Raw genomic sequence first — 144,179 nt, 5'->3', positions numbered from 1 at the left:
GTAAATAGTTACTAAATGTGCAAAAAAAGTGTTCAAGGGTCTTTCAATCTTTTATTCATTACATCATTGAAAAAGTACCGTCAATGGAACATTTGTCATGCAGGTGCTATCAAAAGACTTCCAATTGTACACGTAAGTGACTCACTGCATGGCAGAATGTTTACCTTGTCTCCGCTTGTATATCTACAGTATGTCGTGCCATAGATATTCAGCAGAGACACTCGTCTGGCTAACCCTAACTAACACTGATTGATTTGTTGTTGTCCCCTTTTTCAGTGGAAAGTTTTTTGGCACAAAAAGTTGCCTAATTACATACTTGTAAGTGCTACACAGATACAGTTTGATAGATTGATTACCTTATCCGTAAACATGCCTACTAACTGCCCTGATACCTCACCAGTTTATGAACAAGATAAGGCTCCTCCTTGTTAGCTGATTAAATGTCTGTCAAAGTTGTCTGATGAGAGAGAGGCGAAATGCTGTGAGGTATTCTGTCTGTCAAGCATTGAGCCATGAAATTGGTTTGAAAATACAGGCTGTAATATAAAGACTTGATAAACAACACGACAGCAGATGTTACAGTTTGTTCATTTGATAACAAAGCAGTGTAGTTGTGTGACTTTGAGTTTAGGGTGTGTGTGTGTGTGTGTGTGTGTGTATTTTATGAGTTAAATTAAATGAAAACATTGCAGTACATTAGTCTATTTGACTAATGTAAATACCCTCATGTCAATTAGGGCAGTAGAACATGGAAATTATTAATTGTCTGTTGTTTGTCTTCATAAAAAGATTGAGGCTGTCCTGTGGGCATCCAACGTCCTAAGTAAAAAATATTCTACCACAATACATTAAGCGAATATATATATATATATATATATATATATATATATATATATATATATATATATATATATTTTTTTTTAAATGTATGGCGCAATGGGTTAGACAGTTTTCGATGTTGTGATTCTCTGGCATGGCATGATGAGTAATCCCTGGGGATAGGGACGGGCGTCCTGAGGCTTGGCCAAATGCTAATGACGTCGCCCCTCTGTGAGTGGGTGAAACAGTAGGTAGGTAGGTATATTTCATAGTCAAAGACCTGACTAACTCAGTCCCTCTCAACTTCAGCGCCAACTTCTCAAGGTGAGCACAACTTTTTTTTGACTGTTGAAGGGGCATAGTAATTTGTAATGTGCAATGTATTGCTTTCTCATAAAATGCACCTCTTATCTGTTAAAATCTTTTACTTGACTTGTGGTGAATATCTGTGATGCGTGGATGTCTTTCAGTCATGGCGAATGTTCATGCAGCATTGATGGGCACTGGTAGGATCAGGTGGAATTATTCTAGGGTGAGAATGCAACCAGAAGCTGTATATCAAATCAATCAATCATCTTTTTGGTTTAAAATTAATTCACTGTAAAAGTGCAATCTTTCTATAGTTTGTCTTTTTAAACAGTATCCACATAATTATATAAGGACGGGTATGGCAGTGATACAAAGTAGCCTAAGATATTATTTCAAGATTCAAGTATTATTGCACAAGTACTTTGAAATTACTTTCTTTTGTGCAATGTATTATTTTTCAGTAGGCTACAGTGCACACATGTAGGGAAGTATGGTCTTTATGTACACTGAACAAAAATATAAACACAACATGTAACGTGTTGGTCCCGTGTTTCATGAGCTGAAATGTTTTTTTCACAGAAATGTGTTACATCCCTGTTAGTGAGCATTTCTCCTTTGCCAATATAAACCATCCACCTGACAGGTGTGGCGTATGAAGAAGCTGATTAAACAGCATGTTCAGAAACACCTTGTTCTGGGGACAATAAAAGCCCACTTTAAAATCTCAATTTTTTTCACACAACACAGTGCCACAGATGTCTCAGGTTTTGAGGGAGCGTGCAATTGGCATGCTGACTGCAGGAATCTCCACCAGACCTTCACATCCAGCTTTTTCACCTGAGGGGTCATCAGAGGGGGTGTGGGGGGGCTTTCTGAGGAGTATTTCTGTCTGTAATAAGCCCTTTGGTTGGGGAAACCCATTCTGATTTTCTGGGCCTGGCTCCCCAGTGGGTGGGCCTGGCTGCCAAGTTGGTGGACCTTTGCCCTCCCAGGCCCACACATGGCGGCACACCTGCCCACTCATCTGAAATCCGTAGATTAGAGCCTAATGAATTTATGTAAATTGACTGATTTCCTTATATGAACTGTAACTCAGAAAAATATTTGAAATTATTACTTATTTATTCATTTATTTTAGGGGTAGATCAGCTTTAATATTGTGGCTTCTATCAATGAAATTGTCTGCATCATTTCCAAACTCCCGTATATATACATATTTGGTAAATATATACAGTACCAGTCAAAAGTTTGGACACACCTACTCATTGAATGGTTTTTCTTAAATTGTAGAATAATAGTGAAGACATCAAAAACATAAAATAACCCATAGGGAATCAGGTAGTAACCAAAAAAGGGTTAAACAAATCAAAATATGTTTTATATTTGAGATTGTTTTTTAAGTAGCCACCGTTTGCCTTGATGACAGCTTTGCACACTCTTGGCATTCTCTCAACCAGCTTCATGAAGTATTCACCTGGACTGCATTTCAATTTACAGGTGTGCCTTGTTAAAAGTTAATTTGTGGAATTTCTTTCCTTCTTAATGTGTTTGAGCCAATCAGTTGTGTTGTGACAAGGTAGGTTTGGTATACAGAAGAGAGCCCTATTAAGTAAAATACCATGTCCATATCAAATAAGCAAAGAGAAACGACAGTCCATTACTTCAAGACATGAAGGTCAGTCAATACGGAACATTTCAAGAACTTTGAAAGTTTCTTCAAGTGCAGGCTGTGTAAGGGCTATTTGACCAAGGAGAGTGAGAGAGTGATGCATCAGGCGTCCACAATCACTCGACCTCTACCCAATTTGGGACAAGTTGGACTGGAGAGTGAAAGAAAAGTAGCCAACAAGTGCTCAGCATATGTGGGAACACTGTTCCTGTCCTGTTCCATGTCTGTTCAATGTGACATGTTCATTCTCCGTACCTGCTTCTCTACTCCAGCGTCAGTTTTTATATCCTGTACAGGTCCTAAACAAAAAATTAATGTCAAACACTACACAGTGCATCTCCTTGGAACCACATTAATCTCTTAGTAGTTAGTATTTGTTGTGTATCAGTATGATTATGGTGGCATCAGTAGTATCCACTCATCTGACACCAAACTGGTCACTTTCACAAGCTTATGTAGCAGGCCATCCATGCAAGTGCATGACTTTCAATATTTTTTCCTGTCTTCTCTAAGATGCGGTTATGTCGAAAAGTGTTGTTTTGTAAATGTAGCAAAAACCAACATTAGGTGTAGAACTTTCCTGCAGTCAATTGACTTGTGGTCTCATGGGTGGAATATTATTAATATTTTCATAACTAATAAACTGCAAAAAAATCTGGTGTTTCTATGTCAAACGGTTTTGTTATATTTCAGTCTGTTGTGACGTGTATAGAGAGTAATTTTGGGATACGAACTTAAACTTTAATACATTACATCTTTATCTGACATGGTAAAGGGGACTTCTTTTAATTAAATCCCATAACCATGTGTGTGAGGTGTATACTTTTGTAGATTTGTTTAAGACTACTAAGACACATTCTGCGTGACCCTGATTTAGCCCACTGCAGTAAAATTAAAGAGTTGCCAAACTATTGTACATATTGATAGACAAGTCCAAATTCTGCAAATATGGATAACCAAATACTTCAAGAGTAACTTTCATGTCCCCTTTCCTTAAGTGATAATGCCAGAGAAGCCGGTGTTTGGAGGATAAATTGGATATATACATATGTATATATCCGCTAAACACAGGCTTTGAGGGCATTATCACTTTTATACAACGGGCCTCCAAATGAATACTGATTGACATATTTTCAATAAAAACTAACTTAATTTGTATTAATTTATTCATACTAGTTCATCCTTCCACAAGATATAGTCCTGACACAAATCTAGGGTATCTACCCAAGCCGGCTGGTTGTTGGTTCTATCCTTTCGGTTGCCAGAGACGCGACCCAGTCATTCAGTCTTTTTGTTCTGTATCTATGGACACGACCCAGTCGTTCATTCTAAATGTTTCATTGGCTGGCAACGTTCTTATCCCTTTGCTTGCTAGCTAGCCAACTACAGCTAACTTCTTCAGGCAGAAGTTTGCATCCTGTAGCTCCAACTCCAAAAAGTTCTGGGACACTGTGAAGTCCATGGAGAACAAGAGCACCTCCTCCCAGCTGCCCACTGCACTGAGGCTAGGTAACACGGTCACCACCGATAAATCCATGATTATCGAAAACTTCAACAAGCATTTCTCAACGGCTGGCCATGCCTTCCGCCTGGTTACTCCAACCTCGGCCAACAGCTCCCCCCCCCCCCCCCCCCCCCCCCCCCCCCCCCCCCGCAGCTACTCGCCCAAGCCTCTCCAGGTTCTCCTTTACCCAAATCCAGATAGCAGATGTTCTGAAAGAGCTGCAAAACCTGGACCCATACAAATCAGCTGGGCTTGACAATCTGGACCCTCTATTCCTGAAACTATCCGCCGCCATTGTCGCAACCCCTATTACCAGCCTGTTCAACCTCTCTTTCATATCGTCTGAGATCCCCAAGGATTGGAAAGCTGCCGCAGTCATCCCCCTCTTCAAAGGGGGCGACACCCTGGACCCAAACTGTTACAGACCTATATCCATCCTGCCCTGCCTATCTAAGGTCTTCGAAAGCCAAGTCAACAAACAGGTCACTGACCATCTCGAATCCCACCGTACCTTCTCCGCTGTGCAATCTGGTTTCCGAGCCGGTCACGGGTGTACCTCAGCCACGCTCAAGGTACTAAACGATATCATAACCGCCATCGATAAAAGACAGTACTGCGCAGCCGTCTTCATAGACCTTGCCAAGGCTTTCGACTCTGTCAATCACCGTATTCTTATCGGCAGACTCAGTAGCCTCGGTTTTTCGGATGACTGCCTTGCCTGGTTCACCAATTACTTTGCAGACAGAGTTCAGTGTGTCAAATCGGAGGGCATGCTGTCCGGTCCTCTGGCAGTCTCTATGGGGGTGCCACAGGGTTCAATTCTCGGGCCGACTCTTTTCTCTGTATATATCAATGATGTTTCTCATGCTGCGGGCGATTCCCTGATCCACCTCTACGCAGACGACACCATTCTATATACTTCCGGCCCGTCCTTGGACACTGTGCTATCTAACCTCCAAACGAGCTTCAATGCCATACAGCACTCCTTCCTTGGCCTCCAACTGCTCTTAAACGCTAGTAAAACCAAATGCATGCTTTTCAACCGTTCGCTGCCTGCACCCGCACGCCTGACCAGCATCACCACCCTGGATGGTTCCGACCTTGAATATGTGGACATCTATAAGTACCTAGGTGTCTGGCTAGACTCTAAACTCTCCTTCCAGACCCATATCAAACATCTCCAATCGAAAATCAAATCAAGAGTCGGCTTTCTATTTCGCAACAAAGCCTCCTTCACTCACTCCGCCAAACTTACCCTAGTAAAACTGACTATCCTACCGATCCTCGACTTCGGCGATGTCATCTACAAAATTGCTTCCAACACTCTACTCAGCAAACTGGATGCAGTTTATCACAGTGCCATCCGTTTTGTCACTAAAGCACCTTATACCACCCACCACTGCGACTTGTATGCTCTAGTCGGCTGGCCCTCGCTACATATTCGTCGCTAGACCCACTGGCTCCAGGTCATCTACAAGTCCATGCTAGGTAAAGCTCCGCCTTATCTCAGTTCACTGGTTACGATGGCAACACCCATCCGTAGCACGCGCTCCAGCAGGTGTATCTCACTGATCATCCCTAAAGCCAACACCTCATTTGGCCGCCTTTCGTTCCAGTTCTCTGCTGCCTGTGACTGGAACGAATTGCAAAAATCGCTGAAGTTGGAGACTTTTATCTCCCTCACCAACTTCAAACATCTGCTATCTGAGCAGCTAACCGATCGCTGCAGCTGTACATTTGGTAAATAGCCCACCCATTTTCACCTACCTCATCCCCATACTGTTTTTATGTATTTATTTTTCTGCTCTTTTGCACACCAATATCTCTACCTGTACATAACCATCTGATCATTTATCACTCCAGTGTTAATCTGCATAATTGTAATTATTCGCCTACCTTCTCATGCCTTTTGCACACAATGTATATATAGACTCCCCTTTTTTCTACTGTGTTATTGACTTGTTAATTGTTTACTCCATGTGTAACTCTGTGTTGTCTGTTCACACTGCTATGCCTTATCTTGGCCAGGTCGCAGTTGCAAATGAGAACTTGTTCTCAACTAGCCTACCTGGTTAAATAAAGGTGAAATAAAAAAATAAAAAAATAAATAAAAACTTACAGTCATGTTAAACAGAGCAACCAGAATAACAACAGTGGCTGCATTTGCATTTGTTTAAGTTGTTTTCTAGTGACATTCATTTGGATACATCCATAACAATGAGCTAATGAGGACCTATTTTGCCTGACATAGAATATGTGCTCTCTCGTCAGAACACTGTTGTTCAGAGGAGCTAGCCAACAACACAGCTAACACAATAACTTCAAACTGAAGCTGGAAAGACTGCAAAGTAGCTGCACTTCGTTGTGTTTGACCTTTTTTTCAATTGATATTTCTTTGTATGTATCCATAAAAATTATGACAGCTGATTCATGATTTCGACTGGCTGAGAAACGCTGCCTGCTTGTCTGCCTCGTCCCGACGCATGCATTACTATGGGAGAGCTGGAGATTGAATTTGAATATTGAAACAATGTTGCAAATGTCGGGAAGACCAACAGCAAGGTTTATACAAATCTCCCCTGTTGAAAACTTAATGCTAGTCTGAAAGAAATGTGAGATAATGTCTAGATGCTTTTTGTAGTAGAGATCAAGTAAATTGCCTGGCTGGGCTGATGAGAGTGGATTGCGCAGTCAGATCGAACAGAGTAAATAGGCATGTGTGTGTCTGTTACCATTACACCCAAGTGGACTGCTCCATCTCTTTTCATTATATCTTGACCTATAAGGAACAGTGATGATGCATCAGTCACATCAGTCAATGAAAATCATTTTACTAACAATGTACAGCAGGCATATCACTCCCTGTATGTCAACCATAAGTCAAAGAGGTGTTGTGCCCTCATGTGGTGATACAGTTCCATTACACTTTATACTGAATGCCCATATATGTAAACAAACAACTGGCAGATCACTTAATTATCCTGTAGCATGCATGTCTTTTAATTGGAATGATTCAGTAAACATGTCTTTTTCATTTAGGCTTCATACAAGACCTTGTGGAACATAGGTTACCAAGGGAGATTAACATAATACGTTGAAGGGAAACATTAAATTATGCAGTACCTACATTGGAAATTGAGGTCAATGTTGGGGCTTGGAAGTAACAGTACTTCAAAGCTTCTAGAAGTTAAGTTAAGAATATGTCCATAGACTGATGATGTCCAATGATGGCCATGGACTGAAAATGCTAATGGTGTGATGTTTACATTAGTTCAGTATCTGTGTCATATTTGAACAATAATATGGAATAGGATTTATTTTTAAATGATTGATCTGCTTTCTCTCTTTCTTTCTCTCTCTTTCTCTCTCTCTCTCTCTCTCTCTCTCTCTCTCTCTCTCGTGCGCGCTCTCTCTCCTCGCTCTCTTCCCCTCCCTCTCTTTCCCTCAGCCTCTCCCCCCTCTCTATTCTCTGGTTGATTTAAAAAAAACACAGTTCATGTATTCCTTAATTGACATCTTGTTTGAGCTGTTGAATGCTCTAGTAACTGCTTGCAGCACATACAGGTCTTTGTGACTTTTCCAAAATGTCTATTTATGTCATTGTAATTCAGATATCACATAATATTTCATGTATATAGTAACATTTAGCAGCCACATGTTGAGATTGTTTCAAATTTCATGTACTGTAGACACTGCACAACATTATATTTTTTATACTATTATGCAGTAATAAGATATTTTACAGTCTTTCGGACAATTCAATTGCTTGATGCTATAGTTGTTTGGTTATTTACATTTCACAGTAATATTTTTTAAATAGTTTATCCACGGACTAGCCACATTCTCTGCAAGTATAATCTAACAATTGAACTTTCATGGGAGGATATTCAATAGCGACAAATATCTGGACTCTTTACATACACTCTTGCGTCCATGAACGAGCTCATATGTGATCCCTCAGAATTAAGTGGTACCAAATGTTTTTTCTCAGGCAACAATAGGCCACTGTTGAACTTGCTCGTTTATAGACCTGGGGTCGTATAATAGTAAAATGGAGATTTGAGCACTTAAGGTTCTTGACGTTAGTGGAAGGCATTAAGGGTTCACAAACAAAAAAATCCCCACATTGGCAACCAACCTAATTTCATCACACTCTGGCAGTTTTCATAGGTTAAATTTCCCTCTGTACATTGTAACAGGAGGTGGAGAGTCTGGAGACGATAGTGCTGGAAACAAAGTCTTCTGACAAAGTCTATGGATCAGGATAGCATTTTGTGATAGATTGATCTCTCATAGTTGCATCCTCTACCGACTATTGTATGGCGATAGGTTTAAAGTCAGCAACCTCTTTACAGAGAGCGGGGAGCACGATTACATCCAGATGTGTCTTGTTTAATTGTCCCCCTATGCATTGGTTGTGTTAAAGCAGGGGCTGTACATTACAGCGTTGACATTGTATTGTAGGGCAGATAACTCGGCTACTGCATTACATAAGCACACAGAAGCTTGGGGGACTCTTCTCATGCATGCTTCTACCTACAGTACCCTGAGCTGGGCTGACCCTCACATTACCCCATGCTATGAATGACCCATAGAGCACTACCATCCCGAGCACATCCCCTCGGCTCATAGCACAGGCCAAAAATCCATCTTAGACCTGTGTGTCACCCCTGTACGTAACAGAGACTCCTTTTCCCCTCGGGAAGCCATGACCCTTTAGGAGACCGTGTTGCGATTTGGGGTGTTGTGAGAGGGAGATACTCAAGCATCAAGCGTGGCATGGAGGAAGGAAGATCTTCAGAAGGATGGCATTTCTGAGCTGGGAGTTTACGCTGCAGTTTATTTTTCTTTGTGTGTTTGGGAGGTTAGGGAGAGTTGAGGGTGAGAGGCAGAGAACCGCAGGCCTGCTCCTATGAAGTTGGGGCCACTGAGGTCTGGTTGTTTTATCCTAGGAGGTCGTGGAGCGGGGAGAGGAGGCTGGAGACCCACGAGGTTGGCCCAAAGTGCACCCAGACAGCCTCCAGACTCCCTGGTCACCAAACACACAACTACTAATAACTACCATCGCTTGGTCTTTAGAGGTTTACACACTCCAAAATTCACTAGAAATATATTGAACAGTATCATTTAGTTACCATATTTGTCTGCATATTTGATCCGTGCTCTAAACACGAATGAAGAGGTGTTGAAAAGTCATCATTTTGAGTAAAACAATTGCAGCGAGAGCTCCAACAGCCCAATTCATAATTCATAAGTGAACAAGGAGTCTACATAAGACCTCATATGCTGTCCAGCCTCCCACTCAGAGGAGTGGATACAGTGCATTAGACAGTAGGGTGCATTTTGGCTCATTTTGCACTTTGTACTCAAAATACTGGTTCAAGAAGACTGCCGGCCATTTAAAGTTTCCACTTGGCCTTAAATGCCTGTGGAAAATATATGTGCATCCAGCAGATCCATGTAGCTGGGGGATGACTCTCTACTTATAACCAGGGGGGGAGGGATAGAGAATGTACATACTCTCTCTCTTAATTGTCCTGGAGCTCGTTCATCAATAAGGTTTTTAACAATGCGTCCGTACAATTCTCCCTACGTTTTTATGCCTTTAATCCCTTTACTGCCTGCTGGTGGGAAAGACAGAGCGATGGATGAGAAACAGATTGATGTGCGTAGCCAATGAGCTTTACTGCCCAGAAGGGAATTGTATTCTATAGGCTGTAAACTGAAACATAATTATATCAATATGCAGCCTTTGGTAATTTGTTTTCCTTTCATTCCTTTCACGTACAGAGCTTTCGGAAAGTATTCACACCCCTTGACGTTTTACACATTTTGTTGAATTTAAAATGGATAAAATTGAATTTTCTTGTCACTGGCAAACACACACACTATAATGTCAAAGTAACACATACAAATAATTATTTGTAAGGTCACTCAATCAAGCAGCAAATTTCAAACACAGATTTAACCACAAAGACCAGGAAGGCTTTCCAATGCCTCGCAAAGAAGGGCACTTTGGTAGATGGGTAAAAATGTTTAACCTTTGTTTAACTAGACAAGTCAGTAAAGCACAAATTCTTATTTACAATAACGGCCTACCCCAGCCAAACCCTCCCTTAACCCGGACGACGCTGGGCCAATTGTGCGCCGCCCTATGGGACTCCAAATCACGGCCTGTTGTGATACAGCCTGGGATCGAACTCGCCTCTGTAGTGACGCCTCTAGCACTGCAATACAGTGCCTTAGGGAAATGCTTGTAATCGTTAAAGGGGAACCTGTTTAGGGCCCTGTTGGTTGCAGGTCCGACCCCAGATGTTTAGATTTCTGCATTTTTATATCAAAATGCTGAATTTCCCATATTACCAAATAATGCATTAAAAAGTGTGTATTTATTGTTACATAAACAACGATTGGTGTCTCAGCATTGAATTACCAAATACATTTGTTTAATGTAAAAAGTATAAAAAAACAAAGATCTACTTCGTGCTAGCTCAAAGGTCTTCCATGTTGTCTGTAATCCAGTAGATACTCTTCTTCAAGTTTCTAAAATTGATAATTACAGAAGGCAGGACAAAGGAGTGTCTTATTATTGGTCTTCAAGAAAATAAATCAGAACGAAAGAGATGGTAGCTAGCTAGACTAGCGGTTAGTAATCTCTGAGGTAAAGTAAGGCTCGGCGAATAACGTTAGTAATCGAGTAAACGTGACATTTGTCAAAATAAAGTGCAGTGCTATTACAGTCAGATACAAATACACTACACATTTCCACTCTTGTCCTGACCGCGATGGAGATTTCTGTCAGGCATGGCTGCAGGCCATCCGACATTGTGCTTATGGTGTTGATACGACGCCTAAAGTCATTCACCAGCTTAGGTTGACCGTGTCCAAATCAAATCAATCAAATGTTATTTGTCACATACACATGGTTAGCAGATGTTAATGCGAGTGTAGCGAAATGCTTGTGCTTCTAGTTCCGACAATGCAGTAATAACCAACAAGTAATCTAACTAACAATTCCAAAACTACTGTCTTGTACACAGTGTGAGGGGATAAAGAATATGTACATAAGGATATATGAATGAGTGATGGTACAGAGCAGCATAGGCAGATACAGTAGATTGTATCGAGTACAGTATATACTTATGAGATGAGTATGTAAACAAAGTGGCATAGTTAAAGTGGCTAGTGATACATGTATTACATAAGGATACAGTCGATGATATAGAGTACAGTATATACGTATGCCTATGAGATGAATAATGTAGGGTAAGTAACATTATATAAGGTAGCATTGTTTAAAGTGGCTAGTGATATATTTACATCATTTCCCATCAATTCCCATTATTAAAGTGGCTGGAGTTGAGTCAGTGTCAGTGTGTTGGCAGCAGCCACTCAATGTTAGTGGTGGCTGTTTAACAGTCTGATAGCCTTGAGATAGAAGCTGTTTTTCAGTCTCTCGGTCCCAGCTTTGATGCACCTGTACTGACCTCGCCTTCTGGATGATAGCGGGGTGAACAGGCAGTGGCTCGGGTGGTTGATGTCCTTGATGATCTTTATGGCCTTCCTGTGACATCGGGTGGTGTAGGTGTCCTGGAGGGCAGGTAGTTTGCCCCCGGTGATGCGTTGTGCAGACCTCACTACCCTCTGGAGAGCCTTACGGTTGAGGGCGGAGCAGTTGCCGTACCAGGCGGTGATACAGCCCGCCAGGATGCTCTCGATTGTGCATCTGTAGAAGTTTGTGAGTGCTTTTGGTGACAAGCCGAATTTCTTCAGCCTCCTGAGGTTGAAGAGGCGCTGCTGCGCCTTCTTCACAATGCTGTCTGTGTGAGTGGACCAATTCAGTTTGTCTGTGATGTGTATGCCGAGGAACTTAAAACTTGCTACCCTCTCCACTACTGTTCCATCGATGTGGATAGGGGGGTGTTCCCTCTGCTGTTTCCTGAAGTCCACAATCATCTCCTTAGTTTTGTTGACGTTGAGTGTGAGGTTATTTTCCTGACACCACACTCCGAGGGCCCTCACCTCCTCCCTGTAGGCCGTCTCGTCGTTGTTGGTAATCAAGCCTACCACTGTTGTGTCGTCCGCAAACTTGATGATTGAGTTGGAGGCGTGCGTGGCCACGCAGTCGTGGGTGAACAGGGAGTACAGGAGAGGGCTCAGAACGCACCCTTGTGGGGCCCCAGTGTTGAGGATCAGCGGGGAGGAGATGTTGTTGCCTACCCTCACCACCTGGGGGCGGCCCGTCAGGAAGTCCAGTACCCAGTTGCACAGGGCGGGGTCGAGACCCAGGGTCTCGAGCTTGATGACGAGCTTGGAGGGTACTATGGTGTTGAATGCCGAGCTGTAGTCAATGAACAGCATTCTCACATAGGTATTCCTCTTGTCCAGATGGGTTAGGGCAGTGTGCAGTGTGGTTGAGATTGCATCGTCTGTGGACCTATTTGGGCGGTAAGCAAATTGGAGTGGGTCTAGGGTGTCAGGTAGGGTGGAGGTGATATGGTCCTTGACTAGTCTCTCAAAGCACTTCATGATGACGGAAGTGAGTGCTACGGGGCGGTAGTCGTTTAGCTCAGTTACCTTAGCTTTCTTGGGAACAGGAACAATGGTGGCCCTCTTGAAGCATGTGGGAACAGCAGACTGGTATAGGGATTGATTGAATATGTCCGTAAACACACCGGCCAGCTGGTCTGCGCATGCTCTGAGGGCGCGGCTGGGGATGCCGTCTGGGCCTGCAGCCTTGCGAGGGTTAACACGTTTAAATGTCTTACTCACCTCGGCTGCAGTGAAGGAGAGACCGCAAGTTTTCGTTGCAGGCCGTGTCAGTGGCACTGTATTGTCCTCAAAGCGGGCAAAAAAGTTATTTAGTCTGCCTGGGAGCAGGACATCCTGGTCCGTGACTGGGCTGGATTTCTTCCTGTAGTCCGTGATTGACTGTAGACCCTGCCACATGCCTCTTGTGTCTGAGCCGTTGAATTGAGATTCTACTTTGTCTCTGTACTGACGCTTAGCTTGTTTGATAGCCTTGCGGAGGGAATAGCTGCACTGTTTGTATTCGGTCATGTTACCAGACACCTTGCCCTGATTAAAAGCAGTGGTTCGCGCTTTCAGTTTCACACGAATGCTGCCATCAATCCACGGTTTCTGGTTAGGGAATGTTTTAATCGTTGCTATGGGAACGACATCTTCAACGCACGTTCTAATGAACTCGCACACCGAATCAGCGTATTCGTCAATGTTGTTGTCTGACGCAATACGAAACATGTCCCAGTCCACGTGATGGAAGCAGTCTTGGAGTGTGGAGTCAGCTTGGTCGGACCAGCGTTGGACAGATCTCAGCGTGGGAGCCTCTTGTTTTAGTTTCTGTCTGTAGGCAGGGATCAACAAAATGGAGTCGTGGTCAGCTTTTCCGAAAGGGGGGCGGGGCAGGGCCTTATATGCGTCGCGGAAGTTAGAGTAACAATGATCCAAGGTCTTTCCACCCCTGGTTGCGCAATCGATATGCTGATAAAATTTGAGGAGTCTTGTTTTCAGATTAGCCTTGTTAAAATCCCCAGCTACAATGAATGCAGCCTCCGGATAAATGGTTTCCAGTTTGCAAAGAGTCAAATAAAGTTCATTCAGAGCCAACGATGTGTCTGCTTGGGGGGGGATATATACGGCTGTGATTATAATCGAAGAGAATTCTCTTGGTAGATAATGCGGTCTACATTTGATTGTGAGGAATTCTAAATCAGGTGAACAGAAGGATTTGAGTTCCTGTATGTTTCTTTCATCACACCATGTCACGTTAGTCATAAGGCATACGCCCCCGCCCCTCTTTTTACCAGAAAGATGTTTTTTCCTGTCTGCGCGATGCGTGGAGAAACCTGTTGGCTGCTCCGCTTCGGATAGCGTCTCTCCAGTAAGCCACGTTTCCGTGAAGCAAAGAACGTTACAGTCTCTGATGTCCCTCTGGAATGCTACCCTTGCTCGGATTTCATCAACCTTGTTGTCAAGAGACTGGACATTGGCAAGAAGAATGCTAGGGAATGGTGCACGATGTGCCCGTCTCCGGAGTCTGACCAGAAGACCGCCTCGTTTCCCTCTTTTTCGGAGTCGTTTTTTTGGGTCGCTGCATGGGATCCACTCCGTTGTCCTGTTTGTAAGGCAGAGCACAGGATCCGCGTCGCGAAAAGCGTATTCTTGGTCGTACTGATGGTGAGTTGACGCTGATCTTATATTCAGTAGTTCTTCTCGACTGTATGTGATGAAACCTAAGATGACCTGGGGTACTAATGTAAGAAATAACACGTAAAAAAACAAAAAACTGCATAGTTTCCTAGGAACGCGAAGCGAGGCGGCCATCTCTGTCGGCGCCGGAAGCCAGTGATCACTTTGTGGCCGGGTTCTGTTCCCACCGTCTTTCCACCACGGACGGGAAAGCGCCAACCATTGAAGGTATGTTGCTAGCTAGCTAAGTTGCTAACACCTGTAGCTAGTCACCACAAAGTCATTTATAACATTCTTTGTTTGTGGTTTGTGGTGTTTTTAGCTTAGCGGCTACTGTAACGGTAATGTTATCCTGTCCTGCTGACTGTTTTGTTTGTTTATCTTTGTGATGCAATTTCCTTTTTCATTATAACGTTACTGATGATAAATAGTATATTATTTTCCACCTGACATCACAGTTTTCTGTAGTGCTATTGATTGCATTAATGTACCTGCCATAGTTAAGGTTAATGAGTAGGACACAACTCTAGCCAGAGCTATATACTGTAGATCAACGTAATGCCCTGTCGGACTGGGTAGAGAAGAGTGTATGAACAGAAGACATTCAACTTTAGAACCCGAATGGTCCAGCAGGCTGTCTTGAAACCAATTGGTCCAGCCGGCTGGACCAATTGACCAGACCTACCTCCCAACATCGCCAACCAACCAAGGAGATTGCCTGTAGCAAAACGTTTCAGCCATACTTTGCAACTAACTTTATCTAGCCTAATGATGGCAGTGTGATGTTATGGAATGCCATCAATGACATGTCATGCAATCAGTGGAGTCTGTGTGCAGTGTGACTGCTATGTAGACCACCTGGAACAGCACCATTCTGTATTCATTCCGGTAAACTCATGGGCATAATCAGAATGAATAGAACAGGCTTGGAATCTCTAACCCTGGTAATTTGACTGGTCAACTCATGGGTACATTTGCATGGACTGCCTGGTGTCGTCATCAAATCACATTATATTTGTCAGATGCTTTGTAAACAACAGGTGGAGACTAACAGTGAAATGCTTATTTCCCGGCCCTTCCCAACAATGCATAGAGAGAGAAAACTGAGAAATAATAGAAAAGTAATAACAGTTAATAATAAAAGTAATTAGTAATGATAACTTGGCTATATACAAGGGGTACCAGTACCGAGTCGATGTGCAGGGGTACATAGTAGTTGAGGTAGATATGTACAGATAACTAGGAAAAAAGTGACAGATAATAAACAGTAACAACAGCGTACGTGATGAGTCAAAAAAGTATGGCTTGGGGTAGAAGCTGTTTAGGGTCCTCTTGTTTGCAGACTTGGTGCATCGGTACCTCTTGCCTTGCGTGATGCAATCATTTCCGTGGTAATGTAGAATGTTCATTCAAATGATGCTAACTGATGTGGCTCATGCAATGGATTGTATTTTTTGTAATGTCAGTTGAGTTGATTCAACAAATCACAGCACAGATTGATGGGTACACTTCCTGCTTTTACTTTATGCTTTTACTTCCTGCTTTGCTCCTATGGAACACTCACAATGGCCAGCAGTCCATCCATTATGCCATCATCCCCTTGAATGTGTCACACCCTGACCTTAGTATTCTTTGTTTTCTTTATATATTTTGGTTAGGTCAGGGTGTGACATGGGTGATGTATGTGTTTTTGTACTGTCTAGGGGTTTTGTAATATAGAACACATATTCATATCATGCTGCGCCTTGGTCTCTTCCGTACAACGAACGTGACAGAATAACCCACCATAAAAGGACCAAGCAGCGTGGTAAAAGGCAGCAGCAGCGATCGCAGGACTCATGGACTTGGGAGGAAATTGTGGACGGAGGAGGACCCTGGGCACAACCAAGGAAAATCGCCTCCCCAAGGCAGAGCTGGAGGCAGCGAAAGCAGAGAGGCGCCGGTATGAGGAGGCAGCACGGCAGCGTGGCTGGAAGCCCCAGAGGCAGCCCCAAAAATGTATTGGGGGAGGGGCACTTGGAGCAGTCGGCGAAGTTGAGTGTTGAGTCTGAGATTGTCGAGGAGTTATTAGACAGATTGGAGGAGAGTGAACGGAGGGGAGATTATGATACATTCAAGGAGTTTTTAACAAAATTGGAGGAGAGTGAAAAGAGAGAGTTGGTTTGTCGTAGTATGCACGGCATTCGCCCTGAGGAGCGTGTTAGCTGTCCGATGCCACCTGTGTCAGTTCCTCGTACTCAGCCTGAAACTTGTGTTAAAGTTCCAGAAGATTTGATGCCGGCTATACACACCAGGTCTCCAGTACACCTTCACAACCCGGTGTGTCCTGTTCCTGTTTCTCGTACTCATCCTGAGGTGCGTGTCCTCGGCCCAGTACCACCAGTGCCGGCACCACGTACCAGGTCTATAGTGCGCCTCGGCAGTCCAGTACACCCTGTTCCTTCTCCCCTCACTCGCCCTGAGGTGCGTGTCCTCGGTCCAGTACCACCAGTGCCAACACCATGCACCAGGCTTCCTTTGCATCTCCAGAGCCCTGTATGCCCAGTTCCTCTTCTCCGCACTCACCCTGAGGTGCGTGTCTCCAGCCCGGTACCACCAGTGCCGGCACCACGCACCAGGCCACCAGTGCACCTCCAGGGTCCAGTACTCCCTGTTCCTGCTCCTCGCACACGCCCGGAGGTGCGTGTCCCCAGCCCGGTACCACCAGTGTTGGCACCACGCACCAGGCCTATAGTGCGCCTCGGCAGTCCAGTACGCCCTGTTCCTCCTCCCCGCACTCGCCCTGAGGTGCGTGTCCTCGGCCCAGTACCACCAGTGCTGGCCAGGAGCCGCCAGAGACATAAACCAGCCAGGAGCTGCCAGAGCCGTCAGCCAGCCAGGAGCCGCCAGTGCTGTCAGCCAACCAGGAGCTGCCAGAGCCGCCTGTCACGCCGGCGATGCTGGAATCTCCCTCCTGTCCGGAGCTGCCAGAGCCGCTCCTCACTCCAGAGGCGCCTTTCCGTCCAGTGGCGCCCTCTACGATGATCTTCAGTCCGGGGCCCGTTGCGAGGGTCCCCGCTCCAGAAACTTGTGTTAAAGTTCCAGAAGATTTGATGCCGGCTATACACACCAGGTCTCCAGTACACCTTCACAACCCGGTGTGTCCTGTTCCTGTTTCTCGTACTCATCCTGAGGTGCGTGTCCTCGGCCCAGTACCACCAGTGCCGGCACCACGTACCAGGTCTATAGTGCGCCTCGACAGTCCAGTACACCCTGTTCCTTCTCCCCTCACTCGCCCTGAGGTGCGTGTCCTCGGCCCAGTACCACAAGTGTACGCCTTGGTCTCCTCCGTACAACGAACGTGACAGAATAAGAATGGAGAGAATTTGTTAGGCAAATTATATACAAGCTCTGTGTGTGTGATCACATTATGGCGCCGACAGATAGGGCAGCTCTGCTTCAAGCTCCCAAGCAACTTTGCAGTATTTTCTATTTTTGTGTGTTATTTCTTACATTTTTAGCCCAGGAAACGTTTTGTTTTATTACATACAGCCGGAAATAACTTTTGGATATCAGAGCAACGGTAACTCACCAGCATTACGACCGGGAATACGACTTTCCCGAATTGGATCCAGAGTTCGTACCCCCCGGGGCAATTTAACTAATTCCAGAGGCTGATCCAAAACACCGCCGGTGGAGAAGAGGTATTTGGAGTGGACTTCTAGTCCGATTCAGAAGGCTTGCACACCATCCACTGCTTCCGAGTATATTACTCGCTAATGTTCAGTCTCTGGATAATAAGATATACGAGCACAGGGTGAGAATCTCCTTCCAGAGAGACATCAGGGATTGTAAAATACTTTGTTTCACGGAAACATGGCTCTCGGGATATATTGTTATTGACCATACAGCCAGCTGGGTTCTCAGTATATCGTGCAGACAGGAAGAACTCTCCGGGAAGAAGAAAGGCATGTTTCATGATTAACCACTCATGGTGTGATTGTGATAACATAGATAAACTCAAGTCCTTTCGTTCACCCGACCTAGAATACCTCACAATCAAATGCCGACCGTATTACCTCCCAAGAGAATTTGCTTCGGGTTATATTCACAGCCGTGTATATTCCCCCTCAAGCCGATTCCAAGGTGGCCCTCAAGGAACTACACTGGACTTTATGCAAACTGGAAACCACATATCCTGAGACCACATTTATTGTAGCTGGTGATTTTACCAAAGCAAATTTGAGGAAAGCGCTACCAAACGCTACCAAAGTTCTACCAAAATATTAAACCACTGCAACTCAGCTTTTCGAAATGACTACAAGGCCCTCCCCGCCCTACAATCAACAAATCTGATCATGACTCCATTTTGCTCCTCCCTTCCTATAGGCAGAAACTCAAACAGGAAGTACCCATAATAAGGGCTATTCAACGCTGGTCTGACCAATTGGAATCCACGCTTCAAGATTGTTTTGATCACGCGGACTGGGATATGTTCCGGGTAGCCTCTAAGAATAACATTGACAATACACGGATACGGTGACTGAGTTTATCAGGAAGTGTATAGGAGATGTTGTATCTACTGTAACTGTTAAAACCTACCCTAACCAGCATCCATGGATTCGTGCAAACGGAAAGCATGAAACACCGTATTTAACCATGGAAAGGTGACTGGGAATATGGCCGAATACAAACAGTGTTGTTATTCCCACTGTAAGGCATACGTCAGTATAGAGACAAAGTGGAGTCGCAATTCAATGGCTCAGACAAGAGACATGTGGCAGTGTCTACAGACAATCACAGACTACAAAGGGAAAAGCAGCTACGTCTCGGACACCGACGTCTTGCTTCAGAACAAGCTAAACACCTTGGCCAGCATTGAGGACAACACAGTGTCACCAATGCAGCCTGCTACCAAGGACTGGGGGCTCTCCTTCTCCATGGCCGACATGAGTAAGACATTTAAGAGTGTTAACCCTCGCAAGGCTTGAGCCCAGACGGCATCCCTAACCGGTCCTCAGAGCATATGCAGACCATCTGGCTGGAGTGTTTACGGACATATTAAATCTCTCCCTATCCCAGTCTGCTGTCCCCACTTGCTTCAAGATGTTCTCCATGGTTCCTGTACCCAAGAAAGCAAAAGTAGCTGAACTAAATGACTATTGCCCCATAGTTCTCACTTCTCTCATCATGAAGTGCTTTGAGAGGCTAGTTAAGGATCATATCACATCTACCTTACCTGACACCCTAGACCCACTTCAGTTTGCTTACTAACCCAATAGATCCACAGGCGATGCACTCGCCATCGCACTGCACACTGCACTATCCTATCTGGACAAGAGGAATACCTATGTAAGAATGCTGTTCATTGACGATAGCTCAGCATTCAACACCATAGTACCCTCCAAGCCCATCATTAGGTTTGGGGCCCTGGGTCTGAACCCCGCCCTGTGCAACTGGGTTCTGGAATTCCTGAGGGGCCGTCCACAGGTGGTGAAGGTAGGAAACAACACTTCCACTTTGCTGATCCTCAACATAGGTGCCCCACAAGGGTGCATGCTCAGCCCCCTCCTGTACAGTACTCCCTGTTCACCCATGACTGTGTGGCCACGCACGCCTCCAACTCAATCATACATTTTGCAGACGACACAACACCAATTGTGCTAATGCGTGTGTTTTTCATCTTATTTGTAATTTATTTTGTACATCCTTTTTCTGCCACCGTCTCTTATGACCAAAATAGCTTCTAGAGGACAGCAATTACTCACCTCGTTCTGGAGGAAGATTCATTATTTTACGAGATGGAGATTCACTTCAGTCACCCGACAAGGCCCAAATCCCCATGATTTGCATGAGAAAGAGACAGAGATATCAGGGACGTAGGTCGGTGGCCCTTGTAAGGATCCGACGGCGAGTTTGTAATCTGCCTCTACCATCAGTCCTATCAGCCAACGTGCAATCATTGGATAAGAAAATAGACGAACTACGATCACAAATATCCTACCAACGGGCCATTAAACACTGTAATATCTTAGAGTCGTGGCTAAACGAAGATATAAATAACATACAGCTGGCGAGTTATACACTCTAATGGCATGACAGAACAGCAGCCTCTGGTAAGACAAGGGGTGGCGGTCTGTGTATATTTGTAAACAAAGATTGGTGCACGAAATCTAATAGTAAGGAAGTCTTGAGGTTTTGCTTACCTGAGGTAGAGTATATCATGATAAGCTGTACACCACACTATTTACCATTATTTACCACCACACTATATTCGTCAAAGCTGTCTATTTACCACCACAAACTGACGCTGACACTTAGACCGCACTCAATGAGCTGTATACGGCCATAAGCAAACTGGGAAAAAATCATCCAGAGACGGCGCTCCTAGTGCATGTTAAATGTGCAACCAGAGGAAAAACAACTCTAGACCACCTTTATTCCACACACAGACACACACAACGCTCTCTCTCACCCTACATTTGGTCAATCTGACCATAATTCTACCCTCCTGGTTCCTGCTTGCAAGCAAAAACTAAAACAGGAAGCACCAGTGACTCGGTCAATAAAGAAGTGGTCAGATGACACAGATGCTAAGCTACAGGACTGTTTTGCTAGCACAGACTGGAATATGTAACGGGATTCTTCCGACCATCTTTATTCCACACACAGAGACACATACAAAGCTCTCCCTCACCCTCCATTTGGTAAATCTGACCATAATTCTACCCTCCTGGTTCCTGCTTACAAACAAAATCTAAAGCAGGAAGCACCAGTGACTCGGTCAATAAAGAAGTGGTCAGATGACGCAAACGCTAAGCTACAGGACTGTTTTGCTAGCACAGACTGGAATATGTTCCGGGATTCTTCCGATGGCATTGAGGAGTACACCCCATCAGTCACTGGCTTCATCAATAAGTGGATCGATGACATCATCCCCACAGTGGCTGTTTGAGAGCATCAGCTCGGACGACTGTGTGATCACGCTCTCCGTAGACGATGTGAGTAAGACCTTCAAACAGGTCAACATTCACAAGGATCCAGGACCAGGCAAATTACCAGGACGTGTAATCAGAGCATGCACTGTCCAACTGGCAAGTGTCTTCACTCACATTTTCAACCCGTCCATGACTGAGTCTGTAATACCACTATGTTTCAAGCAGACCACCATAGTCCCTGTGCCCAAGAACACCAAGGTAACCTGCCTAAATGACTACAGACCCCTAGCACTAACGTCTGTAGCCATGAAGTGCTTTGAAAGGCTAGTCATGGCTCACATCAACACCATTATCCCAGAATCCCTAGACCCACTCCAATTTGCGTAACGCCCCAACGGATGATGCAATCTCTATTGCACTCCACACTGCCCTTTCCCACCTGGACAAAAGGAACACTTGTGTAAGAATCCTATTAATTGACTACAGCTCAGGTTTCAACACCATAATGCCCTCAAAGCTCATCACTAAGCTAAGGACCCTCGGGCTAAACACCTCCCTCTTCAACTGGATCCTGGACTTCCTGACGGACCGCACCCAGGTGGTAAGGGTAGGTAACAACACATCTGCACGCTGATCCTTAACACAGGGGCCCCTTAGGGGCGCGTGCTCAGTCCCCTCCTGTACTCACTGTTCAGCCATGACTGCATGGCCAGACATGACTCCAACACCATCATTAAGTTTGCTGACGACACAACAGTGGTAGGCCTGATCACCAACAACGATGAGAGAGCCTAGGTCAGAGACCTGCCATCTGGTGCCAGGATAACATCCTCTCCCTCAACGTGATCAAGATAAAGAAGATGATTGTGGACTACAGGAAAAGGAGGACTGAGCACGCCCTCATTCTCATCGATGGGACTATAGCGGAGCAGGTTGAGAGTTTCAAGTTCCTTGGTGTCCACATCACCAACAAACTATCATTGTCCAAACACACCAAGACAGTCGTGAAGGGGGCACGACAAAGCCTATTCCCCATCAGAAGACTGCAAAGATTTGGCATGGGTCATCAGATCCTCAAAAGGTTTTACAGCTGCACCATCGAGAGTACTCCGGCTCAAATCAATATGGCACAACAGTAACATTCTGAAAACAAGGCATGCCTGCAATTTCCTCTTCTTTCTACAGGTGACATTCTTTACTGTAATTATGATGACGTTGCATGTGGAAGGTGGGGGTAGAATCAGATTATTACCTAAATCTAAATACTCAAGCAAAGGATCTAAAAACTGTCTGGGGAAGTGACAAAAGCCCAGGCAAGTATTTTGATTTAACTTCTCTTTTAAGGACTGCAGAGATTTTCAGGCTAAAAAATAAACGGGATGGAGCTGAGCACAGGCAAAATCCTTCAGGAAAACCTGGTTCAGTCTGCTTTCCATTAGACACTGGGAGATTAATTCCCCTTTCAGCAGGACAATAACCAAAAACACAAGGCCAAATCTACACTGGAGTTGCTTGCCAAATAGACAATGAATGTTCCTGAGTGGCCGAGTTCCAGTTTTCACTTAAATATGTTTGAAAATCTATGGCAAGACCTGAAAATGATTGTCTAATAATTATCAACAATCAATTTGACAGAGCTTGAAGAATTTTGAAAAGAATAATGGCCAAATATTGCACAATCCAGGTGTGGAACACTCTCAGAGACATACCTAGAAAGACTCACAGCTGTAATCGCTGCCAAAGGTGCTTCTACAAAGCATTGACTCAGGTGTGAATACGTATGTAAATGAGATATTTCTGCATTTCACATTCAATAAATTTGTTACATTTTCTTAAAACATGTTTTCACTTTGTCATTATGGGGAATTGTGTGTAGATGGGCGAGATAATCTATTTACTCCATTTTGAATTCAGGCTGTAACAGAACAAAATGTGGAATAAGTCAAGGGGTATGAATACTTTCTGAAGGCACTGTAAGTAATGGATTCCATGAAGTAACCTCCTCCCTATAGCTGCCCCCATCGACAGTGCAATAGTGCTCGTCTGTTGCAGCATCTGGTTCATTATACAAGACTGATGAAAGCTCTTTAATATGAACTCGCCGAGCACAGTGCAGATCCCCACCTTCCTCCCCTCACCCCCACCACCCCTAACCCTCTTGTGTGAGAACATGTGGAAGCCATTCACATGCTGCAGCGGTAGAGGGACTCCTGGTTAGATGGGAACAGAATGGGACACAGGCAGGGAGAGAGAGAGACAGCTGTAGGTAGCTCTGTTGTATTGGCAGCACAATCAACCAGTTAAACAGGCTGATTTAAAACAGCCAGAGACCCATGGAACATGCTGTACAGCCAGCCACTACGACAATCTTCTGATCAGTTTTCCACTTTAACTACTGCTTGTGTTCTCTTTCTTGCAATATTTTCAAATTGTGATTGATGTATGTTCATGTGAATGGAAGATAGGGGTTGTTTGAAAGAGTTTAATAGAAGGGGGAGAGGGAATTTTAACAGGGAAAAGGAGGTAGATGGAAGGAAAGTATTTGAAGAGATTTGAGAGAGGGAGGAACACATACAATACTTTCAGTGGGAGAAAGATGAACATCAGGGCAACGTTGTATTCATGTACTGTAAGTGATCACAGCCCAGTAGCATCCCAATATTTCTGAGCCTGCATCTGAAGTAAGAATGACCGTCTCCTTGTCTGGTTGGCATGATAGACACAGATGTGATTTCATACAAAGGAAATAATGTATTTACATTTTATTAAGAGACACTTTGGGAGTAGAAAAGAAGTAGCATGTTCCATTCTCTTTGTGTTACAGAAAATTGTTCCAATGCATGTAGAACTTTATAGGTTTGTCTGATTCCGTTTGTCTGAAGTTGGCAGGTCAAGTACTCACGAGGGAAGTAATTTCATCAGTCAGGCTTCTCTCTTGTATGTGTTACATTGTCTCTGAGAGGCAGGAGTTAGGCTATGACTGATGGCAGGGGAACAGATGAAGAGCCACAAGCAAAAGTCCCCATTAAACCCACATGGTTCTTCAGGTGTTGAGATGAATCTACAGGACCTCTAAAGAAATGCCTAGCACAGAATGGCAACAGCTGGAGACTGTACCACAACACTGTCACTGAACCCATTTGAGGTTTTTGCAGATGGTCTCTAGCCCTTATGGTGTTTGGGAGTTTTAGGGTGGTCTGTTTCCCCTTTCTCAACATTTCTGAACCTCACTTCCTTATGGGGCTGTGATAATGGACCCGAGATGGTGAGAGAGACGCACTGTCTAATTGATTGTTTTGTAAACATATGGACATTGAGTTTACAGACGTAGTCAAGCAGAATGGAAATTGAAGGGTTAAAATTCCAGAAAAACAATCACTTCCTGATTGGCTCTAAATTGGAAGGTGGTATATGGGAAGTTTAAAAAGCTCCAACCTCGCATGAGGAGCTTGCAGTAAAACATAATTATCATTATTTTTGCTGAATCACGTTAGCACTAATCCTTCAAAACATTTATATTGCCACCAGTTAGTTTGTGTAGTCGGTGCCAAGCGGTGGAGCTCTCATGTAGGGCTAATACACGTCAGTGGGTTGCTGAGGCACTGACCATAAACCGCCAGGACTAACCTCTGAGTGTGATGATAGCCACCCTGCCTAGGTGAAACATCCCGCTAAAGGCCTGGAACATGTGCCACTCTGGCCTTTAAAAGTGTGCTCTTCAGATGTTGGGAAATGCCCCTGCTTCACTATAAAACCTATAATGAACTAAAGTAAGTTTGGACCAGTGATTTGGAGCGAGAGTGTTTATAATATAAGAATATATATATATCCCCCCCCCCCCCTCATCCTCCCCCTTCCCTGTTATTTTTATAGACTGATTCTCGTGAATGCTTTGCCATTTCCTTTTGTGTGTTTCGTCCTGGTGTTTGAAAAGGGAGGATGGAGGTAGATTGTGTTGGGTGGAGGAGAGCAGGGGGCCTCCATTTTGCCCTGGAGCTCTGCATGTGGATGTGAAGCCACATCTAATGGGCAGGAGGAACGGGAGTGGGAGGGTTCTGGTATCATGGCTGTAATTACTGGGGCACTGACGTTGAGAGATTGATTGGGTTTAGACAAGAACCGAGTAAAGCCATTCAAACAGGGGTCCGTTCAGGGGGACCAGTAAAGGAGGAAGAGTTAAATAAGGAAAGGATACTCACTCCCTTGTTTGCATGGATTGTTCCAGGTACACAAAGGGTCCTCTGTCAAAAGAGGAGGTTTGTTTAGGATGTGGTTAGGACAGGACTGGTGTCACAGCAGAGTAATTAACCATGCATTTGTTACACTCAGTCATGTTGCATAACAATTTTGGGGATTGACGCTTGAATATTTGCATTACCAATGGGCCTATGTTGAAGGCCCAGTGCGGTCAAAATTCTGTTTTTCCTGTGTTTATACCATATTATACAACAGCTGATGAAACTAACACTGTAGAAGTGTGAAAACATTTGATCAGTGTTATTTCCTGATATTTGCTGGTTGAAAATACAATACAAAGGACTTTCTAATCAGCAGGCTTGCATGGGCAGGAGTTTGGGCTTTCCATGGTGACATTACATTTTTACATTTGACATTTTAGTCATTTAGCAGACGCTCTTATCCAGAGAGATTCACTGTATTCTTTTGCATTCTTTTGCATTGGTTGATAGAGAAATAAAAAAGAGAGTTCCAAACCTCTCGGCCAACAACAGCTAGTTTTTCGTTTTCCCTTCCCCACTCAAGACCACTCCCAGATAGTCCTAGCAAAAAATGGGCAAACAGCTTTTTTGGCCATTTGAATTGGAAATCTATTACTGTAAAGTACTTAAAAGTTATTGTTTGTTACAGTCCTATTCATCAGCCAGTATGATGTGGATGAGTGAGTGAAATAACTGCCTTTTAATGCTCATGAGACCGATGTTGTTACCAGTGCTTATTTTCTCAGGCAAATGAACCATCTATTAGCAGAAATTAGTATATATCTTGGACTAAAATAGTTTAGACTACGCCCTCTGAACAATCACGCTAATCACCATTTCCCAACAATATTATTATGAAACAATTCCATTGCCAGAATTGTATACTTAACTGATGGGGTTTGAACACAGATCTTATATGTACACATATCTTCTATGTACCTGATCTTCTATTAGCCCACTGAGATAAAGCCTAGGTATAGACACAATACCAATGAATAACATAAGCCAATGAATCTCCTTGTTCCAGTTCGCTCCTCGTTCTAGTATTTCTTGATCTCTTCTTTAAGTATAGACCCAGAACTTCATTGAGCAGCTGACCAATTACGTGAGAGATTACACACACAACAAGTAGCAACTTTTCTTGCAATGCCTTGTTTTTTATTTCACTTAGTTCCCACGAGAGACATGGCTTTTAAGAGCCCCTTGAGCATAGATAGATAACTAAAATACACAACCTTCAGAGCTGTTTGTACCCTAATGACTCGATTGCTACCCGCACTCTTTCCCAAACCCTAGCGTGCTCTCACTTTGGCTAATCCAAATCTTAGTGCTGTTTCTGTCCCAGTGTAAATGTTGAGTGATTGTTGAGGATAGTCTTTTGTCCCAGAATAGGACATAAGGGTCTGTGACATGATTTGGGCACAAGCATATCTTTAAGGTTACAAAACAGCGACATAAAATAGGGCTGTTTTGCTGGAGCCAGATTATGCCCGCTCTTGGACTAAAAAGAATACTAAATGAAGAGTCTCCATTAAAAAGTATTAATCTGGGTCTGTGAGGGGCAACATTTTTAATGTAGGATGAGCTGATGAATGATGGAGAAGATCGTATGTGAGATGTTTAATGAGAGAAAATGTGGATGTTTGTTTGAACCTCCCAGCTGACAAATTGTAAGCAACTGTTGATCTCCCTTCCTCACTCATCTTCAAAGCTGTGCACAGAGGCTATTTTGCTTGTGGGGCTGCATTGGTATTGGTTTGGTCATGGTCGAACGGCACTGAGTGAGAGATGTTGAGTGGTGTTGCTATGAGCAGAGACAACCTAGACCAGGGGTGACTCTACCGATCAGTTCTGCTTCGTGTGTGGCTCCCCGTGCTGTACGGAGACCTAATTAAATGTAATGTGAAAGAAGATTAACAGCTGTGGGGGAAATGACTGACAAATCTTTACTAAACCAAGGTTTTGTTACGACTGCATTTCATCTCCTTATTTTCCTTTCCTATCTCATAATAACGAACGTGGTAAGAACTTACTTTCCACCGTGTTATCCTCTCATCTGAAAGCTCTTTTTCTTTCTATGACGTACTCACATAGGAGAGAGCTTGGCTCTCTGCTAGGGTACATTGTAGACTATTAGATCAGTAAAGTGATTCATCTGAGCCACACACTGTTCTACATCTGTTCCCTGGCCCTCTCCAGCTGTTCTCTGACGGGGTTCTTCTCAAATGAATCTAAAGGAGATCGCTAGGGTCACTGACAAAGTGTTCTGGCTCCCAGTATATAATCTAGTGTGATCCCTCCAGTCCCTTTACGTCTAACGTTTATCAATGCATCCAGTTCTGATTCAGCTCCAGCACTGTTCACTGGCCATGTGTTTTCAATATGCAAGTGTATACCGAAAAGCCGTCTTTAACAATTGGAACTAGAGAATTACAGGAGATGATGTAAAAGCTATTCACTGACAATAAAAGATTGTTGATTAAACTCAAATGAAAACCAACATTAAACAACTGACATGACGCACAGAAGACATTTGAAGTTTGTATTTTGTTTGCAATGCCAGGTGGCTCTGCCTAGCCCCACCCATGTCCCTGGCAAGGGACACTGGACTCCAAAAGATGGTGTGAATTTTTCGACCTCTTAAATCAATTATGAATAAAAAACATGTGGCTGTGAACTTGGCCCTGTCCGAACTCTTTGGTCATTAATTGAATCATCTAGCAGCACAGTGACAGTCATGAATCCACCTCTCTACCCACTACCCCAAGACACACCCCTTTCAAATTCCAATTGTCTTCAGTTTCATATTTCCCATCCATTGAAGATGACTTCAGCTACATCTGGCATCCAGCCTCAGCAACGCTCTGTGAAAGCACTCACAGACTAATCAATTAGTTTCAATAGGACCACAGAATGCTTAGTAAAAATACGAGGTAAAACTCTCATCCAACCCATCATCCAAAGACTTGCAGGATGAGGACAGAAGCTCATCTGTATCGTAATGGCACTGTAATGACACTGTGTCTCCAGCACTCCAAGCCCCCTGCCTTCCATCTTGTCCTGTCCTTTCACAGTCCAAACAATGCCCCAGACTGCAGACCTAATGATTCACCACCATTGTCATAATACTGTCCTTTGGGTTAGGTTGGGTCTGTGACTTAGTTCCCGGGGTTCAATTTGGGGAAGGGAGGTGTATTTCTCCACGGTCATTGGGGATCTAAATATGTTATCGGTCTCCCTAAAGCCATGTTTCTTCATGGCACCATCATAAAAATAGAATGAATAGAACAGGCTTGGAACCTCTAACTGACTGGTAAACTCATCCTGGCACATTTTTGCAAAAGGCTAAATGTCACAGGGTTTTTTATCAATACATTGCGGTCAATCGGAAAATATGAGTGTCACGGGGTTGACGTTTATGTTAATACATTACAGTCAATGGGAAATGACTAGCCTCACAGGGTTGACATTTATGTCAATACATTGCAGTTCATGTGAAAAGATAAGCTTCACAAGTGTTGATGCTTATCTCAATAGGAAAAGATGAGTGTCACATGCCTAAGTGAATAAATTGCATTCAATATGGGAAAATTAACAACACCATATGGACGCAGAGAAAGGCATCACAGACATGACACCCTCCTCTCTACATATCACTCTCACTCTCTCTCTTTCCACGTCCACCTCCATCACCCTCTCCCTCTCAGTCTCCTCTCACATCTCCCGCCCTCCATTCTATCTCCCTCCTTTCCCCCTCTATAATATTTCTAAACAGACATACAGACAGACACATAAACTCACAGACAGACAGAGAGACAGACAAACAGGGAGAATATATATATATATATATATATATATATATATATATATACACTGCCATTCAAAAGTTTGGGGTCACTTAGAAATGTCCTTGTTTTTGAAAGCATATATGCCTTTCAGAGGCCCGTTATCAGCATCCATCACTCCTGTATTCCAATGGCACGTTGTGCTAACTAATCCGAGATCATCATTTTAAAAGGCTAATTAAACATTAGAAACCCTTTTGCAATTATGATAGCATAACTGAAAACTGTTTTTCTGATTAAAGAAGCAATAAAACTGGCCTTCTTTGACTAGCATCAGCATTTGTGGGTTAGATTACAGGCTCAAAATGGCCAGAAACAAAGATCTTTATTCTGAAACTTGTCAGTCTATTCTTGTTCTGAGAAATGAAGGCTATTCCATGCGAGAAATTGCCAAGAAACTGAAGATCTCATACAACGCTGTGTAGTACTCCCTTCACAGAACATCGCAAACTGGCCCTAACCAGAATAGAAAGAGGAGTGGAAAGCCCCGGTGCACAACTGAGCAAGAGGACAAGTACATTAGAGTGTCTAGTTTGAGAAACAGACGCCTCACAAGTCCTTAACTGGCTGATCCATGAAATAGTACCTGCAAAACACCAGTCTCAACGTCAACAGTGAAGAGGCGACTCCGGGATGCTGGCTTTCTAGGCAGAGTTCCTCTGTCCAGTGTCTGTGTTCTTTCGCCCATCTTAATTTTTTGAGATATGGCTTTTTCTTTGCAACTCTGCCTAGAAGATTGTTTAGTATAGTCCGATTGTAACTCTACTTACCACTAGCTGTATAGTCCGTTTGTTTGTGTTGTTGGTCTGGCTAGTTTAATGTTCCGATCAGTAGCTAGCATTCACTCTTGTGGCTGCTAGGACCTTCATGAAAATGGGCATGAGGGATTCCCTAGAATATTACATTTTTCTAAGTAGTGAGAACAATGGGGAGCAGGCAATGTTGAAAAGTAATCATCAGACATGTTGTACTTTTCTTAAATGTATTTTTGTAATTGACTAAAACAATCAGATAAAAATAAAATTAAGTTTGAGAAAGGCTACGTTTTTGCTGTGAGACAATGGGGTACACCTGGGTAACCGTAGGTTGTCTTTCCCACAGGCAGGCAGGGCCACGACTTCTATCTATTACCGACTGGGACTATAATCCAACTCGATATTAGCATCATAAAAAGGGATTGGCTTCGACCACACCCACAAATTGGGGAAAACAAACATTATTTCCCATTGACCCCCATTGTACATTTTTGCTGTGAGCCAATAGGGTAACAGGGTGTTTCCCCACAGGTGGGCAGGGGCTGTGGTGTTCTATCAAATAGGGGGTTGCCATGTGACGTACAACGCCTCCTGGCAGCCATTTTGGAAGACCACCCACCGCATCAATTCTTCAGACAACAACAGCTGACTGGCTACTCCAAACTGCATGAAAACAGTGCCTAAAACTAGTTGACCATCATCATGGTCAATTTCTGTAGCAGTATTTGGCTGCTCTAACAAGGCAGGAAAGACAACATGAAAACAATATTTTTAAAGATGACCTGCAATCATGAAACACCAAGGAGATAAGACTAAATAACTATCAGAAAAGCAAAGAAATCTTTTAGCCCTTTAAGACCTGAACCCAGACAGTTGTCAGTACAGGGTCTGCTCTGATCGATTTCGAGTTTAGTTATTATGCTAACCAAGTGTTGACAACAAGACTAAGTTAGCCAACATTAGCTAGCTACGTAAATAGCTTGTAGTCTAGCTAATAGCATGGCGTCTCTCTCATAGTTGGTGTGTGAGTTTCAAGTTTTGGAGAAGCACATTTTTCACCATAAAAATGCACCTTTATAATAAAACATTGCATCTATCATCTATTTTGCTGACTAATGTAAGCCTACTATTCCTAATGTGATGAGTGGATTGTATAGTCATAATTTAATAGGCTATTAATATAACTCAATCTAATTACTATACATGGTTTAGCGTGTAATGGAATATATCAGATATGTTTCTTTTTTTCCTTTGCACAGGAAAAATGTGGCCTTTGATCAACATTAGCAAAATCTTTTATCATTTGACAAATCACAGGGTAGCCTAGGACTACTCTGCTGACACTGGCAAACAATGACAATGACCTTGTCTTGAATGCAACTATCTAATCTAGGTCTACAAAAAGGAGAGACACAAATCAAGAGTTCTGGTGTTATAGGTGAAGTGATATTCTAACATCAGGTGTGCATTTTCATCAGCTGCAAAATGGGTTCACATGGCTGATATCCTAAGACAGAGTGCCAATCAAATAAATTGAATTGGAGAGCTAACAACTGAAGAAAAAAAAAATGTTTCATTTGCGAAAACAACACAGAAATACAGACAAATTAGAAACAGATTTCCTTACCCTCTTTAATGCAGGATTGGGATATGTGATTAATCAGCATTGGCCAACCTCGCTCCACTGATCCCTGATCTACTTGGTGAGCGGACTTCTATTCCATCTCAGAAATAGCACACTTGATTATTAACTAATTAGGTTGAATAAATTGCATCAGTTGTGTTAAAGATGAGCTGTACCAGAAGCCTGCACACCCAGTAGGATTGGCCTGCTCCAGTTGAAATACGTTTATACATTGTGTGTGACTGTTAAAGGGTAGGTTGCATACATGTAACCACCTGACATATGGATTCACATTAGAATACGCATCAGAAGTCCCAATGCAAAGTTACAACTCTCCTTTCAATTTGTTGAATTATTACAAAAAACTGATCAGAATTCTAAAGAATGGGGAAACAACATTTGCGGGGTGTGACGCAATATGGAAGACCCAGAAATCCATCCTATTCCCTGTAATTTAAATCAAACCAAGTCGTTTGTACTCATGACTTCTGGTTTCAATTTTTTTTTTTTTCTTTTTTTTATCTGCCAACTCACAAGCAAATAATTTGTGAATATATTACAAATCAGCTTGCAAGGCCTTATTCTAAGGAACCCTGTAAAATAGCCTCATTCTAATGAACGCTGTAAAATAGCCTCATTCTGATGAACCCGATAAAATAGCCTCATTCAATGAACCCTGTAAAATAGCCTCATTCTGATGAACCCGATAAAATAGCCTCATTCAATGAACCCTGTAAAATAGCCTCATTCTAATGAACCCTGTAAAATAGCCTCATTCTAATGAACCCTGTAAAATAGCCTCATTCTGATGAACCCTGTAAAATAGCCTCATTCTAATGAACCCTGTAAAATAGCCTTATTCTAATGAACCCTGTAAAACAGCCTCATTCTAATGAACCCTATAAAATAACCTCATTCTGATGAACCCTGTAAAATAGCCTCAATCTAATTAACCCTGTAAAATAGCCTCATTCTAATTAACCCTGTAAAATAGCCTCATTCTAATTAACCCTGTAAAATAGCCTCATTCTAATGAACCCTGTAAAATAGCCTCATTCTAATGAACCCTTTAAAATAGCCTCATTCTAATGAACCCTTTAAAATAGCCTCATTCTGATGAGCCCTATAAAATAGCCTCATTCTAATGAACCCTTTAAAATAGCCTCATTCTGATGAGCACTATAAAATAGCCTCATTCTAATGAACCCTATAAAATAGCCTTATTCTAATGAACCCTGTAAAATAGCCTCATTCTAATGAACCCTATAAAATAGCCTCATTCTGATGAACCCTATAAAATAGCCTCATTCTAATTAACCCTGTAAAATAGCCTCATTCTAATGAACCCTGTAAAATAGCCTCATTCTAATGAACCCTATAAAATAGCCTCATTCTAATGAACCCTGTAAAATAGCCTCATTCTAATGAACCCTGTAAAATAGCCTCATTCTAATGAACCCTTTAAAATAGCCTCATTCTAATGAACCCTTTAAAATAGCCTCATTCTGATGAGCCCTATAAAATAGCCTCATTCTAATGAACCCTATAAAATAGCCTCATTCTAATGAACCCTATAAAATAGCCTTATTCTAATGAACCCTGTAAAATAGCCTCATTCTAATGAACCCTATAAAATAGCCTCATTCTGATGAACCCTATAAAATAGCCTCATTCTAATTAACCCTGTAAAATAGCCTCATTCTGATGAACCCTGTAAAATAGCCTCATTCTAATTAACCCTGTAAAATAGCCTCATTCTAATTAACCCTGTAAAATAGCCTCATTCTAATGAACCCTGTAAAATAGCCTCATTCTAATGAACCCTGTAAAATAGCCTCATTCTAATGAGTCCTTTAAAATAGCCTCATTCTGATGAACCCTATAAAATAACCTCATTCTAATGAACCCTGTAAAATAGCCTCATTCTAATGAACCCTATAAAATAGCCTCATTCTAATGAACCCTATAAAATAGCCTCATTCTAATGAACCCTATAAAATAGCCTCATTCTAATGAACCCTATGAAACAGCCTCATTCTAATGAACCCTATGAAACAGCCTCATTCTAATGAACCCTATAAAATAGCCTCATTCTAATGAACCCTATAAAATAGCCTCATTCTATTGAACCCTATAAAATAGCCTCATTCTAATGAACCCTGTAAAATAGCCTCATTCTAATGAACCCTATAAAAGAGCCTCATTCTATTGAACCCTGTAAAATAGCCTCATTCTAATGAACCCTATAAAATAGCCTCATTCTAATGAACCCTATAAACTAGCCTCATTCTAATGAACCCTATAAAATAGCCTCATTCTAATGAACCCTATGAAACAGCCTCATTCTAATGAACCCTATGAAACAGCCTCATTCTAATGAACCCTATAAAATAGCCTCATTCTAATGAACCCTATAAAATAGCCTCATTCTAATGAACCCTATAAAATAGCCTCATTCTAATGAACCCTATAAAATAGCCTCATTCTAATGAACCCTGTAAAATAGCCTCATTCTAATGAACCCTATAAAAGAGCCTCATTCTATTGAACCCTGTAAAATAGCCTCATTCTAATGAACCCTATAAAATAGCCTCATTCTAATGAACCCTATAAAATAACCTCATTCTAATGAATCCTATAAAATAGCCTCATTCTAATGAACCCTATAAAATAGCCTCATTCTAATGAACCCTATAAAATAGCCTCATTCTATTGAACCCTGTAAAATAGCCTCATTCTATTGAACCCTGTAAAATAGCCTCATTCTAATGAACCCTGTAAAATAGCCTAATTCTATTGAACCCTGTAAAATAGCCTCATTCTAATGAACCCTATAAAATAGCCTCATTCTATTGAACCCTGTAAAATAGCCTCATTCTAATGAACCCTATAAAATAGCCTCATTCTAATGAACCCTATAAAAGAGCCTCATTCTATTGAACCCTGTAAAATAGCCTCATTCTAATGAACCCTATAAAATAGCCTCATTCTAATGAACCCTATAAAATAGCCTCATTCTAATGAACCCTATAAAAGAGCCTCATTCTATTGAACCCTGTAAAATAGCCTCATTCTAATGAACCCTGTAAAATAGCCTCATTCTAATGAACCCTATAAAAGAGTCTCATTCTAATGAACCCTATAAAATAGCCTAATTCTATTGAACCCTGTAAAATAGCCTCATTCCAATGAACCCTATAAAATAGCCTAATTCTATTGAACCCTGTAAAATAGCCTAATTCTATTGAACCCTGTAAAATAGCCTCATTCCAATGAACCCTATAAAATAGCCTAATTCTATTGAACCCTGTAAAATAGCCTAAATCTATTGAACCCTGTAAAATAGCCTCATTCCAATGAACCCTATAAAATAGCCTAATTCTAATGAACCCTGTAAAATAGCCTCATTCTAATGAACCCTATAAAATAGCCCCATTCTGATGAACCCTGTAAAATAGCCTCATTCTAATGAACCCTATAAAATAGCCTAATTCTAATGAACCCTGTAAAATAGCCTAATTCAAATGAACCCTCTTTTTCCAGCAGTAACCCACAGAACATAACTAAAACAAAACCCTCCAACTGATAAAAAAAAGTAAAGAGAGTGCAGACACTTAAATATTGCCGGCTAGCGCTCAAGGTAAAAACTGTAGGCTGAGTTAGCTACCAAACAAAGGGCGAGCCAGAGAATGAGGCACTAACTAGCCTTGCCAGCTAGCATATCACTGCAGAGGAAACTTCTGCCAGATATGAAATGTCAAAATGTGAGACAAAAGCAGCAACTCCAAGCATAGCAGGAACTCTGTTTCTACTGGGCCTGACCTTTTTGGAGAATATGATGAAGACCAGGTGTTGTTAATGTTAGAGCATGCAGCTGAGGCAGGGATCCTTCTCAATTTGGAGCCCGAAGCAAGGCACCGAGAGCGCACTGGGGGTAGGGAAGCTTCAAGTAGGGAATGTTGATTGGTAATATAGCTAGTTAGTTTACTACTGAAAATACACCCTATAATGTCACTCCCTTCATAACTAGGTCTGAACCATGTACAAATAACTTGTTGTACGTGCTCGTGTAGCAGGTATATTCACATGTCGACAGCCATGAAGTCTGTGTGCTGTCAGGAATACAAGCAGACAATGTCCAAGTTGATAGAGGAAGGAATGGGTTGTATAACGCAATATTCTAGCTTCCCCGTGGTGTGCCTGGATGGCAATGTGATGTGCACTGCCTACAATATCTACCAGCAAGCAGTGTTGCCAATTCCTCAGTAAGGAACATAGCTATTGCCTGTCCTAAAAGTCGCTAGAAGTTACTAAATGACATCTTCACCTATTTGCATAATTGGCCATGTGCATGTAATTGTGATGGACACTGTAGGAGAGGGGAATAATGTCGTGGGAGAGACAAAAAGTGAGCAAAAAACACCCTAAATATATTTTGAACTACAAATGAACTTTCTTCTGTCGATTCTTGTTTTTTTTAATGTCACAATTCCAACCCTCCTCCTTTATCCGGGCTTGGGACCGGCAAAAGTGACCCAATAGAGACACTCTGGCGGAGTTACTATGTTTGTTTGTTTTTTAGTTTAGTTTTCTTAATTTGGTTTGGTTTTTAACCTTATGGTCGGTCCACTTAGGAGCCTACAACAAGTCACAGTAAAACATGAACATTTTGAACCATAATATTTATTAAATTTTTTTGTATACAATCTACATTAACAATCTAAATGGACCAAAAAGAGACAATAGACACAAACTGTCAATGGCAATGTGAGAACATTTTCTTAACTAGTCTGGTCCTAATTCCGGCAACAACAAAAAAATATATATAGCAACTAAGTCGCTAAATTGGCAACACTGCCAGCAAGACCCCGAAGGCTGACAGAGTCCATAGTCAACAAAGTTAGTTCATCTACAAATAGAATCCTCACTAATTGTGTGCAATAATGAAGTCAAATAATGTTACACCACTCCCCCTACCAATAAAGTTTCTCCCTAGATATTTCAGACATGTTTCCTATAGGCAGTTCATCAGCTGGAATTGGGTCTATCTCTGGCAGTACAATGGTGTGCCAATTCCAGCATGTGCGGTCAACGGGATATGAAATAGGTTCCCATATGAGGAGAACATGCCCCACACAGGCATCAAGTTACCATTCAAATAATTCAAACATGTTTTTAACAACACTTCTACAAATATATTAATTTTTAATTTAACCAGGCAAGTCAATTAAGAATAAATTATTATTTACAATGACTGCCTACCCAGGACGACGCTGGGCCAATCACAGCCGAATATGATACAGCCTGGATTTGAACCAGGAACTGTAGTGATGCCTCTAGCACTGAAATGCAGTGCCTTAGACCGCTGCATCACTCGGTAGCCCTGCTGTACCAATACTGATGCACTACTTTTGTCATGGGTCTTTTTGTTGTTGTCACATTCCACTTCGTGGTCACAGTCCCCATAATAATGATAGTTAATATACAATAACAATAACAATAACATTTTGAAATACAATGAAATAATTGTATACATTTTTATAGATTTCCTTATGGATGATTGAGACGTGCAGCACTTGGTGTGAGGAGTTTCAAGGAGCCCAATGTCCGATGAACATAGTTTGCGGGTGGGTGTGTAGGTGTGGAGTTAGGCTTGCTACCGACTCAAAGTGCTGCTTACACTTATCCAATTATCTCAGCTAAGTAATGGGAAGTAAACAAGGACAGAGGGTACAAGAGAACAACTCTGTGTAACAAAACCCTAATGAGAGGAACAACTCTACTCTAGCAGACAGAAATCAGCATAGGTTTGGATGCAGGTGTGTAGATGGCATAGATGACAGTGCGACGTAAGAAGGCAGATGTTGAACTGAGGTGGTATTCAGAGGTGATGGTATTCAGGTTTGTAGAGGAAGAGGGAGCAAGAAAAATTCATTTGAATGTTAATCAAGTTCTCACGTACTGTAAAACATTTAGGCTTTGAATCCTTATCATGACACCGCATGTTACCAATATGATAACAATGCTTCCTGCATGGAAAGACTGGTGTGAATTCAGGTGTTGATGGCAATGTGACATTAGAAGACTGATGTTGGACTGAGGTGGTATCAGATTCCTAGAGAAACAGGGAGGGAGAAAGACAAAAAATAAATAATAATGTTTTATATAATTATTATATAATTATAGAATTTATATAATATAATATTGATAAAATATGAAGAAATGTTACCGTAGGTGGGTTTGGTCTACACTCGTCCGCTCTTCTCATTGTAATGCAAGGCTGAAAGGTATGATCTAAACTAAAAAAGGATAAAAAAGGATTTAAAAAGAAGCACAGGATACATTTGATGGGAAGGTGACAATTGACAGACAAACAATGGAAAAAGGGCTTTGATACACTTGACTACACTCTTACTTTGAAATGGCTTTACCAACCTTGCTTGCATTCCCTTGTAGAAGGCGGTGTGCTTCGGCAAGAAGCGCAGCATCAGAAAGGGGTATGCCTCTAGCCCGATGTCCGATGTCTGGTAGTCAGAGCATAGTTGTGAGATGTCCTTCAGGATCAAGGCCCCATGTAGAATCTTCTCCATCCCCACTGCCATGAACCATAATATTCTAAGAATATAAGGCTGTCCTGTAAAAAAACATGTACTACATGTTAGATGTTGACACTTACAGTGCCTTCGTAAAGTATTCAGACCCCTTGACTTTTTCCACATTTTGTTATGTTACAGCCTTATTCTAAAATGGATTACACTTTTTTCCTCCCCTCATCAATCTACACACAGTATCCCATAATGACTAAGCCAAAACATGTTTTTAGAAATATCTTATTAACATAAATATTCAGCCCCTTTGCTATGAGACTCGAAATTGGGCTCAGGTGCATCCTGTTTCCATTGATCATATATGTCAAGATAGCTAACTAGTTAATATGAAGTTAGCTCGCTGGTGATATTTAATTCACTTAGCTAGCTATACAGTATGTAAAGTTAGCTAAATATATTTACTTACTTGAATAGGTTCTCCCACTGCCTCCATTGTCTGGGTCCTTCAAAAAACAAAATAATGTGCAATCATAATGGGCAATCTTCCCGATGTTTCCGGTGGTAGCAAAACGAAGCAAGCCATGTGGACGATCAGAGGACTTCTCCAGACTGACTCTGGTCTTCCCACATGGCACCTAGAGTGGTTGCTAGGTGATTTGTGACGCAACTGTAACCCTCTATTGATGGGTTGCACGTTTAACGTTAGCTAGTTGGCGAAGATTGAGGGGAGACCTCCTGATTTTAGCTAGCTAATGTTAGCGTTGCTATCTATTTTTGACAAACCTAGCCAATGACAACATTGCCATCTGTCTAAAGTAAATTTGACAAGATGATGATGAAGATGATGGCAAAGTTGCGTCCTACTAAATATGTGCAGACTTTACCAATGTCATTGTATTCCCAAGCCCCTATAATGTAATTTAGATGAAACAGTCATTAGCCCCAGTGCAATGTTATTAGCCCACGTTCTATTTTTGAGTATCAGTGTGGCTGTGGCGTCTGTAGAATGTTGATAACAATGGCAACGAAGTGACCGAGTGACAGAGGTGCAATCCATGAATACCCATGAATACCGACTGGGACTGTGGCTGCCTGATGTTGTGATGCCATAATTCCCATGGTCATGTAGAATGTTCATTCAATGGATGTTAACTGATGTGGCTCATGCAATGTAATGTATTTTTTGTAATGTCAGTTGCCTTGAATCAACAAATCACAGGTTATATTGATGGGTACACTTCCTGCTTTTACTTCCTCCTTTGGTCGCCAGTCAACCCATTATGCCATCATTGACTTGAATGGGGACGCCCGTTCTATTCGTTATATTTATATGGGCGCCACCTCAGCATCTGAACCTGGACCTTAGAGAGACCTCGTCATCATGCTTAAATTATTCAGGGAAGAGCAAATTATGTACATGGAACTTGTCCCTTGAGCAGTGGACCTTTGTCCATAATCCTACAATAGGGTGTGATATTTCAGCTGATGGTTCAGGGGGAAGGGGGGTGTTGAGGGCATGAGAGGGAAGCTTACAGTCCACCGTAAAGAAGGCTAGACCACCACCACATTTGTGCGGCTAGCATGTTAAAGGTATGATTGCATACAGGAATATAACATATAACATGATAATGATGACTGTACTGTACAACGCTTTACCGCTCAAGGAAAACATAAACAAATGTGCTTTAACAACACCAGTGTGCTCAGTGAAGAGAGCCAGTGAACTTAAACACAACTCTAAGAGACTGACACTGCACTGTAATCACATCTGGGTTCTATGGAGTGTACACTTTCTTTATCTTCAGAGATATTTTTTGCAAAATAATTGTTTTGGGTTTGAATGTTTTCCTTTCAGATGCCATACATTCAGAACTAACAATGAGACATAATTGTCCGATGCTTAGCCCTCCCTTCCAAAAGCAACTGAAACTGATGAAGAGAAAAACATAGTGTTTTATTGTTCCTCACCAGTGAATTCCCCGGACTGTTAAGGAACATAGACATGTCTGTCTCCATCCAGACACATGTTGGGAAGCCTGCCAACTCTTATGTACAGGCTACAGATCACCACTTCCTCCTCCCCATACTGGTTCTACCAGAGCCTGACTGGAAATGATGGGGAGAGTGTGCCCACTTCAGAGCCTCACCTTGTGTCCCAATCCAATATGGCTGACTATATGGCAACTCTAGTTATTCAACGTAATGCATTTAGACCATTTGGTAATTTGTTTTACAACGCGTTTGTAGCTAGGTTTCCATTCAACTGGCGACAGATTTTCATGTGAATATTGTAGAATCTGCATGATGAAAATATGCCTATTTCCCACTAGTGGTGTACTTCCAACAAATGGACTAAAGTTGCGGATAAAGTTTGGTGCGTGATGACATAGTGCACACAAAATTTACTTTTTCGGATAGGTTTTCATGTACCAAATAAAAATAAAATGTTCAATATGTTTCCATCGCATTTTTAACTCTACCGATATACCAACAGTTTTGTCACAAAAAAAGTTGTGTTAAATAGAAATTGTGCCTAGTCTGGTCTTGGCATGTGGGCTTTAGCCAACAGCTCGCACTTAAAGTGCAGATAGGCTGGGCGGGTTTGGCTAGTCTACATGAGGAGATTATTATGGATAAGAGCGAGAATATTTTTATTGGTCATATGGAGGTCGAGTATCGATCGATCATGTTACCGGAATAAGCCCCTTGATATGTATTGGAATGGAGCAATAAGATCACAGCACACTTTCACCACTCTGTGAAGTTCATCATCATTTATTTAATCTGTAGCCTAATAAACTGCATGCTTTCCCGAGTAGTAGTGGGAGGACCAAACACCATATTATCAAGTGACTCCAAGTTTACTTCGATGCAATTGTTATTATATCATATTCACACATAAAGGCATTTCCACCGCCATTTCTCACGTAATAAATTTTACAGACACAAGAAGATCCCACCATGTCGAACCAACAAATTATCTGTCGGCTTTTATAAAAAAAATGTAAATAAGAATTTGTTCTTATCTTACTTACTTAGTCAAAAAAAGGTTAAATAAAAATATTAAAATTCTAGCAAATTTTCCTGTTTCCCTCCAGCTGTCATGATTTTTTTATTTATATGGTAAGACTTTAATCGCAGAAAAACTGTTGATGGAAACATGGTTACTGACTCAGATATATACTGTTCCATGGAGACATTTCCCTCTGTAGCACTCTCAATGTCTCTATTCTACGCCAGCTGTAGGGTTACAGCCAGCAAGTAGCTGGCATGAAAGAAAGTTCCCTGCCCCTTGACTGCCAGCTTAGGCACCACCACAAATAACCAAGGCTTTGCAAGAAATCACGTCTCAATAATATGTGAAGACTGATCTCTTCCATTGCAACCCCCACGTATTTAACCAATATTTGTTTCATCAAATAGAATAACAAAAGAGAGAGCCACAGACAGAGTGAACCCTGCCAATAGCTGATCACCCAGTGGTGAGTCTCCATCCAACGATGACCTGGTTAACTGTTACATGTAATAGTCTTAAGAGGTATAATCATTAAAGTTTGTCTCTTTAAACAATCAAAAGGTACAGGAAAATGTAAAGATCAGATTTGTCTTATTATGAGCCCTACATGTTTATCCAATGCTGTTACGATCAACTCTGGCAAAAACATAACACCACAGACTGTAAATGGTTCTTCCCAATAGCTCCCTACAGTAGCATTTATTTTATTTTACCTTTATTTAACTAGGCAAGTCAGTTAAGAACAAATTCTTATTTTCAATGACGGCCTAGGAACAGTGGGTTAACTGCCTGTTCAGGGGCAGAACGACAGATTTGTACCTTGTCAGCTTGGGGGTTTGAACTTGCAACCTTCCGGTTCCTAGTCCAACGCTCTAACCACTAGGCTACCCTGCCGCCCCATCATGATTTATAGTCGGAAGTTTACATACACCTTAGCCAAATACATTTAAACTCAGTTTTTCACAATTCCTGACATTTAATCCTAGTAAAAATTCCCTGTCTTGGGTCAGTTAGGATCACCACTTTATTTTAAGAATGTGAAATGTCAGAATAATAGTAGAGAGAATGATTTACTTCAGCTTTTATTTATTTCATCACATTACCAAGTTTACATACACTCAATTAGTATTTGGTACCATTGCCTTTAAATTGTTTAACTTGGGTCAAACGTTTTGGGTATTCTTCCACAAGCGTCCCAAAAAAAGTTGGGTGAATTTTGGCCCATTCCTCCTGACAGAGCTGGTGTAAACTGAGTCAGGTTTGTAGGCCTCCTTGCTTTTTGCTTTTTCAGTTCTGCCCACAAATGTTCTATGGGATTGAGGTCAGGGCTTTGGGATGGCCACTCCAATACATTGACTTTCTTGTCCTTAAGCCATTTTGCCACAACTTTGGAAGTATGCTTGGGGTCATTGTCCATTTGGAAGACACATTTGCGACCAAACTTTAACTAACTGATGCCTTGAAGTGTTGCTTCAATATATCCACATAATTTTCCCTCATCATGATGCCATCTATTTTGTGAAATGCACCAGTCCCTCCTGCAGCAAAGCACCCCCGCAACATGATGCTGCCACCCCCGTGCTTCACGGTTGGGATGGTGTTCTTTGGCTTGCAAGCCTCCCCCTTTTTCCTCCAAACATAATGATGGTCATGATGGCCAAACAGTTCTATTTTTGTTTCATCAGACCAGAGGACATTTCTCCAAAAAGTATGATCTTTGTCCCAATGTGCGGTTGCAAACCGTAGTCTGGCTTTTTTATGGATTTTGGACAGTGGCTTCTTCCTTGCTGAGCGGCCAAGCTGTTTAAAGACACAGTGAACTTAGCGTATGTAAACTTCTGACCGACTGGAATTGTGATACAGTAAATTATAAGTGACATTATTTGTCTGTAAACAATTGTTGGAAAAATGACTTGTCTCATGCATAAAGTAGATGTCCTAACCGACTTGTCAAAACTATAATTTGTTAACAAGAAATTTGTGGAGTGGTTGAAAAATGAGTTTTAATGACTCCAACCTAAGTGTATGTAAACTTCCAACTTCAACTGTACTAGCATAAGCAGTCATACGTGGTGTAATAACTCATGTTGGGCTCTTATCAATTATGGTGATGCTCCCACGGTTCTTGGCCAGAATGTTCGACATCTGTGGCCAAAGCAGAGCCGTATACTTCCATGCCCCCCAAAGAAAACTCACAGTGGCCAAGGGAAAGAGCCAGGATTTCAGAAAGAGGAAGAAAGAGAGAGAAAGAGAGAAGAGAAGGGAGTTGGGAAAGCCAGGGAAAGGGAAAGGGGACTTTACACTGGGATCTTATAGGTGTGTTTTATGCCTTATTGCGTGTTATGTGTATTATATATTATAAACTGGGTGGTTCGAGCCCTGAATTCTGATTGGTGTACAGCCGTGGTATATCAGATCCTATTCCACTGGTATGACAAAACATTTATTTTCACTGCTCTAATTACATAGGTAACCAGTTAATATTAGCAATATTAGCAATGCGTTGCACCGTGCATAACAACATCCCTTAGCCGTGGTATATTGGCCATATATCACACTCCTCTGACCCTATTGCTTATTTACAAGCTTTGTCGAGTATCAAAGACTGATCGGTGCTGTTCTTGGAGGGAGTTGTGGGTACTTGCGCTCCATCCATTTGCCTTTGTTCCTCATGGAGTGGTGCTTTTATAACTGTAATGTATGGTTGTGTGTTTCCATCTGAAATAAAACAGATGAGCCAAATGAATCTTTAGCATTTGTTGCATTTGATATGATGTGCAGTGACAAGGAGCTGGCATGGGCATAGGACACTCCTGTTATTTCCACCCTGGATGCCAGGCATTGCGCACAGATGGCACATGAATGGGGACGCAGTGCCAAGGCAACTCTACCGTGCGTCGAGCCATCCTTAATAAGGATCAGAAGACAAAGTACGTCCATTATAACATGGCGTAACAAAATACAGTGTTTTTGTTCCTCCCTGATCTGAAGCGAGGCTGAAACCATGATACACCATCTGTGAGGCGTCTCATCACTTCTGCTCATGCATAGGTCCAGCCCTCTCCAAACACACTAAGCTCATCCTCCCCTTTTTGTCCCTATCCTGTCCTCATGTTGAGAGAAGCAGCACGTTGTCTGAGCGTTATTAACCAGCAATAGTCCTGTCCCCAATCACGTCGTGTCTGTGACGATGATTAGAAGCACATGTTTGGCGGTGGCTAACATGGACACCCTCTCCTAGTTCAGCCTTGACCTGCTCTCCTCAGTTCTGTGTGAAGGCTTATGTAAAGAACACCAGGGGTCTGAGACGACCATTGTCCTGTGGCCCCCGATGGCAGGATCCCAGGAAGCTGCTATATGTATATTAACGGGAACCATACCACCCTGTCAAGTGCAGGAAGCACAGACCTCAGCCAGCTGGGAATCCGCTTATGGCCCTGACACTAGGCGAAGGGTCGTTGAGTGGGACATTCCATATATATCCTTTCAGGTCAGCATGTACTCTCCCACACAAACACTCCCACAAGTACACAGATGGACAAGCTAATGGACACACTAATAAATACTTACGTATGCATGCACAATGAGTTATTGCAGGTAGTCATAAACACACATACACGTCGCACACACACATACACACCTACACATTCACATCCACATGCACACATACCCAGTACCCAACCACACAAATGACTCTGCCTATGCACTGTATATAACTGCCCCAACTGTCAAAGTGCTGATGACTACTTTCCATTGCAGCCTTTATTGCCACTTCGACTAGAGCTGGTTGAATTGTGTTTCCGTTGGACTTTTTCCCATTGCTAAGCAGTGCTATTAAATCAGGGGCGTTCAGCATTATTCATCCATCCAAATTAATGCATGAATCCTTTTTCTTCACGTATAGTTTTGTACTCTGCAGTCCCATACATATTCTGTGCTGATTACATCATTTGGGTCATGTCACGTCACATGGACACTCTGCAGGACATTTACGTTACTCGTGCTGTTGTCATGTCGCCCTAGCTGTGAGTTCATCTTTTAAATGGGTGGCTTTTTAACAGTCTTTCATCAGGTCTGTAATAGGTCAATTCGCCAGCGCTGAACTTCTACACAATAAGTTGGTTTTCATTGCACTGTTAGGGAGGGATCTGTTTCATGGTCAGTGATCTTTGGCTTGAACACTCACATGAAGATCAAAGTTGATGCAAAAAATCTGTACAACAGAAAGAAAAATGCCTGGGAAAATCAGATTTTTAAGCATTGACCTAATTTAAAATTCATGAAATGCCAAAGTAACCGAGAACGGCAATGTTTAGGGAACAGAAGTGATTAGTTGCGTCCTTAAACGTTGATTGTGTGTCCAAATATACTTACACCATTTTTCCATTTTTGCAGCAATAATCTAGCAAAACAATACTGCTGAAATCTGCTCACATCCAAAATGAACAGGTTCAATGGTAAGTTTGGCTGCATAATGGTGGCTGTGTTTCTTGGATCTACGTTTGTCCCTGAGGTTTGTCTGCAAGTGTTTCCTTCACTGTGGGTGAAAAGTATCTCAATCATAGCTGTGCTAGCTAGCCTTCATTAGAGGAAAACACTATGTTGTGGTAAAATCCCCCAGAGTCATACATTAAATCTACTTTCTAGCCTGGAGCAGGACTGAAGTTCTGTTGTACATACCCTACAAACTGCCAATCCTTCTCCCCGTAAATACTTTGGGATTGCTGAAACTTATACTACTACAGGACCAGAGTCTGTTGAAAGAATAAGCCTCACATAGTACCGAAACTGTCTGCGTGCATGCGCCACCGTGCGCCATCGTGCACCATCTTGCAGAAATGGATTTTGTCCCCCCACACCAAACGCGATCACGACACGCAGGTTAAAGTATCAAAACAAACTCTGAACCAATTACATTAATTTGGGGACAAGTCGAAAAGCATTAAACTTTTAGCCAGCTTGCACTTGCTAGCTAATTTGTTCTATTTAGCAAGCTTGCTGTTGCTAGTTCATTTGTCCTGGGATGTAAACACTGAGTTGTTATTTTAAGGTCCTCTACTCCAACAATTAATCCACACATAAAACAGTCAACTGAATCGTTTCTAGTCATCTCTCCTTCTAGTCTTCTATTTTAGCCCTTGGCAACGCAGATGCTTGTTGGCCGCGTGCGAGCAGTGTGGGTGCAATAATTTAATAATATAGATTTCTACATTTATTTTGCAACGCTCGCGCACGCGATGCAAGCATTAAAGTCAGCCTGTCGGGCAGTAATCTATGTGATATTGCAACTCATGCACCGTACATTGAATTCCCTTGCATTTTAGGTCAATCTCAAATGAATCCCATGACTACCACTAACTTAGGTCCTGTGTGGCTCAGGTTGTGAGCTCGATTCCCACATGGGACCAGTATGAAATAATATGAAAACGTATGCACTCACTACTGTAATTCGCTTTGGATTAGTTTACTTCCGGCGTTCAGATCTTATGTAAGATATCTGGTGGATGGCGATCTAGGTGGGGAGAATGTCATTAGCTAGGGCTTTAGTCTATACAACAGGGGCCCATAGGGTCTTCTGTGACAGGGGCATTGTCACATTTCAGGGGGTGTAAAAGAAAGATAGAGAGAGAAAAAGTTTCAATTTCCCCAGCTGTAGCAACTCTTATGATCGAGAGGCCCAGGGCACCGTCTACAGGGTGTTCCTCCAATTCCAATGCAGCTGTCACTCAAGGACCATCCGGAAAGCTGAGAAAACTATTAGAACAGACCACCCGCCCTCCTGACCCCCCCCCCCCCCCCCCCCCCCCCCCCACGTCCGTCACTCACCCCACACCCCTCACCCCCCCTAAGTTCTGGAGGTGTTTCTTTGTTCAGTGAACTAAGTCCTGGAAGTATTTCTTTGTTCAGCGAACTAAGACCTAGAGGTGTTTCTTTGTTCAGTGGATTAAGTACTGGGGGTGTTTCTTTGTTCAGTGGACTAAGCACTGGAGGTGTTTCTTTGTTCAGTGGACTAAGTACTGGGGGTGTTTCTTTGTTCAGTGGACTAAGTCCTGGAGGTGTTTCTTTGTTCAGTGAACTAAGTCCTGGAAGTATTTCTTTGTTCAGCGAACTAAGACCTAGAGGTGTTTCTTTGTTCAGTGGATTAAGTCCTGGAGGTGTTCCTTTGTTCAGTGGACTAAGTACTGGAGGTGTTTCTTTGTTCAGTACAGTAAGTACTGGAGGTGTTTCTTTGTTCAGTGAACTGTCCTGGAGGTGTTTCTTTCTTCAGTGGACTAAGTACTGGGGGTGTTTCTTTGTTCAGTGAACTAAGTCCTGAAGGTGTTTCTTTGTTCAGTGAACTGTCCTGGAGGTGTTTCTTTGTTCAGTACACTAATTACTGGAGGTGTTTCTTTGTTCAGTGAACTGTCCTGGAGGTGTTTCTTTGTTCAGTACACTAATTACTGGGGGTGTTTCTTTGTTCAGTGGACTAAGTACTGGGGGTGTTTCTTTGTTCAGTGAAGTAAGTCGTGGAGGTGTTTCTTTGTTCATTGAACTAAGTACTGGAGGTGTTTCTTTGTTCAGTACACTAAGTCCTGGAGGTGTTTCTTTTTTCAGTGGACTAAGTCCTGGAGGTGTTTCTTTGTTCAGTGAACTAAGTCCTGGAGGTGTTTCTTTGTTCAGTACACTAAGTCCTGGAGGTGTTTATTTGTTCAGTGGACTAAGTACTGGAGGTGTTTCTTTGTTCAGTGGACTAAGTACTGGAGGTGTTTCTTTGTTCAGTGAAGTAAGTCGTGGAGGTGTTTCTTTGTTCATTGAACTAAGTACTGGAGGAGTTTGTTTCTTTGTTCAGTGGACTAAGTCCTGGAGGTGTTTCTTTGTTCACTGAACTAAGTCCTGGGGGTGTTTCTTTGTTCAGTGGACTAAGTACTGGAGGTGTTTCTTTGTTCAGTGAACTAAGTCCTGAAGGTGTTTCTTTGTTCAGTACACTAAGTCCTGGAGGTGTTTCTTTGTTCAGTGGACTAAGTACTGGAGGTGTTTCTTTGTTCAGTGTACTAAGTACTGGAGGTGTTTCTTTGTTCAGTACACTAGGTATTGGAGGTGTTTCGTTGTTTAGTGGGCTATGTCCTGGAGGTGTTTCTATGTTCAGTGAACTAAGTCCTGGGGTGTTTCTTTGTTCAGTGAACTAAGTACTTGATATGTTTCTTTCTTCAGTGGACTAAGTACTGGAGGTGTTTCTTTGTTCAGTACACTAAGCACTGGAGGTGTTTCTTTGTTCAGTGGACTAATTACTGGAGGTGTTTCTTTGTTCAGTGGACTAAGTCCTGGAGGTGTTTCTTTGTTCAGTGGACTAATTACTGGAGGTGTTTCTTTGTTCAGTGGACTAAGTCCTGGAGGTGTTTCTTTGTTCAGTGGACTAAGTCCTGGAGGTGTTTCTATGTTCAGTGGACTAAGTCCTGGAGGTGTTTCTTTTTTCAGTGGACTAAGTCCTGGAGGTGTTTCTATGTTCAGTGGACTGAGTCCTGGAGGTGTTTCTTTGTTCAGTACACTAAGTATTGGAGGTGTTTCTTTGTTCAGTGGACTAAGTCCTGGAGGTGTTTCTTTGTTCAATGAACTAAGTCCTGGGGGTGTTTCTTTGTTCAGTACACTAAGCACTGGAGGTGTTTCTTTGTTCAGTGGACTAAGTACTGGAGGTGTTTCTTTGTTCAGTGGACTAAGTCCTGGAGGTGTTTCTTTGTTCAGTGGACTAAGTCCTGGAGGTGTTTCTATGTTCAGTGTACTAAGTCCTGGAGGTGTTTCTTTGTTCAGAGGACTAAGTACTGGAGGTGTTTCTTTGTTCAGTGAACTCAGTCCTGGAGGTGTTTCTTTGTTCAGTACACTAAGTCCTGGAGGTGTTTCTTTGTTCAGTACACTAAGTCCTGGAGGTGGTTCTTTGTTCAGAGGACTAAGTCCTGGAGGTGTTTCTTTGCTCAGTGGACTAAGTACTGGAGGTGTTTCTTTGTTCAGAGGACTAAGTACTGGAGGTGTTTCTTTGTTCAGTGGACTAAGTACTGGAGGTGTTTCTTTGTTCAGAGGACTAAGTATTGGAGGTGTTTCTTTGTTCAGTGGACTAAGTACTGGAGGTGTTTCTTTGTTCAGTGGACTAAGTCCTGGAGGTGTTTCTTTGTTCAGTACAGTAAGTCCTGGAGGTGTTTCTTTGTTCAGTGGACTAAGTACTGGAGGAGTTTGTTTCTTTGTTCAGTACACTAAGTTCTGGAGGTGGTTCTTTGTTCAGAGGACTAAGTACTGGAGGTGTTTCTTTGTTCAGTGGACTAAGTACTGGAGGTGTTTCTTTGTTCAGAGGACTAAGTATTGGAGGCGTTTCTTTGTTCAGTGGACTAAGTACTGGAGGTGTTTCTTTGTTCAGTGTACTAAGTCCTGGAGGTGTTTCTTTGTTCAGTACATTAAGTCCTGGAGGTGTTTAGTTGTTTAGTGGACTATGTCCTGGAGGTGTTTCTTTGTTCATTGTCCTAAGTCCTGGGGGTGTCATATCAACAAAGGGGACAATTTGAGGGCAATATAGTTTACCTCTTCTGCCCCTCTGAGAGGCCAAAGTGAAGGAACATAACGTTGTGGGGAGGTTGAGGAGAGCTGTTCATAAATGACGTGGCTGAGTGAAGCCTATACAGAGCTATGTCAAGCCAGAGCGATGGGGAGGGGGAGTGGTCTCAGCCATGCTGGGCTACAATAAAAGAGACCTCATATCTGAGGAGTCCAAACTGTCCAGTAGCACCACCGGTGGCTGCTGTTCCAGGGTTACTGGCACATCTCATAAAAGAAAGAAAATAAAGAAAATAAAGAAAACAAACAAAGAGCTTTTGATTCTGATTCCTTTGTTACCTTGCTAATTAGTGTGATTTTTATTTTTGCATTTCCAGTGAAGAGGCCCCTTGGTGCGAAAAAAAAAAGAAAGAGAAAATGATCACCATGCTTTGCACCGTTTTTCTTTCCCTGACCCTGGCCAGCAGTGTGTACAGCGAGACCAACAGCCCTGCTTCTCCACCAGCCTACACAGCAAGTAAGATTCTCTGTGTGTGTGTGTGTGTGTGTGTGTGTGTGTGTGTGTGTGTGTGTGTGTGTGTGTGTGTGTGTGTGTGTGTGTGTGTGTGTGTGTGTGTGTGTGTGTGTGTGTGTGTGTGTGTGTGTGGGTGAAGGGGTGTGTATGTAGTGTCTGTACATGTGTGTGTGCTATGGGGCCTCAGTAAAGTGGTACCATAGACTTATAACAGCAGGGTAATTGTAGTGGTTGGTAATAGAAGCCTCTCTGGGCTGTCATACTCAGTCTGACTCACCATGCTGGCCACTGGCTGAGCATAAATCAGCCTGTCACTCACAAGGGAACACTGTCCACACGTCACAATCTACTAGTTTTACACTGCATATTTGGACAAAACTATTATTTTCAGAATTTAAATGTGGACCAAACCCTCCTTTTTACTCTGAAAATTAGTCACTGTTTCCATTGTTCAAAATATTATTATTAGTATACCTTTATTTCAACAAGGAACACAGACTGAGGCCAAGGTCTCTTTTACAGCTGGGCCCTGCGTATACATGTTTACACATACAGTTTAGGTACAATGAATTAAAAAAACTAAATATTAGAAACAAAACGATCACAGATAACACACAAAAAATACAGCAACAGATTACATTTACACTTAGGTTATTCTACTAACAGCACAAGAACTTGCATTACCCGAAGCAGTTGCAAGCAATACAAAAATAAAAATGCTCCAATAAATGTTTAAAATGAGCAAGGGGGACAAGAGTCTCAAGTTTAAGTTTAGTCTGCAGGCTATTCCATAGGCAAGGAGCGTAACAGGAAAAGGCAGCCATACCCAACTCTGTGGAAATCACATGGGCCTCAAGTGTAATCCATGCTTGAAACGTGGTTTTAGGAATTCTAATTCTAATATTGATGAGTGATGATAAATAAGAAGGTAGCTTATTCAGAAGTGCTTTATAGACAAACACGAGAGCATGTTGTTCTCGTCTCATGGACAGCGAAGTCCAACCCACATTTTGATATTAAACACAGTGGTGAGTTCTGTAGCTAGCACCCGTAATAAACCTAAGTGCAATATGATAAGTAGCATCCAGCGATTTAAGTGTTGATGCCGTAGCATGAATGTAAATAATATCCCCATAATCCATAACAGACATAAAAGTAGCTTCCACAATTTGTCTTCTATTTGTAGAGGACAAACATGTCCTGTTTCTATAGAGAAAGTCTAGCTTGATTTTGAGCTGTTAACAAAGTTCGTCAATATGCATTTTAAAAATGGACTTATAGGTCAGAATTTGTCAAAATTGTGTTCTGATAAACTGCAGCTACGTGCTTTTTATGTCTACAATCAGACCACTTGTTATTTTCTTTCCCACACTGCATTTCTATTAGGAGGAAGTGAGAACGGGGAAATTGGAACAGCACTTTTTCAGACTGCACCTGCTCCAGCTACATCCTTAAGTATTATTTGAAATAGCACCTGTAGCTTAGGTCAAATACTGTGGGATATCTTACTGCCAAATGCAATAGTCAAATACCACTAGAAACACATTGGTCTAGCTCAAACCAGAGTCTCAATGGACAAGGTTAAGAGTAGTATGAAATGTAATTTCTTCAGTCTGTCAGGCTGACTCAGGGGATATGAGCAGTAGCACGGCAGACAGAGAACCACGGCCAAGTAGGAAAAATGCACTTTCTCAGAATCTGTAGATGAGATACTGTCCTGTCTGTGCAAAAGTTTGTTCTACTCATGTGGGCTGATGATGTCAGAAATGTGTGTGTGTGTGTGTGTGTGTGTGTGTGTGTGTGTGTGTGTGTGTGTGTGTGTGTGTGTGTGTGTGTGTGTGTGTGTGTGTGTGTGTGTGTGTGTGTGTGTGAGTGTGTGTGTGTAGCCCCATGATGTCATAACCTTGGCTCTGGCCGGCACCCAGTCCAAATCTATACAGTAGATCTTTATTCTAACACTATGGAAAAAAAACCTTAATGTACACTTATGCCTGGGGCATTGCCTGCTCCACTGACTCACCCAGGCCTCTGAGCCTGTGGGAATCCTTAGTGGTACATGCACAGGGTTAAGATTAAAAGCCACAGTAAAACATATAGAGCTGAACTCTAGCCAAATGACTCTCCCTTTCCCACTGAGGTAATGGTCTGTTAACTCTGGAGATTTTTAGGGGCTGGTGCTTAGACAGGACTGGGGATTGGACAGGGCTGGGGTTTGGATAGGGCTGGGGCTTGGACAGGGCTGGGGCTTGGACAGGGCTGGGGATTGGACAGAGCTGGGGCTGGGACATAGCTAGGGCTTGGACAGGACTGGGGATTGGACAGAGCTGGGGCTTGGACAGGGCTGGGGCTTGGACAGGGCTGGGGATTGGACAGAGCTGGGGCTTGGACAGAGCTGGGGCTTGGACAGGGCTGGGGATTGGACATGGCTGGGGTTTGGATAGGGCTGGGGCTTGGACAGGGCTGGGCATTGGACAGGACTGGGGATTGGACTTAAGTAGGGTTTTGTTGGAACTGGGCCTGGGATGGGACTTATACAGGGTTGGGGGTGAGGTTGTGGCTTTGACATAGTTGGTGCCTGGGAAGGGGCTTGGGCTCGGGCTTGTTTGGGAGGTTGGTGCTGTGTCAGGAGGGGGCTGTGATGCTGGTACAGCAAGTGAAGTTTGATGTGAAAGTTTAAAGTAACTGTCCAGTTTTTCCACATTTCTATGAAATATGACCTATAATTAATTAAAATATGAGTGAAAATGTTTCCTTTCCCAAAAGTATAATGAACTATTTTAAAAAGCAGATTTTCTGTGTTGTAATGATACGGGCCGACCCCAACAACAGAATGGTGTGGACATATACCGGTCATTAAAAATATTATTGCGAGTAGACCGCTGATTGGCCATCTCAGCCAATGAGGCACGAGACATCATTCTCTATGAGGAAATATCAAGCATTTTTTAAATGGTCTATTTGAGATACAAGTTTGAGCTGTTTTTTAATAAATGTTTTATTTATGCTTTGGCCACAAATACCAGTATAGGATGAGTCAACAACATTATTTTGGTATGAGTTAAGAGAATATTAACTTTGAAACGGGAGCTTTTCACTGAACAATTACTTTAAGACAGGTCTGATTTATAAGGCGATGGCAACAGCCATGGTGACATCATAGTACCATTCCCAGAGTATGTGTGTGTTTAAGAGAGTTGAGGTGTGTATGTGTGTGCATGTGTTCGTACACACCTGTGTCCGTGTATATGAGAGTGAGTGCACGTTTTTTGGGCACGTGCGGGGGTGTGTGTGTAGGCGTGTACCTTGGTCACAGCTGCCTGTTAACTAGATCTCCCTGTTGTCTCAGGAGCATAGCTGCAGAGCTGCAGGATGTTGTAAAGGATAGCATGTCTAGCTGGTCGGGATGGGTGTGGTTTTACACTGGATGACACACATGTAGTTACAGCTGTGTAACATACTCTCTGTATACATACTGTTGCTCCTTCAATGTCTCAAAGACCACAGTAAAACTAAGTTAATGAACACTAGGTTAGGATAACATTATGAAGTGCCTGTAGACTCTAAACATGTATGTCACATGGCAACGTTGGACCATTATGATGTTACTGTCAATGTATTACTCTCTCAGATACAGCTGTTTTCAATCACTCAGTACTATAACATTTTACGGAGTGAGAGAGAATTGTATGTGATCGTCAAATGGCAGTAGGTCATGGCTACCACGGTACTTTTTATTGTCATGCACATGTGGTCATTTACTTATTCTCTTTCCTCTTTTTCATTCAACCCCCACCCTCAAAACCCTTAGTTCTAAGGGCCCGGGGCTGGGTTTCTACCAAGCTAACATGTGGATGGTCATACCCAGATCATTGAACTATTTTATTTAACATTTTTGGACCCCTATAGGTACAAAAAATAAATGAGAAAAACCTATTTGATGAAGCATTGAATTTGGCCTTATTGCTGTTAGCCCCGTAGAAACACACTGAAGATGGAGCAGACGGAGAAGGATGACGTCTTACGAGTTCCAATATAGTGAAATTTATCATGTTTCTCTTAACTTTTTTTGTACAGTAAGTTCATACTATTACCACATATGACTGCGAAGCACTTCTGGACATCAGATTGTCAGTTACTAATCCTTAATTTCGACTTCAACAAGAGTCTTCTGTCATAGAGACTTGAAAGCTGCTATATTATATGTCTTACTGCTGAAAAGTGGCTGGATGATGAAGCTATGCACGTAGTACTCAGTGGATTCTCCATCCAGTGGCAGGATCGGTCGGTGGATTTAGGGAAATCGAAAGGAGAATAAGTGTGTTTTTTAAAATAAATAACAACTGGTGTGCTACTTCCAGTGCAAGGAAATCTCTACCTTTGGCCACCTGATACCATCCTACTGCAACAACCCTCACACGGCAGCCCCTCAGGGGTGTGTGCTTAGTCCCCTACTGTACTCCTTGTTCACCAACAACTGTGTGGTCGCACACGACTCCAACACCATCATCAAGTTTGCTGATAACACAATGTTGATAGGCCTGATCATCGATGGCGATTAGTCAGCCTACAGAGAGGAGGTCAGCGATTTAGCGATGTGGTGCCAGGACAACAACGTCTCCCTCAACGTCAGTAAGACCAAAGAGCTGATCGTGGACTATATGAGAAAGTAGCCTCCCGAGTGGCGCAGAGGTCTAAGGCACTGCAGTGCTTGAGGCGTCACTACAGATCCTGGTTTGATCCCGGTCTGTGTCGCAGCTGGCCGCGACCGAGAGGCCCATAAGGCGACGTACAATTGGCCCCACGTCATCCGGGTCATGGGAAGGTTGGTGCCTCTTTAATTTGCTCTAAATCTCTCTACATCTGTCTCTTCCTCTATTTGAGAGATGAGAGAGGCCTGTAATTTTCATCATAGGTACACTACAACTATGACAGACAAAATGAGAAAAAAAATCCAGAAAATCACATTGTAGGATTTTTAATGAATTTATTTGCAAATTATGGTGGAAATAAGTATTTGGTCAATAACAAAAGTTTATCTCAATACTTTGTTATATATCCTTTGTTGGCAATGACAGAGGTCAAACGTTTTCTGTAAGTCTTCACAAGGTTTTCACACACTGATGCTGGTATTTTGGCCCATTCCTCCATGCAGATCTCCTCTAGAGCAGTGATGTTTTGGACCCACTGGATTTGTAAATTATAAGTGAAATAATCTGTCTGTAAACAATTGTTGGAAAAATTACTTGTGTTATGCACAAAGTAGATGTCCTAACCGACTTGCAATTGTTGGAAAAATTACTTGTGTTATGCACAAAGTAGATGTCCTAACCGACTTGCCAAAACTATAGTTTGTTAACAAGAAATTTGTGTTGAAATACGAGTTTTAATGACTCCAACCTAAGTGTATGTAAACTTCCGACTTCAACTGTATCTACCTCAAGTACCTCATACCTCTTCACATTGATCTGTTTTTTGTACTCCTTGTATATAGATAGCTCCATTCTTGTGTATTTTATTTTATTCCTATTTTATTCCTCTTACTCAGCATGGAAAAGTTTGTAAGCAAGAATTTCACTATAAAGTCTACACCAGTTGTATTCGGCGCAAGTGATAAATATAATTTGATTTGAATAACAGATTCATACACGGAAAGAAAGATTGGTGTCATAGAGAAAAACAGAGAACACCATCATATTCGTGAGAGTCTCGTCTTTCCATCGAGGGGCCATATTAATTTGTACAATTCAGATGTTTTTTGGAGAAGACCTAACAGTGCTGTAGCTCTGCCACCTCCCACAGACAGATTTTGATGGGGATTGTTTTATTATGCTATTTCGATTTGTAAATAAGTGGGGGTGAAATGGTTGGTAATGGTTTCATGAAATGTTTGTATATGTTACATTGACATTTTAGTCATTGAGCAGATGCTCTTATCAAAAGCGACTTAAAGGAGCAATAAGTGTTACGTGCTTTGCTCAAGGGCACGTTGACAGATTTTTCACCTAGTCGTCTCAGGGATTTGAACAAGCAACCTTTCCGTTTCTTGCCCAACGCTCTTAACTGCTTGACTACCTGCCACCCCAATTAGGGGGAACCCTTGACCCCAAACAAATAGCCCTGTGTAAATAAGCTAAGGCTTGATATACACTGAGTGTACAAAATATTAGGAACACCTTCCTGATATTGAGTTGCACTCGCTTTTCCCCTCAGAACAGCCTCAATTCGACGGGGCATGGACTCTACCAGGTGTCGAAGGTGTTCCACAGGGACGCTGGGGTCATGCACGCCTGGTGCTTTTGATGAGGAGCCATTGTGTCATTCTATAGCAGAAGTGGGATAAACTCTTTGGCGTGCGTTTGGTGGGTAATGAGGGGAGGGGTGAAGGAAAGAGTGGTTGGATTTAGGGCTATAGGGGAAAATTAATGGTGTAAGGCAGCCCCACTACTAATCATTAAATCAGTCTACAGTATAGCTTGCAACTGATAATGTATAGGCCATGCTAGTAAATCCAGCCACGCGTTGACTATGTGCTCTGTGTGCATAGAAAAATTGGGTTGAGGTGGGAAACAGGGGTGGAGGAAGAGGGGTGGGGGTGGGGAGATGACTGAACTGGGAGGCAGTTAACCTGGAGTGCCTGGTAGTGATTCTTGCATCCATGTTGGAAAGTATTTTCCCGTTGAAGAGCCAGTGGAACCGTTTTCAAGTCATGGCTTTGGTATTGCTCAAGAAGCCCGCGGTTGTACGACTCTCTGAGTGAGCCTCCGCCAGACAGATGTGGAACAGAACCCAAGAGAGATACAAAAGAGGAAGAAAAATAGAGGAAGAGACAGATGTAGAGAGATTTAGAGCAAATTAAAGAGGCACCAGGAGATAGTCAGGCACAGAAGGAGAAGGAGGAAGGGATACTGGCTAGGATGCCACTGGGGACACCAGTTAGTACTGACATAATTTGATCTATCACTCAAAAAGGGACTTAGTTTTTACCAAATGCTGCCGATTATTTCTCCAGACATATTCTGCTCAAAGGGAAGGGGATGTGAAAAGTCTGCTTTGCATCAAATCAAAGTTTATTGGTCGTGTACACAGTTTGGCAGATGTTATAGCAGGTGCAGTGAAGTGCTTATGTTTCTAGCTGCAACAATGCAGCAATATCTAGCGATACAATAACAATACACACCTAATCCAAAAGTTAATCCAAAAAGAACAAGAAATGAAGACCTATCAGAACGAGGTTGGTGGAATGTTAATGTTGGTGGCACCTTAATTGGGGAGAACTAAGTGGAATGGTAGCTAATACATTAAACACATGGTTTGCATGGTTTCCATCTGTCTGATGTCATTCCATTTGCTCCATTCCAGCCATTATCATGAGCTGTCCTCCCCTCAGCATCCTCCACTACAGCAATATCAGAACAAGCAATGTCAGCAGAGGTGTGATACCCATAGGGGGCACAGGGGCACGTGCCAACAGATATGTCCTGTTTAAAAATATATATACACCAAGTGTAGAAAACATTATGGACACCATGACATAGATTACCCATGTGAATCCAGGTGAAAGCTATTATCCCTTAATGATGTCACTTGTTAAATCCACTTCAATCAGTGTAGATGAAGGGGACGAGGCAGGTTAAAGAGGGATTTTTAAGCTTTGAGCCAGTCGAGACATGGGTTGTGTATGTGTGCCATTGAGAGGGTGAATGGGCAAGAAACAATATTTAAGTGCCATTGAACGATGTATGGCAGTGGGTGCCAAGCACACCAGTTTGTGTAAAGAACTGCAACGCTGCTGGGTTTTTCACACTCAACAGTTTCCAGTGTGTATCAAAAATGGTCCACCACCCAAAGGACATCCAGACAACTTGACATAACTGTGGGAAGTATTGAAGTCAACATGGGCCAGCATCCCTGTGTAACGCTTTTGATACCTTGTAGTCCATGCACCCGACAAATTGAGGCTGTTCTGAGGGCAAAAGAGGGGGTTCCTTGGCTGAGATGAACCTACCATAAGAACAACAGTCTCTACAGCACTTCACCAATCTGGGCATTATGGGAGAATGAGTTCTGAATGAAAAGCGCTATGTCTGGAGTAAACCAGACACATCTCATCACCCGTCTAACACCATCAGTACCGTAGAGCATGGTGGTGGCAACATCATGATATGGGGATGCTTTTAAGGAGCAGGGACTGGGAGGCTGGTAAGGATAGAAGGAACAATTAATGGAGCCAAATACAGGCAAATCCTTGATGAGAACTTGATTCAGAGTGCAAACTACCTGAGACTTGGGCAAAGATTTATGTTCCAACAGGACAATGACCCCAAGCATACAGCCAAAGCAACGCTGGAAGGCTTCAGAACAAGAATGTGAAAGTCCTTGAGTGGCCCAGCCAAAGTTGACTTGAATCCCACTGAAAATCTCCCCCATCTAATTTAACAGAGCTTGAGAAAAGCTGTGAGGAATAATGGGAGGAAATCCCCAAATCCAGATGTACAAAACAGATACAGACATACCCAAGATGACTCAAAGCTGTAATCGCCGCCAAAGGTGCTTTGACAAAGTATTGACTCAGGGATGTACATGAGATATTTCTGTATTTCCTTTTCAAGACACTTGCAAAAATGTCTAAAAACATATATTTAAAAAAATATATTTAATATATTTTGAATTCAGGCCGTAACACAACAAAATGTGGAATAAGTCAAAATGCATGACACGAGTCATTTTTCCAATAATTGTTTACAAACAGATTATTTTACTTATATCACAATTTCAGAGGGTCAGATGTTTACATACACTAAGTTGACTGTGCCTTTAAGCAGCTAGGAAAATTCCAGAAAATGATGTCATGTGTTTAGATGCAATTTGAGTCAATTGGAGGTGTACCTGTGGATGTATTTCAAGGCCTACCTTCAAACTCAGTGCCTCTTTGCTTGACATCATGGGAAAATCAAAATAAATCAGTCAAGGTCTAGTTCATCCTTGGGAGCAATTTCCAAATGACTAAAAGTACCATGTTCATCTGTACTAACAATAATACACAAGAATAAACACCATGGGACCACGCAGCTGTCATACCGCTCAGGAAGGAGACGTGTTCTGTCTCCTAGAGATGAACATACTTTGGTGCAAAAAGTGGAAACCAATCCCAGAACAGCAGCAAAGGACCTTGTGAAGATGCGGGAGGAAACAGGTAGAAAAGTATCTATATCCACAGTAAAACGAGTCCTATATCGACATAACATGAAAGGCCACTCAGCAAGGAAGAAGCACCTGCTCCAAAACCGCCATAAAAAAGCCAGACTACAGTTTGCAACTGCACATGGGGACGAAGATCATAGTTTTTAAAGAAATGTCCTCTGGTCTGATGAAAGAAAAATAGAACTGTAGAACTGAGGATTGCAAGCTGAAGAACACCCTCCCAACCGTGAAGCACGGGGGTGGCAGCATCATGTTGTGGGGGTGCTTTGCTGCAGGAGGGACTGGTGCACTTCACAAAAGGAAGTTAAAGCTTGGTCTCAAATGGGTCTTCCAAATGGACAATGACCCCAAGCATACTTCCAAATTTGTGGCAAAATGGCTTAAGGACAACAAAGTCAAGGTATTGGAGTGGCCATCACAAAGCCCTGACCTCAATCCCATAGAAGATTTGTGGGCAATACTGAAAAAGCATGTGCGAGCAAGGAGGCCTAGCAACCTGACTCGGTTACACCAGCTCTGTGAGGAGGAATGGGCCAAAATTCACCCAACTTATTGTTGGAAGCTTGTGGAATGCTACCTGAAACATTTTACCCAAGTTAAACGATTTAAAGGCAATGATACCAAATACTAATAAATCATTCTCTCTACTATTATTCTGACATTTCACAATCTTAAAATAAAGTGTTGATCCTAACTGACCTAAGTCAGGGAATGTTTATTAGGATTATAAGTCAGAAACTTTGAAAAACGGAGTTTAAATGTATTTGGCTAAGGTGTATGTAAACTTCAGACTTCAACTCTATCTTTGGCTAGCGAGTGTATTTAAGAAGAGAATGATGTGTGGTGACCATTGACTGCTCTGTCTGGCCCAGGGTGCTGTATTTCCTGGGAATCTTGCCACGGCTTTATTGATTGGGGCTACACCAGTGGTGAGGGGGTCATGGACCAAGTGCATCCATCATGCACTTAGAGAGATGTGTGTAGGCAACCACTAGCTGGAATCCCCACAAAGCACCACTCTCATGAAGACTTAACAGAGGTCAGGGAGATTGTGGGAACTCACATGGAGTGACTAATAGCACCTACTTCTCTGAACTGAAGGGTAGCATGACTAATTGCACCTACCTATCTGAATTGAAGGGTGGCATGAATAATGGCACCTACCTCTCTGAACTGAAAGGTGGCGTGACTAATAGCACCTAACTCTCTGAACTGAAGGGTAGCCTTATTAGGAGGGAGCCCGGGAAGAAGGGAGGGATGGAGGGAATAGTTGTCACCTTTTTCTGTAAACTGGTGAATGGAAGACTTTGGTTCCTGCCCTGGTGGGATGCCCAACATTTTTTTTTACATAAGTCACCTGGGCCGGATGAAAGATAAACATTTAATCTCGGGGGCCAGAGCTGGCGGTGGTATACAGTTTGGTAACTGCCAGAGCTGGCGGTGGTATACAGTTTGGTAACTGCCAGAGCTGGCGGTGGTATACAGTTTGGTAACTGCCAGAGCTGGCGGTGGTATACAGTTTGGTTACTGCCAGAGCTGGCGGTGGTATACAGTTTGGTTACTGCCAGAGCTGGCGGTGGTATACAGTTTGGTAACTGCCAGAGCTGGCGATGGTATACAGTTTGGTAACTGCCAGAGCTGGCGGTGGTATACAGTTTGGTAACTGCCAGAGCTGGCGGTGGTATACAGTTTGGTTACTGCCAGAGCTGGCGGTGGTATACAGTTTGGTAACTGCCAGAGCTGGCGGTGGTATACAGTTTGGTAACTGCCAGAGCTGATGGTGTTATACAGTTTGCCAGAGCTGGCTGTGGTATACAGTTTGACAACTGCCAGAGCAGCAGGTGGTATACAGTTTGATAACTGCCAGAGCTCAAATCAAATCAAATCAAATCAAATTGTATTTGTCACATACACATGGTTAGCAGATGTTAATGCGAGTGTAGCAAAATGCTTTTGCTTCTAGTTCCGACAATGCAGTAATAACCAACAAGTAATCTAACTAACAATTCCAAAACTACTGTCTTATACACACAAGTGTAGGGGGATAAAGAATATGTACATAAAGATATATGAATGAGTGATGGTACAGAGCGGCATAGGCAAGATACAGTAGATGGTATCGAGTACAGTATATACATATGAGATGAGTATGTAAACAAAGTGGCATAGTTAAAGTGGCTAGTGATACATGTATTACATAGGGATGCAGTAGATGATATAGAGTACAGTATATACGTATACATATGAGATGAATAATGTAGGGTATGTAAACATTATATTAGGTAGCATTGTTGAAAGTGGCTAGTGATATATTTGACATCATTTCCCATCAATTCCCATTATTAAAGTGGCTGGAGTTGAGTCAGTGTGTTGGCAGCAGCCACTCAATGTTAGTGGTGGCTGTTTAACAGTCTGATGGCCTTGAGATAGAAGCTGTTTTTCAGTCTCTCGGTCCCAGCTTTGATGCACCTGTACTGACCTCGCCTTCTGAATGATAGCGGGGTGAACTGGCAGTGGCTCGGGTGGTTGTTGTCCTTGACGATCTTTATGGCCTTCCTGTAACATCGGGTGGTGTAGGTGTCCTGGAGGGCAGGTAGTTTGCCCCCGGTGATGCGTTGTGCAGACCTCACTACCCTCTGGAGAGCCTTACGGTTGTTGGCGGAGCAGTTGCCGTACCAGGCGGTGATACAGCCCGCCAGGATGCTCTCGATTTTGCATCTGTAGAAGTTTGGGAGTGCTTCAACCCTCCTGAGGTTGAAGAGGCGCTGCTGCGCCTTCTTCACGATGCTGTCTGTGTGGGTGGACCAATTCAGTTTGTCTGTGATGTGTATGCCGAGGAACTTAAAACTTACTACCCTCTCCACTACTGTTCCATCGATGTGGATAGGGGGGTGTTCCCTCTGCTGTTTCCTGAAGTCCACAATCATCTCCTTAGTTTTGTTGACGTTGAGTGTGAGGTTATTTTCCTGACACCACACTCCGAGGGCCCTCACCTCCTCCCTGTAGGCCGTCTCGTCATTGTTGGTAATCAAGCCTACCACTGTTGTGTCGTCCGCAAACTTGATGATTGAGTTGGAGGCGTGCGTGGCCACGCAGTCGTGGGTGAACAGGGAGTACAGGAGAGGGCTCAGAACACACCCTTGTGGGGCCCCAGTGTTGAGGATCAGCGGGGTGGAGATGTTGTTGCCTACCCTCACCACCTGGGGGCGGCCCGTCAGGAAGTCCAGTAACCAGTTGCACAGGGCTGGGTCGAGACCCAGGGTCTCGAGCTTGATGACGAGCTGGCTGATGGTGTTATACAGATTGGTGAAAGCCAGAGCTGGCAGTGGTATACAGTTTGGTGAAAGCCAGAGCAGCAGGTGGTATACAGTTTGGTGAAAGCCAGAGCAGCAGATGGTATACAGTTTGGTGAAAGCCAGTGGCTGGTGATTTGCTCCAGAGGCGGGAGACTGGCTGGTGCCCCAAAGTGGAATCTAGTCAGGACTAGAGGCCCACTTTGATGATAGAGCTTACTGGATCCAACAGAAAGGTGTGTGTGTGTGTGTGTGTGTGTGTGTGTGTGTGTGTGTGTGTGCGTGTGTGTGTGTGTGTGTGTGTGTGTGTGTGTGTGTGTGTGTGTGTTTCTGTGCATATGTTTTATAACACAGAAACACCATAAATTATTCAAATAATAAGCCTACAGTATATAGTGTGACCCAATTGTGTAACAAGCAAAATGTTACCTACTGCACGCCCCAGATTGTGCTAAGGAATCTTTGGTGACAGTCAGTTTCACGCTGGTACACCCCTACCACAAGACACTGTACAGATAAGCTTATACTGTAAAGACCATTTAAACTGCCCCCCATTCCCCTACTCAACCACTAGTGCCAGGAACATGGAATATTGCTCTGCAAATTATAGCAAGGGACAGAGCCATGCCACAATGGGAAAGAGGTTTTGAGACAAACAGTCTGAAGTTCCCATAGCTATATTAACATTGTTCAACTCCAAGCCACAGTCATTATGGGTTTTAAAAAGTGGTTTATAGGCAATGTAGAGAGGTGCATTTTTCAGAGATCCTTTAATACTTTTTTGCTTGCCAACCAACCACATGCAAAGCCACAATTCTTGTGGGCCATCTTTATTCTGGTACACTTGAATGTCCTCGAACGTCAATCATTAATACATATGCATAAACCCATTACTCAATCAAAACATTACCAGACATGTCAGTCTGCTTTTTGGAAGCGGTCCTTTCTGAACTGACACCAGTAATGAATACATTGTTCAGTATTCTACCCTGTTGTCCTTATGCCTTATTGAATCCTAACACACTCTACATCTTCTCTTGTCTTTCACAGAGACTGAACTAGGTGATCAGAACCGGGTGTTTGCCAGCCGTGGCTCCAACGTCACTCTACCATGCCGGCTCCACCGCCAGCATGGGATGTCCTTCGGCAGCATGGGCATGAGAATCAAGTGGACCAAGCTGTCTGCAGACGAGTCTCTGGAGGAGGATGTGCTAGTGTCCATGGGCTTCCACAAAAAGAGCTACGACAGCTTCCAGGGTCGCGTCCACCTGCAGGAAGCCGACGATGACGACGCCTCGCTGGTCCTTAGCGACGTGTCCCTAGATGACGTGGGAAAGTTCCGTTGTGAGGTCATTGATGGCATTGATGATGTCATCCATGAGGTTACCTTGGAGGTGCAAGGTAGTGTAGGCTACAGCGATGGTAAATCCTTCTCTCTTTACTTCTGCCCCCAGCTCTGCGATGGGCATCATCTCATCACATCATCCCACATTTCCTCATCACCCCCCACCATTTTATCTTGTCTTTTTTGTCTTTATGTTGTGGTTATACTTTACACCGTAAATAGAGAGGAGTTTTTCAAGACCAAGTAGCCTGACCTGCAGGGGGAAAAAGTATTTTGCATTTTAGCAGACACTCTTATCAAGAGTGACTTACAGGAGCAATTAGTGTTAAGTGCCTTGCACAAGGGCACATCGGCCAATTATTTTTTTTTACCTAGTCGGCTCTGGGATTTGAACCAGCGGCCTTTCGGTTACTGACCCAAGCCGCCCTAGTCCTACCCATGAACTACTGTCTGGTGGAAATGAATGGTTTAAAGACCAGAGCCAATAAATCTCTTTCACGGACTGTCTGTTCCCTTATTTTCAACACCTTACCACCACATTATTGATTTCTTTGCAGAGAGACAAAAGACGAAAGAGCTGACATCTTTTGTTCATTTATTCAGATCTTGTGCTGAATACATTCACGCAGTCTAACACTGCAGTAAACTAAAACACATTTTCCAACTGAACTAATACCACTCCACATCTATCCAGACATCCTCATTACTTATACCATTTGTATAATGATGAAATGAGTCCTGTTCTTCCTTTTAATATGTGGCACAAATACAACCACTTGGCAAATTATCTATCGGTAAAAGTGAGTCAGCCTAAATGCATTCAATACTATTATATGGTCCTCGTTCCTATTTGGTCCAAGACCGCCAAGAACGCCTGAGCAGATTTGGGTCTTGGGTAAGAAAAAGGATCTTTAACAGAGAGAAGCTAGTTCGCCAGCCATAATGAAAACATGCTGGTACAACTAGCCATTGTTAACATTGGAACAAAATAGTCCAATAAAAAGCCTTAATGTTGATTGTGATTTTTCTTCAAAGTACCGGTAATCAAATCAAAATGTTATTCTGTTTGCGGCTGTGCGCATATGACAATCCAGCACTCGGGTACTTAGGCTGCGATGGGATGCAGGGTTTCGTAACAGATGTAACTACAGATGCTGATATAGCAATGCCAGGATAATCTACTGTCTTACAGGGATGGTTCTTGCTTTATCGGCTCCTAATCATTTCTTAACCATTCCCAAAGGGTAAAGAGAGTAGTGGTTGATTTATCTTGGGATAAACAGGCAGTGGTCAAATGTCACCCTCTCTGTTAGCTACAGTAGCAGTGACACAAAGCAAAGATGGAGGTTAAATGCAGATGTCTTACTCAGGCCGTTTACGATTGAAAGAAATTAAGGGGTGGCTCTCCCTTAGGCATCAATACAATAGCATCGGGGTCTGGTCTACTTAGTTCATTGACTGTACATGAACCAGATAAAATGAGGGAGTGGAATGTCTCTCTTCCTCTTACATCTCTGACACAAAGAACATTAATGAAGGCTGAAGAAGTGATGTTGAGGTCAAATTCTGTGCTCTCCAAGAACATGTCAACAATCACTAAAGCCTGATGATAACCACCTTCCCCGCAGGATTTTCACATTTATAAGGGATTACATTTGGGTGAAGGCCGGACAAATAAAATATTTAACAGGACAATAGAGGAGTGGACCAGCAAAGTCTGAGTCAAAGGACTTACTTCCATTAAAAAACCATCACACTCAAGGTGCTGTTTTACAGCTGTTAATTACATAACTGAACCACCCAATGATTGACACCAGAAGTTCCATTTGTACTTTGTATTATAGTGCATTCAGGTTGTTTTGGCCTAACATACTTACATACATAGATCTTAATGTGAGCCAGTTTGCTACAGCAGGAAAATAATCCTGCAGCAACAGGAAATGTGAATTATTATGTGGATTATAATTAATATACATTTTTGTAGGAGTTGACACATTTTTCGTAAGGGTATATCAAGTCTGAAATTTCAAAGAAAAAATTACAAACTTCTGAGGCCTTTTAAACCTCAAATACACTACACGTTTTAGATTTCCTGCATTGCAGGAAATATCTCAAGCCACAGGGAGATCAAATCACACCTAGCTTGCATGAGATGAATCTCCCTTCCCTGCTGAGGGGCAGACAGCCACGAAGTTAGATAGTTAGCGAAAGTCTGGAGATTCTCTGTCTCTCTGGAGACGGCTGCTCTTTTAACACTCACCAGGAGCCGAACGACCAAGAACGGTAATGGCTTACACTCACTAACATATACTATCAGATCGTATGTCAGAAACCCCCATTCCCTCATGACTGGTCCGGTCTAGACCCAGGACCACACACATTCTTCATCCCACTGGATGTCTGGGTCTGTAAACCAACAGTAGGAGGAGTGTGTTAAACATAAATCCAAAATCCTTTGTTCCATACACTTCCTGAAACTGGAATTACAAACACGGTGCCACTGGTTTAAAAGGAATAATGGTCAGCTTTAGAATCATATTCCTCACCTCAGTATGTAATGATGTTTTATGTGTATCTGCATGTTTACAGTATATTTCCATCTACTGTATGTACAGTTGAAGTCGGAAGATTACATACACTTAGGTTGGAGTCATTAAAACTCGTTTTTCAACCACTCCACAAATTTCTTGTTAACAAACTATAGTTTTGGCAAGTCGGTTAGGACATCTACTTTGTGCATGACACGAGTAATTGTTCCAGCAATTGTTTACAGACAGATTATTTCACTTATTTCACTGTATCACAATTCCAGTGGGTCAGAAGTTTACACACACTAAGATGACTGTGCCTTTAAACAGCTTGGAAAATTCAAGAAAATGATGTCATGGCTTTAGACAATTCTGATAGGCTAATCAACCAAATTTGAGTCAATTGGAGGTGTACCTGTGGCTGTACTTCAAGGCCTACTTTCAAACTCAGTGCATCTTTGCTTGACATCATGGGAAAATCAAAAGAAATCCGCCAAGACCTCAGAAAAAAAATGGAGACCTCCACAAGTCTGGTTCATCCTTGGGAGCAATTTCCAAATGCCTGAAGGTACAAATTAATCTGTACAAACAATAGTACACAAGTATAAACACCATGGGACCTTCATACAGCCTTCAAACCGCTCAGGAAGGAGACACGTTCTATCTCCTAGAGATGAACGTACTTTGTTGCGAAAATAGCGAATCAATCCCAAAACAACAGCAAAGGACCTTGTGATGACGCTGGAGGAAACAGTATCTGTATCCACTGTAAAATTAGTGCTTACCGCTCGGCAAGGAAGAAGCCACTGCTTCAAAACCACCATAAAAAAAGCCAGACTACGGTTTGCAACTGGACATGGGGAAAAATATTGTACTTTTTAGAGAAATTACCTCTGGTCTGATGAAAAAAAAAATAGAACTGTTTGGCCATAATATCGTTATGTTTGGAGGAAAAAGGGGGAGGATTGCAAGCTGAAGAACACCATCCTAATCGTGAAGCATGGGGATGGCAGCATCATGTTTTGGGGTGCTTTGCTGCAGGAGGGACTGGTGCCCTTCACAAAATAGATGGCAAGGTAAATTATGTGGATATATTGAAGCAACATCTCAAGACATCAGTCAGGAAGTTAAAGCTTGGTCGCAAATGGGTCTTCCAAGTGGACAATGACCCCAAGCATACTTCCAAGGTTGTGGCAAAATGGCTTAAGGACAACAAAGTTAAGGTATTAGAGTGGCCATCACAAAGCCCTGACCTCAATCCTATAGAAAATGTGTGGGCAGAACTGAAAAAGTGTGTGCGAGCAAGGAGGCCTACAAACGTGACTCAGTTACACCAGCTCTGTCAGGAGGAATGGACCAAAATTCACCCAACTTATTGTGGGAAGCTTGTGGAAGGCTACCCGAAACATTTGACCCAATTTAAACCATTTAAAGGCAATGCTACCAAATAGTAATTGAGTGTATGTAAACTTCTGACCCACTGGGAATGTGATGAAAGAAATAAAAGCTGAAATAAATAATTCTCTCTACTATTATTCTGACATTTCACATTCGTAAAATAAGGTGTTGATCCTAACTGACCTAAAACAGGGACTTTTTACTGGGATTAAATGTCATGAATTGTAAAAAACTGAGTTTAAATGTGTTTGGCCAAAATGTATTTGGTGTATGTAAACTTCCGACTTCGACTGTATAAAGCATGGGTAACTATGCACTGGGTTTCTATCCACTGTAGTGATTACATTAAAGGATACATTCAAAATAGTACATGTCATAAAAAGGATAAAAAAAATATTTTCCACCTTGTTAAAAGAGAACAATTAATCTTATATTATACAATGGGGGATCTAATCCTGGATGCTGATTGGTTAAATCCGCGTTCCAACCAGTGTCTATTCGTCAAGATACCGCCCGGCTAAAGCTGTGACGTTAAAATGCCTATTTACTGTTCCATCTGACTGCGCAATCTACTGTTTCATCAGACCAGCCAGGCAATTTATGAAGTTAATCTCCACTCTAAAAGGCATTTAGACATTATCTCCCATTTCTTTTAGACTAGCATTTGGTTTTCAACAGCGAAGATTTGTATAAACCTTACTGTCTGTCTCTCTCCAAATTTTGAAACGTTGTTTCAATCCTAAAATCTGGACGAGACAGACAGGCTGGCAGCTTTTTTCAGCCAGTTGAAATCATGAATCAGCATTATTTTTATGGATATAAACAAAGAATTGTCAATATGAAAATACGAAACGCAGCTAGTTTGCTGTCATTTCAGTTTCAGTTTGAAGTGATTGTGTTTGCTGTGTAGTTGGCTAGCGCTTCCGGCGAGAAAGCAAATGTTCTATGCCAGGCGATATCGTGCATCATTAGCTCATTGTTATGGATACATTCCCCAAAAAATCACTAGAAAACAGCTTAACAAACACAAATGCAGCTACTTTGCTTGTTTTCTGGCTGCACTGTTTGTCATGACTGTGTTAGCCGAAATTGGCTAGCTGGCAAGCAAGGGATAAGAACGTTAACAGCCATCATGACAACGGAACATTTAGAACGACTGGGTCACGTCCATAGATTAAGAACAAAAATAAATTAATGAAAATATTTTTTTTATCAATAATTATTTGAATATGTTGTTAACCTGTTGTATACACGTGATAATGCCCTCGAAGCCAGTTGTTTGATGGATATGTTGGCACAGTTTGCCGGGCCCTCAGCGAAACAACCCCCTTGTCAATATATCCTCCAAACACCGGCTTCGAGAGCATTTTCACTTAACCCCAGCTCCTTTCTCATTCCCAGGTGTGGTGTTCCCTTACTCCCCACGGCTGGGCCGATACAACCTCAACTTCCACGATGCCGAGCAGGCTTGCTTGGACCAGGACTCTGTGGTGGCCTCCTTCGACCAGCTCTACGAGGCCTGGAGGAGTGGCATGGACTGGTGCAATGCCGGCTGGCTGAACGACGGGTCCGTGCAGTACCCCGTCACCAAACCTAGAGGGCCCTGTGGAGGTGCCAATGCCAGGGCAGGCCTGAGGAACTACGGCCAGCGTGAAAAGTCCAAGAGCCACTATGATGTCTTCTGCTTCACCTCTGGCCTCAAGGGTGAGTCTGTGTTTCCTTTGTGTGGTTGTTTTCCTGTTGATCATTAAAAATGCAGTGTGTTATGTATCATTGAGACACAATTATTCAAGTAGCAGAAATAGATGGACATACATTGCAGTAGGGCAGAGTTCATCAACATAGCTAATATACATTTTTGTAAAGTGAGGCAGAATACCCCCAACCCAAATCCTCTGTTGACTTTTGGCCGACCTCAGGTCGTCTCTACTGGCTGGTGCAACCCGACAAGCTGACCTTCACAGAGGCTGTTCAGGCGTGCCAGGATGACGGGGCTGAGATCGCCAATGTGGCCCAGATGTACGCTGCCTGGAAGCTGAACGGTTATGACCGCTGCGACTCTGGCTGGCTGGCTGACGGCAGCGTCCGCTACCCCATCTCCAGACCCCGCAGGAACTGCAGCCCAACAGAGGCGGCCGTGCGCTTTGTGGGATTCCCTGACAAGAAGCAAAAGCTCTTTGGTGTCTACTGCTTCAAGGGCCAGCAGTGAAGAGGGAATGCCAGGACTTAGCCCTGTGCACAAAACCAACTTCACCACCAAAGAAGAATAATGACAACAACACCAATAACACCAATACATGTCGGGAATTAATTCGCATGAACTAGCATGAGCTCATTACCTTACCAAAACTGTGCTCATTTTTTTTATTCTTACAAACTATGAATATTGTAAAAACAAATTTTCATACTGCAATGACCTAAATATATTTTGTAAGCTGAAACAAGAGTTATTCCTCGTCATGTAATAACACAGCACCATGATTGAAATTGTGACAGAGACAAGGCCTGGATGAGTTACATCATCCTCGTTTGTTTTGTCCTCCACAAATTGAGTGTGTGAAGAAATAATGATTGGAGCGTTTATGCTCTATTTGGCCAGGGAATGCTTTTGAAGTTTAAAAAAATGAAAAAAATTGTCTGTGACAAAATGCATCAGGTCTAACTAACATGCATATCAAGCAATTTAGGGACTACATTTCATTAACATAATAACCACAGTTTGACTATGGAAGTTCTGTTTTCAGTAACACTTGCACAGTAATGCTACCACAAACTACGACAGACAAAAAACAAAAACAACAACAACAACAAAATCAAATTTTAATCCTCATCTCAAGTGAATCTTCATCTAACATTTGACAAAGGAGATTCAAGTCAGCAAGCTAACTTTCCTGTATGTCCTGAAACGGTAAACCACACCCATAGAAAAAAATGGTTCCAAAAGGGTTCTTTGGCTGTCCCCATAGGAGAACCCTTTTTTGGTTCCAGGTAGAACCATTTTTAGTTCTTGGTAGAACTATTTTGTGTTCAATGTAGAACTCTATGGGGAAAGGGTTCTACGTGGAACCCAATAGGGTTCTTCCTGGAACCAAAAATTTTCTTCAAAGTGTTCTCCTATGGGACAGCTGAAGAACCATTTTAGGTTCTAGATAGCACCTTTTTATCTAAGAGTGTATTGTTCCAAAGTTTTTAAAAGTTTCAGAAAAGTTTGTCTGCTAACTCATAGACCCTTGTCCCTCCACTTTGCAAGTGTTACTTTAATAATGCATGTCTCTCCTCAACATCTAAATACTTCCCCCTCTTACTAAGAAACCTCCGGGGTGCTTTTCAACTTTATGAACTTAACATTTTTGTTTAAAGCATAGCATGAATGTATGTGTCCCGGACTGTCACTCCTCTTCATAGATAGTTTAGATCAATAGATAATCATAAGTCATACTGAGCAATTATTGTAACTAATATAACCCGTTTTGTTATTCTTTACAGAGTGTTTGTATTGCCTTTTTCTAATGTTCTTTTTATGTCACTATGTGTGGCATATTGCTTTGTCAAATTGTTTTTAAGAGTTTTTTTGTAACTCTTTTGAGAGAATCTTAATATGTACTCCCCACACTTGCCCCTCACCCAAACCTTACTTAGTGTACAGTATTATATTGGACAAAATTCTCAGATTGAAATCGCTACAATTCCTAGGTATAATGTCAGCTAAATTTCAGTGAAGGAAAAATCTCAACGTACTATAGTGTTGATTGTACGGCATCACATAAGAGGCATCCACTTTGAGAGTTTCCAATTGGAAAAAAAAAATGTAAACAATGTTGAACAGTTTTTGTCTTCAAATCAATGAAACGCAGGGTCTGACTTAAATCCTGACTCGAAGAAGTTGGTCCAGTCCAGTCCAGTCCAAAAAATCACAAAGTATTTGCTACCAATTTTAACTCAGACTTGATGTTAGTCTCTTCTGAAGTTAATTCTGGAATGATAATATCCAAGGGCAGTAACCAGAATAATTGTATATGCAGTGCATATAAAGTGGTAAATAAAGAGAGTGATTAGAAATACCACGTGACTTCTATGTCTCCATATTATGTTAAATGTTTTAGTGTTCCCTCAGCATTACAACACTAAAATGGACCCATTGGATAAGCAGGAGGTTGACAACTGAGATGTGTGTTGACTATAGCCATAACCACTGGCCTAGTGGAGACAATATTGGTCAGTAAAACTGAATATACAAATGAAGGAGGTGATCTTTATTTTCTTTTTGTGTTGCATTTAGGCTTACCTTTCTCTCACTCTCCTAGATGGCATTGACACAGTAGCATGTGGTTATTTGATTGAACCTGGTTTACTAACTGCAGTCACATAAAAAAGAAACAGACTTTTCTAAAGCATGATACACATAATTGGTGTTTTTCACATTTGTGTTACCTTTGTATGCACACATCCCTTGGTGGAGGTGTTTTTTGTTTTCTAATGCCACTTACCATTTTGAACATAAGACCAAACTGAAAATAAAGACTTGGTAATAAACTTTTGACACTGACTTTTTCCCCTCCATTTAATGGTAGTTCTGTGTATTTCTGTTGTCGTTGGATCTGGACCAACATACATGGATTATGTTTCTACTTTCTATAAATGCCGAGGTTGACATTGGTGCAGTAGAAAGCTGCTGGAAGGAGCAAAGGAGTTGGCAAATGAAGGGCACTCTCCTGTCTCCATGTTCTGTGTACAATGGTGTTTTATATTGAAAGTAGATTGCCTGCATAAGGCTTTAATATTGCATGTGTATCAAACACTAGGGTGCCCCTCAGGGGTGCATGCTTAGTCCCTTCCTGTACTCGCGCATTCATGTGTGTGTGTGCGTCAGGGCTAAATCCTCTCCATGTTTCATGCTTGTTACTGATATCCAGATGATGTTACATGGCTGAGGAAATGCCAAAGTAATGAATAAACGATGGACATGGAGCATTAGACTGAAACAGACCCTGAGACTATCAGGATAATCCAGCGCACATTTCCTTTTCAAAATGTTTCTCTTTTTTTCTAAAGAGGGAAGAAAGACTCCGATATCCCAGAGAAACCAGCCGAGAGAGTGCTCTTTTCCTGAGCTTATTAACGGGATGTCTGTTTCATGAGGAAGATTGAAGGGTTTCTCTCCGTGGGACATCCAGCCAGAGGCCTGTAATGCTAATGACAGCTAGAGCAGCAATGTTCACAATAAGAACTGTACACAAACCTCAATCAATACAAAGATTGCATTCATCTACTCACTGTTATTGTATGTAATAATGGTGAATTGGTAATGGTGTTTCACACCATTGCATCATCGTAGAGCAGGGCTTCCCAACTGGAGGTCTGTGGATGATTTTATTTGGACCTCCAAGTTTTATTCCCTGTTCACCCATGACTGTGTGGCAGCTCACGACTCCAACGCCGTCATTAAGTTTGCAGATGACATGACGTTGATAGGCCTGATCCCCAAAGTCGATGAGACAACCTACAGGGAGGAGGTCAGAGACCTGGCAGTGTGGTGCCAGGGCCACAACCACTCCCTCAACGTCAGCAAGACAAATGAGCTGATCGTGAACTACAGGGAATGGAGGGCCGAGCACACCCCCATCCATGTCGACGGGGCTGCAGTGGAGCAGGTCGAGAGATTCAAGTTCCTCGGAGTCCACATAACTAAGGAATTATCATGGTCCACACACACCAACACAGTCGTAAAGAGGGCACGACAACGCCGCTCCCCACTCAGAAAGCTGAAAAGATTTGACTTGGGTCCTCAGATCTTCAAAAAATTCTACAGCTGCACCATTGAGAACCTCTTTACTGGCTGCATCACCGTTTTGTATGGCAACTGCTTGGCATTCAACCGCTAGGCGCTACAGAGGGTAGTCCATACGAGCTCCCTGCCATCCAGGACCTCTATACCGGTCGGTGTCAGAGGAAGGCCCTAAAAATTGTCAAAGACTCCAGCCATCCAAGTCATAGACTGTTCTCTCTGCTACCACACGGCAAGCGGTACCGATGCACCAAGTTTGGAACCAACAGGACCCTAAACAGCTTCTACCCCCAAGCTATAAGACTGTTAAATAGTTAACCAATAGCTTCCTGGACAAATCTGCATGGATCCTTTTTTGCACCAGCTCTTTTGACTCATCACATATGCTGCTGTTACGGTTTATTGTCTATCCTGTTGACTCACATCAATTCAGTACTGGTACCCAGTGTATAAAGCCACGTTATTGTTACTCATTATGTATTTATTATGTTTCTATTTTCTGTTAGTTCTATATATTCTCTCTGCATTGTTGGGAAGGGCCTGTTACTAAGCATTTCATTGTTAGTCTACACCTGTTGTTTAAGCATGTGGCAAATAACATTTGATTTGATATATAGAAAATAAGTGTATTTCCCCTTAATCTTCCCTGGCTGTTTATTCTTGTCTAAAGAAGACCTACCGGCTGTTTATACTTCTCTATGGGAGACCTGACAGCTGTTAATACAGTACTTCTCCTTGGGAGATCGGCCAGCTGTTGATACTTCTCCATGGGAGAGCTGCCAGCTGTGCTTCAACTGACTATTATTTAAGAAGTGAGAGAGCAGCAGGACAGACAACTTCTACCTCCTTTGCTTTGGTATGCTAAGTGTTGCCTAGCCAACCAAGTAGATTAGAGGGGGCTGTCTCTCCAAGTGGTTCTATTTGTGGTATATTTCAGCGGGGAGACATTTACTGTGTTAGCAGAAGGAAACGCCAGACAAATGTAAGGGTGTTGTTTGACTAGCCCAAGAACCCATTGACATGCCACTTCCAAAGGTTGTGTTAGAGACTCCTTCAAGACTACTTCAAAATACACTGCTGCACACGCCAGGAAGATGGCAGGGAATATCACTAAAGCCACAAAAAACAATGGCGGAGAGGTGAAGAGCAATGCTGTTTTATTATACAAAGCAAAGCAGTCATGAGTATACAGACAACGTGGGGGCTTGTTAAATGTCTGTGCGTATGTGTGCATGTGCGTGCATGCGCTTGCGCATTCATGTGTGTGTGTGCGTCAGGGCTAAATCCTCTCCATGTTTCATGCTTGTTACTGATATCCAGATTATGTTACATGGCTGAGGAAGTGCCAAAGTAATGAATAAACGATGGACATGGAGCATTAGACTGAAACAGACCCTGAGACTATCAGGATAATCCAGCGCACATTTCCTTTTCAAAATGTTTCTCTTTTTTTCTAAAGAGGGAAGAAAGACTCCAATATCCCAGAGAAACCAGCCGAGAGAGTGCTCTTTTCCTGAGCTTATTAACGGGATGTCTGTTTCATGAGGAAGATTGAAGGGTTTCTCTCCGTGGGACATCCAACCAGAGGCCTGTAATGCTAATGACAGCTAGAGCAGCAATGTTCACAATAAGAACTGTGCACAAACCTCAATCAATACAAAGATTGCATTCATCTACTCACTGTTATTGTATGTAATAATGGTGAATTGGTAATGGTGTTTCACACCATTGCATCATCGTAGAGCAGGGCTTCCCAACTGGAGGTCTGTGGATGGTTTTATTTGGACCTCCAAGTTTTCTGAGGATTGATATGTTTTTTTTAGGACTATTTTTTACATTATTTTTTAGATGGTTTAATTTTTTATTGTTGGACATAAAATACTGTACAAACACCAGGAAATCACATTTGGAATGATTATATTTTGGGCAAACGTTTGAGCTTCTTGCGGTCAATTTGGTCAGTCTACAAATTATTTGTTAATATGTTCTGGCCTGCGACTGAATCTACTGTAGTTGATGATTCCTGTGTAGACAGAGCTTCTCAATAAGCAGGCACTGGGGACCAATGGCATGATGTTCAGTGGAACTGAAGGGGGCACTGGCCCCCCTATTTTAAACCATTATTTGTACTGAATTATTTTTAAGGCATTGCATAGGTAGAAAAGTAAAGCCCCCACACGCAGATGCTCCAACAAAACATTGAAGGCTCCAACCCATACCAACTTTTTGAGCCTCACTGATATTTCCTGCTCAGTACCTGAAAAGACATATGCTTCTGACCTCATATGTTAAAGGAATTGAGTATGGTCACCTTTGTCCCCTAAAAGTGAACATTGTATGCTGTGGAGACAGGGCGGTGATATATCCTCTGTTCTGTACTGTCTTTGACCTCAGGTCACTGGCCAAGGTTTGAGCATCAGCCTGTTTTCTCTGTGTCTCACAGCACAGACCAGCGCTCCGGAGCTAAGAGGAACAATTTACCACGTTAATGAAACAAAGTGTATGATGTATGAACACTACTCTTTCATCAATGTCATTCATTTGGACATGAGTGGCAATTTCTCATCTCTCTGTTCCATATGCTGACCATAATTCAAACTCAGTCTACCAATGACCTCTCCCTGAATGTATGTCAGTAGAGGGGCTTGTGGAATAAGTGTAATACACTTTACAGATTCACATGTAATGTTTCTCCCTGCGAGGATGTGTGCACAAAAGCGCTGGTGAACTGTAATAGCGTGCTGTGCATGGCTCCAACCCATCAGGGATTTGTGTGCAGATGATAATGGTATGGAAAGCAGAAGAATACCTTAAAGGTAATGACTTGTGAGAGGGTTGTGTTACAATGTGAACTGTACAACAATATGGAGTCTTGCTTTGGTAGCCATCATATTTTCTCTAATTCAATACATTTCTTTTCTCATATCTCTCACACTTTCATATCTATTTTAATTCAAACATTCAGGCAGCAATAGGACACCTCCTGCATACATGTTGCATTGTCGCAAGGAACAAATGTTCAGGAGTTACTCAAGATTTTCAAGTGAAAGTAGCCATCCCAGTTCATTGACAGCAACTGTTTCTGTAGACAAAGCTTTGAGCAGTAAATGGCATGTCTTGCAACTAGTTCAATGTTGAACAGCGCTACCTGCTGGTAGTAGGACTGTACTACTAACAAAGTGAAGTCCTGTTGACCACCACGATCACAGTAAAAGTCAAAGCTTACTGTTGAACGTTAAATCATGGATTGTAACATGGTTTGAAACCTAGCCTGCCCCAGACTGTTAATACAAAAAGGAGACGTGAGTAAAATTGGCAAACTTTTTATTTTATTTATTTGGTGACTGAGAGCAGGTAAACAGTTTTGTTTCATTTAGAAATGTATTTCTCGAACATCCCAGACTTTCACATTGTAAAAAAAAAAGTTATACTGTAAATGTTATTATGTGCACTTTGATGCTAAAACACAAATAAAAAAAGACAAACAACAACTGCTGGATGACCGTCATCAATTGTGCAACACTAAATCTGTACAAAGTGTTTTGTGACAGAAACACTGCAATTTCAGCTGACTGAAGCCCTACTCTTTGGTCCATTGTTGACCCCTAAATGTCATACTATAAGGCCTATCTAGCGTAGTGTGTAATAAAGGAATATCTTCATCACATTGACTCAGATACTGCGATGTTAGCTGTCTCCTCCAAAGCATGTAAATACATTCTAGTATTGAGACAAGTAAGACCAAGTGATTGCATCGTCAGAACATTTCACTTACAAAACAATTACGTAGCAAGAAGAGCAGCTTGAAACAAATAATTTATTTTATCTTTTGTTAAAAAAGGTGTTGGTTCAAGTCTTTCGAAGTGTTTCACTAAGTACATTCTCTCAATAGTAGTTTTACATTGACCTAAGAAAACAGCACATGGAAGCGAAGAGCTTGAGTCGCCTACAGTGTCAGGAAACAGAAAAGTTACCCCCTCGGGCAGAACAGAAGCAAAGCTAATTTTTTAAAGGATTTTTATAACATTGTTTTAGTAACATTAAAATACCTCGCATTTGTTGTAAACGTAGCAAGGAATTCCAGGTTATATTGTCTAGAAAACATACATTCCATAACCCTCCTTTCCCTTCTATAGTTTCATTCAACACAGTCAAATAATTTACAGGTCGATGGCTTCACTTCAATCTATAAGGCCTTTAGGGCTTAGGAGGAGACACTCATTTGGCCCTCAGTCAAATAATACTTAGAAATCTCCTCTCTAGTTTCTCAACATACAATAGAAAGCAAAAGTGTTAAATGGATGTGCACAAATATTAACCCATCATCATCGCATCATATATTCTTTATATATCTATGGATGAGACGGGATGAAGACCGCAGCTGATGACAAAGAGCTAGTGATAAAAGGACTATCTAAATTCTGATTGGATGGGCCTTCGCCATGTTTCAGTTTTTCTTTCTGTCATCTGAAATCTGGCTGGTCAGTGACGTGTGTCATCGGATAGTCCCAAGCGTGGTATTGGATGAAAAACTCTGTATAAATTGCATACAGTAATCATGTGTAACAACAAGACAAACACAAGTATAGAACCTCTTTCTTTGAAATGTCATTCCCGGAATAATGTAGAGAAGAGAGAGATGGATTGTGTACTGTGGATTCATTTGATTGTCAGTGCCTGAGTAGCACAGATGATTTGTAAATTAATTGTATTCTTTTGCATAACATAAGCGCTATAATTTCACAAAAGCTGGAATTTGCCGGTATCTTTTTCCCAATGTAAGAGTTGAACGCTCTCCTGTCTGTATAAAATGGAGAAAATCGTATAGTTGCGGATGAATGCATTATTTGGTCCAAAGTACATCTCCAGCACACTTTCCCAGTAGCCAACTGAAGGTATCCACTTTGGCTTTGTTATAAAATAGTGTCCCTTTATAAGAATATTCTTTAAAATCACATCATTCCAAGATTCCACCATCAAAATTGCAAGAAAAATTGTAAATATCCTTTGGGTTTCTTCTTTTTGTCCTTTCATTCTTTAAAGTTCTTAAAATGTTTTAATTCGATTAAAAAATATATATATATCCACATAACTAACAGTCCTGCGTTCCTATGGTTTAGGCTCTGCTAGTTCTGAGTAAACGTAACCTAGCGTAACCATGGCGATCATTGTATTCTGCTTGTCTTCTGCCTCTCCGCTCTCTCCTTCCTCGATGGTGAGGATGATGTCGGGCCGCCGCCTCGTCAGACCGCCGCTTATATTTGTTGCTACTGAACAGGCTGTAACTCTGCCTCCTCGCAAAGGCCCTCTGGAAGTTTGATGCTGGGGAAGAAACAATAGCACTTGGTCAGAAAATGTGGAGAGATCCTCACTAGAATTAATCAATCAATCGATCTACTGTACTCACGACTCATGCAGGCGATTTTGGGGATGTCCCATCGGCCGTCTTCACGGCAACGGATGGTTGGCACGTGCCTCTGGATGAAACCGTCCCTACACTGGTACCTCACTAGTGCGTTGATCTCATAGCGTGACCTCTTTCTGCCGAAGGTACGAGTGTTCTGTACCAGAGGGGGCTGGTTACAGGCCACTGGGAAGAACACACAAGGGTTGATGGGAGAATGAATGGCTGAATGGATGGATGGATAAACAAATGAATTAATGGATGGATGGATGAATGGGTGGGTGGAAGAATGAATGAATGAATGAATGAATGAATGATAGATTAATAGATAGATAGATAGATAGATAAATGTACACTGTCAGTGGATTGAAATAGCTCTCAACATTTCAGTCATTTAGCAGACGCTCCTGTCCAGAGAGACTTAAAGTTAGTGCATCCATCTTAGGATATCTAGGGGGGACAATTATTATGGGACAATTATGGCTAACATTAAAGTACTTTTTTGGCATTTTTAAATTGTATTTCTGTCTTACCTGTGCCTTTCTTGCAAGTGAAGGTGAGATGGTAGTTGCAAGGCACGTCATTCCACTGGCCGTCCTCGTGCCAGATCATCACCACACAGTCCTCTCCAGATGAGAAGAAACTGTCTGGCTGGTTGGGACGCCAGTTCTCATATTGCTATGGGAAAATAAGAAGAAACAGACCATCACGATTGGATCATCATCATCATTATAAGAAGGATCGGACCAGGATCACAGTAAAGACACTTTAGTAAATTTCCTCTATCAAGTGCCTCACTTTGTCCGAGCTGAAATCAGTACAGATACACACTCACTTTATTTTAGAATAACAGCTAACAACATGCTGGCAGCACTCGTTATCTCTGGGGTATAATTGGAACAATAGATATGGTCAGTGATAGTCAAGTCTCAAGTCTCCTCTGGGGTAAAGGCCATTACATTGGTTATCAAAGAGGTTAAAATAGCTTTCCAGTGTGTAGTTAGGTTGGTGGGGCCATTTCTGAATGACTTATAAGTGGCAGCTTAATGTAATGCTGATATCATCCACTGGAGGGCTCTATGTTCCTTCTGCCTGTTCAGATCAACACAGACGTATTGACACATCTGGAACTAGAGTCATTACGACAATACTTTTTAAAAATCCGATTTAACCTTCATTTTACCAGGTAGATGGAGTGAAAACTATTTTTCACTTACAGAGACGACCTGGTGAAGAGTTGCAGGGGTGATAGATAACGTTAGAATGTACTGACTTTGAGGAATTTAAATAACTTTTTACTTTCTCCTACTTTCAAACAGACTATCCTACTCCTCTGTCTCTCCAACCACCCTCTCCTCTCTCCCTACCCCTCCTCCCCTCTCTCCTCAACCTCTCCACCCTCTCTTCTCTCTCCCCACCCCCTCCTCCCCTCATCCTCTCCACCCTCTCCACCCCCTCTCCTCTATCTCCCCACCTCCTCCACCCCTCTCCCCCTCACTACTCACCCCCTCTACACTTCTATACTCCACCTTCACCTCTCCACAGTGCTGCCTCAGTTCCCAAAGGACACTGTAACCCACTGCTCAGCTACACTATGACATCACCCTCCAGACTTTTCACTGGGACCCTGTGAGAGACTTTGCTCCAAAGCCAAACAAAGGAACAGAAAAGAGGCCAAATCACTAAATAAACTGAGCCTGTGAGTCCTGCTCAGATAAACATTATACTGGTACAGTTGTGCTGTGGAGGATGGAAACAGTCATGGGAAATAGAATGTTTCTAACACATGTACACTGTCATATTGAACATTTGTAAGACGGAGGAAATATTGATCCAATGTGAAGTATTGGATATTATAAACCGGGTAATTTGGGTCCTGGATGCTGATTGGCTGAAATAGCATTTCAGCTGTGTGTACACCGAGTGTACAAAACATTAAGAACAGCTGGTCTTTCCATGACATAGACTGACCAGGTGAATCCAGGTGAAAGATATGATCCCTTATTGCTGTCACTTATTAAATTCACTTCAATCAGTGTAGATTAAGACAATAGAGACAATTGAGACATGGATTGTGTATGTGTGCCAGTCAGAGGGTGAATGTGAAAGACAATAGGTTTAAGTGCCTTTGAACTTGGTAGTAGATGCCAGGCGCACCAGTTTGTGTCAAGAACTGCAATGTTGCTGGGTTTTTCACGCTCAATAGTTTCCCGTCTGTATCAAGAATGGTCCACCAACCAAAGGACATCCAGACAATTTTTTAATTGCAGATAAGTTAACCAGAAACAGGGCGTGTACGACAATTATTGTGTGTTGAAGCAGAGTTACACTAGTAATGCCAGGCATGTATTGGATGACACACCATTACTGTGTAATGTGGAGGGACCATAGCAAAGCATTGAGAAGCCTCCTCTTAGCTCCTCTCCCACCTTGTTAGAAATGCAATTGTTCCTGTCACAGGGAAATTATATTATTAATGTGACATTGTAAATATACTTTACTTGGATGAATAGAGAATTAAGCAATATCTCCCGAGGGGTATGCTACAGTGCCTTTGGAAAGTTTTCAGACCCCTTGACTTTTTCCACATTTTGATAGGTTACAACCTTATTCTAAAATGTATTAAATTGTTTGTTTTTTCTCATCAATCTACACACAATAGCACATAATGTAAAAGCAAAAACTGTTTTAGAAATTATTGCTAATCTTTTTAATGAAAATATCATGTTTGCATTGGTATTAAGACCCTATACTCAGTACTTTGTTGAAGCACCTTTGGCAGCGATTACAGTCTTGAATCTTCTTGGTTATGACGCTACAAGCTTGTATTTGGAGAGTTTCTCCCATTCTTCTCTGCAGATCGCCTCAAGCTCTGTCAGGTTGGATGGGGAGCGTCACTGCACAGCTATGTTCAGGTGTCTCCAGAGATGTTCGATCCGGTTCAAGTCCAGGCTCTGGCTGGGCCAATCAAGGACATTCAGAGACTTGTCCCGAAGGCACTCCTGCGTTGCCTTGGCTGTGTGCTTAGGGTCGTTGTCCTGTTGGAAGGTGAACCTTCGCCCCAGTCTGAGGTCCTGAGCGCTCTGGAGCAGGTTTTCATCAAGGATCTCTCTGTACTTTGCTCCGTTCATCTTTGCCTCGATCCTGACTAGTCTCCCTGTCCTTGCTGCTAAAAAACAACCCCACAGCATGATGCTGCCACCACCATGCTTCAACGTAGGGGTGGTGCCATGTTTTCTCCAGACATGACGTTTGGCATATGGGCCAAAGAGTTCAATCTTGGTTTCATCAGACCAGAGAACCTGGTTTCTTTAGATCTGAGAGTCATTTAGGTTTTCTTAGGCAAACTCATAGCGCGCTGTCATGTGTCTTTTACTGAGGAGTGGCTTCCGTCTGGCCACGCTACCATAAAGGCCTGATTGGTGGAGTGCTGCAGAGATGGTTGTCCTTCTGGAAGGTTCTCCCATCTCCACCGAGGAACTCTAGATATCTGTCAGAGTGACCATCGGGTTGACCAAGGCCCTTCTCCCCCGATTGCTCAGTATGGCAGGACGGCCAGGTCTAGGAAGAGGCTTGGTGGTTCCAAACTTCTTACATTTAAGAATGATGGAGGCCACTGTGTTCTTGGGGACCTTCAATGCTGCAGAAATGTTTTGGTACCCTTCCCCAGATCTGTGCCTCGAAACAATCCTGTCTCGGGGGCTCTACGGACAATTCCTTCGACCACATGGCTTGGTTTTTGCTCTGACATGCAATGTCAACTGTGAGACCTTACATAGACAGGTGTTTCTTTCCAAATCATGTCCAATCAATTGAATTTACCACAGGTGGACGCCAATCAAGTTTTAGAAACATCTCAAGGATGATCAATGGAAACAGGATGCACCTGAGCTCAATTTTGAGTCTCATTGCAAAGGGTCTGAATACTTATGTAAATAAGGTATTTCTGTTTTAATTTTTAATTAGTTTTCTAAAATTGCTATAAACCTGTTTTTTCTTTGTCATTATGGGGTATTGTGTGTGGATTGCTGAGGGAATTGTTTTATTTAATCAATTTTAGAAAAAGGCTGTAACGTAACAAAATATGGAAAAGGTCAAGGGGTCTGAATAGTTTCCGAAGGCCGTTATAAAACGGGTTGGTTCGAGCCCTGAATGCTAATTGTCTGACAGCTGTGGTATATCAGACTGTATACAAAGGTTATGACAAAACATTAAATATGTATTGCTCTAATTACTTTGGTAACCAGTTTACATTAACAATAAGGCATCTGGGAGTTTGTGGTACACAGTATGCTCAATATACCACGGCTAAGGGTTGTCTCCAGGCACTTTGTTCCTGCGAACAGCCCTTAGCCGTGCTATATTTAAGCAATAAGCCCCGAAGGGGGTGAGGTATCTGGCCAATTTACTACAGCTACGGGCTGTTCTTATGCATGACGCATCATGGAGGGCGTGGATACAGCCCTTAGCCGTGGTACAGTATATTGGCCATATACCACAAACCCCCAAGGTGCCTTATTGCCATCATAAACTGGTTACCAATGTAATTAGAGCAGTAAAAAGGAATGTTTTGTCATACCCGTCGTATATGGCCAATGTACCATGGCTAAGGGCTGTATCCAGGCACTCTGCGTTGGGTCGTGCTAAGAACAGTCCTTAGCCGTGTTATATTGGCCATATACCACACCCCCTCGTGCCTTATTGCTTAATTCTCTATTCATCCAAGTAAAGTATATTTACAATGCCACATTAATAATATAATTTCCCTGTGACAGGAACAATTGTATTTCTAACAAGGTGGGAGAGGAGCTAAGAGGAGGCTTCTCAATGCTTTGCTATGGTCCCTCCACATTACACAGTAATGGTGTGTCATTCAATACATGCCTGGCATTACTAGTGTATCTCTGCTTCAACACACGATAATTGTCGTAGACACACGCACATACAGATGTAAGATCTTAATTTGATCACTCTGTTGCAGGATAACTGTTGCAGGACAATTGTCTGGAAGTCCTTTGGTTGGTGGACCATTCTTGATACAGACAAGAAACTATTGAGCGTGAAAAACCCAGCAGCATTGCAGTTCTTGACACAAACCGGTGCGCCTGGCACCTACTACCATACCCTGTTCAAAGGCACTTAAAACTTTTGTCTTTCACATTCACCCTCTGACTGGCACACATACACAATCCATGTCTCAATTGTCTCTATTGTCTTTATCTACACTGATTGAAGTGGATTTAATAAGTGACAGCAATAAGGGATCATAGCTTTCACCTGGTCAGTCTATGTCATGGAAAGACCAGCTGTTCTTAATGTTTTGTACACTCGGTGTACACACAGCTGAAATACTATTTCAGCCTACCAGCATCCAGGACCCAAACTACCCGGTTTATAATATCATACAGATGTAAGATCTTAATTTGATCACCCTGTAATACTAGAGTATTTGAGCTACAAAAAAAGCTTCTGAATTGTCTAATTTCCTCTTTGAAATGTCAGACTTGATTTTCCTAATTGAAAAATGTGTCAACCCTACATATCCAAAACTTACATTAAATATAATCCACATAATAATTCACATTTCCTGTTGCTGCAGGATTATTTTGCTGCTGTAGCAAACTTGCTGCAGCTGTATACACACAGCTGCAGAGCTGCGTGGAATGTACCGTTGCATTGATCAGAGCTACCATCTTTCAGCTAGGCTTTAGGTTCAAACAGTCTGTTCAAAGACTTGACCCCCCCCTCCCCCCACCTTGTTCCTCCCCCGAGGCCCCATGCAAGATCCCACAAGGAACCTTGTTATTACGGTTAGCAAACACAACCTCAGCTTCCTGTTCAGCTGACTGACGTAGCAAATGCCCACAACAGCCCCCACGCATCCTCCCCAAAATAATCAAACAGCCTCTCCCTCCCACAAAACCAAAATGACCCCAAACATGCAAATTATAATTCCTACATTTCCTGAATGAATTGAGAATCAATGTTGCGTGTGTTAAATGTGTTTGTTGTTTTACACAAGAGAGAATGTAATACTGTTAAGGTATATACACTCTGTTCCCACATAAAGCCGCAATACAGTAATGCTGACCACCCACCCAGGCCCACTACCCTACCCCACCCCGCTCCTATCTCTCTCTGCTGCCGGGGACAGGTGCTGCCCATCTGTGTGTCTGGCTGCCTGATGTCCTTCCTGAGGAGAGGGGGAGGCCTGTACCTGTCTGCGCCTGTCAGCTCCTCTCTCTGCTGCGTCATTGACACCTTTATTCCCATCTCTCTCAACTGAGAGGGGGTTCAATCTGCCCGCAAAATGACACTGCTTATCTCCTGCCCCCCAGGCCCTCTCGGTCCTCCGCCCTTCCCCCCACCCCTCTCTCTCTGGTGATGGTGGGGTCTTATCTTTGAAGTGAAGAGCCAATCTGTACAACCTGGCCGAAAGTAGTAATTAACCACTTTCCTGTCTAGTGAGGGGAATCTGCAGTGCGTTTACATGACCACAAACAAACATGCTTCCACATGTGCAGACACATACACTACATATACTGAGGCTCATTATGTCTATTTTTCTCCATCTCTTACAATCAACAGACACACACAATTCAAGCCAGTGTGGTTATTGTTATAGTTTGTGAATGACAGAGATTGTTGTTAGTGAAAGGCACCACCTGTCACTGGACATGTAGAGTAGCATTTCCATAGCAATAGAATGAAAAGAACGGTCTTGGAACCTCTAACCCTGATAATTTGACTGGGAAACTCATGGGTACACTTGCAATGCCTGCCTGGTATTATGATGCAATAATTCCCATGGTAATGTAGAACGGTCATTCAAATGATGTTAACTGATGTGACTCATGCAATGGAATGTATTTTTTTGTAATGTCAGTTGATTCAACAACTCACATCACCGATTATTTTTTATTTGTTTTACACCCCTTTTTTCTCCCCAATTTCGTGGTTTCCAATTGGTAGTTACAGTCTTGTCTCATCGCTGCAACTCCCGTACGGACTCGGGAGAGGCGAAGGTCGAGAGCCATGCGTCCTCCGAAACACAACCCAACCAAGCCTCGCTGCTTCTTGACACAATTCCCATCCAACCCAGAAGCCAGCCGCATCAATGTGTCGGAGGAAACACCATACACCTGGCGACCTGGTCAGCGTGCACTGCGCCCAGCCCGCCACAGGAGTCGCTAGTGCGCGATGAGACAAGGATATCCCTGCCGGCCAAACCCTCCCTAACCCGGACAACGCTGGGCCAATTGTGCGCCGCCCCATGGGCCTCCCGGTCGCAGCCAGCTGCGACAGAGCCTGGACTCGAACCCAGAATCTCTGGTGGCACAGCTAGCACTGCGCCACCTGGGACAGCATCGATTATTGGGTACACTTCCTGCTTTTACTTCCTGCTTTGCCTCTATGGGTACACTCGCAGTCCCCCCATTATGCCATCATTGTCTTGAATGGGGATGCCTGTTCTATTCATTATATTTCTATGAGCATGACGCCAAGACAGTGAGCTTGTCCAACAGGGTGTAGAGGAGATGGTAGGGTATGTCATGAGAAAGTGACCAGAGAGTTTCCTCATTTACCACTGCAGGAAATTACATCTCCTAGATGACTGTGTTTGTCAGCAGTATCCCTGTAAATAGTAAATATTTACCGGGATTCAACACTGTTTGTCGAGGCTAAAAAGTGTGAGAACCTCTTCTTACCATGGGCGTGCTGTCGGTCCAGCGGAAGTCATTCTCGTACATCTTATCGTTCAGGCCGATCCACTGGTAGTCCTGTCCAAGGCCTGCCGTGAAGGGCACAACAGAACACAGGAGGTCAATGAGTTGATTCCAATGCCTTATTAGGCGCTTTTCAGTCCCTCCATAAAGAGAGAGCGAGAGAGGCATTTTTCTACACATGCATCACTCTTCCTGTTCCAAATGCCTGCGTTTTCTTTCTCTTTCAGCCAAGACATTTGTCGTCTACTCCACTGTTGCTGCCAACCACCCCAAAAAACCTACTGTAGTAATCCACTATGCCTCTCTGCTCCACAGCCCATATTAATTTAATGAGATTAGTGTATACTGACTTTAAGACGAGACACTTGTGAAATACTGTAGTCACTTTCAGACGGTTAAGACTGTGTCATTGAGCATTATTTTCTGGTTGGCTTTGTGTCTTGTGTTGTCTTGTGTACAACTAATAGCATTGTTTTCCTGGCGTGTACGTGCATGTGTGTGATAACACACTTACGGTTGACAAACTGCTGCTCATCATGGGAGAGGATGCTGGCCAGGTGTGACCCCTGTACCCGGCACTCTCTCTCCGCTGTGTCCCAGTTCCTCCTCTGGGGGATGTACTTGTAGCAGTGGCCCTGGAACTTGTGCCAGCCATAGTCACACGTCTCAGTGTCTGAGGAGAGAGAGAGAATGGATGTGTATCACAGACATTTGGGCTTCGAAGGTACAATAAAAAAGATAACAGCAGCTGAGAATCCGCGGACAATGACACAATAACATTTTCAAAAACTGTTATTGATTGAGGGGGGGGGGGGGGGGGGGGGGGGGAATTGTTAACAATGCACGAGTCTCCGACTTGGCAAAAAAAGGTAATGTGATTAATGAATAAAAGGGGTACACACATTGTAATACCTTTCACTATATTTTAACTGAAAATGAAAAAGAGACTCTCCCCTAAGAATGTCTAATCCACCCAACACCTGTAGGTACATGGTCCTATCTGCATGTTGATCTAGGTTTCATCCCTATCCTCCAGTGCACACCAATTAGTTTCAGGAGATAACTAGGAGACAGAGAGCGGGGTACTGTGTGTCTTTATAAGGTCACCCTGAGCCCCCTGGCTCTGCTGTTATCTCAGACTGCTCTCTAATCAGAGCCCCCCCCCCCCCCCTCTCAATTCAATTCAAGGGGCTTTAAAAGTTAAATAAACAATACAAAGTGGACAGTAAATATTACACTCACACAAGTTCCAAAATAATAGAGACATTTCAAATGTCATATTATGTCTATATAAAGTGTTGTAACAATGTGCAAATAGTTAAAGTACAAAAGGGAAAATAAATAAATAAACATAAATATTGTATTTTCAATGGGGTTTGTTCTTCACTGGTTGCTCTTTTCTTGTGGCAACAAGTCACACATCTTGCTGCTGTGATTGCACAGTGTGGTATTTCACCCGATAGATATGCGAGTTTATCAAAATTGGATTTGTTTTCGAATTCTTTGTGGGTCTGTGTAATCTGAGAGAAGTATGTGTTACTAATATGGTCATCTCTCTCTCTTTTGCTCTCTCTTTCACTCTCTCTTTTGCTCTCTCTTTTGTGCGCTCACTCTCTCACTCTCACTCTCTCTCACTCACTCACCTCACTCTCTCTCACTCCCTCTCTCTCTCTCCTCTAGCCCCCAGAGAAAGACTCTAGAGTGTCGACACTAGTGGTTATCTAAGTATATGTCTACAACATCAGATTTCATTAACCATTTTGATGGCAACCCTGTCATGATGTGTGTGCTTGTGTGTGTGTGTGTGTGTGTGTGTGTGTGTGTGTGTGTGTGTGTACTACTGTGAAACATCTATTTACTTATATTTACTACTTACCTTCTCACTCTCTTATTCCCTTAATACAGCTGTATATGGGCTAAACAAAGAGTGTTATCATAGCCTTTTCTCTGTTTGTCTTCTGGCAAGAGACCCTGAGAAAACAGCTGGATCTAAGCATACGGGATCCAGCCCTGACTCAGTGATGAGTAATGGAGGCAACATTCGGAGTATGGTCAGGACAGACTGGCCAGCATGTATAATGCCCTGGGTCAACACACCAGAGACAAAATGGGGTGCAGTCAAGCTATAGACTCAATAGAGAATAAGAGGCTATGAGTTGGTCTAAATGACATAATCAGGCATTTCACCGTACTTGTGCATGTGACATTAAACCTTCAAACTTGAAACATGTAGCTTGAGAGGCTCAACCCAGGTTCTGTTGAAAAAATGCAGTGACATACCCTGCTTAGGGCCAGTGAACGATTGGATCATTGTTGAGCTGAACAAGAGAGGACGTGAAGTCTAAAACACCTGTACTGGAAAATTACTTTACACCTGGACACGTGGGTATTAACCGATTGTCTGATTTTTCTTTAATAGACCATTGTGTTTGCAGACATGGAAAACTGTGACAATCTGTGGTCTGTCTGATATGTGAAGAGACTGTAGCCCCTGGCTTTCTGACCACACATTTCTACGCTGCCTCCAGTATCTGAATGACTCAGAGTCTAAGAGTCTCACTCTATTTCCCAAGGGCTCAGGTAACTGATCATATCACACACAGCTATCTGGAGATATATGACTTTCCTCCAACAAAGCCAACTTCCATTCCTCTGTAATCTAAATTCAATGATCAGTGATGTATTTTTGTGTGAAATACAGGCCAGCGTTGGAGCGCCTCACACCGTTGCTAAGAACACTGCCATTGTTTATTTTACTATGTCATATTCTCCTTTGCATGGCAAGCCTTTATAAGTACTAGTGCCTGAATGATGGAGAAAAAGCTGGAACAACCTTTAACAAATATCTACTCGAATGTTTTCATTCAGCTGATGTTTAATGAGGATAGAATCCTACTGACAGAGTTTACTGACAGATCCCATGGATATTCTAACTAACCTACCTTCTTCACAATAGAGTCCAGCGTAGCTTGAGAGGCAAACACAGGTGAAGGAATTCAGGCCGTCAACACATGTAGCTCCGTTGTGACAGGGATTGGACTGACATTCATCAATGTCTGAAAAGAAACGTGAAAAAGCATGGGTAAATTATACTGCACGAGATATAAAACAAACCGAAAGAACAACTGCATAACCATTCAGATTTGGAGGAGATGGACATGCAAAACAAATGCATGTCTGAAGAACTCAGAATTCAAATTACAACATGTAGACAATGGTGGGAAAAGTACCCGATTGTCATTTTTACTTGAGTAAAACTGAAGACCATAATTGAAAATGACTAAAGTAAAAGTAAATGTCACCCAGTAAAAGTCTAAATGTATTAAGTTTTAAATATACTTAAGTACTAAAAGTTAATGTAATTGCAAAAATATGCTTAAATATCAAAAGTAAAAGTATAAATAATTTCAAATTGCTTTGAAAGCGAACCAGCAAACCAGACGCCACGGTTCTCTAGTTAAAAAAAATCAGATTTACGGATAGCCAGGGGCACACTTCAACACTCCACATATTTTACAAACGAAGCATTTGTGTTTAGTGAGTCCTCCAGATCAGAGGCAGTAAAGATGGCCAGGGATGTTCTCTGTTTAGTGAGTCCTCCAGATCAGAGGCAGTAAACATGGCCAGGGATGTTCTCTGTTTAGTGAGTCCTCCAGATCAGAGGCAGTAAAGATGGCCAGGGATGTTCTCTGTTTAGTGAGTCCTCCAGATCAGAGGCAGTAAAGATGGCCAGGGATGTTCTCTGTTTAGTGAGTCCTCCAGATCAGAGGCAGTAAAGATGGCCAGGGATGTTCTCTGTTTAGTGAGTCCTCCAGATCAGAGGCAGTAAAGATGGCCAGGGATGTTCTCTGTTTAGTGAGTCCTCCAGATCAGAGGCAGTAAAGATGGCCAGGGATGTTCTCTGTTTAGTGAGTCCTCCAGATCAGAGGCAGTAAAGATGGCCAGGGATGTTCTCTGTTTAGTGAGTCCTCCAGATCAGAGGCAGTAAAGATGGCCAGGGATGTTCTCTGTTTAGTGAGTCCTCCAGATCAGAGGCAGTAAAGATGGCCAGGGATGTTCTCTGTTTAGTGAGTCCTCCAGATCAGAGGCAGTAAAGATGGCCAGGGATGTTCTCTGTTTAGTGAGTCCTCCAGATCAGAGGCAGTAAAGATGGCCAGGGATGTTCTCTGTTTAGTGAGTCCGCCAGATCAGAGGCAGTAAAGATGGCCAGGGATGTTCTCTGTTTAGTGAGTCCTCCAGATCAGAGGCAGTAAAGATGGCCAGGGATGTTCTCTGTTTAGTGAGTCCGCCAGATCAGAGGCAGTAAAGATGGCCAGGGATGTTCTCTGTTTAGTGAGTCTGCCAGATCAGAGGCAGTAAAGATGGCCACGGATGTTCTCTGTTTAGTGAGTCCTCCAGATCAGAGGCAGTAAAGATGGCCAGGGATGTTCTCTGTTTAGTGAGTCCGCCAGATCAGAGGCAGTAAAGATGGCCAGGGATGTTCTCTGTTTAGTGAGTCCTCCAGATCAGAGGCAGTAAAGATGGCCACGGATGTTCTCTGTTTAGTGAGTCCTCCAGATCAGAGGCAGTAAAGATGGCCAGGGATGTTCTCTGTTTAGTGAGTCCTCCAGATCAGAGGCAGTAAAGATGGCCAGGGATGTTCTCTGTTTAGTGAGTCCTCCAGATCAGAGGCAGTAAAGATGGCCAGGGATGTTCTCTGTTTAGTGAGTCCTCCAGATCAGAGGCAGTAAAGATGGCCACGGATGTTCTCTGTTTAGTGAGTCCGCCAGATCAGAGGAAGTAAAGATGGCCAGGGATGTTCTCTGTTTAGTGAGTCCGCCAGATCAGAGGCAGTAAAGATGGCCAGGGATGTTCTCTGTTTAGTGAGTCCGCCAGATCAGAGGCAGTAAAGATGGCCAGGGATGTTCTCTGTTTAGTGAGTCCTCCAGATCAGAGGCAGTAAAGATGGCCACGGATGTTCTCTGTTTAGTGAGTCCGCCAGATCAGAGGCAGTAAAGATGGCCACGGATGTTCTCTGTTTAGTGAGTCCGCCAGATCAGAGGCAGTAAAGATGGCCAGGGATGTTCTCTGTTTAGTGAGTCCGCCAGATCAGAGGCAGTAAAGATGACCAGGGATGTTCTCTGTTTAGTGAGTCCGCCAGATCAGAGGCAGTAAAGATGGCCAGGGATGTTCTCTTGACAAGTACTTGAATTTTACCTTTTTCCTGTCCCACTAAGCATTCAAAATGTACATACTTTTGGCTGACAGGGAAAATTTATGGAGTAAAAAGTACAACAAAAGTTGTGAATAATATAAATAGTAAAGAAAAGTACAGATACTCCAAAAAACTACATAAGTAGTACTACGGGTATTACTGCATGCAGATAATACCCGTTGTATAATTTTGGCACATGGCTACTGCACCAGTAAGCCAACAAAATGAAAGGCCTACACATAAATATGGCCTTCAGGAAATAATTGGTCCTTTCGTTGAGATGAATCTCATTAGCACATTGAGACTAAAAGCTTACTCTAAAATGCCTAGTCCTCCACTGACTGAAAATGATTTTTGGCATACCTGTTTCACAATGACCTCCACTGTAGCCAGGGGCACAGCTGCAAGAGGGGAGACTTCCGCGTCTGTAGCAAGAGCCCCCATTCAGACAAATGTTCTCAGTGCAGGAGTGGATGCCTGTGTTTTAAATAAGAAGTAGAAAAAGGAAAACAAACATTCAATTGACTTCACATTCTAGAGAAGATAAACGTTAAATGACAAACGTTTAAAATTATGATATGATGATATTTCCATAGCACACAATAACATTGTAACATTGACAACCACATACCTGCAATTTCAATTGTCTCGCCAACGATCGTGTGCCCCAAATTCAGTCTGGTCTCAGCTGAAGTGGTAGTTTCTACTCCCTTGATGGGGGGTTCACCCTCGACTAACGTAGGTCCTGATACATTATCATAGTCCATGGTTTCCTCCTCCGCAGACACAGATAAAGGAATACTGTGGATTGTAGCAACTGATTCTGGCTGGTTCTGTGTTCCTGCTGGCGATTCAGTTGTGTACTCTGGCTTTTCCCTCGTTGGCATCTCCGTGGTAGGAGTAACAACTTCCTCAATTTCACCGTGTGCTTCATGTTTCTCAGAGGAGCTTACGACACTAAGGGACTCCGCTCCGGGGTCGGCTGGAGACTGGCGAGATGGTGGACTGGTGACACCTGGCAAAACCCCGGTCTGAATCTGTGCCAACGATTGGGTGGTTTCCTCCACAGTGTCAATCTCTGGCTTCTCAGAAACTGTATTTTCTTCTGGACTGCTCTCAGAACCGGCTGACTTAATTTCAACACTAGAAGTAGTGAGAGAGGGTGAACCAGTGACGGCGGCTGTCAGTTCTGTCTGAGTCACAAAGAGGGATGGGGTGGTCTCCTCTGTTGTGTCATTCTCTGGCTTCAAGGTTGAAGCAATTGTCAACTTTTCCTCCAAACTGCTTTCTGAGCTGTAGGAGGCGAATACTGATTGAGTCACAGATGGGCTGGACAGTTCATCTGATCTGCTCTCTGAACTCGATGACACACTCTGAATATTCTGTGTTGGGACAGTCTGTGTTGGGACATTCTGTGTTGGGGCAGTTCTGAGCGCTGTTGCTTCCACCTCAGGCTTTGTGGTGGTTATAACGACGGAAGGTATAGATTTAACCTGTACTGGCTCTGAGGTACTTTCATAGTCCACCATTTCATAAATGTATGTCATTGCAGATGGTGTGCTGTTCACTTTAGTTTCTAATACCTTCTCAGTTAGCGGAGAAACAATGATAGGAACGCTTGTCTCTTCAACCGCAGCCTCTTGTTCTGCCTCCTCTGTTGTAGGTACCTGGCTTGAAGCTTCAACTTGTTCCTCTGCCTCTGGTGTGGGTAAAACAGCATCAGTCTTCACTGGAGAAGCAGTAGAGACAAAAGTTGATTCTGAGCTCTGTGCAGGTGCAGTTATAGTTTCTAAAGACTGGCTTGAATCTTCCTTAGGCAGCATGGGACTGGTTGTAGGCAATGCTGTTTCCTCAGAAGAGAGATCAGTATGAGGACGATGAGTAAATGTTATCTCCGACCTGGCCTGTTCAAATGATTCCTCTGGTGTTGTCATGTCTGGTATGGGGGCAAATGTTGTGACAAACTGGACCACCACGTCAGACTCTGATGCTGCCTCAGTGGAATAGACAGAGGCAATTGCCTGCACTGTGCTAGCCAAGAGAGGATCTTCTGTTGAAGAATCGTCTGTAGTGAAACCCTCACTTGTCTGGTGACCTGAGCTCTGGTCATCTGTGGAAGGTAAGACAGAGATGGTAGCTGATGGTTTTCCAGAGCCTGATGGTCTCTCAGTTTGCTCAGTGACTTCACTCTCCTCTGTTACAGTTTCCTGTGATGTTGTTGTAGGTTCCTCTGGACTAAACAGAGAGGAAACTGTAGTAGTTGGTAAGTCTTTGGTAAAAATGTCAAGGGTTTGGTCACCTGAGCTCTCCTTATATTTATCAGGTAGGACTGAGATCCCTGTGCTTTTCACTGAACTGGCAATATCTGATGGCTGTCCTGTGTTAGTTAGGTCTGTCTGTTTGGTTTCTTCACTATCAGCAGTTGTTTCAGGAGAGGTAAGGTCAGCCACGGATTCATAGACAGCTGATGTTGATGTCTGCAATGGCTTGGCTGTGCTACTGTGTAAATGAGCTTCTGTTACAGGAGACTCCTGGGTGGTCATCGGACTTGTCTCATCTCCAGAACTCTCTTCATCTGTAGAACCTGTTTCTATGTCATCAACACCAGGAGTTACTAACTCCTCTGAGTCTGTTGGTGTTTCTGTCGGATCAATGGCTGCAGTCTCTTCTGGTGACATCACATGTGGCCTTACTGTGGTTGTCACTTGTTCTGCTTTGACAGTGCTGTGTACAGAAGAAGCTGTTGTTGTGACTGACATAGCAGAGGTATGGGTAGATGCATGTTGGGTAAATGCAATCTCAGACCTAGCCTGTTGGAAAGATTCTTCAAGTTTTGACACGTCCACCTCGGGGACAAAATCTGTGACAAACTGGTCCACCACATCGAGCATTACAGATGGCGCAACAGTGGAATGGACAGACAAACTTGCCTGGGAGGAAGCTTTCTCTGTTTTCTCAGTCCTAAACAGAGACAACCCTGTAGTAGTTGTAGTCTTTTCAATCTCTGCTGTTGCTTTTTCAGGTGACATTGTTGTGGCTGTTACCTGCTCCATTTTGACAGTGCTGTCAACTGGAGAAACTGTGGTTGTTTTAGAGGCTTTACTAAAATGATCAGGGGTATGGTCACCAGAGCTCTCTTCGTCTGTGGAGGTTATATCCGAAATGGAAGAAAGTGAAGGTTTCTCAGTGCTGAACAGTGAATAAACCGTAGTTGTGGATGTCATTTGTAAACGTACAGTAACAGACTCTTTGGTAAACGTTTTAGGGGTTGGGTCACCAAAGCTTTCTTCATCTGTGGAGGTTAAATCCAAAATGGAAGCAACTGATGGTTTATCTTTGCTATACAGAGAGGAAGTGGCTTCAGAGGGTTTGGGATTTGAAGTCTTCATGTCATCCCCAGAGATGCCCTCCTCTAAAGATGAAGGTACTAGAATGTTAATCTCTGTCGTGTCACCCTCCTTAGCAGCTGTTGAGGTGGGGATTGTGGTTTGGGAGGTCTCCACTACAGAGGTGAAGGTCTCAAATCCAGAGCCTTCAGAGTCGTCTTCTCCTGAAGACTCATCAACAGGCAATGGGCTGGTTGGTTTCACAGTCCCTTTGTCTTCTTCAGTGGACACTGGCGTATGTTGTGTAGGAGTGTCAGACACCTTGGTGGCTTGGGTGGAACTAGATGAAGTTGTTGTGGCCTCCACTTCAGAATGCTCATCAGATGTGTCTTCTACTCTAGCTTTAACAGTAATAGGATAAGGGGTGGTGGATAATTCAATTGCATCTGTCGGGAATTCCTCACTGCTAACTGTGGTCTGTGAGCTTGTATCTATGGGGAGAGTTGATGCTTGGGATGATACAGGGGCAGAAGGAGTAGGCTCTGTATCAGACTCCTCACCAGTGACACCATCTCCGGAGAACTCATCAATAAACACAGTTGGTGTGGTGAATGCCGTCTGAGAGCTGGACTCCGTGGATAGAGCTCTGGTTTGGGTGGTTTGAGCTACAGAGGACACAAACACTGAAGTAGACACCTCACTAAAAACATCCTCTACAGATGACGAGGTGGTCGTTCTCACAATCTCTGAATGTTTAACTTTTGCAGACCTTCTTGTTGTCTTAGCACTTGCCTCTGCAGATATATCTACAGAGGTGACTGATGGGATTTGTGTTGTGGCCAGACTCAGTGAGTCAATTGTGGAAGACAAACAGTCATCTGTCCCAGACCCTTCAGGTTCTTTTGTCATTGTAATTGAGGACTGTGGTGTCATGGTAATGGCTGTGACTCCCCATGCTTCCTCTGTAAAGATGGTGGGGTAGAGAGGTGAGGAGAGTTCAACCATTGCCACAGTATCAGCGTCAATTATGGTTTCATCTTTAGTGATAATCTCAGGGGTTGTGGTCATGCTCTCTGTAACAGTGGAGAACAGTGTGTCCTCATCTCCGGCCTCCTCTGTAAATATGATAACTGTGCTTGTTGATGGTTTCGTACCGTGCACCACCATGGTGGGGGTCTGGTCAGTTTTGGTTTGGCTGCTTGTTGAGGTGACCTGCTGGTCAGTAACACCCTGGTACATAATAGAGGGGAGAGCAGTGAATGTGGATGACTGTGATCTAAAAGGCACTGTTGTATGGTCTCTGACAGTTGTGTGGTCTCTTGCTACTGTGTGGTCTCCAACAGTTGAATGATCACTCACTGTTGTACGGGCTCTCGTCGTAGTATGGTCTCTTTCGGTTATATGGAATCGGTGTGTTGTACGGTCACTCATAGTTGTGCTATCAGTCATAGTTGTGCGATCATTTACAGTAGCAGGGGGCTGTGTAGCATCTGGACTGATGGGGGTTTCAGTATCTGGGCTGACATGACCCTCATCATCTGGGCCTGGTGTGTTTGACACAATGGATTCTGTTTGGGCTGTTTCCTTGGTAAACATATCAGAGGTCTGGTCACCTGAGCTTTCATCTGAAATTAAGGCAACTGATGATTTCTTTGTACTGCTTGTTTTTCTTTCTGTCACCTCACTTTCCGGGGTCTGAGCTGTGATAGAAATAAACTTAGGTACCTCTGCAGTTGTGCCAGATGATAGGGTTTCATCGACCTCAACAGCTGTTTCTAGGCTGGTGACACTGCTGACAGACAATGTGGTAAATTCCTCCATTGTTGTTGCTGGACTAGACAGGAGATGAGCAGTCGTGCTTGCAGGTTGCTTAGTGGACACGTCTAAATTGTCTTCACCTGAACTCTCATCCTCTGTACCATCATTCTCAACTGTAGAGTCAATTGTCAAGTCACCACTACCATTCTCTGTGAAAGAGACTGTGGAAGCCTCTGATGGTTTACCTGTTATTAACATGGAAGGAGATTGGGTTGATGTGGATTCCTGTGACTGTGTGAACTCTTTTGAAGCATCAACATTTGGAGTCCAAGATGTGCTTTCAGTCTCTCTGATTTCGGTCTCATCTGTGGCTACCGTGAATAGGTCATGTGGTTGAGTGGCGGTCTCAACTACTACCTCCTCACCTGAACCCTCTGCCTGAGTTGTCTCTTGGTCATCCTCTGTCTTTGAGATTCCAGATCCCTCCAAGTCCATGGGTGAAGAGGTGAGGTGGGTAGAATGTGTTGATGCCCCGGTTTGTTCCATCAACTGTCCAGTCGATGTATGAACAGTGGTATAACTACTGATAAACTCCATCGTTGAGACTGGTGCCTTGGTAAACGTATCAGAGGTCTGGTCACCAGAACCATCCTCCTCTGTAAGGGTCAAGATTGAACTTGTGGTCTCTTTTGGACTTGATGAGGTGAAAGCACTAACTGACTCTGATGTGGATGCAGTTGTCGCAACAGAGTCCTTGGTGAGCATCTCAGTTGTTGCTGCAGCTGAGCTTGTATCCTCTTCTGAAGTAAGGATGGTGCTTGTCTCTGTTTCATCAAAAATGGGAACAACTGATGTTGTTCCTTTTGCTCTAGTCTGTCCAGAATCTGTTATATCAGTGAGTGCTTCCTGTGAGGTTCCGATCACTGTAGCTGATGTCTCCATTGGTTCCCGTGTCTGATCTATCAGGGTAACAATGGGAGTCATAGATGATTCTTCAGGAATAATTTCAGCTGTGTCCCCTGATCCCTCATCTCTGAGGGTATAAATCAAACCTGTTGTTTTCTCGACAATGGCAGTGACTGAAGGCAGGGCAATTGCAATTGTTGTCTGTGAGGTGACATCCAGAGATGTTGCAATAGTAGATACCTTGGTAAACATATCAGGGGTCTGGTCACCAGAACCATCGTCTTCTGTAATGGTCAAGATTGAACTTGAGGTCACAGTTGGTCTTGTTGTAGTGAAAGCACTAACTGACTCTGATGTGGATGCAGTTGTTGCAAATGACTCCTTCGTGAAAATCTCAGGTGTTGAACCACTTGACCTTCTATCCCCTTCTGAAGTGGGGGCGGTGCTTGTCTCTGTTTCATCAATAAAAGGAACAACTGATGGCATTTCAGAACTTGATGGTGCCCCTGGCTGTTTTGGTCTGACTGTACCATACACTGGAGAAAGAGGGGTGGCAGCTGACTGAGTAGTAAACATATCATAAGTCAGATCTCCTGAGCTCTCCTCCTCTAGGATGGTAGTCTCAAAATGAGCAATTTTCTCCGTACTATGTAGAGAAGAAAATGTATTAGCAGCAGCAGTCATTATTGACTCCACTGTTGCAATTTCCTTTGATACTGAAGTCGTTATATGACTTGGTTTCTCAGTGCTAAACAGAGAAGTTGCTGAAATTGTAGCAGTCTTTTCACTGTCTTTTGTTGCAGTGTCCTGTTGCGCTGTGGTAGGTTTCTCAGTGCTATACAGAGAAGAAGTTGTATTTGTAGCATTACTTGCAGTCTCAGCTGTTGCAGTTTCATGAGGTTCTCTGGTCAATATTTGTTTTAGCTTCTCAGTGCTAAACAGAGAAGAAACTTTAGTCGTGGACGTCATTTGTTCTGCTTTGACTGTGCTGTATTCAGAAGAAACTGTTGTAGTAACAGACTCTTTGGTAAACATATCAGGGGTCTGGTCACCTGAGCTTTTATTGCCTGTGAGTGTTACATTTGAAATGAAAGCAACTGATGGTTTCTCTGTGCTGCTTGCATCTTTTTCTGTCACCTCACTTTCCGGTGTCTGAACTGCGCTAGAAATAAACTTAGGTACCTCTGCAGTTGTGCCGATTGATAGAGTAGCAGCAACCTCAACAGCTGTTTCAAGGGTGGCGTCACCACTGACAGACAATGTGGTAAATTCCTCCTTTGTTGTTGCTGGACTAGACAGGAGAGGAGCAGTCGTGCTTGCAGGTTGCTTACTGAACACATCTGAGATGTCTTCACCTGAACTTTCATGCTCTCTCAGTTCATCCTCAGCTATAGAGTCTATTGTCAAGTCACCACTACCCTGCTCTGTGAAGGAGGCTGTGGAAGCCTCTGTTGGTTTACCTGTGCTTGACATGGAAGGAGATTGGGTTGATGTGGATTCATGGGACTGTGTGATCTCTATTGAAGAAACATTACTTGAACTCTCAGATGTGCTCTCAGTCTCTCTGATTTCATTCTCATCGGTTGCTACAGTGAACTGGTACTGTGGTTTAGTGGTGGTTTCCACTGGTGCCTCCTCAACTGTCCCTTCAGGTTTACTTGTCTCCTGGTCGTCATCTGCTGCTGAGATTCCCGAGACCCCCATGTCTACGTAAGTGAATGGAGTGAAAAATGGTGATGATGTGCTTGCTAGTCCAGCTGCTTGGTCCACAGAAGGCTCCAAAGTTTCAACTGCTGCAGTGGGAGATTCTTTGGGTGATTCATCTATTTCCTCTGTGGGTGTGATGACTTTTCCTACAGTTGTGCTTTGGAATTGGTCAATGCTGATGATCACATCTTTCTCCGCAATCATCAAAGCTTCTGACCCTAGTGATGTTGGTGTAGTAGATTCCTTGGTAAACATTTCAGGTGTCAGGTAGCCAGAGCTCTCCTCATCAGTGAATGTGACCACTGAGGCTGTCACACTTGAGACAGGGCCAGCTGAAGGTCCATCTGTGTCTGTTGGTTCTTCTGTCTGCTCAACCCCCTTGGTTCCATTAGTTACTTCAGTGCTTACTGATTTTGTAACCAATGAGTCTGTTGAAGATGATGCAGTATGCAGTGGGACTGTTGTAATAGCAGATGTGTCATCACCTGAACTCTCACCCTCTGTGGCATCACTTTCTGAAATGGTGGGTTCTGTCAAGTCTCCACTTCCTTGCTCAGACAATGAAGCAGGAGCTGATTCTATTGTCTCAGCTGTGCTAGTGGATAGAGGGTTTTGGGATGATGTAGATTCTTGGCTGAGCTGTGTGGACTGTGTTGAGGATGCAACACCTAGAGCCTCAGATTTACTCTCGGTCTCTTTGATTTCTGTCTCATCTGTGACTACAGAGAACAGGTCCTGTGGTTTAGTGGTTGTCTCATCTATGACCTCCACACCTAATCCCTCTACCTGAGTTGTCTCTTGGTCATCCTCTGTCTTTGAGATTCCAGATCCCTCCAAGTCTCTGGGTGAAGAGGTGCTGTGTGTATACTGTGTTGATTCACTGGTTTGTTCCATCACCTGTCCAGTCGATGTATGAACAGTGGTATAACTGCTGACAAACTCAATCGATGAGACTGGTGCCTTGGTAAACATATCAGGGGTCTGGTCACCAGAACCATCTTCCTCTGTAAGGGTCAAGATTGAACTTGAGGTCACAGTTGGACTTGTTGTAGTGAAAACACTAACTGACTCTGATGTGGATGCAGTTCTTGCAAATGACTCCTTAGTGAAAATCTCAGGTGTTGAACCACTTGACCTTCTATCCCCTTCTGAAGTGGGGGCGGTGCTTGTCTCTGTTTCATCAATAAAAGGAACAACTGATGGCATTTCAGAACTTGATGGTGCCCCTGGCTGTTTTGGTCTGACTGTACCATACACTGGAGAAAGAGGGGTGGCAGCTGACTGAGTAGTAAACATATCAGAAGTCAGATCTCCTGAGCACTCCTCCTCTAGGATGGTAGTCTCAAAATGAGCAATTTTCTCTGTACTATGTAGAGAAGAAAATGTAATAGCAGCAGCAGTCATTATCGACTCCACTGTTGCAATTTCCTTTGATACTGAAGTCGTTGTATGACTTGGTTTCTCAGTGCTAAACAGAGAAGTTGCTGAAATTGTAGCAGTCTTTTCACTGTCTTTTGTTGCAGTGTCCTGTTGCGCTGTGGTAGGTTTCTCAGTGCTATACAGAGAAGAAGTTGTATTTGTAGCATTACTTGCAGTCTCAGCTGTTGCAGTTTCATGAGGTTCTCTGGTCAATATTTGTTTTAGCTTCTCAGTGCTAAACAGAGAAGAAACTTTAGTCGTGGACGTCATTTGTTCTGCTTTGACTGTGCTGTATTCAGAAGAAACTGTTGTAGTAACAGACTCTTTGGTAAACATATCAGGGGTCTGGTCACCTGAGCTTTTATCGCCTGTGAGTGTTACATTTGAAATGAAAGCAACTGATGGTTTCTCTGTGCTGCTTGCATCTTTTTCTGTCACCTCACTTTCCGGTGTCTGAACTGCGCTAGAAATAAACTTAGGTACCTCTGCAGTTGTCCCGATTGATAGAGTAGCATCAACCTCAACAGCTGTTTCAAGGGTGGCGTCACCACTGACAGACAATGTGGTAAATCCCTCCTTTGTTGTTGCTGGACTAGACAGGAGAGGAGCAGTCGTGCTTGCAGGTTGCTTAGTGGACACATCTGAGATGTCTTCACCTGAACTCTCCTGCTCTCTCCGTTCATCCTCAGCTATAGAGTCTATTGTCAAGTCACCACTACCCTGCTCTGTGAAGGAGGCTGTGGAAGCCTCTGTTGGTTTACCTGTGCTTGACATGAAAGGAGATTGGGTTGATGTGGATTTTTGGGACTGTGTGATCTCTATTGAAGAAACATTACTTGGACTCTCAGATGTGCTCTCAGTCTCTCTGATTTCATTCTCATTGGTTGCTACAGTGAACTGGTACTGTGGTTTAGTGGTGGTTTCCACTGGTGCCTCCTCAACTGTCCCTTCAGGTTTACTTGTCTCCTGGTCGTCATCTGCTGCTGAGATTCCCGAGACCCCCATGTCTACGTAAGTGAATGCAGTGAAAAATGGTGATGATGTGCTTGCTAGTCCAGCTGCTTGGTCCACAGAAGGCGCCAAAGTTTCAACTGCTGCAGTGGGAGATTCTATGGGTGATTCATCTATTTCTTCTGTGGGTGTGATGACTGTTCCTATAGTTGTGCTTTGGAATTGGTCAATGCTGATGATTGCGGAGGAAGATGTGATCATCAAAGCTTCTGACCCTACTGATGTTGGTGTAGTAGATTCATTGGTAAACATTTCAGGTGTCAGGTAGCCAGAGCTCTCCTCATCAGTGAATGTGACCACTGAGGCTGTCACACTTGAGACAGGGACAGCGGAAGGTCCATCTGTGCCTGTTGGTTCTTCTGTCTGCTCAACCCCCTTGGTTCCATGAGTTACTTCGGTGCTTACTGATTTTGTAACCAATGAGTCTGTTGAAGATGATGCAGTATGCAGTGGGACTGTTGTAATAGCAGATGTGTCATCACCTGAACTCTCACCCTCTGTGGCATCACTTTCTGAAATGGTGGGTTCTGTCAAGTCTCCACTTCCTTGCTCAGACAATGAAGCAGGAGCTGATTCTATTGTCTCAGCTGTGCTAGTGGATAGAGGGTTTTGGGATGATGTAGATTCTTGGCTGAGCTGTGTGGACTGTGTTGAGGATGCAACACCTAGAGCCTCAGATTTACTCTCGGTCTCTTTGATTTCTGTCTCATCTGTGACTACAGAGAACAGGTCCTGTGGTTTAGTGGTTGTCTCATCTATGACCTCCACACCTAATCCCTCTACCTGAGTTGTCTCTTGGTCATCCTCTGTCTTTGAGATTCCAGATCCCTCCAAGTCTCTGGGTGAAGAGGTGCTGTGTGTATACTGTGTTGATTCACTGGTTTGTTCCATCACCTGTCCAGTCGATGTATGAACAGTGGTATAACTGCTGACAAACTCAATCGATGAGACTGGTGCCTTGGTAAACATATCAGGGGTCTGGTCACCAGAACCATCTTCCTCTGTAAGGGTCAAGATTGAACTTGAGGTCACAGTTGGTCTTGTTGTAGTGAAAACACTAACTGACTCTGATGTGGATGAAGTTGTTGCAACAGAGTCCTTGGTGAACATCTCAGTTGTTGCTCCACCTGAGCTTGTATACTCTTCTGAAGGGAGGATGGTGCTTGTCTCTGTTTCATCAATAATGGGAACAACTGATAGCATTTCTGAGCTTGATGGTACCTCTGGCTGTTCTGGTCTGACTGTACTATACACTAGAGAAAGAAGGGTGGCAGCTGACTGAGTAGTAAACATATCAGAAGTCAGATCTCCTGAGCTCTCCTCCTCTAGGATGGTAGTTTCAACATGAGCAGTTTCCTCTGTACTATGTAGAGAAGAAAATGTATTAGCAGCAGCAGTCATTATCGACTCCACTGTTGCAATTTCCTTTGATACTGAAGTCGTTATATGACTTGGTTTCTCACTGCTAAACAGAGAAGTTGCTGAAATTGTAGCAGTCTTTTCACTGTCTTTTGTTGCAGTGTCCTGTTGCGCTGTAGTAGGTTTCTCAGTGCTAAACAGAGAAGAAACTTTAGTCGTGGACGTCATTTGTTCTGCTTTGACTGTGATGTATTCAGAAGAAACCGTTGTAGTAACAGACTCTTTGGTAAACATATCAGGGGTCTGGTCACCTGAGCTTTTATCGCCTGTGAGTGTTACATTTGAAATGAAAGCAACTGATGGTTTCTCTGTGCTGCTTGCATCTTTTTCTGTCACCTCACTTTCCGGTGTCTGAACTGCGCTCGAAGTAAACTTAGGTACCTCTGCAGTTGTGCCGATTGATAGAGTAGCATCAACCTCAACAGCTGTTTCAAGGGTGGCGTCACCACTGACAGACAATGTGGTAAATTCCTCCTTTGTTGTTGCTGGACTAGACAGGAGAGGAGCAGTCGTGCTTTCAGGTTGCTTAGTGGACACATCTGAGATGTCTTCACCTGAACTCTCGTGCTCTCTCCGTTCATCCTCAGCTATAGAGTCTATTGTCAAGTCACCACTACCCTGCTCTGTGAAGGAGGCTGTGGAAGCCTCTGCTGGTTTACCTGTGCTTGACATGGAAGGAGATTGGGTTGATGTGGATTCTTGGGACTGTGTGATCTCTATTGAAGAAACATTCCTTTGACTCTCAGTTTTCCTCTCAGTCTCTCTGATTTCATTCTCATCGGTTGCTACAGTGAACTGGTACTGTGGTTTAGTGGTGGTTTCCACTGGTGCCTCCTCAACTGTCCCTTCAGGTTTACTTGTCTCCTGGTCATCATCTGCTGCTGAGATTCCCGAGACCCCCATGTCTACGTAAGTGAATGTAGTGAAAAATGGTGATGATGTGCTTGCTAGTCCAGCTGCTTGGTCCACAGAAGGCGCCAAAGTTTCAACTGCTGCAGTGGGAGATTCTATGGGTGATTCATCTATTTCTTCTGTGGGTGTGATGACTGTTCCTATAGTTGTGCTTTGGAATTGGTCAATGCTGATGATTGCGGAGGAAGATGTGATCATCAAAGCTTCTGACCCTAGTGATGTTGGTGTAGTAGATTCCTTGGTAAACATTTCAGGTGTCAGGTAGCCAGAGCTCTCTTCATCAGTGAATGTGACCACTGAGGCTGTCACACTTGAGACAGGGCCAGCTGAAGGTCCATCTGTGTCTGTTGGTTCTTCTGTCTGCTCAACCCCCTTGGTTCCATTAGTTACTTCAGTGCTTACTGATTTTGTAACCAATGAGTCTGTTGAAGATGATGTAGTATGCAGTGGGACTGTTGTAAAAGCAGATGTGTCATCACCTGAACTCTCACCCTCTGTGGCATCACTTTCTGAAATGGTGGGTTCTGTCAAGTCTCTACTTCCTTGCTCGGACAATGAAGCAGGAGCTGATTCTATTGTCTCAGCTGTGCTAGTGGATAGAGGGTTTTGGGATGATGTAAATTCTTGGCTGAGCTGTGTGGACTGTGTTGAGGATGCAACACCTAGAACCTCAGATTTACTCTCGGTCTCTTTGATTTCTGTCTCATCTGTGACTACAGAGAACAGGTCCTGTGGTTTAGTGGTTGTCTCATCTATGACCTCCACACCTAATCCCTCTACCTGAGTTGTCTCTTGGTCATCCTCTGTCTTTGAGATTCCAGATCCCTCCAAGTCTCTGGGTGAAGAGGTGCTGTGTGTATACTGTGTTGATTCACTGGTTTGTTCCATCACCTGTCCAGTCGATGTATGAACAGTGGTATAACTGCTGACAAACTCAATCGATGAGACTGGTGCCTTGGTAAACATATCAGGGGTCTGGTCACCAGAACCATCTTCCTCTGTAAGGGTCAAGATTGAACTTGAGGTCACAGTTGGTCTTGTTGTAGTGAAAACACTAACTGACTCTGATGTGGATGCAGTTCTTGCAAATGACTCCTTAGTGAAAATCTCAGGTGTTGAACCACTTGACCTTCTATCCCCTTCTGAAGTGGGGGCGGTGCTTGTCTCTGTTTCATCAATAAAAGGAACAACTGATGGCATTTCAGAACTTGATGGTGCCCCTGGCTGTTTTGGTCTGACTGTACCATACACTGGAGAAAGAGGGGTGGCAGCTGACTGAGTAGTAAACATATCAGAAGTCAGATCTCCTGAGCTCTCCTCCTCTAGGATGGTAGTCTCAAAATGAGCAATTTTCTCTGTACTATGTAGAGAAGAAAATGTAATAGCAGCAGCAGTCATTATAGACTCCACTGTTGCAATTTCCTTTGATACTGAAGTCGTTATATGACTTGGTTTCTCAGTGCTAAACAGAGAAGTTGCTGAAATTGTAGCAGTCTTTTCACTGTCTTTTGTTGCAGTGTCCTGTTGCGCTGTGGTAGGTTTCTCAGTGCTATACAGAGAAGAAGTTGTATTTGTAGCATTACTTGCAGTCTCAGCTGTTGCAGTTTCATGAGGTTCTCTGGTCAATATTTGTTTTAGCTTCTCAGTGCTAAACAGAGAAGAAACTTTAGTCGTGGACGTCATTTGTTCTGCTTTGACTGTGCTGTATTCAGAAGAAACTGTTGTAGTAACAGACTCTTTGGTAAACATATCAGGGGTCTGGTCACCTGAGCTTTTATCGCCTGTGAGTGTTACATTTGAAATTAAAGCAACTGATGGTTTCTCTGTGCTGCTTGCATCTTTTTCTGTCACCTCACTTTCCGGTGTCTGAACTGCGCTAGAAATAAACTTAGGTACCTCTGCAGTTGTGCCGATTGATAGAGTAGCATCAACCTCAACAGCTGTTTCAAGGGTGGCGTCACCACTGACAGACAATGTAGTAAATCCCTCCTTTGTTGTTGCTGGACTAGACAGGAGAGGAACAGTCATGCTTTCAGGTTGCTTAGTGGACACATCTGAGATGTCTTCACCTGAACTCTCGTGCTCTCTCCGTTCATCCTCAGCTATAGAGTCTATTGTCAAGTCACCACTACCCTGCTCTGTGAAGGAGGCTGTGGAAGCCTCTGTTGGTTTACCTGTGCTTGACATGAACGGAGATTGGGTTGATGTGGATTTTTGGGACTGTGTGATCTCTATTGAAGAAACATTACTTGGACTCTCAGATGTGCTCTCAGTCTCTCTGATTTCATTCTCATCGATTGCTACAGTGAACTGGTACTGTGGTTTAGTGGTGGTTTCCACTGGTGCCTCCTCAACTGTCCCTTCAGGTTTACTTGTCTCCTGGTCGTCATCTGCTGCTGAGATTCCCGAGACCCCCATGTCTACGTAAGTGAATGTAGTGAAAAATGGTGATGATGTGCTTGCTAGTCCAGCTGCTTGGTCCACAGAAGGCGCCAAAGTTTCAACTGCTGCAGTGGGAGATTCTATGGGTGATTCATATATTTCTTCTGTGGGTGTGATGACTGTTCCTACAGTTGTGCTTTGGAATTGGTCAATGCTGATGATTGCGGAGGAAGATGTGATCATCAAAGCTTCTGACCCTAGTGATGTTGGTGTAGTAGATTCCTTGGTAAACATTTCAGGTGTCAGGTAGCCAGAGCTCTCCTCATCAGTGAATGTGACCACTGAGGCTGTCACACTTGAGACAGGGCCAGCTGAAGGTCCATCTGTGTCTGTTGGTTCTTCTGTCTGCTCAACCCCCTTGGTTCCATTAGTTACTTCAGTGCTTACTGATTTTGTAACCAATGAGTCTGTTGAAGATGATGTAGTATGCAGTGGGACTGTTGTAATAGCAGATGTGTCATCACCTGAACTCTCACCCTCTGTGGCATCACTTTCTGAAATGGTGGGTTCTGTCAAGTCTCCACTTCCTTGCTCAGACAATGAAGCAGGAGCTGATTCTATTGTCTCAGCTGTGCTAGTGGATAGAGGGTTTTGGGATGATGTAGATTCTTGGCTGAGCTGTGTGGACTGTGTTGAGGATGCAACACCTGGAACCTCAGATTTACTCTCGGTCTCTTTGATTTCTGTCTCATCTGTGACTACAGAGAACAGGTCCTGTGGTTTAGTGGTTGTCTCATCTATGACCTCCACACCTAATCCCTCTACCTGAGTTGTCTCTTGGTCATCCTCTGTCTTTGAGATTCCAGATCCCTCCAAGTCTCTGGGTGAAGAGGTGCTGTGTGTATACTGTGTTGATTCACTGGTTTGTTCCATCACCTGTCCAGTCGATGTATGAACAGTGGTATAACTGCTGACAAACTCAATCGATGAGACTGGTGCCTTGGTAAACATATCAGGGGTCTGGTCACCAGAACCATCTTCCTCTGTAAGGGTCAAGATTGAACTTGAGGTCACAGTTGGTCTTGTTGTAGTGAAAACACTAACTGACTCTGATGTGGATGAAGTTGTTGCAACAGAGTCCTTGGTGAACATCTCAGTTGTTGCTCCACCTGAGCTTGTATACTCTTCTGAAGGGAGGATGGTGCTTGTCTCTGTTTCATCAATAATGGGAACAACTGATAGCATTTCTGAGCTTGATGGTACCTCTGGCTGTTCTGGTCTGACTGTACTATACACTAGAGAAAGAAGGGTGGCAGCTGACTGAGTAGTAAACATATCAGAAGTCAGATCTCCTGAGCTCTCCTCCTCTAGGATGGTAGTTTCAACATGAGCAGTTTCCTCTGTACTATGTAGAGAAGAAAATGTATTAGCAGCAGCAGTCATTATCGACTCCACTGTTGCAATTTCCTTTGATACTGAAGTCGTTATATGACTTGGTTTCTCACTGCTAAACAGAGAAGTTGCTGAAATTGTAGCAGTCTTTTCACTGTCTTTTGTTGCAGTGTCCTGTTGCGCTGTGGTAGGTTTCTCAGTGCTAAACAGAGAAGAAACTTTAGTCGTGGACGTCATTTGTTCTGCTTTGACTGTGATGTATTCAGAAGAAACCGTTGTAGTAACAGACTCTTTGGTAAACATATCAGGGGTCTGGTCACCTGAGCTTTTATCGCCTGTGAGTGTTACATTTGAAATGAAAGCAACTGATGGTTTCTCTGTGCTGCTTGCATCTTTTTCTGTCACCTCACTTTCCGGTGTCTGAACTGCGCTCGAAGTAAACTTAGGTACCTCTGCAGTTGTGCCGATTGATAGAGTAGCATCAACCTCAACAGCTGTTTCAAGGGTGGCGTCACCACTGACAGACAATGTGGTAAATTCCTCCTTTGTTGTTGCTGGACTAGACAGGAGAGGAGCAGTCGTGCTTTCAGGTTGCTTAGTGGACACATCTGAGATGTCTTCACCTGAACTCTCGTGCTCTCTCCGTTCATCCTCAGCTATAGAGTCTATTGTCAAGTCACCACTACCCTGCTCTGTGAAGGAGGCTGTGGAAGCCTCTGCTGGTTTACCTGTGCTTGACATGGAAGGAGATTGGGTTGATGTGGATTCTTGGGACTGTGTGATCTCTATTGAAGAAACATTCCTTTGACTCTCAGATGTCCTCTCAGTCTCTCTGATTTCATTCTCATCGGTTGCTACAGTGAACTGGTACTGTGGTTTAGTGGTGGTTTCCACTGGTGCCTCCTCAACTGACCCTTCAGGTTTACTTGTCTCCTGGTCATCATCTGCTGCTGAGATTCCCGAGACCCCCATGTCTACGTAAGTGAATGCAGTGACAAATGGTGATGATGTGCTTGCTAGTCCAGTTGCTTTGTCCACAGAAGGCTCCAAAGTTTCAACTGCTGCAGTGGGAGATTCTATGGGTGATTCATCTATTTCTTCTGTGGGTGTGATGACTTTTCCTACAGTTGTGCTTTGGAATTGGTCAATGCCGATGATTGGGGAGGAAGATGTGATCATCAAAGCTTCTGAACCTAGTGATGTTGGTGTAGTAGATTCCTTGGTAAACATTTCAGGTGTCAGGTAGCCAGAGCTCTCCTCATCAGTGAATGTGACCACTGAGGCTTTCACACTTGAGACAGGGCCAGCTGAAGGTCCATCTGTGCCTGTTGGTTCTTCTGTCTGCTCAACCCCCTTGGTTCCATGAGTTACTTCAGTGCTTACTGATTTTGTAACCAATGAGTCTGTTGAAGATGATGTAGTATGCAGTGGGACTGTTGTAATAGCAGATGTGTCATCACCTGAACTCTCACCTTCTGTGGCATCACTTTCTGAAATAGAGGGTTCTGTCAAGTCTCCACTTCCTTGCTCAGACAATGAAGCAGTATGTGATTCTATTGTCTCAGCTGTGCTAGTGGATAGAGGGTTTTGGGTTGATGTAGATTCTTGGCTGAGCTGTGTGGACTGTGTTGAGGCTGCAACACTTAGAGCCTCAGATTTACTCTCGGTCTCTCTGAAATCTGTCTCATCTGTGGCTACAGCGAACTGGTCCTGTGGTTTACTGGTGGTTTCAACTACTACCTCCACACTTAATCCTTCTGGCTGAGTTGTCTCTTGGTCATCCTCTGTCTTTGAGATTCCAGATCCCTCCAAGTCCATGGGTGAAGAGGTGCTGTGGGTAGTATGTGTTGATGCCCCGGTTTGTTCCATCACCTTTCCAGTAGATGTATGAACAGTGGTATATCTACTGAAAAACTCAATCATTGAGACTGGTGCCTTGGTAAACATATCAGGTGTCTGGTCACCAGAACCATCGTCCTCTGTAATGGTCAAGATTGAACTTGAGGTCACTGTTAGTCTTGATGTAGTGAAAGCACTAAGTGACTCTGATGTGGATGTAGTTGTTGCAACAGACTCCTTGGTGAACATCTCAGCTGTTGCTCCACTTGAGCTTGTATCCTCTTCTGTGTGAACAGTAACAGGGGTACCTAAATGTTTTTCTGTGCTTGTTGGCCTCTCTGTGACTTCTGTGACTATCTCCGCTGTTGCATTTTTTTGTGACATTGTTTTCTCTGTGCTATATACAGATGAAACTGTAGTAGTAGCAGTCGCAGTGTCAGGTGTTGCAGTGTGATGAATGTCATGTGATGAAGTGGTTACTTGTCCGGGTTTCTCAGTGCTATACAGAGAAGTAGCTGTCTGTGGAGACTCCCCTGTTGCAGTTCCATGTGATGCTGTAGTCTCTACATGTTCTGGGTTCTCAGTACTAAACAGAGGATAAGTGGTGGTTGTTGTGGTTGCAGAGTCTATGGTGAACGTATCTCTTGTCTGGTCAACTGAGCTTTCTTCGTCTGTAGAGGAGATAACTGTGCTTGTCACCACCTCATCAATAACAGGTGTAACTGATGGTTTTTCTGAACCCGGTGATTTCTCAGTCTGCCCTGTAACTTCACTCTTTCCTGTTGTGATCATTACATGTGGCATTTCAGTGGTTGTCATTTGTTCTGCTTTGACTGTGCTACAAACAGAAGAAACTGTTGAAGTTACAGGCTCTTTGGTAAACATATCAGGAGTCTGATCACCTGAGCTCTCTTCATCTGTGGTGAGAGCTGAGCTTGTCTCTGTAACAGGAATAGATGAAGGTTTTTCTGAGCCTCCCAGTTTCTCAACCTGCTCTCTAACTGCACTCTCTGCCGTTTCATATGACACTGTGGTAGTAATTACTGGTTTCTCAGTGCTATAAAAATAAGACACTCTGGGAGTTGCAGTGTCTTTGGTGTAAATCTCACTTGTCAGGTCACCTGAGGTCACTGTCGAGGATAGGGTTGAGCTTGCCTCAGTCACTTGAGTATCCACTTTAGCGCCACTAGAAACAGCTGGGCTGAAAGTCACAGAAGGTGAGACTGTTGGTGACACATCAACTTTTTTACTGGGTTCAATGCTTGATGATAATGTTGATTTCTCATCCTCCATTTTGCTCATGCTGAACATAGGAGTTGCTGTTGTCACAAGAGACTCCTTAGTGGACATCGGAGAAATCTCATCTTCATCTGTAGGGGTGACGGCTGTGCTAGTCTTTGTGTCATCACTAATCGGAGTAGCTGATGGTTTCTCTGTTTGCTCTGTAGCCTCACTGGTTGCTATTGAGCTTGTGGTCACATCATGTTCTGTTTTGACTGTACTATAAAGAGGAGAGAGCGGTGTTGCAGTAGATGTGCTAGTAAAGATACCCGAGTCACCTGAACTTTCTTCCTCCGTAATAGTTGGGGTAACTGAAGGTTTATCTTTGCTTGTGGTCTCTTCATCTTGTTTAGGTACCTCACTTGTCAGAATTGTGCCCTGTGTGGTGTATCGGCTGACTAAGTCTGAGAGAGTTGCCATGGTTGTCTTAATCATCTGAATAGTATTATATATTGGAGTTGTTGAAGGAAACTCTTTGCTGGACATTGGAGATATTGCCAGACTCTCAGAACCCTCTTCATCTGAAGTTGTCTCAGTCTCATCAATGACAGGAACAACTAATGGTTTCTCTGTGCCTGTTCGGTCTTTGGTCGGTGCTGTTATCTCACTTTCCTGTGTAGTGTCTGCTGAGCTTGTTCTTGGTAACGTTGTTGTGGATCCTAACAAGATCTGTTCCATCTTGGATGATGGAGAGCTGGTTGTGAACATATCAGGAGTTTGGTCTCCTGTGGTCTCCTGCTCTGGTGTGGAAACCATATGCGCTGCAGTCGTGTCTTTCACGGTGGGAGACACAAGAGGCTGGCTAACTGTTGTTCCCTCTTTCTGGTTTGTCAAAAATTCAGCAGTGGTAGAGCTCAAGGAATGCGATTTCGTGCTGCCTGCCTCTTTGGATGGCGTCACCTCAGTCGTGATTGTTTCTCCTAAAGTTGTTTGGGCACTTGTTGTTAAGGAAGGCAGAGTGGTGCTGGTTGGTTCCTGAGGAGTGTGTGTGTCCTGTGCTGATCCTTCCTCCTCGCCTGAGGTGGAGCCCTCAATGTCACTGGGGGCCGCTGGCGGTGAGCCATCTTCAACATCAACAGAAGTGGGTGTAGGGACGGACAGTAAAGGGGTTTGAGTGGAGATTACAACATCTGGAACAGCAGAGGTGCTCTTTGTTCCTTCTGCAATTTCAGGCGCATCTGTGGACACGTGCAGTTCAGTTGTGGGAGAGAGAGAGAGCTCTTCCACAGACCCTTCTGGCTGAGTCACCTCAGCATTACTGTCATCATCCGGGGGTTGTGTCTTTGATCCCTCCACCTCTTTGTCAAACACAGAGGTGCTGACTTGCTGGCTTCCTTCAGGGGGTGTGGGTGTATGAGATGTTTGGGTTTGTTCTGACGCTTTGGTTACTGCTGTGCCAGATGGTGAAACAGTGGACACTGCTTCAGTGGACGTAGTTATGATGTCACTTGGTCCCTCTCTGGTTTCTGAAAAAGATGATACACCCTCGGCTGTTTGCTCTGTTTTGGATGGGGTGGTTTCCACAATTGTTGTGACAGGTGCAGAGGTTGCAGTCACTTCTGTCTTTACAGCAGGGCCTTGTGCGGTTTCCTCAACCTGCTCTGGAGGTGACAGAGGAGGAGTTGACTCCACATGAACTATCTCAGGGCCATAGCTTTCAAAAAATGTGTCCAGAGTGGACATTGACAAAGGCAGTGGGGAAGTTGAGAACAGTTCCTCCTTGGGCACCAAAGAGATCTCATTCTGAACCTCAGTCTCATCTGTTATAGTACCAATTTCTATCACAGAGTAATCAAAAACGGTGGGGGTCATCTCCTCCTCGAGGCCCCCCAGAGCAGTCACATTGCCCTCAAACTGGAACTGGTCTCCTCCTGGTCTCCTCCCAACCTCCTCCTCTACCCGTCTTCTCTCTGGCTCCAGGGTAACCTCATGTTTTCCATTGATGAAGCTCAGCATTGGGGTGATGGTGACAGCAGCAGAGGAGAATAAGTCAGGTTCTCCACTGGCCAGCATGGGCTCACCATTCACCAGGGAGGGGGTGGCCTGGTCAGGAACGGCAGGGATGATAGGGAACTGACTCAAAGTGTCTAAGATCAGCAGAGTCGCATCCACTGAAAATGGACAGAGAAATGGAAAGAAAAGAAGAGTGCAAAAGAGAAAGAGAGAGAGAGGGATAGAGGGAGAAAGAGGGGGGAAAGAGACTGATTAGCATACATGACAATGACACTATAAAAAGTAATTGTGTTGCTAACATTAGTTGATGCATTTATTTATACTTAATACTAAATAATTATTGAAAGTGATTGATAAAGTGCACAAAATGAACAATTGTGACATTGTTCTTAAACTTATTATTAGATTTCTTTCCTCCTGAAATGTAACCTCACTGAACACAGTAATGGTAATTCTCTACAATTTTACTAAGGTGTGGATTTTCCAAAGATACAAAGAGTAGATTATGTGAAAATATACACATTCCTATCCATACGGAAATTGAAACGCATTCCCACTGGGCACAGACGTCTAGTTTTGATTTACATTTCATTAAGTTGTGAATTCAACAACACATTTCACCATGTCATTGGATTTAGGTTGAAAGTTGGGTGAAAAAAATACAAAATGCTCTGACCTTTTGCAAATCCAACACATTTTCCATGTTGATTCAACGCCATCACATAGGGGGTTGAAATGTCGTGGAAACAACGTTGATTCAACCAGTTTTTGCCCAGTGGGTTGTCTCAACTTTCACAGTTCTCCGTCCAGGCTGTATTTAGTGAGTGGAAATCCAAATAAAAACAATTCCACGTTTGCCCTTCCTCTTTCAGCTGAACTCTATTCAGCTCCATGGTTTACAAAAACATTGGACCTGAAATCATGTAAGATCCCCTAGGCCTAGGTGATCAGTGGGGGGGAAGGAGTCTGCTTCTACTCCTGTTAACCTCCTGTTAACCTTTATTATCTGTCTAGTCACAAATAGGAGGGGATGGTAAAATTGAGTGGCAAGATCCGGCACTAAGTAGAGCTCAGCAGCTAATGCCTGTTATGTGCTTATGACTTAATGATTTGATATGGTCAGAGCATCGTCACAACAAAGACAGCATGAGAGGACTAGTCACTTTAAAAGCCAGCCTACAAATAATACAAATATTATAAATCAAATCTTCTTGTACATACTTGGAAACTTTGTCTGCCAACTGAATACTATCCAAACCATAATCCACAGATTTATATCCCCAATTCATTTTCTAAGAAAATATGACCACAAGCCATCTAAGTGAGTCAGAAATGTAACATTTAGGCTTAACATTGAGGATTCCAAATTAAATAGTGACACTTCCAAACATCTTTGTGGAACAACGTTTGCTTGTCTGGGGTTACCACTTTTGCATTACAGGTCTTATTAAATATCTGTATTGATGGTGGCCACTTCCAACTTGGATTCATAAATAATACATGTCCTGCAATACTACAGATGTAGGATCTTAATTTGATCACCCTGTTGCAGGAGAAATTTCCTGCAATGCAGGAAATGTAAAACTTGTAGTGTACGAGGTTTAAAAAGGCTTCTGAAATTTCCCCTTGACAATGTCCATTAATTATAATCCACATAAGAATTTACATGTCCTGTTGCTGCAGGATTATTTTCCTGCTGTAGCAAACTGGTTCAAATGAAGATCCTGCATCTGTACACATTCACAAACAATCAAATACCGCACATACAGTATAGTGGTCCAATGACCTTGTGTGACCCTAGGCTTCATCAGTAGTTTTTTTTTCTCCATCAGCTGTGTTAATTTCTTCTTCTTTTTTTATGGTAACTCAGCAGCACCCTTCACTCTCTCTAAAGTACAAAGCTATCCCCATCGTCCTACACGCTTTACGCCTTGCTTTGGAAAGCACACTAAGTGACATGCTTCACCAGTTAAGAGGATGGCATCTGGTATACCTCACAATACTTGGCAGTGATGTTTCAATCAGGCTGTTATGGGGAGCATTAAAGAATGCGTATGCTCGGTGTAACACGGCCCTTAAGCCCATGTCCTGCGGGCTGAAAGGTTCCCCTCAGACCCCAAGTCAACTAAGGCCCTGAGTAAAGACAGACATCCTGTTCCTGCCCTGCTTTGCAAACAAGAACGGCTGTTCGGAGTCAAACCCTGAGCAGATCCATTGGATGTCAGAGTGTCTCCCTGGAGAGGAACGCGTGCCACATCTGATGATCGGCCCACACAACCGTACAGCCTTTGGAAAATAAGTCCTCACACGTCCCCTTGAGATGCACACTCGTTTTTCCCTTCCCCTTATTAATAACAAACGTTGTGAGTCAGCCAGTGCTTCACGCCCTGATCTGACGGCACTAAAATGTATTATAAACAAGGTGGTAAATGGCTTGGCAGAACACAGAGCAGTGTGGTCGTCTCTCTGTCATGGTAATCAGCTCACCATTCTTTGGCTTGATCTGTTTACCATTTTCTACTTGCAATCCAACCAGCGCCAGGGTAGGGGATAATGGTTATTCATTCACCATTCACAACACACTCCTCCTCCATCTATTTCTCTCTCCCATCTGAAAAGAAAAGTTTCCCACAAGCTGTGGCTCAGATAGATTAATGGCTGGAAGAGAGAACACCTGCAGGAGCCGAGAGCTGCAGAGGCTGACACTTGTTTAAGGCCAGTGGAGCCTGGGAACACAGGATAGCAATAACCCACCTGTTACACACACACTCACACCCTCTTTAATCACTGCATCTTACCTCACCAAACACTGCCAACCTCCCTACCCTTTCCACTCCCCCCCACCACCACTGCCACCACTACCACTACCCCACCCCCGCCACTACCCCACAATTACTACTACCCCCACCACCACCCCCACCACTAGCACTAGCACTACCCCTACCCCCACCACCACTACTACCACTACCCCTACCCCCACCACTACCCCACCACCATTACTACCACTACCCCCACCACTACCCCCACCACTACCCCCACCACTACCCCACCCCACCAACACTACCCCCACCACTACCCCCACCACTAACACTACCCCCACCATTACCACTACTACTACCCACACCACTACCACTACCCATACCACTACCCCCACCACTACCACCAACCCCACCTCTACCACTACCCCCACCATTATCACTACCACTACTCACACCACTACCACTACCACTACCCACACCACTACCCCACACCACCCCACCACCACTACCCCCACCACTACCACTGCCCCCACCCCCACCCACACCACTACCACTAGCCCTACACCAACCACTACCCCCAATCCCACCTCTACCACGACCCCCACCATTACCACTACCGCCACCGCCACCACTACCACTACACCCACCACTACTACTACCCCCACCACCACTACCACTAACTTACCCTCACCCCCACCACCATGCCTCCCCGCCTCCCTCTTGGCCCTCCCTGCCTCAGTTGCTCCGTGGCGGGTGCCCAAGCTCCTGATGACATATTACACATCTGTTAAAATAAAACCAGCAGCCCACATAAACCCAGGCCAGCAGTGGCTCTGGAGGGAGAGCAGTGCTCCATGCTGAGGACAGGCACAAACACTCTGCTGTGTGCGAATCATGACCTCAGCCACAAAACTCACCAGCTGCACAACACCACTGCTCCAGAGTCCAGACCTATCTCCTGACTCGAATTCAGTGGGCAGGTAGGTCATGTGGTTGCTTTGGAGGAATCATTTTGTACTGGAGGGCACATAACTGAAGATCAAATTATAAGTGGACAAATATCAGTTTTCTGTGCTCACTGGAGTCACTGTAGCCTATAAAAGGACTTGATAAGTGACAATAATCACTCACATCTCCCTGATAAGAATGAACAAAATGATCCCATAAGGGCACAGTGATATTTTAACGTGCAATAAAATATCACTGTGCCCTTATGGGATAATTTTGTTCATTCTGATCAGGGAGATGTGAGTGATTATTGTCACTTATCAAGCCCTTTTATAGGCTACAATGACTCCAGTGAGCACAGAAAACTGAGGCCAATTCCCATAAGCAAGTGGTGTCTGCTGTGGTGGCACAAAACAGGCAAGCCACCATGCCACCAGGTCCTCAGATGTCCTCACAGAGAGGGGAGATTTTTTCTTAGTGGTGACATCACCCTAGAGGTGGTGTCCAGGCTTCAGTGTGCTGACAGGCATCTGTGCTTACTCAGGTAGGCTGCCAAGCCTCCTCCTTTACTGTCAGGCTGGCAGAAGGAGCATGTGCGTGTGCGCACACACACACGCACAGGCTGTGCCCTGGGTCTGTTGTGTGGCTCCTCTGAGCACAGTGTTGGCTTTCTCCCCAGCAGGCTGCACCAGCAGGCCTGCACTCTAAGAGGGAGTCCAGATCACCTGTACCCAGGCTCAATGGCAGCCAAACCAAGCACGTCCTGTAGCACCGTGCCAGATCACCACACTCCTTTACAACTAGTTTAGCACCACAGCGGGTCAGTAACACTGGAGTATCCCCCTGTTTTCTCCTTCTCATCTTTCTCATCCTCAAGGCCAGCCTACTCCTCATTTTGGCATAAATGCTGAGGGACAAGTAGCAAATATCCCCATTTACTGTAATCTGAAGTGGGTGAGGTAATGTTACTGACACATGTAAAAGGCCACTTCAGCAGAAACTGCATGCCAATTTGCTTACAACACATTAAGGATTTTATTGCCTTACACTGATTGAAATTAAAGAGGAAAAGTGGTATATTGACACTTGGTAAAATATTACAATCATGCTATTAATCTATAATCCAGCATTACTCAAAAAGCATGAGTAATCACACCTGAAACACACTGGCACTCTGATCAATAACCTGCTGAATAAATCGTCAGGTACCTGTACAGTAATCCCTCCCACTGGCCGATTGACTGTGAGGTGAGGCCCCACACTCCCTCGTCCTACACTGTTGCGGCTGCCTCAGTGAAGAAGAATACCAGCGATAGCAAAACACGACGTGGGGAGAGTTATTCTTAACATTGGTCATTTACATAACTCAGGTCCTGGAGGCCTCACTGCTATGCTGACCACAAAACCTGTTAATCAAATAAACAGCTGCTTTCTGAGAGAGTGTGAAGTTCTCCATTTCTCATTCTGTGTTAATTTCCCTCTGAACCCACAGTCTGTCTGGACATCTGTTCAGCTGGACTGACTGACTGAACTGAGGTGGTCCAGGCACTAAGAACCAAGTAGTCTCTTAACGGATGTGGGGAGAGAGGATCCACTGAGGAATTCACTAGCTAGCAGGGGAGAGGAAAACATTTACAAAAAAAGGGTTTTGCAAGGGGTCCCTTGACAGGTCTACAGGGGTGGAAATATATTTAATATATTTAATGATTAGAAATAATGTTTTTTTGTTTTTGTTGCTCTGTAAGTGTCAGAAGATGTACAATTCTGACAATATGCTAATGTTGCCTTTGTCTTCTGTCATTTTCAAATGGTCTTCTGATGTAAATAACCTACATGATTCTTGCCTGGTCTAAGGTTTTCATGAAACACACTCAAGTAGCCTATATAGAGTAAAATGTTGTAAAATATAAGAATAGTATGACACTATAAAGGCAAAGCAACGTCGGTATTCTTCAGCATTGTTTAGACAAGCTAATTTGCTAGAGAAATGTATGTGTTCAGTGCAGTAGTGGTTCCACACTATAACTGGCTATCCAAATGACAAGACAAGTCATCATTTTCCTTTTCAAGTATCCAGCTCACATAGAGATGTATGTTTCCCATCAAATAGAATTAACTTCACCCATGCTAAATCAGAATACGGATCGACTATGCTTAGTTTTTGCACATAGGTTTACACAAAGACGATCTTTGTTACACGATCAAGAGTGTATAAAATATTAGCGCTCCATGCTCCTCCAAACACCAGCATCTCCAAAAGAAATCAGCTACACCATTTGCAAAGCCAAACTACAAACATGTTCCATAATGGTATTGAAATGAACAACAGAGAGTGAGAGAAAAAAGAGAGAGAGAAAGAAAGAGAAAGAGAGAGAGAGGGAGAGAGAGCATCACATGCATTCTCCTTGGCAGAGAGTCAACCCCCCCACCCCCCTTTCAGCACCCTGGACAGCACATGGTCTTACTGTCTCTTGCCAAAAACCCCTCTACTGTACATTCATGTTCATTGGCAGAGAGCAGCAGCACAGTAGGCAATAAGTGTTAACACATGCCTGCGTTACAGACTCTCTGTCATATTGGCCTATGCCTAAGCATATTAAAAAGGAAAATAGCTGTTATTCACAGTTAAACCAAAACATGTACTGTGCTTATGTTTTAAAATGCAAGTTGACAGGAGGAGAGTGATCATGTTGAAGACCCACCCTAGTAACAGTAGCCTAACACATCTGACCTCCTACTAGAGCAGACATAAAGGATCCCGGGTAGGGACAGACCTGAAAGACTACTAAGCACATGTGCACCACATGACTGTGTAGTAGGCCTAATCCTATTATAGGGAGGTCCTGATCTTTCCAGGTGATGCACAGCAAACCTTAACCACTGCAATCAACTTAATTGCAGACATCCAGGTTATCACTGTCATGAAAATAAACATAATCTGGAGAGCTACTGGAAGTTTGACCTTTATATGTCATACTTTATATAGGTCACCAAACGTTGAATTGTTACAGATCAACGTTTACCTCTGTTTGCCTATATCATATGACCATAGCATTGGACGTAATGGAATACAGTGAACAAGAGGTATTCTTCTTACCTGACTTGTTCTGTTTCTGCTCGTCAACATTGACAATGATGACATGGATTGGAAGTCCGTCTGGGCCCACGGTGGCTGGAGCCCTGGTGGGCTTGATCACGGTGGAGGTCATGGGGGCAGATGTGAAGTATTCTGTGTCGATGTCTGTGGGGGTGTCTGGGTCTTCAGTCAGGGTTTCACAGGGGAACTCAGGGATGTGAGTGGTGGACTCTTCAATGACCTGGACGCCTGAGGTCACATCCTCAGCTGACGTCTCAATGTTGATGAGAATGGCAACTGCTGTTGTGCTCACAGAGGAAGGCTGCTTGGATGTCACGGTTGCATGTAGTGTGGTGGATTCAGTTGGTGGGGCCTGTGTTTGACTTGCCTCTTCCCTGTACACGGTGGCTGGTGTCTCTACATCATGAGGAAGAGGTTTCTGGGTGGCCTCAGCTTCAGAAACACCCTCTGTCTCAGCCGGGTGAGCGACGGCTTGCACGGTTGAATCTTGGGATGAGTGTGTGGTCAGGGCATCAGTTTCTGAGCCATCTAAAGGCTTCAATGATGAATCCGTTGGTATTGCTGAGTGTGTGGTTCCTGGTTGTGTCGGGGTGGTGGTGGGTACTGTGCAGGTGCCGGGATCTGTATCACACACAATTGGGAGAGTGGTGGGAGATGTGCTGGTTGAGGGGTCATCGTGTACCTCTTGAGTTGGAGGAACTGGTGGAAGTCTCTCTACAATTCCTTCAGCGGATCCCTCAAGGACCTCTACTGCTGAGGGTTGGGCACTAGCCTCAACGTCAATATGATCAATTGGTTGAGAAGTAGCACCACTTACTGACACATCTGAAGTGGTAGAGGCAGTCATCATTGTGGAATCATCTGTGGTTTCAAGAGTGTAGGACAGTTCAGTTACATGTAGACTGGAATCATCTCTAGTGTCCTCGGTACTAATAGGTTCATCTGTAGTTTGCTCAGAGGTGATTGGTTCTTCTGTAGTCTCTTCAGTGGTGATTGATTCAGTTGTTTCGGTTGTCGAAACTGATTGGGCGTCTTTCAGGTTTAAGGTCATCTCTGGAGTGATCCCTTCCAGGACGATTTCCTCTGTGTTTCCATGAGCAAACATGGGTTCTGTGCTTGGAGAGGCCTCTAGAAAAATGTCAGGCTGAACCGTGCCGACTTCAATCATGGAGTGATCCTCTGGTTCTTCTGTGGCTTCAGCCAATCTCTGCCCAGATTCTGTGCTCTGTGGCTGGGCCACAATGGTGCCTAAAAACTCTTCAGGTTTGGCATCTTCCACCTGGATGGCTGCAGTGGCAGGAGGGGGAGCAGTGGAGGTAGTATCACCAGGAAGTGGAGCTGTTGGACTTCCTGTTGTAGTGGGTGGAGCTTGGAACGAGTCTCCACGGCCTGGGTACGACTCAACATGGCTTGAGATTCCCTCAAAGTCATTGACGTCGGAATCGGGGAAGGGCGTTGTAATGACATTGTCAATGGTCTGCTTGGTGATGGTGGCAATGGTAGTGTGTGGCTCTGTAGCAGCGGTTGTGTGTAGCGGGGTCACCTCCTCAAGATCATCTTCATGTGTTACCGGGGTGGGGCGAGGCGGGACCATGCTGGTTGAGAACATAGACGGAGTCACTGCTGTCTCAGCTGATTCTCCTGTCTCTGTGACAAGTTCAGAATTCAGGGTCTGAGTAGTGCTGCCTCTGTCCAGAGAAGAGAGCTCTGTTGTGGAACCAATGGGGGATGTGGCCAGCATGGGGGGGGGCGTGGTAGAACCCTCCACAGACACATCCACCCAGGTAGTCTGATTTCTCAGCTCCCTCCTAGCTGCGGACAGAAGAATAGAAATAGAGTGTATTACTGTCAATGAAATCCCCAGCACAAAAAAAAGTGCTTGAAACAAAAAGAACCAATGACCGACACATAAAAATTTGGTCAGGCCCAAAAATAGTTTGTTACGTAAGAGCGTGATTAATAGACAGTAAAATCATATCCCACTGTCTTATTTTTGGACCACTTAACTATTTAATCTGGGATCTTCCATTCTATTTCCAAACTACCCAGTTCCTGTCTGAGGCTCACTGGCTGGCACCAGAATGGTACGTTTGTCTTGGCTGTACCTTGCCAACTCACTCAATCTGCCAGATTTCACACAGCACTACCCACTTACAATACAGCACACACGCTGATGTATGGCACGACGCCAGTATAGACTTCACTATAAACCCTACAGTGAGTGTCCTCAGAAGACCCAGCCTCTATCATGACATCATCTCCCACAGCCGCAATAAGTCTAATAATGCAAACTCTGGAATAAAAGGAGAGCAACAAAAGAATGATTGATTAGCATTATTGGCTAATTGTTTATGAAACAAAGCAAAGTAATTCCCTTCAAAAGTAATTCCCCTTACTAAACTTGGGACTCATCTTACAACGTTCTAAATATACTTGCAGAGTTTATAATAATTTGTAACACTTGGTCAAAAGTGTTTCTTCTTGTGAGAAAACAACCAAATCAGAGTAAAATACCGGACATGGCTTACTAAATTAGTGTTGCCATGGCATTTGAGTGTAGGGCATGAAAGAACTCTGTGTTAACATGACGCTTAGAGACACAGCTGTAGTGTTTATCACTAGTCACTCCATAAATTCTAATTTTCTCTCCAAGAAATAATGATATTATTATGAAATTATTTTTTGACATGTTATGGAGTTGACAGTCCCTAGAGCATCAGTATTGGAAGCAGTTTGCCACCCCTGAGGTTTGTAATCATAACAAAGGTTCAAATTACCAAACAATGGTCATAAATTGTGTCTAGAAGTCCAGTATTATCATGTTGATCCACTCTGAACGTTCTTCCCCCCCATTCTCCCCACTAGCACAGGCTAGTTTCCCTAGCACAGGCTAGTTTCCCTAGCACAGGCTAGTTTCCCTAGCACAGGCTAGTTTCCCTAGCACATGCAGATACTGTAATGTAGGTGAGGTCATTTTCTAAGCTTTCCATTTTAAATGTTAAGACAAACTTAAGACAAACTTTGAACAGTAATTTTACATTTCCAACAGTGTCTATCAGCATGCATGTAGCCATTAAGTGTGAATTAAACAGTAGTGTAAAGTACTTAAGTAAAAATACTTGAATGTACTACTTAAGTCGTTTTTTGGGGTATCTGTACTTTACTTTACTATTTACTTTTACTTCACTACATTCCTAAAGAAAATGATGTACTTTTTACTCCATACATTTTCCCTGACACCCAAAAGTACTTGTTACATTTTGAATGCATAACAGGACATGAAAATGGTCTAATTCACTTATCAGGAGAACATCCCTGGTCATCCCTACTGCATCTGATCTGGCGGACTCACTAAACACATGCTTCGTTTGTAAATTATGTCTGAGTGTTGCAGTGTGCCTCTGGCTATTCCTAAATTAAGAAAATTGTGCCATCTGGTTTGCTTAATATAAGGATTTGAAATTATTTATACTTTTACTTTTGATACTTAAGTATATTTTAGCAATTACATTTACTTTGATATATTTTAAACCAAATACTTTTAGACTTTTACCCAAATAGGATTTAACTGGGTGACTTTTACTTGAGTCATGTTCTATTAAGGTTTCTTTACTTTTACTCAAGTACGACAATCGGGTGCTTTTTCCACCACTGGAATTAAACAGCACATTAACTTTTAGATGTCTTTTGTTGTAGTTTTGTGGATTAGCTCTTGCTTTTTGGTCTCTTTGTGCCTGTCATCGCACGGTCTCTGGGTTTACTGGTGTTGTTTGTTCCTCGCTGTGCTCCAGCTCCTGACTTCATGTGGCTACTGCAACTGCTCCTCCAATATTCCTATTACATAGGCTAATCAGAATTATGATCCCTCCCTATCAGCTTAAAGGTTAAGCTGCTAAGTGATCAAGACTATTCCTCCCAGTCTGGTCTCAGTGACTGGATCAAAGCTTGATTGTTCAGAAGGCACATCCTCGCTCGTTCTCTCCCTGTCCCTATGTCTGACTCACTCTCCCCCTCTCCCTCTCTCCCTCAGATATATATATATATACACACATACACACACACACTCCTCTCCTCAGCGGCGAGACAGGCTGTGTAAAGCAAATGACAGCTGTTCAGCATTACGTACTTTCCCTCCTTCTCTACCAGCTATCTCTGATGTAAGGTGTGAGACCATTTTTTCCCTAGCAGGAAAAACAGACCGTGGTCTGTCAGAAAGCAGAGGGAGTGCACTTTCTCACTGATGTTTGTGTGCTGTCACTGTTACTCGGTCCTTTGTTTTCTCCAGTCCAGGGACCAAATTATCCCTCCATTTTCCTCCTCTGCCACTCATCTAACTGACTAATGTTTATATAATGTCTATTTGGTGTTTTTGTATTCCTCGAAGGGGAAATGATGAAGTGTTTGAGTCAATGGAAAAGGGGGTACTTGAAAAGCACTTAGGTGAGAACAAAACCAAAAAGGGAGAGCTAAAAGGCAACACAGGGAGATCTAAAACGGAATACAGGAATGTGGAGGTAAGGATGCCCTCTTTATGTGACCTCCTAACCCTGTGACTTCTAGCGTCTCTCAGGGAGGCCCAATGGCCTGGCAGGGGGTGGCTTATCTAGCCGATCCTCGTTTAAAAAGATGGAATGGCTAGGTCAGAGGTCGGCTTATCTAGCCGACCCTCGTTTAAAAAGATGGAAAGGCCAGGTCAGAGGTCACCAAGGCTGACTGGTTTTAGAAGTCTGGTCAGTAGCTCCAAGTGAGTGTTACAGAAAAGGGGCAAACTCTGACAGCGGAAACGAGAGGAGAGAGGAGAAAAGAGAAAGATAAGGAGAGGAGAAACGGTGACAGACCTGTATCTGCACTTTCTTTTGGTGGCCAAGTCATTTGGCATCACCTGGAGATGTCATGTTTAGATAGAGTTTAAATAACTTGGATCAAATAAGTATATTACGTATTATATATATTTATTTTTTTACATCTTATATTTGTATAGTTTATGAGGTAGTATGTGACTGTTTTCTCTGCTCAACTGCACCAATGAAGTTATTCAAAGCTAGCCACAGAGAAAGAAAACACTAAATGTGCCCAGCCTTGAAGTAATACAGCTATTACAGCCAGACAAATAATGACTGTGTAGGACCCTCCAACACACCATTGGTAAATAAATCGTCCATTAGTATCAGATTGGGCTATGCATCAAGTAAAACACCCATCAGATTGGGCTATGCATCGAGATCAAAGGCAGCAAGAGTTTAGAGTCATGATTTCATTCTACTGCTATCCAATCCCAATTTAGTTGCTGAGGGCGGGACACAAAAGGACATACAATGAGGTGAGTAATTCACTGTAACGGGCTACATAGTCTATCTAGCACGAAACGAACAACGCTCTACATAGGGATCTGTTTTGTTGACAAAAGAAACATGAAAATTAACATGCAAATAAACCATACACTCAATACAAGGTGAGTTATACACAACATATTGAGAGTGGACTGTTTTGTAGACATTTCAGTATTTGTGTCAGAGAAGGTGCAGACAGGATGAGGATTGGTGTGTGGGAGTGAAGCAGCTGCACTCTAAAGGGGGGACACATCACAGCACTGTCCTTGACCAGAAATATTAAACATTCTCTGACCTCAGTCTGTGTCTGAGTAGTGTGCTCTGAGAGTACTCTGTTAAAATCCAAAAGGAACCCTTTCCACATAGATGCCTATGTATGTTTACCTGTAAAGCAGTAGGCTCCCAGCTGGGTGGAGGGTTCTGGGAAGCCAGTCTGGTTTCTGTAGCGGTACATGGTCCTGACGCCCAGTAGACCTCCACCGCACTGCATTCTGGGTACGGCGACGGGATGGCGAGCGCTACCGTCAGAGAGCCAGCCGTAGTCACATCTGTCCAGACCCTGTCTCCAGGCGGAGTGGAGCTGACCCGGCGACGCCAGTACGGCATTCCTGTTCTCACACTCCTTCTTCGCCTCCTCAAACGTCATCTTACGGGTCACAGGCGCATAGTACACCTCACCTGAAAACAAACAGGCATTACATGTAAATTGTGTCTTTCTAGAGAATGGGCATCAGGATGTTGTAATACAACTTATATGTGTGCTATCACTGACTATAGTGTTATCGCTAACTTTTTCGTCCTTTAAAAACCTGCTGCAGGCATAATATTGTGTGCTGTAGCTTGGAAAATAAATACATGTGACTCTGGATGACAACATAATGATGTTTGTTTCCCTGCCATGATACTAACGAGTATCACAATACTGGTATCATCCATAACAAATATGTCATTCCATTTTGACCATGGTAGCAGTGTCATGAAGATATAGAGCCATAACTATAAGCCAGTGTCAGTGCAGTGGAGGGCTCTGGGCCTAAACCTTCTCCCACTAATTCATTTAGGACTACAGTACAGCATTCATTCCATTATCCTGAGGTGGGCTAGCAATGCTGACTATGTGTTTTCACTATCAAAGACAGTCTGTCCCTCATGCCATTAAGTCCCCCACAGTGGGTGTGGCAGTCCATAGTTAATGTAGTCAACTTCATTACTCATCATCCAAAGTTGTTTTTAAAGATGTCAACACTTATTGATTATGTTTTCAATCAGCCTGGAGTGGAATCTAGTTCAAAACAAGCGACAGTGGGGATAAAAAAAAACTGCATGTTTTCAGTTAAGATTTGGGTGTAACGTTCACTGTCTTCTCAGAAGTTTCCATATGAATTGTCCCATACTTTAAACCTTACAGATTTACTGCCGTAAGTTTCGGACATCCCCAGTCGCAGTGTCTGGTGTTAAATTTGTCTTTAATAAAGCAGGCGTGAGACATATTAAATACCACAACACACAACTGTCTGTTTCTGTTCTGTTGCCATGTGTCTCAGTGTCAAGGGAAGTATACTCTGGCTTGCTAAACATTGAAAAATGTTCACTGAAAGTCTCAGAATCCATAAATATGCATTGATATGCACAGTAATACCATACAGAAACATTGTAGTATAAGGTATGACAGTGTATATACCATACAGAGGAAGTATGTATAAGGTACAGTATGACAGTGTACATACAATACAGGTACCATTTAAGATTCAGGATCAGGGGTGTTTGATGCTATTTCCTACTTCACAGCAAAATAAATAAAATAAAATATATATTATGCCTTCTTGAACATGTGAACTTTCATATGCCTGACATACAAATGTGTATGGGTTCCGTAAATATGAATAAAACATTTAAATTATGAGTTTAGCCAAGGAGAAAACACTGAGCTATATAGGGAGAAAGTTAGGACCCATGATTGGCTGAGATAATAGAGGGGGGACAATAGACAGACTACTTTCTGGAGGACAATGCCATGCTGACTCATGCGTTTAAATGTGGTTTTTTAAAGAGATGGGTGGGCCTAAGGCTTTAGAGGGCGTTAACAATGTTGAATGGGCATAAACAAAAAGGAGCTCTCTAGGAAGTGTGAAAATCATTCAAGGTCTGTTTTCTCCTACTTCTCTCCAAAGTGGGATAACAAGTTTATCCAATTTCAAAGAAGCATAACTTTTATCATGTTTCCCCCAACTGCAGTGTATGATATACAATTTTGAAGCTATGTTTCTGAACTTTCATAAAATGCATTAAAATAATGAACATTTGATATAAGCTCACCTTCCTAAATTCCGTCACAAATGTGTATTTGTGTACTGTGCATTATTGACATGCATACAGTGTATGTGCATTGTAAATGAGAGGGTTGAACTGTGAGCAGAACATGGTGAGGTACGGGTGGGGTGGGGTGCTGCTTCCTGGCTGACATTATACTGGAGTAACTACATTTGTTCCTCAGCTAGCCTCCATAACAGTGCATTAAGATCAACACTACTACATGTTAACTTGGCCAGGTCGCAGTTGTAAATGAGAACTTGTTCTCAACTAGCCTACCTGGTTAAATAAAGATTAAAAAATCAAATAAAAACCCTAATGGTATTATCATACTCCTTATGATCCAAGAGGAATTGACCTGATAATATCACAAGGAAGACACGTGTGCTACTTTCCCAGCATGAGTGGAGGAGTGACGTTAGCGCTCATAGACAAGTGATGGAGCACGCTGCGACTCACATTCAATTTGTCAGCAGGCTCAGCGTGAAGGATAAACACAGATAATAAAGTGTATTGGCCGCTCTCAGGCTTTCCCTTTATGGTGCCAGAAGCATTTAAAGCTCCCATCACCACATAGTTTCTGGTGTCGTTTTTAGAGCCTTTGTGAAGGAAGGAAGGATCTGGTCCAACATTAAGAGCCTGGCAGTTTGTCTCTTTTGATAGTTGTGCCTGTCAGGGGAATAACGTTTGGCACCATGCTGCTTGTCAAAGTTATGTAGAGTTACTGTAGCCTTCACTCATTCCTATTTACAGACTGCAAGTATGTTTTAACAGGCAACAAACAAAATAGAATCCAGTAAATATTTAGAGAGGAAATGCCTTGCCACATGCATTTACTTGCTTACAATACCAGAATAAAGACCTAAATTGGTACATTGCCAACTCTTTCCATCACCAGGTGTGTAGAAACCCATTTCTCCCCCTGACTAACATCAGTGTCGTTTAGCAGCTTGTCTGTGTATGGTTCCATTGGATGTGCTCATCTTAGTTTTCATTGGACGTACCACTAGCCGACCCTACATCCAACATGTTGTTCTCTTACCATCCAGCTTGTCCACATAACAGTAGACATCATAGGTCTCTGTGGCCTTCCTGGCTCCATACGTCCTCACCCCAGCCTTCCTCTGCAGGTTGCCATAGCAGCCAGGTCTAGGTCTGGTGATTGGGTATCTACACATGCAAACAGAAGATAAGATCACATCATGTAATTGGTCCCCAAAGGGAAAGGTGATTGCACCAGCTAACCTGTACATCATGTCATAAATGAGAAAGCCAGGGAGTCCGAATAGAGCTGGTACTGTCACTGGCTTAAACTCAGTATATGTCAGTACACATGCAAATTCAGACCAATGACAGCTATGGCAGAGAGGGTAAACTAAAGAGTTTTAGACTTCAGGCCCTGTAACAACCAGTTACCAGTAGCCTGGGAGAGAGTCCTTTTCTGATTTAGCCAATTACGTCTATTAACTTTTTGACAAAACAGAATAGAACATGGAAGATCATCTCACCTTACTGACAGATCTGCGATCCAGCCTGCATCACATTGGTCAAAGCCGTCATCATAGGCTGATTTAAGCTGGTCAAACGTGGCGATGGAGGCTCCTATGGTTTGGCAGGCCTGGACAGCGCTCTTGTAGTTCATGTTGTACCTGCTGGTGCTTGCCCGGTAGTGAAACACAACACCTGGGAACAAACACAAACACACAAACACACACACACACACACACACACACAAATGAGTTCCTGTGTAGAAAAGTGCTCTAGTAAATAATCTATTAATAATCAGAGTAAAAAACTGGGGGTCATGACTCTTGTCTAATAGCACACACGTGTGAAATAAATCGGGGTCTAATATGTTAATTGTGATGAGCTTAGATTAAGATGACTAGAACCCTCTGCAATGACCACAAATGAAGATAACACTGGATGATTTAGAGACGATACCATGACCCTGACTTCCCATATTTGTGGCAGTAGACTGACTCTGAAGAAATGAATGATAATTGCAACAAGTTGGAGAAATGGGTGGTTATGTCTCTGTGAAAGCCAAAGCGATTCCAAATCAACCCATCCCTGTTTTCAATGTCCCGAATATGAGTTATGTCTGCCAGATAATGTAACTCCCCAAATAAAGATTGAGAATATAGTCATATTAAATGATTGGGACACAGTTATCCTTCTACACAAAAATTAAGATTTACACCTCAGTTGCCATAGCTCTGGAACTGTTCTGCATAATATCCCACTTGGGACATAGACTGTAAACATGCCAAGATTCAAAATGGTATGTTGACATCAGTAACTGACCTTACTGTGTTTGTCTTTTATCAGATCATATCTAGTTTTCCTGGTGAGAAGATTAACTTTGCATGCCACTGTTTTCAATGAGAAACTGTTTCTTGCAAAACATTGGGAGAAAGAATGTTACACTAATACCAGATGTACTTCCTGATTAATGATTCCAACATGATTGTTTCCTGTGCTAAATCAAGGGGATAAAACAAGATGTCTTATTATAAGAGCATAGGGTCTCTCACCATTCAGGTAAAAAGGATGGGAACCATCAGCAGGCACCAGTATCATCAAATGCACACAATACTTAGGCCTATAACGTAGCTGAGTAACTCCTCCCTATGGCATAGCCACTCCAGAAGTGATGTGCCCCATATGATGATATATATAGAGTTGGGTGTCTCTAGCACAAAATGCAGGAAACCCCAAGTCTACAGTCGACACATGTGCTCCCTACTTTCATATTTACTGAATGACACATTGAGGGAAATTGCTTTGAATTGTTACTAATACATCTTTACCACTTCATTCAAAGGTTGGCTCATCCACTTCATAAGCTTATCAAACATTTTCTATTGTGAACTTGCCAAAGTGTCAATGTGCTTAGCAGATATTTTCTCCGGCAAAAGGGAATAGGCAGAGAAACTGACTATACAGAAATAAACAGATGACACCAACCCTTGACGTCGAGGTTGACCATGTCCTGCGTGTCCTCGATACCATACATGACCTCGCAGCGGTAGGTGCCGGCGTCGCTGGCTCGGAGCTTCACCATGGTCAGAGAAGAATCCCCCACATCCTCTGGGTGGCTGGGCACTGACACACGGTTTCTGTAGATGGAGCCAATCTTAATGATGCCATTTTGGGCCACCAGCACCGTGGATTCCTTTTCTCCATCCATCTTGGTCCATTTGATGCGCAGGTAGTCTGTGCTGGTGGGTGTTACTGTGCCATTGGCGTTGATGGAGGGCTTGGCTGTGGGCATATTGGAGAAGTGGCACGGCAAAACCACCTTCCCCGAGAGGGAGCCACTCACAGGCCTCATCATAGTTAACGTGTTGGATGCTGGGAAATATTTAAAACAAAAAAGACTAGGTAAGGCAGTTGAAAATGTATAGAGAGATTACTGAACAATGGCAAGTTTTTTCAGAGAATAACAACTTTAACTCTGGTGCAGTATCAGTATGGGTGATAAAGGACAACAACAATAAAAGCAACAAGAAACAATACATTGATTCAAGGTTGTTCCCTTCAACCACACTACCCAAGCTTTTCCTCTAGCTTAAAACATCTGTTAAATATAGTCTGGGACAAGCACTTCATAAAAAGTTAAACCTTTTATTCAAAGTTGAAACACTCTGCAAAGACTTCTAATTAGTCAAGCGTATTGCTAGTTTGCTATGAACCTCTTATTCAATAACAGACACAGAGGGTGTAACATTAAGTCCCAGACAACTAAAGGACATGCATCATAGCACCAAAGTAGCCCTTGGAAAGTCAAGCCTCATCCTCAAAACTATGGGTGGGGAGACTCCCAGTGACATACACAGAATGTGATGTATGGTCATAAAAATGTGTATGACATAAAATAGTCAAACAGGGAAGGCATGTCTGCAGCCTTAAAAGTTGTTCCACTACTATACTACCTGTCAGGAACCATAAGAAAAACTGATCCACTGTTCTTCCAGGCTATCAGAGCTAAAAATACACAATTGGCTGGTTTCCCAGACATAGATTTACCTTGGTTTTGGACTAAGGAGCACGTTCAACAGATAATCTACATTGACATGCTTTTAAATCCAGGATTAGGTTTAATCTGTGTATGGGAAACCCTATAAACTACGAATGATACTTAAAATGCAATGTCAAGTCATAAATTAAGAGTTTTCAAGTCATCAGAGTAAAAGCTATTATTTGGTCCACATATCTTAAAATATATTGTTACTCTCTCTCTCTATGAAGGCCAACACCGCAAAAAAAAAGGTTTGCTATGTGGGGCACAGCTACAGTATGACACAGCTATGACAGTTTATGAGCATCGCATCTGGTCTTTCTAAACAACTCAGACTTTCTGGCAGCAGGTCGGACAGGCAAACAGTCCTCTGGACCAAGGTTATTCACAATTCCCTCAAGTATTGCTTTTTATAAAGTAATCAACACAGAGTAACTCCCAGTCTCTGTTTATGTTCCGGTTAGAACCACACCACACACAGCGCACATCCTCACGATGCCAGATGCAATGCCATGGCAACGGGATGAATCACCCTTGGCCACCGCCACGGGATTATCACATTGAAGGGAATCAATGAACGCTCGGAGCAACGATGTACAGAATGCTTTGGAAGCGGTGTGGGACAGCCGTGAGCAAGGGCTCTAAACAGAGGGCCTTACTAGGGCTGAGAGGTGAAACCAGCTGTTTTAGCTGAATCCAGACAGGGACCTGGGCCTAATTGAAAGGTATCCTGTCTGTACAGGGTAGCCTGGTGGTTAGAGTGTTGGTCTAGTAACCGGAAGGTTGCAAGTTCAAACCCCCGAGCTGACAAGGTACAAATCTGTCGTTCTGCCCCTGAACAGGCAGTTAACCCACTGTTCCTAGGCCGTCATTGAAAATAAGAAGTTGTTCTTAACTGACTTGCCTAGTTAAAAAAATGTTTTAAAAAAAAAGGACCTGAGGTTCTAGCTGCCCACTGCTGCCCATCATAGGGCTGACCTTACTCTGCTTGCAGGGCTCACAGGCATTGACTTGGCGTTGTCTGTCTGCTTTTTTGTTGTTGATTGGGGCGAAACCTCATTGCTGTGAGACATGGATTTATTTATTTTTTTACATGTATTTATTTCACCTTTATTTAACCAGGTAGGCTAGTTGAGAACAAGTTCTCATTTACAACTGCGACCTGGCCAAGAAAAAGCAAAGCAGTTTGACATACTGTATACAACAACACAGAGTTACACATGGAATAAACAAACATACAATCAATAATACAGTAGAAAAATCAATATACAGCATGTGCATATGAGGGAAGATAAGAGAGGTAAAGGCAATAAATAGGCCATGGTGGCAAAGTAATTACAATATAGAAATTAAACACTTGAATGGTAGGATGTGCAGAAGATGAATGTGCAAGTAGAGATACTGGGGTGCAAAGGAGCAAGATAAATAAATACAACATGGGGATGAGGTAGATTGGATGGGCTATTTACAGATGAGCTATGTACAGGTGCAGTGATCTGTGAGCTGCTCTGACAGCTGATGCTTAAAGCTAGTGAGGGAGGTAAGTGTCTCCAGCTTCAGAGATTTTTGCAGTTTGTTCCAGTCATTGGCAGCAGAGAACTGGAAGGAGAGGCGGCCAAAGGAAGAATTGACTTTGGGGGTGACTAGTGAGATATACCTGCTGGAGCGCGTGCTACGGGTGGGTGCTGCTATGGTGACCAGTGAGCTGAGATAAGGCGGGGCTTTACCTAGCAGAGACTTGTAGATGACCTGGAGCCAGTGGGTTTGGCGACGAGTATGAAGCGAGGGCCAGCCAACGAGAGCATACAGGTCGCAGTGGTGGGAAGTATATGGGGCTTTGGTGACAAAACGGATGGCACTGTGATAGACTGCATCCAATTAGTTGAGTAGAGTGTTGGAGGCTATTTTGTAAATGACATCGCTGAAGTCGAGGATTGGCAGGATGGTCCGTTTTAAGAGGGTATGTTTGGCAGCATGAGTGAAGGATGCTTTGTTGTGAAATAGGAAGCTGATTCTAGATTTAATTTTGGATTGGAGATGTTTAATGTGAGTCTGGAAAGAGAATTCACAGTCTAACCAGACACCTAGGTATTTGTAGCTGTCCACATATTCTAAGTCGGAACCGTCCAGAGTAGTGATGCTGGACGGGCGTGCAGGTGTGGGCAGCGATCGGTTGTATATCATGCATTTAGTTTTATGTGCATTTAAGAGCAGTTGGAGGCCATGGAAGGAGAGTTGTATGGCATTGAAGCTCATCTGGAGTTTTTTATTATTTTATTTTACCTTTATTTAACCAGGCAAGTCAGTTAAGAACAAATTCTTATTTTCAATGACGGCCCACAGGGTAGCCTAGTGGTTAGTTAACACAGTGTCCAACGAAGGGCCAGAGGTATGCAGAATGGTGTCGTCTGCGTAGAGGTGGATCAAAGAATAACCAGCAGCGAGAGCGACATCATTGATGTATACAGAGAAGAGAGTCGGCCTGAGAATTGAACCCTGTGGCACCCCCATAGAGACTGCCAGAGGTCCGGACAACAGGCCCTCCGATTTGACATACTGAACTCTATCGGAGAAGTAGTTGGTGAACCAAGCGAGGCAATCATTTGAGAAACCAAGGTTGTTGAGTCTGCCAATAAGAATGTTGTGACTGACAGAGTCGAAAGCCTTAGCCAGGTCGCTGAATACGGCTGCACAGTAATGTCTCTTATTGATGGCGGTTATGATATCGTTTAGGACCTTATAACAGTAATTGTTACTGTCAACCATATAAAAACTAATTATATTTTCACATACACCGGATAGATACAGTGAATCTGTTGTTTTAACAGGTCAGCAAAGGAAGCACGGCACCCCTGGAACAGATTAGAGTTAAGTGCCTTGCACATGGGCACAACCACAGATTTTTCACCTTGTCGGCTCAGGTATTTGAACCAGCAAACTTTCGGTTACTGGCCTAATGCTATAACCGCTGGAATATCTGCCACCCAAAGCACAATACTTTCCAATTGACTTAGTACCAACAAGTGTTTTTGACTAATTGCCTACCTGAATTGTGCTGAAACACATGCATGGGTCATTCCTCAAAATAAGTGCATTTTGTATCGCTTTGATGTTTATATACGCTTGAAGTCGGAAGTTTACATACACCTTAGCCAAATAGATTTAAACTCAGTTTTTTACAATTCCTGACATTTTATCCCAGTAAAAATTCCCTGGCTTAGGTCAGTTAGGATTCCCCACTTTATTTTAAGAATGTGAAATGTCAGAATAATAGTAGAGAGAAATATTTCTTTCAGTTTTTATTTCTTTCATCACAATCCCAGTGGGTCAGAAGTTTACATACACTCAATTAGTATTTGGTAGCATTGCCTTTAAACTGTTCAACTTGGCTCATGCACACATGACCTAAGTGTGTGTAAACTTCCGACTTCAACTGTATATTAAATTAAGTGCCCTTTAATATAGACCCCATGGAAAATTCAATAAAGGCTTGCTAAAGTTCCAAAATTCAGCATTTTGACATGTCCCTCTGTCAAAACCTGTGCCACTTCTAGGAGGATTTTAACCCACTTAATCCCAAAACGTCTCCCAATTCCACTGTCACTGTGAAGCCCTGGTCATTTTGTTGCTTTGACCAAGTCATATCTGAAGATTATTATTTATTTAATGTGATTAGTGATTCATTTACGCATGTCCCTTATTTTAAGGACAACCATGTTATGTGAACTGAACTCTCACTTTAATATGGTGAAACTAATCATTTTTTAACAAACTCACACATACAGAAACTGTACAGAGAGAGAGAGAGAGAGAGAGAGAGAGAGAGTATTATTATTAATAGTAGTAGTAGTAGTAGCCTGTAGTAGTAGTAGTAGCAGTAGTAATAGTAGAAGTAGAAGTAGTAGTAGGCAACACTTACCGAACCCAGATGCACTTTGACACAGGCAGTATAACCAGAGGATATGTTTTATTTTCAGTATCATCTTGAACCTGAAGGTAGGAGGGAAACACAATTAATTAACTGATTGTTGTGAGACACCAGCCTTCTGCTATAAGGTCTAGCAAGATACACATTCCTCATTCATTACAGTGATGCGTCCATTGACATGTCAGCATGTTCAAATGTGAGCGATAGCGGTGGACCAACAAAATTAGGTAATTGTTACAGGCGAACTCCAACGGATCGATTAGAAAATATAATCCTGATAGCGGTTAATGGAATGGTTCTGTCCGTCCCCGTTTCTGCGGTGTCACTCTACAGCCCAGAACGAGTGTCAAGCGGCTCTCTCTTGCTTAGCATGATGCCCCGGTGGTCGCTAAGGACAATTTGTCTGTCTTGTCACTTCCTCCGAATGTGGGTGGTGGGATTGAGAACCCCATGGAGGTAGCCTCCTGTTGGGTCAAATCACAAATGTTTGGGGGGAAAGGGGGGACGCTCAACAGACTGGCTGTAAGTGGCCTCATTTAATGTGCACCTCGGCAATGTAAACACGAGTGACAGGTAAATCAGTTGGAACTGTTACATTATAGCCTCTCGGTCGGCTGGGCACGTTTCCCGACGTGAAATGAAAAGGTAATAAATGTTTCTGATAGCAGGCACTCGGTTATTTGAGTTGATTGTGGGAGAGAGTTCAGGGCGGGTAGGCTGTGTGACATGTTCGTCTAGAGGGGCTGGGTTGGCTGGCTGACTGGCTGACTGTCCTGATTCAATACACTCCACCCTAACAACAGTAATTCAAAGAAAAAAAGAATCTCTGGCGGCTGGTTACTTTTTTACCTTATTTTTTGTTGAGGGGAGGGGTAGTCGATGAGTTGCCAATTCACATTGACCATGTATTAATCTAAAACATGTCTGTTTGATGTAACGCTCCGCGTTCTGTCAGCTTGCTCTATCATTAACCTCGTTTCCAGGCTCAATTGCTAGAGAGAGCCGGCTCGGTTGGGTGGACGAGATTACTCTCTCATCGACCAGTGAATGTCTAAAGCGACTCAAACTCAATTTGGCTAGACTTCCCTATACCACTGGATAGGCTAACAGCGGTAACCAATGGCACACAAATAGGCTTACAATAGCCTAGTGTTTGTAATGCTTTCTCGAGTTGTGCATAAAAGCGCATTGCAATAAATGTAGACTATACACTTGTTTAAATCCCCAAGAACTTTCCTTGTTATGAGTTTGCTAAAATGTGAAACATTGATTATTTTCACTGTCAACATTTCCCACTATCACATATATATATATATGGACACCTGTGGGCTACCTAATGTAAATGTCACATACATTTAATCAGGACTTGATATGACCAATATCGTTAAAATACCAACTTTGAGAAAGGTGATGCATAACTGAGTGAAACTGGTTCACCTGTCAGACTACAAATCTCAACCGTCGTCTACAGAAGAAGAACAAACATTTGGTGTCCAACAAGTGTGGACAAAATGTGAACTGTGGGCAGTGGTGTACCGTACTTAAGTAAAAATCCTTCGTAGTTTTTTGTGGTATCTGTACTTTACTTTACTATTTAAATTTTGGACAACTTTTACTTTTACTTCACTACATTCCTAAAAGAATGATGTACTTTTTACTCCATACATTTTCCCTGACACCCCAAAGTACTCGTTACATTTTGACAGAAAAATGGTCCCATTCACACACTTATCAAGAGAACATCCCTGGTCATCCCTAATGCCTCTGATCTGGCGGACTCACTAAACTGAGTGTTGTAGTGTGCCCCTGGCTATCCGCCAATACATTTTTAAAAAAAATGTGCCTTCTGGTTTGCTTAATAACAGGAATTTGAAATGGTTTATACTTTTACTTTTGATACTTAAGTACATTTTAGCAATTCCATTTACTTTTGATACTTAAGTCTATTTAAAACCAAATACTTTTAGACTTTTAGTCAACTAGTATTTTACTGGGTTACTTTTACTCAAGTATGACATTTAGTACTTTTTCTAACACTGACTGTGAGTTACACAGACAAGGTATTTAAGGACAATACAACTTAGTCTACAAATATGCATGCACTGAACTGTTTGTCCAATGAAGCTATCATCCGCAAAGGATGCTCAAATAGAATGTAAAAATAAATGTCTAACTAATTATTGTATCCCTGGTCCAAGAAAATGTATAGGCCAATAGAGACATAAAATATGATACGATTTTTTATAAGACATAAAGGCTCATACATGCTTATAACAAGTTATAAAGCATTATACCTGGATGCTTTAAGTAAAGACGTACTAATATATAGTATAATAAAATAACTACAAACATTACCTTAAACAAAGTTTTAACTCCATGAAATATAGAAAGAGAATCAGTTTATATCCTTGAAATTCCAGTTACTCCCAGTGTAGTCATGCGTAAAAAGTGGCCAATAAATATTTGATCTGAAAGTCGGTCACTAAGCACTTATTTCCCGGGTGCGCCGATTTTCTCCAATCACTGCTTCTGTGGTGCAGTGTCCCACTCCAGTATGTTGCTTGTTCTGATCCGGGCAAGAGCAACCAAGAAGTGGTAGCCGGCTGCAAGTTCAAATTCTCTTTACACCCACTGTTATTTCGTCACTGTTGGAGAGGAGGGGCCCACTGCCCATCCCAAAAAATTGTGGACACCTTTGGGAGGGAGGAAAAAAAACATAATTAGACCCTTTGTCTAACACGAACATCCTCATCCAATAACGTTGTTGCTACACCATATAATTCACTTGCACTGGTCAGACCGTTGTCAATGAAACCATTTAACTTTCCATTTGGAACCCAGATGTACCCATGCGTCAATTAAATTAATCAATACAAAATAATGATATGTTTCTGTTCAATATTCAAATCACTAGTCAGAGCCATCATCTTTTTTCCATACTTTGATCCAAGAAAATACTGAAGATGATGGATTCCTTTGGAATAAAAGGGTGTCCAAAATGATGCTACCTAAGGGTGCGCGTAATGGAACGGAGCGCGTTAAAGGACGGATGTGTAATTCAACAACTGGATAAAGTTCCTTGTGCTAACAGGTTGGACAACACACACAACTGTAGAGGGATGAGGTCGCCCACTTTTGACAACATTTCGATACAACCCAATCGAATCAATAGGCTACAAATGGTGCGTAAAACATACACTTTTGCGCGAAAGCCTATTCCTGCCAACCTTGGGGTCCGGCGATAAACGCAAGCAACTGTATGATAATTAAATGAAAAAATCTAATGTAGCCTACTGCATGAGTAGTTGGCAAGTTCACTTCATTTGTTGCAGGCATTTCATTAAGTTCACCATTGGCAACGCAAATATGACCTAAGAACAAGGCTACTTCACGGCTCTAAGTTGGTCGGATAACTGAGACCACTGACATGACCCAACAGAGCCAGAGCCTGAGAGCCAGTGACTGATCTGACAGTGAAGCCTCTTTGCCTGTCCTTTCCACACGGGGGAGAGGCCGGACCGCTCTCCGAGCTGATAGTAACGTTCATTGGCTACTGTCATGATACAGAGGCTGGATGAACCTCTGGGGGAGGTGTGTGTGTGACCAAAACTCAAAAAAGGGATTCCATTCCGAAATCGTTGTCAGAGGAGCTTGTTCATTGTTAAATCAAACAAGGAATGCACATGCAGCCTTTCTCATGTAGCCTATAATCAATTTCAAATCTCCTAATTCTTGATACAGTATGTGTACTGTCATTTTATAAAGTACATGTTGTTCGTTTGGGAGAAATGATATATTAAGATTTTCACATTTTACACTTTAGTCATTTAGCAGACACTCTTATCCAGAGCTACTTAAGTATTCTTAGGTCTAATACCACACTTCTGCATAAAACAATTCATTATGAATATCATGCTTGGCCAGGCATAGGAAAATATATTTTTTTAAGTAGTTATTGTTTTTGGATGAATTATTGTCATTTAAAAGTGCTTTAAGATAATATAAATGTTAGAATGTTTCACCTACTTTTGCATGACATGTTGGTCAATAATATGTATTCACAAATTCGTCATTAAACAATATTATCATGATATGTGTTATGGAATTGTTAGTTCCGTAGGTTAAGGGTTAAAATAACTATTCCCAACAGACACTGTATTCAGACTATCCCGTCAACTATTTACACAGGGATGTCCAATCCAACATAATTCATCCCTTACATGCCTTATAGGTGATTTAAGTCTTACCATTTGGATAGTGGAGATGGCTAACAGCTCCATTTGGGATGTCTACATAGTATAATGGGGACCTCCACACCTATTATGTGCTTAGATGTGTTAATAGACTTTAATACAGTCTATGATCATTGATCACATAAAACTGACAACATGGCACTCCATTATCATTATAGTGGATCCACACAGTGGGAATGTGTGTGTTCCTTCTCTGTAAAGTATGTGACTGATGTAGCCTACTTTTGCACTGTATTTGCCTAGTCAGGGGTGTTGCTAACATTTATGATAGCAAATTTCAATTTACAAAAAAAAAGATCACTTTTTAAGGCTACTGTTTTACAGGCCTCCTGGGCCATGTACAGCGTTCCTCATTGAGTTCCATGAATTCCTTTTGGACCTTGTAGTCATGGCAGATAATATTCAAATTTCTGGTTACTTTAATATTCACAGTCCACAGACCCACTCCAAAAGGCTTTCGGAGCCATCATCAACTCAGTGGATTTTGTCCAACATGTCTCCGGACATACTCACTGCCACAGTCATACTCTGGACCTAGTTTTGTCCCGTGGAATAAATGTTGTGGATCTTAATGTTTCTCCTCATAATCCTGGACTATCAGACCACAATTTTATTATGTTTGCAATCGTAATAAATAATCTGCTCAGACCCCAATCAAGGATCAAAGTCGTGCTATAAATTCTCGGACAACCCAAAGATTCCTAGATGCCCTTCCAGACTCCCTCCACCTACCAAGGATGTCAGAGTACAGAAATCAGTTAACCACCTAACTGAGGAACTCAATTTAACATTGCGCAATACCCTAGATGCAGTCGCACCCTTAAAAACAAAAAAATATTTGTCATAGGAAACTAGCTCCCTGTATACAGTAAATACCTGAGCTCTGAAGCAAGCTTCCAGAAAATTAGAATGAAAATGGTGCTACACCAAACTGGAAGTCTTCCGACTAGCTTGGAAAAACAGTACCGTGCAGTACCGAAGAGCCCTCACTGCTGCTCGATCATCCTATTTCTCCAACTTAATTGAGGAAAATAAGAAGAATCCTAAATGTATTTTTGATACTGTCGCAAAGCTAATTAAAAACCAGCATTCACCAAGAGAGGATGGCTTTCACTTCAGCAGTGATAAATTCATGAACTTCTTTGAGGAAAAGATCATTAGAAAGCAAATGATGGACTCCTCTTTAAATATGCATATTCCTTAAAAGCTCAGTTGTCTTGAGTCTGCACAACTCTTCCAGGACCTAGGATCAAGGGAGACACTCAAGTTTTTTAGTACTATATCTCTTGACACATTGATGAAAATAATCTTTACCTCTAAACCTTCAAGCTGCATACTGGTCCCTATTCCAACTAAACTACTGAAAGAGCTGCTTCCTGTGCTTGGCCCGCCTATGTTAAACATAATAAACGTCTCTCTATCCAACGGATGTGTACCAAACTCACTAAAAGTAGCAGTAATAAAGCCACTCTTGAAACAGCCAAACCATGACCCAGAAAATATAAAAAGCTATCAGCCTATATAAAATCTCCCACTCCTCTCAAAAATGTCAGAAAAAGCTGTTGCACAGCAACTCACTGCCTTTCTGAAGACTGTCAATGTCTTAACACTGAGACTGCACTTGTGAAGGTGGTAAATTACTTTTTAATGGCGTCAGACCTAGGCCCTGCATCTGTCCTCGTCCTCCTAGACCTTAGTGCTGCTTTTGATACCATCGATCACCACAATCTTTTGGAGAGATTGGAAACACAAATTGGTCTAAACGGACAAGTTCTGGCCTGGTTTAGATCTTATCTGTCGGGAAGACATCAGTTTGTCTCTGTGGATGGTTTGTCCTCTGACAAACCAATTGTACATTTCGGTGTTCCCAAGGCTCTGTTTTAGGACCACCATTGTCTTCACTATAGTTTACCTCTTGGTGACGTCATTCAGAAACATAATGTTAACTTTCACTGCTATGCGGATGACACACAGCTGTACATTTCAATGAAACATGGTGAAGCCCCAAAATTGCCCTTGCTAGAAGAATGTGTTTCAGACATAAGGAAGTGGATGGCTGCACATTTTCTACTTTAACTCGGAAAAAACAGAGATGCTAGTTCTAGGTCCCAAGAAACAAAGGGATCTTCTGTTGAATCTGACAATTAATCTTGATGGTTGTACAGTACAGTCGTCTCAAATTAAACTGTGAAGGACCTCGGCGTTACTCTGGACCCTGATCTCTTTTTTGAAGAACATATCAAGACTGTTTCAAGGACAGCTTTTTTCCATCTACATAACATTGCAAAAATCAGAAACTTTCTGTCCAAAAATGATGCAGAACGATTAGTCCATGCTTTTGTCACTTCTAGGTTAGACTACTGCAATGCTCTACTTTCCAGCTACCCGGATAAAGCACTAAATAAACTTCAGTTAGTGCTAAATACGGCTGCTAGAATCTTGTCTAGAACCAAACATTTTTATAATATTACTCCAGTGCTAGCCTCTCTAAACTGGCTTCCTGTTAAGGCAAGGGCTGATTTTGTCACTCCCTGGCCATAGAGAGGCTTTTATTCTCTATTTTGGTTAGGCCAGGGTGTGACTAGGGTGGGCATTCTAGTTTCTTTATTTCTATGTTTTCTATTTCTTTGTTTTTGGCCGAGTGTGGTTCTCAATCAGAGGCGGCTGTCTATTGTTGCCTCTGATTGGGAATCATACTTGGGCAGCCTTTTCCCACCTGTGTTTTTGTGGGTAGTTATTTTATGTATAGTTGATTTGCCATACAGAACTGTTTGTTTTTCTCTTTGTTATTTTGTTAGAGTGTTTTGAGTAATAAATTATCGTGTACACTTACCACGCTGCGCTTTGGTCCGATCCTCATTCTGACGAGAGACGTTACAGATGTCAAGGTTTTAATGCTAACTTACAAAGCATTACATGGGCTTGCTCCTACCTATCTTTCTGATTTGGTTCTGCCGTACATACCTACGTCACAAGACGTAGGCCTCCTTACTGTCCCTAGAACTTCTAAGCAAACAGCTGGAGGCAGGGCTTTCTCCAATAGAACTCAATTTTTATGGAATGATCTGCCTATCCATGTGAGAGACGCAGACTCTTTATTGAAGACTCATCTCTACAGTAGGTCCTATGATTGAGTGTAGTCTGACCCAGGAGTGTGAAGGTGAATGGAAAGGCACTGGAGCAACGAACCGCCCTTGCTGTCTCTGCCTGCACTGGGATTCTGCACTGGGATTCTCTGTCTCTAACCCTATTACAGGAGCTGAGCCACTGGCTTACTGGTGCTTATTCCATGCCGTCCCTAGGAGGGGTGAGTCACTTGAGTGGTTTGAGTCAATGACGTGATCTCCCTGTCCTGGCTGGCACCCCCCCCCTTGGGTTGTGTTGTGGGGGAGATCTTTGTGGGCTATACTCGGCCTCGTCTCAGGGTGGTAAGTTGGTGGTTGTGTGACAAGAGATGAAAAGAATCTGCCCACTCCATCAAGCAATGGGGACAACACAGGGCATTCACGAGACCTCATGGAACCATGGACCGCACCTGCAGAAACTGGACAACAGGGGGAAGCAGAGGAGATACCTATCATAGACTTCTCCCAGCTGACGCTTGACATACCACCTACGCCACCTCCAGTGGTAGAAACAACCAGCTGGTATGATTGAGTAGAATCAGCCAACAGTAACACGGAAGCAGCAATGTGAGAGTCAGTAGTGCATGACCTTAAAGGGTAATAATAGGAAGCTTGCGTTTAACACACAGGCCTAAGGTTACGTAGGTCTACAGCACGAGTGGGAACTTCCCCTGTAAAAAGGTATATAAAGAGAACAGAGATCATAAGACAGCGTGATCCTCACTGACATATGAGACAGACTTCATATGGAGAATCATCACA

General features: G+C 43.0%; 3 protein-coding genes across 5 annotated transcripts; 1 reads left to right on the top strand and 2 right to left on the bottom strand.

Annotated features, from left to right (window-relative positions):
- The first annotated feature begins 50,164 nt into the window (after positions 1-50,164).
- Positions 50,165-72,768, top strand: LOC139410657 (hyaluronan and proteoglycan link protein 1-like). Of its 2 annotated transcripts, none has more exons than XM_071156021.1 (4): positions 50,165-50,466; positions 64,008-64,379; positions 69,630-69,932; positions 70,148-72,768. In XM_071156021.1, exons 1-4 carry the CDS (start codon positions 50,367-50,369, stop codon positions 70,435-70,437), a joined length of 1,065 nt encoding a protein of 354 aa, XP_071012122.1. In that variant the 5' UTR covers positions 50,165-50,366; the 3' UTR covers positions 70,438-72,768. The 2 variants fall into 2 exon arrangements, with proteins under 2 accessions (XP_071012122.1, XP_071012123.1); XM_071156022.1 differs by having other exon boundaries at positions 50,198-50,466; positions 64,008-64,358.
- Positions 72,769-77,320: 4,552 nt separating this feature from the next.
- LOC139410656 (brevican core protein-like) lies at positions 77,321-138,587 on the bottom strand. Of its 2 annotated transcripts, XM_071156020.1 has the most exons (13): positions 138,395-138,587; positions 136,031-136,101; positions 131,058-131,444; positions 129,596-129,770; positions 129,130-129,257; positions 126,162-126,455; positions 92,702-92,815; positions 90,087-90,200; positions 87,659-87,817; positions 87,127-87,209; positions 79,951-80,095; positions 79,421-79,603; positions 77,321-79,335 (listed from the first exon to the last, which is right to left on the bottom strand). In XM_071156020.1, exons 1-13 carry the CDS (start codon positions 138,415-138,417, stop codon positions 79,130-79,132), a joined length of 2,082 nt encoding a protein of 693 aa, XP_071012121.1. In that variant the 5' UTR covers positions 138,418-138,587; the 3' UTR covers positions 77,321-79,129. The 2 variants fall into 2 exon arrangements, with proteins under 2 accessions (XP_071012121.1, XP_071012119.1); XM_071156018.1 differs by lacking the exons at positions 126,162-126,455; positions 129,130-129,257; positions 129,596-129,770; ... (1 more) ...; positions 136,031-136,101; positions 138,395-138,587 and adding an exon at positions 92,970-98,008.
- Positions 98,343-109,542, bottom strand: LOC139411799 (mucin-22-like). The gene is made up of 7 exons (XM_071158546.1): positions 106,245-109,542; positions 105,477-105,794; positions 102,960-103,466; positions 102,291-102,461; positions 99,660-101,039; positions 98,569-98,612; positions 98,343-98,381 (listed from the first exon to the last, which is right to left on the bottom strand). The coding sequence occupies exons 1-7, from the start codon at positions 109,540-109,542 to the stop codon at positions 98,343-98,345; spliced, it is 5,757 nt and encodes a 1,918-aa protein (XP_071014647.1).
- Positions 138,588-144,179: the final 5,592 nt, after the last annotated feature.

Source organism: Oncorhynchus clarkii, chromosome 6, assembly GCF_045791955.1.
Source record: "Oncorhynchus clarkii lewisi isolate Uvic-CL-2024 chromosome 6, UVic_Ocla_1.0, whole genome shotgun sequence".
Classification (NCBI taxonomy): domain Eukaryota; kingdom Metazoa; phylum Chordata; class Actinopteri; order Salmoniformes; family Salmonidae; genus Oncorhynchus; species Oncorhynchus clarkii.
This window is presented reverse-complemented; position numbering and strand designations above follow the sequence as displayed.

Excerpts from the sequence above, each read along its gene's own strand:
- LOC139410656 (XM_071156018.1), bottom strand. The coding sequence starts at position 97,968 with ATGGAACAAACCGGGGCATCAACACATTCTACCCACCTCACCTCTTCA. Across the intron at positions 87,818-90,086 it reads TGGACTCTATTGTGAAGAAG|ACACTGAGACGTGTGACTAT; the intron begins GTAGGTTAGTTA and ends CTCTCTCCTCAG. Across the intron at positions 79,604-79,950 it reads CACTTGCAAGAAAGGCACAG|TGGCCTGTAACCAGCCCCCT; the intron begins GTAAGACAGAAA and ends TGTTCTTCCCAG.
- LOC139410657 (XM_071156021.1), top strand. The coding sequence starts at position 50,367 with ATGATCACCATGCTTTGCACCGTTTTTCTTTCCCTGACCCTGGCCAGC. Across the intron at positions 64,380-69,629 it reads TAGTGTAGGCTACAGCGATG|GTGTGGTGTTCCCTTACTCC; the intron begins GTAAATCCTTCT and ends TCTCATTCCCAG. Across the intron at positions 69,933-70,147 it reads CTTCACCTCTGGCCTCAAGG|GTCGTCTCTACTGGCTGGTG; the intron begins GTGAGTCTGTGT and ends GGCCGACCTCAG.
- LOC139411799 (XM_071158546.1), bottom strand. The coding sequence starts at position 109,542 with ATGGGGGTCTCGGGAATCTCAGCAGCAGATGATGACCAGGAGACAAGT. Across the intron at positions 98,613-99,659 it reads AGACATCTCAGATGTGTTCA|AAGACGATGGTTCTGGTGAC; the intron begins GTAAGCAACCTG and ends TGACCATTACAG. Across the intron at positions 98,382-98,568 it reads CCCCTGATATGTTTACCAAG|ATCAGACACGGGAACCAATG; the intron begins GTATCTACTATT and ends TTACCCTGATAG.